Source organism: Thunnus albacares, chromosome 6 (genome assembly GCF_914725855.1).
Source record: "Thunnus albacares chromosome 6, fThuAlb1.1, whole genome shotgun sequence".
Lineage (NCBI taxonomy): Eukaryota > Metazoa > Chordata > Actinopteri > Scombriformes > Scombridae > Thunnus > Thunnus albacares.
This window is the reverse complement of record NC_058111.1, coordinates 19427430-19571608: the sequence shown is the minus strand read 5'-3', so window position 1 is coordinate 19571608 and position 144179 is coordinate 19427430. Positions and strand designations below refer to the sequence as shown.

Genomic DNA, 144179 nt, shown 5'->3' with positions numbered 1-144179 from the left:
CTGCTAACACTTTGAAATACAAACGCTCCAATTTTGTGCCACTCTGATTCTGGGAATGGCAATTTGCAAATGCATGCATGATTTGTACTCGCTGATTTAAAGGTGACATATTATACCCCTTTTCCACAAGTTAACACAGTTCCCTGGGGTCTTAATAAAATGTCTCTGACATGCTTTACTCAAAACATCACAAGGATCAAGCCCCACAGCAGCCTTCTCACATTGTTTAAACAGCCCTGTTCAACTGGCTGGTTTGAGTGCCTGTTCCTTTAAATCAGTGGTTCTCAACCTTTTTTTGGCCAGCGCCCCCCTATCCCTTATACAGATCCCTTACTGCCCCCTGTCAATTAAAATGTAGGCTAATTGTCTTCCCTGAATATTAATTTTGATTATTATTTTGTGTTATTTCATTAAAAAAGCATATCATTGAATGTCAAATAACAGATTTGATTTAACTGGACAGTTGGAATATCATTATCATTAGTTTCCCAGGGAGCAAAATTGCCATGTCAGTAGATATTAGGGATGCATGATATTGGATTTTTTGCCGATATCCGATATGCCTAAATTTTCCATCAAATTTTCGCTGATTGCTGATTGCTGATGCCGATATATGCTCGCATTTTTTTCACCTGGCTGAGGAGACTATTACACATGCAATCATAGATTGCACTAAGTACGCTCACGATAGCCAATATATGACAGAAGAACTTAGGAAGACTGAAGTTCAGGAGCTCAGCATTAAAACTTAATGAAACCTGCCAAGTGGATCAAGCAGTAGAGTTTTCTTTGAGTTTATTAGACAGACAGGATTAATGTGTAGGATTTAATCTCTGGTCCACACGCCGAAGCAGAAGGTGGCAATAACGCACCTAATACGCTAGTTGCCGACCGCCGTTATGAACCAAAAAAAAGAAGTTTCTTTTTCAACCAGAGTGGTACATCCTGTCAGTGGAGGTGTTTCCCATCTGTTCAGCCGAACACAGCAGCTCCTCCATAGACTGTTTCACCCTGAAGGTACGGTGCTTCCTCCGCAGGCTCCATTTCACTCAGCTGCCCAACAGACCAAAAGCTGGACCCGCTAGCATTATGTCGAAGCATGACACACCTTCGCAAAGGTAGCCATGGGTGGGAATACTCCGATGGGGGGTTGGTATAATTCTAATGAGCTCCCAAACGATATAGAAGGGCAAGGCAAATCTGAATGGCTTGTTGATCACATGTTTTCTGACCAAGGCAGCCCACAAAAAACTGACTGGGTTGTCCACCTTTACAGTTTGTGTGTTAGTAGGAACATCAGAGACCCAATATGTACAAGCAATGGAAAAGTGAGTTTTTCATAGTATCTGACCTTTAAGTAAATCTGGTTCATTCTCACTGCAACAGCTTCCTCTCAAAGACAGCTGGTGTAATGACAATTTTCATTTTTCTCCCCCTCACAGTATCTATTCGAAAAGAAGAAAGGGGAACCCAGGAGAGAAAGTTCTGGCAGGGTTCGATCCTTGAGCAGCAGGGGCACTAATGTTTAATTCCAGAGTCAGTAGGGGTGTGGACTCTGAGCCCAAATTGTTTCTGAGCCACATTTTGTGACCACAATTTAGACAAAAACAGTAGAGCAGCGGCAAACACACAAGTGAGTACTTGAGAACAGTGTTTGAGTAACAGCACTTAGATCAGTTTCACCACTGAAAGGGCAAGCAAGCAAACGAGAAAAGACAGATAGAGGCAACAACTCTCAACAGATACTGCAAACAAACGTTCAAAATGACAAAAAAAAAGCAGATGGCTTTCTGTCACATTTTAAGTATTTAAGATCATTTTTTATTAAACACTTGTATTGCCACAAATGTGTGAAAGCACTTCCTGAACCAAAATCATATCTACCAGCATCATACAACTGTGTATTCTTTTGGTGATACATAACAGCCTTTTATCACATTAAATCATTTTTTATTTCATACATTTTGCAGCACAGTAAAATCTGTTTTGATAACTCTACAAAATGAGAGAGCAATGGAAAGTGACTAGTTTTCCTGAAATGTGTGGTAGTGACGGCAGTGGTGTGTGTGTGTGTGTGTGTATGTATGAGTATGTGTGGTTGTTTGACAGAGTGAGACATTCCTCAACTCCTTTCAATTATTTGGAACTCAAACTGTTCTGATGCTGATAACACATTTTGCAGCCCACACAACTACACGGGGGAAGAACAACATTATGCTTTCAGCACACATTCCGTGAGGTGTGTGTTTACTCTACATGTGTGCTTTGTGTTATGGCAAGATTTTTTTAATGTACGTATGTGTGTGTGTGTGTGTGTGTGTGTGTGTGTGTGTGTGTGTGTGTGTGTGTAAGAATGTTGTGAATGTGTGTAGAAAATTTCCATGGTTTGGATTTTGATGGTACCTTGAAGAAAAATCTAAACTGATTTTTGTGTGGCCGTGTGCATGTCATCGTGTGTGTGTGTGTGTGTGTGTGTGTGTGTGTGTGCATGCACGCATGCGTGTGTGTGTGTGAATCCAGTGTAAATACATGCCCACATAACAATGCTTAAAAAGTACTGATTGACTACAGAAATATAAACTCCTGTATAATATAATGCAACTATTTTTAGCAAGACATTTCAGAATTAAGAACACTAAACATTTTAAGTAAGGTAGTATTTATTGCAGGAGTACTGCATTAACAAACAGCATCAAAAACCTAACCCTGTACCTTTTGCATACAGAGGTACAGGGTTAGGTTTTTGATGCTGTTTGTTGTGAGTCATGTTTATAAAGCATGGTCTTCTTTTTTTTTTTTAAGCATGTGGCTTGAGAAAAGGAGATGCCTCATGCTGTAAGGTTGTAGTGTAGATGCTGTGCAACATGATCGAAGAGGTAAGAGAAACCTGTGCCCTGATGTGAGAGATCCCTGCTCCCTGATTTGTGTTCTATTGAGAAGCTAACATGTATAAATGCAGTCCATGGACGGGAGGTGAAAGCCTCTGAGTGTTGTTCGTGTTTGTGTGTATCTGTGCTACGCTGGAGCAAGTCAGAGACTCAGAGTACCATGTAAATCACCTGGGTGATTTACGTGGCATGTTCTCTCCTCTTAATGTTTCTCCTCTCTTTTTTCGTCATTGACTTGCATGGGTTTTCATCTGGTTTGTTTTTCAAGGCCTTAACGGTCAGTTTTCGCCCAACAGCTACCAAACTTCATGTACTACCTTAGGCTATTTCATTTAACACTCAATGAATGGTGCTTTCACTTGCCTTTTTGTCTGGAGGACTTTGTCTGGGCTACACGTACCGTTGGTGCACTTTATTTTTGGTTGAGTTTATTTTTGAAGTTCTAGGACTTATCGTTGCACTGTTTTGGGGGCTCCAATCTAAAATCCTGCCTAGGGCACCAACATAGTCAGGGCCAACCCTGTGTGCAGCAACTGCCTGCTTGCCTTTGTTGTTAACTGCATGACCAGTCACACAGATGTGGAGCGAAGGTAATGAGGAGAGGGAGTGGGGGGGGGGGGGGGGGGGGGGGGGGGGGGGGTTGACTAGTGCGAAGAGGTGACAGACAGAGCATGAGGAGATACAGGGTAAAAATAAAGGAGGGTTCTGATGGATGGAGAAGGAAAGAGGGGGAGCGAAAGAGGAGGAGGAGGAAGATAAGATCAGAGATGAGGATAGGTTTGTTGTTAGCCACATGACTGGACACAGGTACAAGACAGAGGATGGGGGGAGGCCAAGAGAAGAAGAGGAGGAAAAAGAAGGAGGGCTCAGCAAATGGAATATGCACAGAGAAGAAAAGCGTGAGAAGGAAATGAAGCACTTTGGTTAACTTTATGACTACAAAGTAAAATAGAGGACAGGATGGAAAGATGAGAGGGGGAAGAAAACTAGAGCAGACATAGGTGTGCTCCAATCCTTCAACCCATTTTCACTGACTGTGACTGGTGAAGGTGCAGTCATGAATGATTTAAGATGATTTTTTTTCAGAAAAAAGGTTAGAAGTTTGAGAAGGACAGGACACTGGGCAGAAGATGGGAATTATGCATTTATGCTCCGCTTGCACCTCATAAAAATGGAACTGTTGTTGCAGTAAGAGTTGAATGTAGGGAAAGAGACAAATGGGTCAGACATATACGGATAAAAAGCCATATTTAGGGTTGGAGGTTAAATTCAGCCCAAAAAGTTAAGTCAAATAACTCTTGAAAGAAAGTTATCTCTACTTCAACTTTGGCTGTGTGGGTAAAGGTACCCAGTGAGAGTTTGTTTCTGTTTGTGTGTTTGCTCACCTGGACAGGCCTATACTGAAAAATATCACTATAACATTGCTGTAATATTTTGATTACATTATTTTGACCTTAAACTTTTCCACATGATAGTTCTTAAAACATGTATTGGTTAAAAACTTTCAGCAAAACTACAATAGTATATGCTTTACCTTTTGAATCTTGATTACAGCTGATTATATAAGAACTAATAGTCCGCCTCCAGAGGAATAAAGCACGCTGAAAAGATGCACAAAGCCTCAGGGAGGACATTATCATCTGGAAAAAAAAAAGAAATATAATAAAAAAAAAATAATAAAAAAAGATCATGTCTCCCCCACAGCTTCAAATGGTCTCATTTCCACTGTTTTTACTTTCATTTTTTTTCTCTGTGCACCAGAAATGTGCACTTCACCATAGATTATTGACTGTCTTGTGCACCCCCAAAGGGATCTAACAAAGATGAGATGAAGGATGTTTTGTTTGTCAAATAGATGCACTTTTTGATCCATAAGCAACATGACATCTCGGATCCCCGAGGAGCAGCAGAACATCAACAGCTTGCCATACACTGTACATAGAATATGAGGTAGCATATTTTCTACTTATTTAAATCCTACTGTATTCTGTTCTGTACAATTACTCATTAAATGTCAGGTCTGCAGACTGCTGATTATATCTATTTAAAACCCCTTACCATTCCTGTAAATTCTTGTAAAATTAGCCTAAAACGTCTATCCCAGGCATATCCAAAGTAAATTGAAATCTGTTCTTGAACCATTTGGAGTGCATGCATGGTTTTAGTGTCTTTTAATGGGTAAAAATTAAGTTTAAGTTTAACAGTCCGAATCATTGTAAGTGCTTCTGGCATTGAGTAATAGAATTTTGAACACACTGAAGTAGACTGAAGTAGTTTTAATTTCTGCTTGAATATTTCTTTTGCAAACAGAGACCTGCAGATGACCGATTGCTGGGACCACAGAAAACAAATATTTTACGCATGTTTTTCTGAAGGTTTGCCAAAAAAAGGCCATTTGGAGACTGCAAAGCACACCTGCTTCAGAGTAACTAAAGCATAAACACATTATAGTGCTTTTTTCCCTTCTTGAAACTAAACTTTGTGCAAATAAAAGAATCAAAACAAGTGCTATGGTGGAAAAGCGTTACATAAAAAGTTTACATAAAAACCAACACACAGCAAACTATTTAAATTTACATAATTTCCTTGTTGTTGTGACTGGCTTATTGTGGCTTTATAGAACCCATTAAAACTGCATATGGTCATTTTCAGAAATCGTTGGCTATGCTAAGCGCCAGTCATCAGCATAATCTGTTCCAACCAGCTCGGTCTTTACACGAAAGAGCGTTGAAAGCACTTCCTTTCAACGCAGACTCTCATTTGTTATTATAGGCTGTGGACAGGACATGGAAGGGTCTAGCTGCAGTCTTGCAGACTTACCCTAACCCTACATGACACACCCACTTTACTTCACGACACATCCTGCCGACCCTAACCCAAACCCTAACCATCCCCTTCCTCCTGTCTATACCTAACCATGTGGGTGTGTCATGTTGTAAAGTGGGAATGTCATGTAGATACTGCACGCTGATGCTGCGGCTACAGCTGGATTGATTGAAGTGGGGTGTCAATCGAGAGGTCAGAGTGCAGCCACCATTTTGATACTGAGATATCACTAATATTTACCTGCTAACGCAAGTTATGACAGAAAATACCTGGAAGATAAGCACATCTGCCAGCTAATTTGAAATGATGCAACAGCAGGTCATGGGTGTTTATTGATGAAATAATGTGTTTTGGACTAAATATTTTACTGGATTGGATTGACTGGACCTTTGCCAATGTAACAAGACCATTTTTGTCTGAGTTTTAGGGATCAGTGGAGTAATATGAGGCTTTATAGGTGAGTTGCCTGAATTCTATAATTGTTAGTTCGAATCACAAGAATCTTAACTTACAAAAGATCTTCGCATGAATACCCACAAAACAGAGGAGTTGTGCACATTAACTGCAATACATAAATCAGTTTGGGGTTTACTGTATGTTACAGTGAAGTGCATTTCCAGCCAACAGCAGTTACATTTCAGAGAAAAATCTATCCATATTTCAGCCATATAAATAACTTAACACCAATTATAGAGACTTCAAGACATATGTACAGCTCAGTTTTATTTAGCTCATCCTCCAACAGTATGGTCAAAATATTCCTTCATGAACTACAGACTACATGTGAATTAATTCAACTCACTGTAATCAAAAGCGTGTTGTTGAGTAAGATAAGATAAGGTATACTTTAATGTCCCTGTATGCTGCAATTTGTTCTGGACTCCGTCCTGCAGTTCCACATAAGATAAAATCATAGTAAAAGAAAAAATGTCTGCATCTTAACAGCACATGACTTTCATACACGTACACAGTTTGCACATACACATATACAACAGTTGCCTGTACACATTGACGCATACACACCTACTGACAATGGCGACATATTACACAGGTAGGAAAAAGCTGGAACTCTGGGTGGAAAATGTGATTTGGATCAGATACTATTTTCTGTGCCTGTCTGATAATAGATTGCTCATAAATGGTTTGGAGGGATGAGTGTTTTTTAACCCCCATAATTTTCATAGCAGTCTGTACCAAATGAGTGATCTGTGATTTCAACTGTACCATCAAGTAACCATACTAAGCTTTGATACCATATTTTATAATACTCTCTAATACTGCATAGTAAAATAGTAACATGAACTTCTGTTCAACTCCATGGACCCTAAGTCTATGTAAAAAAATACATCCTCTGTTCACGTCTTTCGCAGGGACTTTCAAAATGGACCCTCAGGCTGTGTTTACAATTCCATGAAGCGTCTCTTTTAATACTGTATCAAAGACCAAACTGACAGTGAAAATATGTTAAAATTTGATAACTACTCACATACAATATAACTTCTTTTAAATAAAAGTTTTGGTTTGAAGTAAAAATACTTTTCCATTGGCATTCGCTGAATATTTCAGAAACTACACTATTTAAGGAATTTGAGATAAGCTGTGGTTGCAATTAGTTTCTTTTAATTGGCTAACAAAATTATCATTGTAATAATGGGTATAATAATTAGATTACTTGATACTATGAGAAAATAACTTTGTTTTCCTGAAGACTCAAGATTACGATCACATACAAACCACTCTCGACTTTGAAAGTTTGTTTGTCACAGTGTCTTCTTTTGGACGACCATCAGGGGGCTCCAAAGTTTGAATTCTACACTTATTAGCTTTTAAAAATCTCCTTTAAAAAAGCACATTCAGAACTCTGACCACAGCATTGCAGTACAACACTGCAGTGTTTCAGTGCCAAACTAGTGAACATGTTTTCAAATTGTTGTTGTGGAAAATTTTGTTTTTGTGCTCACAGCAAATTGTTCAATTTTAAGACTTCATGCTAACCTCAAGAAATTGTGAGACAAGGCTCACACAGAAAGACATGTCCAGGCAGTCCCGTGCATCCTGTCAACTCCAAAGCAAAGCTGTTTACAAGCTGATCAGTGCTCAAATAATAGATTTCTGCAAACACACACACACACACACACACACACACAGATAGCACAGGGTAGAGAGAGTGGGAGGGAAACACAGATACAGTCAGTCTGAAAGCTGATCAGTGCTTCGCTAATGGAGTTCTGCAGAGTCATAGCTCTCTGGTCTCCTAATTGACTTCCTGTCATCTGCATATCATTTACATACTGTTACCCTGGGCAACGAGGTATAGGAGAGTCTTGTGTGTGTGTATGTGTGAGCGATTGTGCTCTCGTGTGTTTAGTTAAGTGGGGATGAGTGCAGTGTAAATGCTGTTAGATAGGCCCATTAATCATGTGCTTAACCTCATCAGGAACTCAGCACACACACACACACACACACACACACACACACACACACACACACACACACTCACATGCACACGGATAAGCAAAGTGAGAGAAAGTGAGAGGCTATGAGAGTTGGAGAAAAAAAAAACAGACTGAGAGAGAGATTGAATAAGGAAAAAAAAAACCTTAGTAACAGCTGTCAATAGGGGGTGACTGTTGTGGTGGAGTAGGTCAGGCATTAGGGTTGGTGGTTCAATCCCCAGCAAGTGTCCTTGAGCCATACACTGGACCCCATATTGCTCATCATATATACAAAAGCATGAATGAAAAAGTATGTCAATAAATTATGTCAATCCACATAACACAAGTTAGCTAATGCAGCTTCAAGTCAGCTTTATGCAAAGCATAAAAGTGAAAAGAGACAGTTCCAGAAGTCTCAGCAGGATCCTAATATTTCCCTGCACTTGGGATGGTGTAGGGACACAATTCTGATGACATTAGATGTTTGGTTTTGTAGATTATCAGCAGCTTCGTTACACTTCGCCACCACCAGCGGTAGGGATAATTATTAGATTTTTGTGATTCACAAATTTAGGAAAAGAGAGCCTGAGTAATATGTCTGTGGAGGGAGACAGTCTCAGTGTTAATATTCAAGCCATCAGTCTGATAGTCTATACTGTGAAGATTTTCCTAGCTAGACACATTAACTAAACTAGTGGACTCCACACTTGCACTAGCTTTGAACCTCTCTAATCACCTACAATCTGCTGAGTGTTAAGTTCCCAATGTCAAACTTGTTTACATCAAGTTCTGTCAAAAGGTGTCTTTAAACAACTTCAAAGCCTTCATACCCACTCATCACTCACTTTTTTTTTTTTTTTTAACAAGCAGCCAACCTATAGTTTGGAGGTGTCGACCATCAACAGCTAGCTTAGCCCTGGTCAGTAAACACAGGACTACTTTAGAAGTCTTCACCCTGCTGTGAAGCAGAGAGTTTCACACAACTCTGAACAAAACCCAAGTGACTCTCAAGTGTTGTTAACTGGTGGTGCATAGTAATCACATCCCTCCTCTTTGGTAGAAGCTAACTGCCTCCAAGTAATGCTTTACTGCCTAACAGTGGCAGATGCTGCCTTCAACCAGCATTGCCAGATGGGAAATGTTAAAGTATTGTATTCTGAGGAAAATTATCGTACAAGAGTTCTAACCAAGAGAGCAAATAGGTGCAAATGTGCATTTTTCAGAAAAGACATTTATTGAGACGAATTACTTTTTGACACTGCCTACAAATCTAGCCACATTGTTTAAAAGAAAAAATATATAAAAATGCTGACGTTATATGATGCATTGGAGGGGGTAGTCTGATTGGCTGGAAAGATGAGAGAGAAAAGATGCATAAACACATATCCATATTAGGATCCATATTTAACTATCCTGAAATTAATTAAAATGAAATAGCCCAGACAGATTACAACTATTAATTCTAAGTGTCACAAAATGATAAAATTATTGTACATTATGGGACTTTTAGCATTATTGATCATACATCATACAAAGGGCAAAGTTATTGTACAAATACAATTTTGGGCTTTTAATTGATTAAGTAAGTGTTTCTATTTTTCTCTTGCTCTATTTTTTACAATTATCTGTCATGCACGTATATGTTTCTATGCTTGTATGTGTATACATACGCCTGTCTCTGTGAAGCACTTTGGTGCAAAACCTGTTTGCTTTTAAAGTGCTGTATAAATAAAATAAACTTGAAACTTGAAAGAGTTACACAGACAAGAGATAGGGAGCACAGAGAAAAGTAGGGTAAAGTGAGATAAGTGAAACAAAATTACAGAATGAGTAAGGAACCTGCTCTCCGTATCCTAAAAAGGAAATTAAATCCAGCCTGATCCCTTTCCTATGTTAATCTGCCAACAAAGCCAAGATGATGGAGAGAATAATGAGATTAACAGAGCAGTGTGAGCAATGGACTCACACCTAGAAATACAGACTTAGTATCATGTTTCTCAGCTGGTGGCCCAAAATAAATAACTTGGTATTGATACTTCAAAAATGACGGGTTACATCAGTCTGTGAGGCCTATATTGTCCCGATTAAAAATATAACCAAACACCAAAACTGTCCAAAAGGAAAATCTTGAAATTCTGACATGACAGAGATTAAAAATGTATTGTGTATACGTCTATATATTTCTAGTAAAAGAAAGAATTATAGCACACACTTTTCTCACGTGCTTATCACTGTATCCTTTGCAATGTCTTGCAAAACCATGTACTCTCTTTCTCATTCTTTGTCCCACATGTCAGATGCCCTCTTTCTTTATCTCTGCTGTCACTCCTCACTGCACTCCGCTGACACACACTTGGAAGCGCACGGACAGTGCGGTGACGAGCTGTAGTAAGCTGGGAAACCATCCTTTACCCGGAGGAACCATGCTCAATCCTGTATGACAGCAACCATCCATCCTGCTCAAGTGTCCTTCAGCGAAAACACTGAATTCCTTCCAAGTCAGCTCTTCCAGTATCGATTGAAAATATCACACATACATACACTGGGAATACAAGAATGGAACACAGTGAGAATTAGCTGCGTGTGTGTGTGTGTGTGTTTGTAACTGCTGCAGGTATGTGACAACAACATTTGTGTGTATTTAATTATTATGTTGGTTTGAGCACAGTCATAGTTGTGTTATGTGCATGTTGCATGTGCTGTACTGTATATGGATGTTGTTAATATGTTAATATGTGCACACTCAGCATGGGGCGATGTGTTATTTTGAAGTCTCATCTGATAAAGGTGTGTTTAGTGTGTAATGACAAGTTTGCTGAGCAGAGGCTCAGCAGGAGGCTGAAAGAGACAGAGAAGCTTAAGTGAGAGAGAGAGTGAGAGAGTGTGTGTGTGTGTGTATATATGTGTGCTGATCTAGAGAGAGAGATGAGAGGGGAGGCTAACAGAAAAAGAGATGAAAGACAAAGTGGAGAAAAGCTGGAAGTGGTTTGGGGAGATGGAGAGAGAACAAGAGTCTTGAGCAGAGAGAAGAGGAAACATAGCGAGAGAGAGGCAGAGCCAGTATTTAGAGAGGTCTAACCAAAAGTGCGCTAATAAAAGAAATGCTAATTAGGAAATATATCAAGGAAGAGTTCAGAGACAGAAAGAGGAGGCTAGAAGACACAAGAGGTGCTGTAGCTGGATAGGTCTGATTCAGTCAAGATTAGCCTCGGTGAGCTGAAAGTTAACGGGTAGAGGGGAAGCTCTGAGATATGGTGTAATATATGCAAGACAGCCCACACTCTGCACAGTATAGTGTACATGATAAACACAGATAAAAAAATGCAACTTGAATATGGTATGCTCATGTACAGTATGATAGTTGTGCAATGCACAGTAAAGGTTAAACATTTATTTATAGAGAGCATCTTGGAATTTCATTGTGCTTTATATATATGCACAGAGCATTAACATTACAGAGGGAATCAACAGCATATGAGAAAATAAAAAACATAATTATGAGTATAGATTGTGAATTTTTAAAAACTAATAACATCTAAGATTACAAAAAATAATTGTATATCAACAATTTAAGAAAAATGCAAAAGCTGCCTTTTTCTTGGATAAGCAAAATTGAGACAGACAGAGGAACACTTTTATGAGCTAAAATATTTTGTCCATTTCAGTTTTTCTTTTTCAAAAAAGGTAAGTATCAAAGTGCTTGGTTCATTCGGATTAGGATTACCTGCTTTCTCCTAATCGGACTGTTGTCTGTCTGTATGGTTTGTTCCTGTCTTCTTCTGGTCATTTGTAGAGATTTCTGTTTCCTTTTAACATCACAGACAGCATAAGGTTAGCTTGATATATTCATGTTTGTGTATGTATATGTGTATATGTAAGTGAGCGCATTACGATATGGGCACGCAAATCATGACAGCATGGAAGCGCGGAGAGCAAAGGTTTATTGATTGTCTTCAAATGAACATGCACACACACATGCAGTTGCATATTGAGAGAGCAATGCAGATTGAATTTTGTGGTACTAAAGACACACACATACACACACACAGAAGCAGAGCAAGTGAGGCTTATTAAATGCCTTCATATCAAAAGCACACAGCTCTCACACTTCAAAGAGGAGCAGAGACCTGAGGCACAAAACACAACACAACTTAGAACTCACTATCTCAGCTTACACACACGCACACATGTATGTCTGAGGACAGTCTATAAAACTTTTCACTTGTTACACTAAACTTGACCCTCACCATTACACACCACACACACACACACACAACAGTTACAAGAACAGGTCCAAAATAACAAAGTATACATTCAGTATTATTTTCTGCATATACACTGGCAAACACACAGCCGTGCTGTAAGGCTACACAAGCTGTAGGAGGCTTATATATTTAATGCAGTCTTTCATAAACACGCAAAAAGCATATGCACACTACCCTCCCCTTTATAACTCCTCTGTAAGTTAATAGCTTCTGACACAGAGACGAAAGGAGGACAGAGTCTGTCATTCACTTCAGTGATTCTCTCTATCCACTAAAGGAACGTTACACATTACTGACAGGTCAAATCACACAGCACTTTGGTCTCAAGAGAGCAGAAAAGAGAGTGATGCTATTCTTTAGTTCTCCCGTGCAGGCTGACCATATGGTGTGCTGTGGAGCTTTGATTTTACTACAGTGTATTGCGTCACCGTGGTGGGCCTTCATGTCAAGGTTATTACCGCCACTGATGAAAAAAAATAGAGAAAAATGCACCACAGAAATGAACGTGGAGATATCATTTTTAGGAATCAAGATAACCACACATAGACGGTGCTAAAATTGAGTTTTTGTGCAGTAAATCAGGTTTGAAGCCGGAATAGACTCACAAAAGATGATAACATTACAGCATGCATAATATGTATATCAAGCTATTCAAAGAATGTCATATTTCGGGAGGTACACTAGCTGTCAATAAGAACTAATTCGTGACATCAGGCTGAAGCATACCCACATATCTCTAATATTGCCTCTTTTTTTACTCCATATTGACGTTATACATGGAATTACTCATTTTTACTATGTATTAGGAATGTGCAGAGAGCCCAGTATTTGTATTTGTGTCTGTATTTGTTGAGGCAGCAAAATTATTTGTATTTGTATTTGTATTCGAATAAAAGTGGAAAGAGGCTTAAAAGTCCTGTTTTTGTTTTTAGTACGCTTTTAATTTTAAAAAATTAAAGTGTTACAATAAGTGTTCATGAATAAACTACCTAATTAGGAGGTCCCCACACCAGGTCTCAAACTGGAGTCTCCCAGATCATAGATGACTGTTTGACTGCTCTGACTTCTGAGCTAAAACTTTACTCATCACCTCATTGCAGACAGACCTCTGCCTATTTGTACACCCATAACACAGAGACAGCACACTGTGTAACGTGTAGGGAAGAACTTCAAAGGCGATTATTGATTTGCAGTTTTCATTTATTGCCTATTTTTAACAACCTAACTTTGTAGAAAGGAGAAGAGGAAGTTATGGAGAGTCTCTTGGGAGCACTTTGCACGTGTCAGTAGCTCCGCTTTATCTCTGGGGAAAACCCCCAACTCCGGGAGTGATGTCCAAATAAGGAAATGTGCATCATGCAGCAGGTGGATGTGACTCCCTTCGTTTAGACCTGCTGATAGACGTAATTGCAGAGCAGAGGAGAGAGACTGACTTATCAATGTAACTGACTTGCATGCTGGACATGTTTTTTTGTTTTCTTCCCAAAAACAAATAATTTTAAAAATATTTGTATAAATCTTATCTATAAAACCCATTATTTGTGCTTTGCCGAATAATGTATTTGTATTTGGGCACACCCCTACTATGTATAATATGTATTATAATTCCCCTCATCCTTCCATAACTTTATGCTATTACCATGTCAGTCAATTCCTAGTCCATTCATTATCCTTCTTTGTTTTTTGCACTTGTCATATACTGACTCTCCTTCTAGACCCTAATGTAACCCCCACTGGCCCTTCAGTAACCCAAGTATTTCTGCCATTTCCTGTCACCTGAGCGTGCCCGCCCTCCTATATCCTATTTCCTCGTTACCCCAGCAGTACATATACTGGCCCATTCACTTAGCCCTTACCAGATCATCTTTTTGTGCTTCCAACCAGAGCATTCTAATCAATTTTTCCTGCCTGCTTACCCCTTCCTTGCCTTTTTGGACTTTTTTTGTCTGCTTCCAGTTCACTCTGTTTGCCTTACCAGCTTTTTGCCAGCCTGGTTTTGATTCTTGCCCATTTTTCTCTACCACAATTTAAGTTCAACGTTTTACCTCACCTGTCTTACCTCTAACTCATGCTCCATGTGATCCATGTGTTTACTGAGCCTTGACACATGTAACCGTTTTGGTAGCTATGACAGCTTGAACACTTTTAAAGCTCATAATTTGGGTTGGGGTTGCTTTACAGTCATGAAGTTATTAGCTTTCCATGTGTGTATGTATTTGCCAATGCACTTTGGCTCTTGTCACTACACAAACAACGTCACTTTGTGTGAGGAGTCACCAAATGCCTCTTTTATGAGCTTCACCAGGAGGTCGTAACACGCAGGAAGTTCACATTATCCAACAGATCCCACCTGCCTTTGTGCAGAAGACCAAGCAGTGGGAGCTACTACTGCAGTGACAAGGACATGATCCCTCACTGGCTTCCCACAGGCTCCATCTGCACCTGCACCTTCTAATAAATTAATCATAAGCAAAGGATTGACTGATTTGGGGAGTGGTGACTTGACAGTTCCAGCTACAGAAGATTAAAATGAAGACTTCTTACTCAAAACTATATTGACCATATGGAAAAAAGTGACACCTACACTTATAAAATGATTTATAGTACAGCACAAAAAAATAGCCGGCTGGTTCCTCCTCCCATGGAGGAGCAACTGGATGATAAATCAGAGGTTATGTTTTTTTTTATTCCTTTTCTGAAAATGTTTTGGAAATAAAGTCTTTAAAATATGACTGTTTGTCATACTATGGGAACTCATTGGATGGTATTTCAGCTACACAAATATCTGCAGGACCCAAAGGAGGAATATTGTTTCTTGGTTTAGACTCATCAAAACACATATTGTCACATTGACCCACTAGAAGTTCCTTGACTGTACTGTTCTCATTAATCTGCAAACTCTTGTCTTTATATCTAAACTTTTATATACAGTATTTTTTTTTATCCAAACCATGAGTATAATTATATCTCCTCATGAAAACAAACAGACACTTCAAAATTTCTCTCTTACAGTGGAAAGGGACATTTTGTCAAAAAAAACGGAACCAATCACCAAGTTTTCCCTGGAGACCTGCTCTGTGCATCTGTCAATGTGCCAATCTGACTGCTGCACCAAACTGTCATTGCAACATTTACCGATTAAAAGCAAGAGGGCCAGAACTGCTGAGGGAATTGTAAACACACTCACAGACTCAGAGACACACAGTCTCACACATTTACAAGTATGTGCACAGCTACACACACTCACAGGCACGCAGCAGGAGGTGGTAAACACTCTAATTGGAGTGGTAACAAGCTCTCTGTCAATCAAAACCCTCTTCAGATCACTTCAGTATACTGTTCATTCTGGTCCAACTCTGCAGCACTTTAATCAGCCACAATGGGGACTATAATTTCTTCTCTGGACCATCTTTGGTATATTTATATGTTCCACTGTGAAGAGTGGCAGTAAACATGGGAGTGGAGGGCTTGGATTTGCTCACTCCATTTAAGCAAGCACATGGCATATATTACCAAGACGCAGGAGGACTGGATTTTAACAGCACTACACTAGCTGCCTGACTTCATATCAAAGGCACATCGGTCACAAACAGGTCCCTTACAATTTGTTCTTAAGTGACCATTTGGACTAAGTGGAGGTTGTATTAAATGTACAACAGAAAACCACAGCAGGATAGTGTCCCGGAGTCAGTTGACTATAGAGGGAGCATGTACTTGACCACTGATTACCAATCGCAGTACCTAACATCTGACAAAACTCAGTGCTTTTTCATTGTAGGTAAGTCAACAGCAGGGTCAGAAATAAATAGATGCTCTTGAAACCAGCAACCTTATCAGCCTCTCCTGTTTACAGGAATGTATTATGTAAAAGAGACAAAATGTAGTTTTTGAGTTAGTGGTCCTTTCTATTTATTGTTGTTAAGGTCCAAGTTTACTTCTTAAATTTTTTTTTTTTTTTACCAATTTTGTAACCTATGTTTGATAATAACTGTGGAGCAATTAATATCACATTGTTCAAATCTAGAGAGACATTTAGAGGTTAAGTCAGGGCTTGTTGACAGTCCAGCCAGGTTCATTAATACAATATTTATTATGTTTTCCAGAACAAAGTAAGGAAAAAAGGGGGCACTCTTAGTTTTAAAAAAAACAGCAAAAAGAATCACCTCATGTATTGTTCTTTTAGATTAATTTATTCACAATCAATAGGCTGACAAATCTGCTGACGCGTTTCGGCATAGAAACCTTCCTCAGAGCATTTGTGACAGCAGTGGGTTCTCTTTCTATAAAGGACACATTGCGATCACCAGTCAACAGGAAACAATTGTACTGTACCTGTTCAACCACTAGCTCTGCACTGATAGCCATATCCAACATCCAACTTTTGAAAAACATACACAAGACTTAACAAAAAAAAGTTTAAAGGTGAATGAGTCATTTGAACCATTGCAGTTTATCTATCCAGAACTTTTGTCTTTGAGACAGAAGTTTTGGAGGTCTCCACCATGTACCAATGACACCTGTTGAAGGCAAACAAACCATAGAGAGGAAGATGGGCCATGATTCGCTTTCATGTAGTATTTGGTCATATATTCTGTGTTTTTGATGTGATTGCAATATTGTATTCAGTCATTTGCTGCTTTAGTTTTCTTTTTGTTTGGCTAACATAAAATTTTATGAACAATATTAATTTCTTTTGTTTTAAGTATTTGTTGTTTGTTAATAGGCCAACTCATGCTACATTGAGTTATATGTTACATCAAGAGTTACCTTGATTTGATAATTGATTTGCCAGTTCCCTGTATCTTGTACACAATGTGCTGTTTGTCTGTCTTGGTATTTAACATAGGACCGTGGTTTAAGTGAGTGTTCTAAATTAACAATATTATGCCTTGAGTTACTGCCTAAAACTATCACATGTTTACTCTGTGTTTTCTGTTTTTTTCTGGTTGACAAATATGTATCCTAAGTCTTTGTCCTCTGTTTTGGAATCTGTCTCCAGGCCAGGCTGCCAGGGTGGCATTAAATAGGCTTTGCTGACATGTGTAATTTCTACTAATATCCCATGCCAACCATTTATTAAGCCAACAAATACAGTATGTTGTGAGTTGCAAATTTTAGTAATATTAACTTTCAGCACTCATTTGCTATCTCCTAAGAAATGTTTCAAAATGAAACTCCATTTTCCACAGCCAAAGTGATTTTGCCTGTATTCAAATCAATGCATTCAGCAGGCACAATGCAATCATGATAATATGGTAATCAATATAAATGAAGTTATATCTTCACAGTAATATAAGCATGGTATAGGTAATCGTAGATTCATCACAAGTTATTAGGCCTGCAGCAGAAATGTCTATCGATGAGGTAATACATCAAGACAGTGAATATTTCTTCATTCTCTACGTTTCAACATACTTTTACATCCTTCGGCTTTTCAAAAATGCAAGTATGGGTCAGAAAGTGAGTTGCTGAAAACCTGAGATTGTGGCACTTGGAGTTGACTTGTTGGTATGATAAGTAACCTGTCAAACCATTTTGTGTCTAATATTGTGTGACATGACTTACAAAAAGCTGGTAATTATGTCTCATTTACATGCTATTATCCTTTATTCTAAATGCTTTGTTGTGTATCTTTTACCTTTCTTCGTACAAAAGCAATCTCTTCATATCTCTTTCCTGGCATTTAAAGATCAAATTCTTTGTTGTCTCTCCTTGTTTAGATAACAGTAAGTAGATCAAATAGGCCTATTTGCCCAAATGACAAAGAAAAAAAAATTATAGCTGTTTAAATCCTGATTTAAGAGACTTTTCAAAGTGGCTGGCTGCCAGCAAACTATTAGACTGCATCTGAAATTAAGAGGCTTCACTAATGTAAGCCTTTGTTATATACTAAGTGAGTTCAATGATGTGATGATAATATGCAAAAGCAGAGTCTTATTGAAGTGGCAAACTGCCAGCTAACTGCCCAGCTGTATTAAGAAATTAAGGCTTAGCTAATCTTCAGTTTTTGTGATATGTCTGTCTCTGAATTCCTAATGAGTGCAATGATATGATGATCCTATCTGTCTTGCAAGCATCCAGTGGAGGCAGAATGCCAGCGAACTACTCAGCTGGACAGAGAGAATAGATGCATCTTCTGCTCTTCATCTTCATTCACTCTTGATCTCTCCCTTCGCCTCTTTTTCTGCTGCTTTATGCTTCAAAAACCCAGCTTTTGAAAAGTTTTTCAAACAGTTTGACCAAAAACAAAAATACTGTTTCATGAAGCAACGACTGCTTTGTGGTGTGTCACAAACACAGCGCACGCTACCTGATTTTGTCATTCAAAAACATTTTACCATTTATCTGTTTGATTTACATAAACTTATAACACAGTTAATAGTAATAATCATAACAAAACTTTGGTTATATAGCACTTTTTTTTTCAGAAAATGCAATACAATGTGATTCATGGCAGATTAACTAGTTAACTGGTCCTTTCACTCACTTTTCTGCTGAAAAGTCACGAGTTACTACACTTACTTACCAGGTAGTTTTACAAACTTTCATCAGAGGCATCTGGGATTCATGAATAATCTGCTGTTAGCACTCAAGGAGTTATTTCAAACCCAGCTGAAGCATCTGTTGATGGGTAGATTCAGTGTTAAAGTGGTGCCAGTTGGTGCCTCTGGCCTCAGCTTAGTACTGGCTGCTCGGCAAGGATGTCCCCAGGGCAGAGGGAGAGCATTTGCTGGGCAGCATTTCACCAAAAAGATGGCATGAGAGACTTTTGCTCCAAAGGTGATGGCCAACTTGTAGCCGCAAAGGAGTCTTCAGCAAAGAAATGTTAACACTGAACTTGAATGTGAAACTGAACTTATAATATCAATGATTATAATAACAATGATTGGTGATGGATCACTTGTTAACTAGTCATTTAAGTTACATTTTTACTGAAATAAGTCCACATTTACATACAAAATAGGTGCCAAATTAAACATTTGCTCCTAATGTTACTTTATTTTTAAAACTTTACCATGTTGCTTGTTTTACACCTACAAACAAGGCCTATTTTGAATTGTGTATTTCTGTAAAGGAGTTTGGTATGAGCCAAAGTCCTTGAGCGGACATGCCCCCAGCATTTCAAAGCATCCCCATTGGCTATTCAGGAGGAAGCATCAAATGTGGGACATAAGCACTTGTACCTGTAGATTTGGCTCGTAGCTGTAAACTTGGGATTCACAAATACAACTGAGTTCTGTGTGAACTTTTTTCACCCACAAACAGTGTGATAGAGGTAGTATCCCTGGGATGCTGGCTTGATAGCTCTTTTAAGGACAGGCACTCCAATCAGAGAGTGCTGCAAAGAGAGTTCAATCCAAATAAACTTTCATGATCACAGACTGGGATGAGCACACGGCATTGGTTTAGATGTTTGGGTGTGGATGTGGATGTGTGTGTGTGGTTCGAAAGAAAACAGAAAAAAATAACAACACAGTATTAGTCTTCAATAACATATAGTTTCATATATACATTAATAACATTAATATTAGGCTTGAATAGTTAAATTAAATAGATTGGTTAAATTAAATCTAAGCATTCTGGTTTATACATGAAAGAAGTAGTGTTATCTATGGTACAATCACTGGAAAATACACAACAACTTGACTGCTGGCCAGAATGAACAACAACAGAGCCCTCATGACCAAATAACGTAACTGCAGTACTGATTACAGCCACATGGCAAGAGAGGGTCCTTGCCATGGAAAGTGTAATGGGATGGGGTTGGATAAGAGGCAGGGTTGGATGTCCAAACCAGCCCTGTAACTGTTTTGGTTGGATTGCCCCTCCCTTCCCTAAAGCCATTGTGACAACCATTTTCATCCTTTAGTTATGACAGTTGAAATTGAAGGCAATGTAATGTAATCATGGGATGACCGAAGGTTAGATAAATATATGTATTATGAACTATTGTTGTTGCTGAACAGACTAGCCTGTCATATTTGAGAGGAGTAACAATCCATTCTTTGCATTGACATGCTGATTTTAAATTCATACAAATCAACTTAATCAATCTGCTTAAAAAACAGCATTAACTGGAACAAATAGTTGTAACCTCAATCTAAATCAATATGGAATGTATTGGCTCAAACTGTAGCCTACCAGCTTCTTAAAAACTACTTAATGTAGTTTAATGCAATGAAAATTGATACATGTAAATTTTTATTTATTCCACTTTTGTGTTCTGCCTTATACAGCCTTATACAAGAACCTGTGGCCCTAAGGTCTGTAGATTCACCTTTTTATCACTACCCATTCTGCTTTTATAAGACTGCACATTCTGTCATTAACCACATAAAAACCATGCAATGGTGAAACATAAAGGTAAAAGCCAATTTTAGGCCATAACTTGGAACTACAAGTCAATTGCAAATGAACAGACAACATACATATGTATATAAAGGTACTTAATTTATCCAAAAGGAAAATCTGATCCGCAAGCTGTGTAGCTGTTAAATATGCACTGTAAATATACTGTATCTATATCATATGGGCACAACATACATATGTATTGCTACCAAAAAGAGCTGTAAAATATTGTAAACTGTCAACCACCGTCAGTTGTACTGCTATTTTGTTAGTAGATTGACAATTGTTGCACATCTTTTAGTAATGTTAATCTGTTGGATAGTTTATCACAACACTTTTCTAAATTCTTTATAGTTGTTTATAGATGTATTTAACTGCTTTACCATGCAGTAGTAATTCCCCTTCTCTGGGGTCTTCCAGAATGAGGGCCCATTGGAAAGGAGAGTTGCAGAAGAAAGGGTTCCTCTCAGCACTGAAGAGAAGGATGGGGTATGTGATATGCAATCTGTTATACCTTACTTGAGATTTTCAGCACTTCCTTCTGTTCATCTGCAGCTGTTTGACTGGTAGAAAATGGAAAAAAAATATTTTGTACCACTGACAAGTCTAAATTTAGATAGTGTTTCATGTGCAAAGTTGGTGTGTCATAATTACGCATTCAAAGCTTCTTGTTGCAAATCAGCAGCAGCACTATGAAAATAAGAAAATATTCCTCCAAGTAAATGTACAGCGTAGTAGTAATGTATGTGTTATTTCTCTTTTTCCTGTAGGAGAAGCACCACTTTATAAGTAGTGCTATGGCAGCATCTCGATGGTGCTGTACAAAGAACCTGAGAGATAAAGTCATCCTACCTCAAATTCTTTCCATGGCTCCACTGGACAAAGAAGCGGCTGTCTGTAACCTCTGTGAAGCCAGCAACATGATGGACCAAGACGGCTGGGAAGATATGATGCACCCATTTATGTTCAAATTCAGATTTGAGTCTGACCATATAATGTTTTTGGAGGAATGTGTAGAAAAAGAAAACCTTAAAATTAGTGCCTCTTTTGAGGAGTGCAATTCTACTGAGAGGTTGAATTTAGTCAAAAAGAAGGTGATGAAGGAAGATATTGCATCAGCAAAGCGTTTTACTGTTGCATATCGTTGAACACTTGCTATTTGCTGTAAATATTTACTGTATTTGCTTTTACTATAATTCTATGAAATGCAGTGTAGTATAGCATTTAAAGTATATGGACTAGATATGAGTATGCACAGTATTGACTGAATAATAAATAAAGTGTAATAAATTATCAAAATAAATAATGATATAAAACAAATGATATTAAATAATGAACTTAAATACAGTAGTATATACTGAATATAAAAATATACATATGCCTTGGGGACAAACAATACATGGTATATACATTATGTAGACATTGTATACTGTATATGTATAGTAGCACCACATTTCACATGTGGTATAAAAAGGTATATTTTAAATATATTTATGCATTTAATTGGTGGAAAATTGTTTTAAATATAAGTTAGTTATAATTAGTTGAGTACAGATTTGTATTTGTACTTCTTGCAGTTACATTAGGATATCCATACCCCCCGCCCATCAGATGTCCAGCCCTGCCTATATCTGACTCTGCCTCATTCTGCGAGCTACAGCAAGGGGTTATTGCATGGTGAAACACTACGAATGAATGTAAGAACATGTGCTTATGTACATAATTATCAAAAAATCAAAAAAGTTACCAAAATCACTCAATATTATAGGCATATTCGAAAAGTATGACACTCATAACATAAAAACACAAGGCAAGTAAGCTATATTAGGAGGAAATATTGCACATTGTCCACATGTTCTAAGCTATGTACTAGGAAAATTACTACCTATTATAATATGCATTATAAACATAAAGCACTCAAAGGAACAATTTCAGGATCAATAATAAATCAGGTAATATTCATACTAGAAATATTTGGTGGTCTAATAATAGCTAAGAGTGGGTGTGATCCATGTTTGTGCATGAATGCACACAACAGGTATCCACTACTATACACCCATGGATAATACACAGAATGACAACAGATCTTGCCTCAAGGAAGTATGACATCATCAACTATAACAAGTGCGCTAGGACCAAACTCAGACAACTCACAGTTGTAAAGGGGCTTGACAACAATTATAACAATGGAAACAGAAAACAGTAGATTTCCAAACAAAGACAGATGTGTAACTGCAAACCTGATGTTTAACTGCAAACATTTGATGTGTAACTGCAAACCTTTGTGCAAATCTTTATGCACTCATACATTGGAAATTATTTGTGCACATCTTTTTCATTTGTTCACAAAATGTCATGCACAGCTACAGATCTCCTTACAGATACAAAAAATAATTCTATTTGTTCAGATAATTTTTACACATTCAAACATTTGAATTCATTTGATCAAAATGATTTTACGCATTCACACATTTGAATGTACTCAAACAAAATGTTGTTACATATTCAGATATGGTGATAAAGAGCTACAATACTTATGACCCTAATTTGAGCCCATAATAATGGTAGCAAAACAAGCTTTTACAGATTGCTGATAATTTACCAGACAACCTTTCAGTATCTCAAATGAAACCTGTAGCCTATCCTTTTTCCCTTTATGTTCTGCCTTTCTACATCGTTGCCTAAGAGCACGGGTGTCATTTGGCCATGGCTGGGTTTTGGCTCTGGTTTTCTTACTTTCAGAGGGGCAATAGAGTCCAAGATGTCTCAGATTGAATTAAACTTTGTGACCAATTGGTCTGTGTTCAGCTGAAGGGGTTAGGCCTTAATTCTGCTGAGTAGAGGAGGCTATGTACGCATCTGAGAATGTACTTGCAGTAGATGTATTTATAGAATAGGAGTAACAAACAGGTAACTGAGGTTCGGGGACAGTGTGAAACAAGGTGGAGAACCTGATACACTGATGGTCTGAGACACCCAAATCCTCAACATCCAGAAAGGCAATGGTCAGAACAAGTGTACATACAGGACTATAATAGTAAGTCCAAGGTATGGCCATGGTTGTAAGTTGGGCTGGTAACATGCTGAGTAAATTTGAGTGAGTCCATAGTTCCAAGAAATTCAGCAGTGCTGGAATTGGATTAAATGTCCACATGAGAATGAAAATCCCCTGAGAGTAAAATTTGCTGTCCTGTAAACAGTAGCCTAAGATGAAACTGGAGAGGAAGAGGGGATTCCAGGATGTGTGTGTGGAGTGTGAACAGTCAGTCACGTGGAGATATGGTGAGGTCCAGCCCTCACCATATCTCTCTTTCTGCCATGAACCACCTCAGTCCAGGATGACTGAGACCAGCGGAAGGTGCGATTAGGTGTGAAGCTGAGAACATGGGCCTTAGGTCTGGCTCCTGTTCAAACCCATGCAGTGTCCGGCTGCGCTGGGGCAGCTGCTGGTGGTGAGGCTGCATCCAGGCCCACAGTCTCCGCAACAGTGGGGCTGCACAACACCATCACCTCTGATCCATGTTCAGAAGACTGTCCACTCTCCACAGCTGATGGACAAACTGATTGGACACCGGTTGTCGGTACCAGTACCCGCATCGATCTATGCTAGCCACGAAAGGGTGGTAGCAGAGTCCAAGATCAAGGCTTGTGATATTTGGAAGGAGGGGGATCGGGCCAATGGTACAGCAAGAGCAGACAACTGCATATACAAGATATGCTTTGCCTGGATAGAAGATATCAATCATCCTGTCCTTTTCCTGGTTTTCTGTCTGCAGGTGGTGGATATTGTCCTTCAAATGTGAGTAAGTTCACAGTCCTCACACATGACCATGTGTCATATAAGGTGATCAAAGATCATTAAAATAATTTTAGTGGAATAAACCACATGGATAAAATAAGTTAGATCAGAAAGATCCACTTAAGAAAATGGCTTAAAACCAAAAAAGAATTGTTTGGCGGGACTCCTAACCGGTATACACAGCTGCCGTCACAGCGAGATGACATGTCAAGAGAAGACATATGCCATATGCCAATATGGTGAAGGATGACTCATATGACCACTTTTGTCCACATCTCTGTACACCAGTGCCTATGGTTTTTGCAACACTGAACTCTCAAATGTGCATTAATCTTTGAAATGAGGGGTTTATCCATTGCAACCCTACTATAATATCCCTCTCCATGTAATTGTTGACAGATTGTTCTTGCTGACACAGTCTGATAATGTCCTGCATTGACATTCTCAGTCACCTGAGGAGGAGTTTCTGTTTTTCCTTATATATCGCACTAATGCACAAGCATCATGGTCATCAAATGCACTGTTGACCAAAATTTCAGACCCTCGTTACTATGTCTTTCCCGTAGATCTAAATGCAGTCAGTCACCTTTCCTACTGAAACAATAGCTAGTTGAGCAGTCATTAAGTAAGCTCACACTGCAAGCCTTAGCGCTCAATTCGGATTTATTGCTCAAATCCAATTTATTTGTTTGGCTGTTCACATTATTTTTTTTAAAATATCAGATTCCAGTGTGAACTGATCACAGTCCAGAACTGACCTCCATGCACAAAAGAACAAAAACAAAGACATCAGACACAACACACTGTCGTATGAGGCCACTGAAGTCAATGTTTCTAGTTTCATTTAAAAGTTGATGTGCAGTGGAAGCCAGCAAATTTGTGAACAGATGATAAGGAGGATGAGGATGAGAAGAAAGAGAGCCAAATTTTTAATAACGGCCTTTGTGGAGCAATGACTGCTACTTCTGTATAGAGGTGTGTGTGGATGCAGAGTCAGGGCCAGGAGTGGTGGGATTGTGATGTGAATTGCTTCACAGAAACAGATTTCATCCAAAATTTCAGGATGTAAAGGTTACTTTTAACTATATCTGTCACTCAGTTCAGGCCCATCTCCCTGAGAAAGCACATAGGAGTTGGGTTGATGTAATGTTGAGTGACGTAAAAGTAACATGAATTCCAGTATGACTGTTCAGACTGAGGTTGCATTGCAAAAAATCAGACCTGTTTCTGATTTAGAACCACATATGAAAGTGGCCCAAATCAGAATTGAAAAGATTAGATTCCATGTGATTTGTGCTGTTCACACTGTAATGAAGAAAACAAAAAAAATATCTGAGTCACATATGAGCAAAGAAATCAGACTTGGGCCACTTATTCCTGTAGTCTGAACATGAAGCGCCTGCCATCCGTGCCCCAACAATTAACCCTTTTTCAAAGTCACTTATCCTTTCTTCTTTCCCTCTTGATACAAATTCAGAATCAACTGGTGCTGCTCAGCATTTTTAAACATGCCACAAAACATGGTTGGATGTTAATTACTTGATTGTACCATGCATTGCATCTGTATGGAACCATCTGCATTTTTTATGTTCCTCCACTCATTTAATTAGGTTTTCCCTTCAATTTGTCACCCATCTGTATATTCAACACATATACAAATAATTTTCCCAAGTGTTGACTCCCACTTCTTTCTCTTATCTCCTACCAATATATTAATATGATATCAGTGCGTGTTTTGTTATTCTCCTTTTTTCCACCTAATTTCTTCCTTCCTTCTTTCATTCCTTCCTTCCTTCTTCCCCTCCTCCCGTCTTTTCTCCCTTCATTATTTTCTTCTTTCCTTTCTTTCCTTCTTTGTTTGTTTCTTTGTTTCTTTCTTTCTTTTCTCCCTTCCTCCTTTCCTTCCTTCTTTCTGTCTTTTCTTCCTTTTTTCCTTTCTTCTTACCCTCATTCCATTCCTTCCTACCCTCCTTTGTTCCTTATTTTCTCCTCCCTTTCTTCTTTCCATCCTGCTCTCCTTACTTACTTCTGACTTCTTTCTTTCTTTCTTTCTTTCTTTCTTTCTTTCTTTCTTTCTTTCTTTCTTTCTCTCCTTTCTTCCTTCCATCTTTCCTTCATTACTTCCTTCCTTCTTTCAGTCCTCCCCTCCTTTCTTCCTCCTTTCTTTCCTTCCTTCCCTCCTTCTCTCCTTCCTTCTTCCCATTCGTCTGTCCTTCCTTCCTATTTTCTTCCCTTCTTTCTTTCTATCTTTCCTTTCTTCTTTCCTTCCTCCTTTCCTTCTTTCCATCCTTCCTTCTTTCCTTCCTTCCTTCCTTCCTTAGTTCATTCCTTCCTTCTTTCTCCAGATGACAGAGAGAAGAGAGAAGCAAAGTTGAATACAATGGATAGTGAGCCAGGCCAGAAGTAAAGGAAAGATTTTTTTTCATAATGTCTGTGTGTTCAGCCATACGAAGGAAGAACTGGGAGGCAGGCCAGCCAAAACACTATCAAAGAAAACACACCACACTGTGAAAGTGTAACACACACAAACAACTGGCTTGTTGGTAAAAGGAAGAGAAGTTGAGGCATGGGAGTAATGAGAGGGCAAGGGAGTAAGAGGCAAGAGGATGGGGTGATGAAACTGGTATTGAGGTGTAGGGACTGAAGAAAAGAAAATAAAAGAGGCAGATGAGCGTAAAGTGGTGAAGTGGTGAAGTGGAAAGTGAAAGGTAGAGGTAGATAAAGCTGAAGGCTGTAGGAGGAAAGGCTGTCCTTAACTTACAGTTAATAGGAACACACCCTTTGGGACAGAAAGACAGATGTAGAGATGGAGAATAAAATAGCAAAAAAAAAAAAAAAAAAAAAAAAAAAAAGAACATAGGGAGAGATATACACAGAAACATGAAAAAATGAGAATGAAAAGTAAGACAAAGAGAAAAGGTCAATACAAGGGCACAAATCCATGCTCTCCATCACTACAACCCAGCTGTGTGTCTGTGTGTGTGTACATGGGGATAAGGCAGCATTGCTATCTGATTGTACTCCTCCTCTCCTTTCCTCTACCCCTCCTCCGTCATTTCATTCCCCCTTTCATCTTCTGTGCGTTTCATCTGATGTGTAAAAAAGATCCTGTTGCTCTTTGAAACAACGGTAGCTGCATAATGAACTGACAGGGCAATATTTACACAGCATGGGTCGATCGTGAACTCGACCTGATCTGTCGTGGTTTAAAGTGCAGGGAGAAGAGCAAAGTGATCAGTGAGTTCATGTAGAACAGCACAAGTCATACACATGTTGTTTGTCTAGGATGACAATGAAAAAACCACAAGCAGGGATTAGCTCTATACTCATTAGGATAGATCATGCAATAGTGTATGTATAGTTATGTTTAGTTAATGTGTTAATATCCTGATTGAATGAACATGTAGAATCAAAGTGAAACTTCACTGAACTTAAAATAAACCTTAAATCTGTAACGTTCACCACATTGATTAGTATTAAACAGAGACACGCTGATAGCAGGTATAGAACATATTAGTATCTGCATCATTATCCGCATCATCAAAGTAATCTTGTTCCTGCTGTGCTTCCTCTTTCAATATGTATGGAGATGGTAAAAAGTGCTTAAAATATGTATACCATGGCCACTGAAAACTTGATTCTGATTGGTCGGATGGTATGGATTCCCTTTTAATAACAGCATAACTAGACAAGCTTAGTTAAAGAACTCTGAGCTTCAGTCATTTGTGTAAGCACCACCAACAATAACAAAAAAAACCCCCAAAAAACAAAAATCAAACATAGCTTCTCATTCAGAACTAAATTCAAATGAGTTTCATGTGTCAGAAAGAGAGGAGTCTTAAAATTGCAATTTAAATTGCAGGAATTCTGAGGCCCAGGTAGTATATGCCATGATACTGAAAGCAGAAAGTCAAGATCAAAATTGGTTATAATTGAACAAATTAGATTTTAATCTTTACAAATGGCATTTTATTGGTCAGTGGTCATAGTATAAGCGAGATGATGTAAGGGCAAAGAACTATACAAGTGATTTGCCTCCAAACAAGCACCTTCTTGGTTATCACCCTGTATACCTTGCCCTGAAGGGGCACTGAGGACTCTCAGTGCAATTCTGTCTGTTGTCTCTTCACCTGCTGCCTGTACCACATATTAGGCTAAATGGTCCAGTGGAGAAACATTGCAAAAATAACTAAAAATTTATGTTCAGAGCCCGGAAAGTATCATAGTGTTCACCATTTGCACTTTTAAATTAGCTGATTGTGCTCTTCAAAATCATTTGTGTTCACAAATAAACTACAATAAAACAACATTGTTGAATGCCCTCTACATCCACACAGATGTTTTCATTTTGGCTGGAGATGTACTTGCTTGCTAACCATGCGTTTATGTAAACAACCAGCTGCATTGTGAATGTAATTTTTCACATACTTGCCCATGTAGCATACTTTGCATGTTACTGGAGGATTCCACTAGAGGGTACACCAGAGAATTAAAGATATAAATAGAACTTCTGGATATGCATGATGTAAATTCTGCCAAAAAAGGAAAAGAAGAAGCATGATGTAAAAAATAAATATGGCAACACTGGAGGAGTTACTACTTTGTTAATTCAAGCAAATTTGTCACTGTGCAGTGGCAATGCCACATTGTACAGACGTGGGTTATGAAATGCATGTTTAAGGGATTTCACTTCAAGATACCACAACTTTCTTTAACAGGCAAAGTATAAAGCGAAGTATGTCCATGAATTTCCTCCCAAAATGAAATCAGAATTGCAGTAAATCTAAGTTTCTTGTTTAGATTGTCCAATGGCTGACAACTTTTTCTGTCAATTTAGCTTCAGTGGTACTATACGTGCACTGACCGACTTCTATGGAGGAATTTGTGTTACTAATTCAATTCAGTTTTTTCCCCTCATGACAACTGCACAGCTCCATACTTAATCCTCACATACAGACGATTAATCCTTGATTCTGTCAGTATGTTCAACCCCTTCAACCTATGTATCTAATTAAATGTGAAATCTTTGGCACAGCTGCTTAGTGGTGTCTAACACTCTTGCCAACAGTCTTAAGTATGATGGTGCAATGATGGGGCTGACATGAGACATTGTGAAGTGGAGTTGTATCTTAGCAGGTACTGTTAGCTGGTCTAATGAGCCATTTTACTGAAATGCATGGCACGTGATGACCAGTATTTCTCAAAAGCATGATACAAGGAGTACCATAGAAAGAAATTCTTCAATAATATATTAATTCAAAATACTGTACCGTATATGCTAGAAAGCATATACGGTAGTATTTTCTCTTTCCCTACTGAAACTGTTGTACTGTTTAACGTCTCTGTCACATACTATATTATGATATGCAACTAGTGAAATTGACTGGTCATATAATACTAAATTATTCCTTTCCATCGCTTTCCAACTCAGTTTTGTTGTCACTACTCCATAATAGAGACTTCATAGTTGAGTCTATCGAACAGTAAGTTATCAATCACCATCATTTTGATTCATCACTGACCAGCGTAATTACAACTGTAATTTTCTCATCAATAAAATGGCGAACCATAACAAGGAGTGATTTTGGACACAGACAGTTATTTTAAAATACAGGAAGTGGAGGGTGAAAGGCACAAATTTGCAGATAAGGTGTGAAGATGCAAAATTAATCTTAATTAGACTTAGAATAAAAGAGCTTATCTTAATTAGAGAACACTCAAAACCAAGCATATGATGTACAAAATGATTAAGTGTTTTTCAACTGAAGATGTATACAAGAGCAGAGTAATTAAAGCTCTCAGCGCTAACTGACCTCACTTTGGCTCTTTGTTAACACAGCTTCATAACCTTGTGGTATTTTTTATTTCTTTTAGGTGATATATTTTAAGATGTGAATACAGTATGATATAAATCTGTGGTGGTTGATTTATGAAAGAATTCTCCTCTTGTCTTGTGGAGGCCCCCCCTCTCCAGTGCAAGCCAAATCCTGCAAATTTTGTGAGAATATTGTAACAAATTCTTATAATAAAGTCATCATAAAAAGTTAGTTATTTGTCAGGCAGTTTAATTTGAATTCAAATTTATTTGAAACCAGTATGCTGTAATTTAATTTGTGTGAGGGCACGAATATATGCGATTTAGTTTAATCATGGGAGTGATTCATTCGTTTCTGCCCTTTTTGCAGAGCATGCCAGAAAAGTGTTGCTATGCCAACCAATGAGAGAAATGGATAGGTGTATCTTCACCAAAGCTGGAATAATATTATCTCTTCTCCTAGGTATTCATGTCTTTTAGTTCTTTTCAGTGCACAGTAACAAGAAATGCTGTCTCTTCACACAAATTCTCAGCAGAACCTGAAGCCATTCTTTACCATTTGGGATTTAATAATGGTATAAAAAGTTTAGAAAATGCCAGTGAAGTACATTATGTAAAGGGAGGCTGTGTCTTGTTATTGAATGCTTTTTTTTGCTTTACCCTAAAATAAGCATTTCAGTTGGAGGATTTTAATTAATCTGTGTAAAAGGGGCAATTTAAATGTCCTCATTTGTCAAACAATGTGTTGTAAGTTGTCAATGGCACAGAGACATTCAGAGGAGTGTCTGTTCATACATCTTGTTATCAGTAAAATGTCAAGTTAACCAGTTAAACTGACTAGCAACGAAAGAATGCTGCCATCCAACAACAGTGGAAATAACTCACAACCCAGTTTCTTTACATAAAAGCCGTTAGGCTTAATATTCATTAACTTCCTGATGCCTCCTCCAGAGTCCCGTGCAGGTCCAATTTTGCAAAACTGAGCCTGCCCAAGCAAAGCTGCATACCAGAAACTGACTCTAAATCAAATCTGGACCTGACTCGACCCAGGTCATGCATCCTTGGTGCAATAAATTATAAGTGGACATTGGAGCCCCGCAGTGTGTGAGCTGTGTATATGTTTATTTCAATATTTGCTCACTTTTAGCCCAGCACTTGCCCTCTTGGACTTGGAAGTGCGTGCAAACTCCTTGATTATTGTAACTTGTGCAATTTGTCAACAGACTTGGGCTAAACGGATGTTTGATCACGTTGTTTAAATGAGCTTAAACCAAACACACAACAGCAGATTTCACCCCCAACTGGGTTATGGCCTTTTTGTCATGAAGATTTTTTATACTTGAAAAGTATCTATCGATTGAGGCTCCTGTGCTCCTGCAGCTGTTGGTGTGTTTCCTTAGCAATGACATGCCTAGTTTGCAATTATCAATAGCTAATACTTTTTGGCACGTTTTACAAGCAACAAAGACACTGACAATGTTATTCTCATAGTCTTTGATCATATCAGGTCCTCCCATAAGTTCGACTTGGCTTATATTCACTACTGGCTATTTTTGTGTTTAGGGCTTGATGAGATTCAGCTGGTTTGAATGTTCATTTCAGTTTTATTTTTTCATTCTCCTGTTAATTTCACCTGCTGCCAACCTGCATTTATTTTTTCATTTTTACCCATGCCCGTGAATTAAAATAAATATTAATACCCAAAGTAATACAGGACTCTGGCCTCCTCATCCAGTCATATATCAAGTACATTAACTTTTCAGAAATGTCTCAATGCTTATACACCTGAAGTCGTGATACACATCATATTGGCATTGCTCACCTGTCGCATTTAAGCAAGTTTGAGTCACCCCACTGGTCAAAAAACCTACACTCAACTCAACCCAGGTTGAAACTACAGATCGGTTTCACTTCTGCCGTTCTGAACTCATTTCTGAGAACGTGTACGACCTGAATTGGTCTGGCTTTAAGCGGGGGTACTTTACCGAGACTGCACTCCTGTCGGTTATGAAATCACTACGTTCACCTAAAACTGCCGGTCAGTCCTCAGCCCTTTTGCTGCTAGATCTGTCAGCTGCCTTTGATACAGTTAACCATCAAATCTTCTTCTCCACACTCACTGAGCTTGGTGTCTCAGGATCTGCCCTCCGCTAGTTCATGTCCTACCTCTCAGGGAGATATTTTAGAGTATCTTGGAGGGGGAAAGTGTCCAAACCGCACAGCTTATCCACAGGGCTTCCTCAAGGGTCAATGCTTGGTCCCCTTCTTTTTTCAATATACACCACCTCACTTGGCATAATCATCTGCTCCCATGGTTTCTCATACCATTGCTATGCTGACAATACCCAGATCTTCCTGTCATTCCTGCCAGAACACCACAAGGTTTTGGCTCGGATCTCATCATGTCTTGCCGATATATCAGCATGGATGAAAGAATGCCACCTTCAACTCAACCTTTCTAAGACCGAGCTCCTTGTCATCCCAGCTAGTCCCTCTATACAACAAAACATCAGCACCCAACTTGAATCAACCCAACTCATGCCCACAAAGTCTGCCTGTAACTTGGGTGTCATGATCAATGATCAACTAACCTTTACGGTTCACATGGCCTCAATCGCTCAGTTGTGTCAGTTTTCCCTGTACAACATCTGGAAGATCAGACCCTACCTGTCTGAGCAAGCAGCACAACTCCTGGTACAGGCTCTCATAATATCATGTGTTGACTACTGCAACTTCTTACTCGCAGGCCTCCCTACATGTAAGTTCAAACCTCTGCAGATGATCCAGAATGTGGTGGTACGGCTGGTCTTCAAGTAGCCCAAAACAGCATGTCACTCCACTGTCGATATCCCTCCACTCCCAGGCTCCCAGTTGCTGCCTGCATCAAATTTAAAAACCCTGACACTTGCTTACAAAACAGAAACTAAAACGGCTCCCACCTACGTGAACTCCCTCATTCAGGTCTACACTGGTACCACCACCACAACAGGGCCCTAAGTTGCTAGCTAGACTGTAGTGCCCTGGTGGTGGAACGAGTTACCAAACTCTGTTTGCTCTGCAGAGTCCCTCTCAATCTTAAAGAAAAGACTTAGGACCCAGCTCTTTTGTGAACATCTCCGCACGTGATGGAAAAAAAAAAATCTGCTTCTATGCAATATATGCACTCTATGCATTGCCTCTGTGCACCGCCTGTTGGCATCTATGTCCTATTGGACTCAAATTTAGCTTCATGGCACTTACTTGTGTTATACATCTGAGAGCTGATACAACACAAGCAGGAATTTAGTCAGATGAGAACATCGCTTTGGATAAAAGTGCCTGCTAAATGAAATTGTAAATTGTAAATTGTAATTGCTCTGCTAGTCTCTGGCAGCAGCACAGCAATACCAATATCTTCTTGTTCAGCACTCCTTGTATCAAGTTGTTATGTACGGTAGGTAATATAGAAATTATTCATTTTTTATTTATTTTATTGCCTTCCCATTTCAGTCGCAGCAATAGAGCCATCCCCTGGAACCTGAACAAGAATACGTAACATACACATTTTCTCCTTGAATCACAAATCCCTCTCACAATTGCTTTTGTTGTCAAGGCACGAAAACACCTCACACTATTCTCACTCACAAATTTTTTTTTCATTTACCTTCACGTTTCACATACCAATGTAGTCACAGGCATATTTCAATACTTTAATTTTCAGAGCGGCAGTTCTCTTGTCCTTGCAATCACTTTGCAATGTTTGTGGAATTGGAAGTTGAGCACATTACAGTAGATTTTTCCACGTAGCCTTTCTCTAACATACCTTTACATGTCTTTAGTTTGTTTGTAAAGCCTTGACTCTATGAAAAGAGATATTTTATCACCAAGGCAACTTATTCTTCATCAGTGGGAACTTCATGTTCTATTTTCTCCCATTCAATCTGGATAAGTTTCCTTGAAGTCAAGGTATACTCAACGACTTATGTTTCTTTTTATGATCTCCTGGAAACTATTCTTCTCCTCTCTTTCTCTGTTATTTTCCCCCACTCTAACCTCTATCTCTTTGATAACCACTTAACCCTCCTCTTACTCTTTGTCCCAACCTTTCATAAATAAAAGAAATTGTTTCTCATTCTCTGCAACTGTTTTCTATTTTCGCTCTTCCCTCCTCCCTTAATTATTTTCTTTTTTTTATTACTTTTTTAGAGTTCTAGGCATACTTCACTTTTCTTTTCTTTTTTCTTTTCAACCTCTGTGTCCTCTACTTTTCAGAATATATCTATCTGGTTTTGTGTTGGACACAAAACTAATGATATACACAATTTTGTTTTTGTTTCATAGCAGAAGCCAGACAAGTATTACCGCTTGACGTTCTATGAATTCATCAGCATATTTGACTTATGAGTTCTGTTCCTATTACAATTCATGTTTTTGTTTATTTGTTTGTTTGTTTGTTTTTTCAATCAGACATGCAGGTTATGTTGAGTAGGATTGTTCCTCTTTGTCTGTGTTTCTCACTCTCAGCTGTTACAGTTCTACTATACTTCACGGACAAAAGTTAAGGCATAGACTTCAAAAACTACATAGCATGTAAATACTCATCTTTTGACCATCAGAAAGATTATTTATACAAGCAATGAAATCAACTTTTTATTATTTTACCCTTGACATTAAATAATTACTTGATATCCAAAATATATTCTGGTAAACCCGAAGCTATCTCTGGTACAATGAAGAGACCAATAGCAAACAATAATCTTGAGATAAGTATTCCAAGATGTATGTATTTCATTAAATTACTGCTAAAACACAGCCAAATGACTTGTTCAGTCGTATCTCACTTGTGTCACCTTTCAGTATCAGCACCTAAAAATCCACTATATTAATAAAAAATGTATAACAAAAAAAGAAACAAACCAAAAAGTCAGTGTTATCACTGAGTGCACATGGTTTTGTGCAGAGGTGACAAGTTGACAACACTCCTTTAATACATGAAAAAGATGAACAAAAATTAAAAAAAAAAAAAAAAAATGAACACAAGCTGCCACTGCCACCAGAGAGGCAGCTGACCCAGACAGAGCAGCAGATGCTCAGACCGGAGCAGGTGGAAAATGTCATTGATTTTGCTGATATCTCACTGGAATCCCAAGGTAGCTGCAGCCAAATGCACACTATAAATCTCTTATCAGAAGGGACAATCACCAGCACAGTTGCAGCCCAGTCAACATAAAGTTTATTGAATACACAGCCACAATTCTCTGCCCCCTCTTTGTTTGGTGTTTAAAAAGGTCACTTGGTTCATTTATTATTACTGCCCTTTGTATTTGTTTTAGAACAAAGCCAGTGCAGCTATTTTGCACTCTTTTTTTTTCTTTTTTTTGCTTATGGTGTTGTATTTTTGTAAAATGGAAATGTATTTACATTTTGCCTATATTGCTTTAAATTGGGTTATTTTTGCAAGGTAAACTATTCTTTGCATAATCACCTTTAGTTGTGCCTTTGCACTTACTAGAGGTCAGGGATAAGCTTAACAGTTGAAACAGTTTGAAAAAACATAAAGAACCCTTGCAGTGTAAATCTCCTGTTTTCCCAAAAAACAGACCACCACCACCTGCTGGTGGCGCTAGAGGAAAAGTCACCAAAGTTATAAGCTCCATTCACTGCACAACCATGAAAGTCTGTAAAAATTTGATTAGTAATAATAATAGTTGAGATATTTCAGCCTGACAGAGACACCTCCCACTAGCATGACTAAAATAATGATTAAAGCAGCTTTAACCATGTTAGATTCACCAGTGATGGTGTTGTCAGGTGGCTTTGTTGAGTGAATACTGTAGACAAGTTAATGATAAGGATGACTGACTGTATTCTCAAGAACATAAAAGACGAGGCAGTGGAAATGACAAGATATCTGACTTTTTATTTTTTATTTTATTTTATTTACCAGGTTTATTGTAAATGAATGTATAAATAGCTAAATTAGCAGACTAAAATAACTTGTAGAAGAAGGTTGCAGATCTTCTCCAGTCCAAGTCCCTTTCCCTACAACCACTACCCCTTATTTTCTTGAAAAATCCTCTTTGTTCCAGGAGGGACATAAGCTGTGTTTAATGGTATAATACTTGTGATAGCACATATGACTCCCTTATAATGCTTTACTTCTGATTCATAGTGATTCTGGGATGTTATCTGACATTTTGAGCCTGTTGGAAAAATATACATAGACAGAGCATAATATAAAATCACCATTACAAGGTGATCATGACTGATGGCAGTCTAAACCTTATAGGCACAATTGAAGCAACAAAGGTGAAGAATATCAACAAAGTAAAGCTGTGGATGTGACCCATGTCTCCAGAGGGAGTGCTGTACACAGCCAGAAAAACTTTAATTCAGCACCATCCAGCAAACAGAAAACACCTGCTGTGTTTCTTTGAAATCCAGTTTGGTGTGTTTCACAGGCAGACATTCAGGTGGGTGGCTGAAAATGCCCTGGAGTATGCTGCTTACTTGGTGGCAGCTATGAAGAGAGACCCCACAGGAGACAGCAAAGACTCCCAAGACCATGCCCACACAAGAGGTGTTTCAGGGAGTATATTGAGCTCTTCTGGCAGAATTGCCATGAAGGAAGAGCAATCTGCTGGGAAAGCTCCCTAGCACGCTGCCACCTCCTAACAAGCTGAAAGCATCCAGCATGCCATGCAGCACACTTCCACCTCCTCTCTGTGCTCCTTCTTGGTTATGAAGTTGCCTAACCAGAAAAGCCTGACCAAGACTGTAAAAAGGCTGGTTTCTCCCCTCAAACGTTGTAAGCAAACATTTATTTGTATAACACATTTTTTCTTTAGTATTTATTGTTAGTATTTAGTATTTATGATGTTTATTTGTTTGTCCTGCTTTTTGTTTTTTAGCTTTGACCCAGGCACGCACTCAGCCGTCACCCACCCAGCTGCATCTGTTGAGGCTGCCACAGGGTCCTCACCCACCCTCGCCCACCCATTTGTGTCCACTGAGCTGGACGACAGCAAACTGCTGGCAGAGGCAACTAGGTTGGAGGAGGCACATGTGGCACATACGTTCATATTTATTTAAAGCTGGAGTGCGAGACTTTTGTCTCCCCCCTCTGGCAGTGAGAGAAAAGGGGTGTGCTCAGCTGTGATTGCCTGAGTACAAAGATGTTACTAGGACGAGGGGAGGACATTTCTCTTCATTTGGTAACATTAAAAGTTGTACTTTTCTGTTGGCTTCCTGACTCATTTTAAAGACGAGAGAGAGAGCTGAGTACCAGCAAGTGAGAGAAACATTTGGAAAGTCTAGAAGAACCGCACGATTAATGGCCAGATGACCAATGCAGGAATGTTGTGCCTGACATGAAATTTAGAAACTCTGTGTACTGTGAAATACAGAGAGATTTATCTGGCAGTGATAGGCTTAATTAGCATTGTGTGAACTCTTTTGGTAAGGGCTTCAATATAATAGGCGTTCATTTATATGTAAAAGTTCCGCACGGCAGGTTTAAAACATACAACAAAATATCAATTACTGCAAAATTTGCTGGTCTGTTAGCGGTACTGGTGATGTTCATTTCTTTTTTTGCTTTATTTTTATTTCCTTTTCAGAAGTTTAACAAGCTTCCTTTCCAGGGATAATAAAGTAAAGTGAAGTGAGGTGAATTTGCATTTGTTTATTTATGTGTTTATTTCTTTGTTTTTGTTTTTCCCAGCATGATGAGTCTGTCTTCCAACTGGCTGGATACACACCTAGCCTGAAATGGACCAGAGGTGAATATCCAAGGCCTTCTTCAGGTGGACAGCACAGTGGCATCCAGACCGGACTTTAGCAGGGTGGACAAACTTTGGTGGTATCCTCCACAGATGCCACTGAAGAATAGTAATTCTCCTCCATTTTAAAATTACTTTGGCAATCCCCTGCTGCTCTGGATGCCAGGAAAGCTGTAGCAAGTCAAGCTGGCCTGTCCACATCCAGAATTTCTGACCTCAGCTGACCTGCATCAGAAAATCAGGCAGGTGGTGGCCATGGGGAAGATGTACTTTGTTCCATCTGAGTACCTGGCCTGCCAAAGATGCAAGTGTAAGATCATCAGCTAGAGATATGGCATCTTCTCTCAGCTTGACAATGGCACAGGGTGCAGTTCCCTTGTGTCCTTACATCAAAACTTGCAAGTGACATTGAGGTAGCCAGTTTGATGTGTCAGTGAGGGCTGGGAAACAGCAGCAGCCAGATCCAGCAGAAGCTGCAGGAGCATTATGCTGAGGTCTGGTTGCAGAAGACAGTCCAGTACCTGACAGACTGCAGGGGGATTGCTGTTGCTGTCACATTGGGCCTGATCCTGTTTGTGACATTTGAACCTGCATCTGCCATGCCTCCTGTCCCCAAGTACTGGTGGCTGATGCAGGTTTATGGTCAGGATGTCCTACAAAGGCTGGATGAGATCAAGGCTGCCTTCACCTCGCAGTATGGTCGGAGCTTGAAGATTGATTCCACAAAAAAGGCGATCCGAAAGCTTGAAGGACACAGCTATGGCACCACTACTTGGGCAGTCAATGTTAGTAATGAGCATGGACAGGTGATCATGATCTGGAAGTCCCAGCAGAAGCATGTGGCCTGCATTGAGGATCCTCTAGGTGTGCAGCTCCATATCCACATGGGAACCGTAGTGAAGGGAGGGAACCATCTGCCAACCTACCACTGTGTTAGAGATTCCACATCACTTGAGTCATTTCACCTGCATCTGAACTGATTCATCCCGTGTAAATACATGAATCCTTTTTTTCATCCCAATAGTTACTAAATTCATTAAAATAATAATAATTATAAGATTGAAGTAAGAACAGCTTTCATGTATTGTTTGTATTGTCTCAGACTTTTTTTTTTTTTTTTACAGTTCTGAATTTACTTTACAGGTATACTGGCAAGTGACACCTTCTTCCAGGCATATCTTTTGGATGGAATTGCAAGGTGGGATGAGGACCAGACTGTGGCAGTAACAAATGGTGAGCAGCAGCCACATTTCTACAATCATCTTCTCTGTCTTCTCTTGCAGAGGAGGTTCTGGGCAAGAAGATCATCCATTACATTGTGCCAAGACATAGACTGGTAGACAACTATTATATTGTTGTTTTTTTGTGACAATTCCATTCATGTTTACAAACACCATTTTACTACTGAGTTGTTATATAATGTCCTGGTATATTATCTAATTGTTTGTCAGTGGTTTTTTATTTTATTTTAAAGATGAGCTTATTGGAGTGGAATACCTTTACCAGCAAACTGGTAAAGTTGTGCAGAACTACAAGTTGGCCATTCAGGAGTTTCAGGACATCACTGTCTGCAACTTCGACACAGAACAAACATCTGCTGCCTCTTCACAAGCATCGGTGTCTGCAGTGTCTGTGGTCCCATTATCTCTAACTCAACCAGCAATCAACACTATCATCACCGTCTGTGGTTCTTGCTCACTCAACCAAAGCTAGCACTTTCTCCTGGAGCACGTAGCTGTGAACTTAAGTATTCATAGAGTTTTAGTATTTGTTGTCACACTAACTCTTAATGTATATTTGTCATAATGACATAAAAACAAATTTAAACTAAATATTTACCTATTTCCATGTAGCCCCAGTGGACTAATTATCAGCAGAAACTGATCTTCCAACATCTGAAGAGTCCGCATCACATGATGTAAGGACCCAGTTCCCTTTTAAGATAAGATAAAATAAGATAATCCTTTATTAGTCCCACAGTGGAGAAATTTACAGTGTTACAGCAGCAGAGGGGATAGCACAACAACAAGAAGTATCAGTAAAAAAGCAAGATATAATAAATTGTAAAAAAGCAAACTATAATAAGTAGACAGACTGAACGGTTGAAATCACATTATTGGACATAGGAAATTTTGATATTGCATAGTTTAGTATACTTTGATATTACACATGAGTGAATTGTCAGTTTTGGTGTACGCAGTCTACTGGGGGCAGTGTTGATTGTAAAGTCTGACAGCAGCAGGAGGGAAGAAACTGTAGTAACTCTCCTGTCATTTAAGGAGCTGCCCAGTGCTGTCAGAGTGCCCTGCATGGGGTGGGGCATGTTCTCCTTAAGAGATGATAGCTTAAGTGATAAATGGTAAATGGACTGCACTTATATAGTGCCTTTCTAGGCTGCTGACCACTCAAAGCACTTTAACACAACAAGCCACATTCACCCATTCACAGTAATACATTGATGGCAGGGCTGCCATGCAAGGTGCCAACCCTCTCATCAGTAAGATCCAAAGACACTTCAACGCGTGGACTGGAGGAGCTGGGAATCGAACCGCCAATCTTCCAATTAGTGGATGACTCGCTCTACCTCCTGAGCCACAGCCACTCCGTAGCCATCATTCTCCTTTCTCTCTCTCTCTGTTAAGTCTCTTCCTGTCAGCAGTCGAAATGTTGCTGCCCCAGCAGACCACTCCTTAGAAGATGGCTGATGCCAACACAGTGTCAAAAAAGGTCCTCAGGAGTGCCCCCTGTACTCCAAAAGACCTGGGTCTCCTCAGCAGACAGAGTTTGCATTGTCCTTTCTTCTACAGTGCATTTGTGTTTGTTGTCCAGCTTAGTTTATTATTCAGGTGAACACCCAGGTACTTGTAAGATTTCACCATCTCAATGTCCAATCCCTGGATGTTCACTGGTACAGGAGGAGAATGTTTGCAGCCCTGGGATTCCACCAAGAGCTCTTTGGTTTTTTGGTTTTTCAGTTCTCTGTATTCCCTGTTGTCTCCATCTGTGATGAGGCTGACGATTGCAGCGTTGTCAGAGCTTTTGCAGATAGCAGTTAACTGAGTTGTGTGTGAAGTCTGCAGTGGAGACGGTGAAGAGGAAGGAAGCCAGAACTATTCCCTGTGAGGCCCCCATGCTGCAGACAACCATGTCGGACTCAAAGTTCTGTATTCACATACTGTGGTTGGTTGGTGGGGTAGTCCAGATACATGCTGTGAAGTGGTGGTCCACCAGTGTGCACTCCAACTTGTCCCACAGAAGAATGGGCTGTATTGAAGGCACTGAAGAAAACAAAAAACAAGATTTCCACAGTGGTCCCAGCCCTTTCCAGGTGAGAGAGGCGTCTATGTAGGAGGTAGATGACAGCGTCATCCACCCCAATGGAAAGTTGATAGTGGGTCCAAGGGCTCAACAGGGAGTGGAGATGGACAAGGACTCTCCAGGGTCTTCATTACGCCTGGGACACACTGGATGTGTGAACCTCAGCAGTGCGTGCGCGTTGCTGAACTGCTGTGTCTCTCATGCTTGTAGCGTCCACACTGGAAGCATGTCTGCTGCGGCGCTTCTGCCACTGGCAGCCCTATCTTTCCATCGTGTTCCCTGTCTATTTCTGCTGAGAACTGCATGCGTCACGCAGCGAAAATGGGCGAGACCTCGAATCTCTAGATGAAGTGACGCAGCAGCCTTGCGTGAAATGTGCATCTCACGCAGGCAGTGTGGCTGCTCTAACCTGTTAACATGGGTGCTGAAATGAAATGCAAGAGGTTCCACGACACACACGTGCTGCTCACGCATCCAGTGTGTCCCAGGGGTTAGGTGAGATGTCAGTGCCACTGGCCTGTAGTTGTTGAGTCCTTGGGGTGTGGGGTCCTTGGTACTATCATCATACAGGTTTTCCACAACTGTGGCACTCTGCCTAGCTTCGGGCTCAGGTTGAAAATGTGCTTAACTATCCTGCACAGCTGGTCTGCACAGGACTTGAGAAGCCTTAAGCTGATGCCATTTGGACCTGCAGCCTTTCTTGCTTTGATCTTTCTGAGTTCTTTCCTCACCTGATTTGTTGTAGGTTTGTTTCTATTTGTTGTTGTTTTAAATGTACATTTACATATTTGTAAACAAAATCTGGGTTATGTTGGCTGTGTTCTCATAGGATTAATACTAGTCATTGATGCTATCAAAACTTCTAAAATTACCTCTCATTTTAGGATTCTGTTGGACCTGACATTATTGTGGGTCTGGAGTCATGCAGGACTTGGCAGAGTTTTTGGTTGGTCTCAGAGACCACTGTCTTGTCTTTACTGGAGAAGAGTGAGCTCAGATCATCACCGTGTAGGAGGCGTTGGGGAAGTACGACAAGAAGAAGACCGTTTACCCACTGAGTCACCAAACCACCGTAAAACAGGGATGATTCGGGGCCACTAAGAAGATTGTGGCACCAGGTGTAGAGAGCAACAAAAGGCATGTTAAATTAAGAAAATACAGGGGATTGTCTAAAAATTGCCATAAATAACTATAAATAACTGAAACTGGCTGAAATATCATTTCCAGCTTTAGTTTAGTTAAGTTTATTCAAGGGTGCCCATTAGCTGATGCCTTGACAACCAGCTTATCTTCTTGGGGACCAAAACATACATTACATTAGTCACATGCAATTGCAATTTAAATAATTTTAATTACAAATTGTTTAATAACAAACAAAAGCATTCATTAAAAAACAAACAAACAAAAAAAACCCACACACTATGCGATGTACACAACTCCTATGTTTAAGTGAGTACTCATGTGACATATCTTTGGGAAGCTAAGATTCTTGTGATTCCTTTGATGCAAACCATTTCAAGATACAATCACAACAGCAGGTACAATCAACACCTCTGTCAGACCACCTAAGTCTCCATGTATTCTCCATCATAACTTGAGTTAGCATGTAAATATTAGCATTATCTTGGTATCATAATAGTGCCTGTGCTCTGACCTTTCGATTGACACCTCATTTGACCCAGTAGGAGCTTCCATGTCCTGTCCATAGCCCACAACAGTCAACGAGAGTCTGCATGGAAAAGAAGTGCCTGCCCCTCTTCTTCTGTGTAAAGACCAAGCCAATTGGAACAGATTGTGCTGATGACTGGTGCTTTGTATAGCCAAAAAATTACCATGTGAATTGAAAACAATCTTATATTAATAATATGTATTGTTTTCTAATTTGCAGGTTTTTCTTTGGGGCTCACAGTCCCACACAGTGTCCTGAGTGCAACAGAGTGTTGTGAGGGTGTCACACTTCACAATGATGACTTAGGCCGTATTCAGACCAAATCATGCAGTGCAGCGTTCAGCCACATGGTCGAGTGGAGGTGTGGGGGGTTGTGAGCGAAACATCCGCAGCCGAAACGCACTACCCCAGTTCAAATGAATGGGAGGACTGGCGTTTTCACCGCACCACCTGATTTGGTCTGAATACGGCCTTACAAGCACATTTGAGAGTGCATTATCACCACCAGGGAGACAGAAGTGAAGGCTGCAACAGTCACACAATGGTGAGTAAATTAGCATGCTTCATATACATGCTTTGCATTTTATTTTATACAGAGCATATTTTATGCATTGTTTACATTGGTCAGTTTTGCATTCCATCCATAATCAATTTTCATAACATAATGGCTGGCTCAGTAAATGGAATGTAAGTCTAAATGAAGTAGCCATGCAATTGCAATGCAGTAACTTTGTAAAAGAAATGATGAAAGGGTTCACTGGTCCAGAGAAATGATTTTCATTTTGGGTGGGTTCTTCCGGCCTTACTAAATTACACATAGATTGCCCTGCAATATCAAGCTTTGGAACTGAAACACTCTCAAGTTTAGTTTGTACTCTCAGTTTAAAACTAAAGGCAGCGTTAACCAGTTCAACAAAGGGCGAAAGAAATGTATATTCACTTTTTGTTGGCTTTTCGGGATAGTCTGATTATTTTGTGATTAATTTAACATTAGTAAGTTCTCTTAACCTTTTTCCGACGGGTCATCTCCTCTGCTGTACTGACACATTACAGCTCATTTTAATGGGAGTGACTATAACCCCCTCCACTGAATGTCTGTTCAATTCTATTCTGTTAATATGTCACAAAATGTAACTTTGAATTTGAGAATGATTTATAGTAGCAAAAGATGTGTCCTCACAGGGAAGCTTAATTTTCTTCATTCTTATTTACTCCAGAATATCCCAGTTATATAAAAAAGCATTGATAATATTTAAAAGTTTAAAAAGATGTTTACTAAAACCACTTGCATACCATAAATGATAATGAAAAAACAATATCTAAATAGTAAATTTGTATACTCATTAGGGAAGAGGTTTATCTGTACATGATGGTGGCACAATATTAGGAACACCTATAATGTGATCAAATACAGACACACTGTAGACAGACAGACTCAAAATTACTGTAGAGTTGCTGTTAACAAAACTCAACACCCTCACAAAGTTAGTATTTGCAGGATTATTGTGATGGAATTTCTTTGAACTGTTTTTTTTTTCAATTTATAATACAAAACTGGCCAGTTGAATCAATACATCACATATACATACAAACAGTAGCATAAAATCAACATAAACCACTCATTCCAAAATCTTTTTTCTTTTTCTCTTTGTGAACTTTCTTAACTGCCCCTTCAGCAACACTTCAGCCCATTTTATACTTGATAATAGGCATGTACTGAAGAAGAAAGAAAGTCAAACATGAATCAGACCTTCAAAGGAAAATATTCAAATACAATTTAACAACTTGTTTAAACAAATTATATTTAATGAAATACATTTTATTCCTGAGAATAAGGGACTCCTCTTCAAAGATCTTAGGAATGAAACAGCTTCTTCATAGTTTCAGATCCAGTGAAGCATTGAGATTGATATACAGATGGCAGACCGCAGATATGGTCCTTTTATATAATGATAGAAAGATCAGGGTGAGTGGTGATGGAGGATAAGAGATGATGGCCTTCACAGACAGTAACATCTCAGTCAACTCCCTCCGCCAAGTCTAATCTCTGCTCTGATTGGCTGAACAGCATGTTTATCTTTGATAGGATCATTTCGATAAAGCTGTCCTCTAACTAGACTCTGATGACTTGTGAAACTTTTACTTTCCTCTCTTTTCTCTGCTTTCCTACTCTCATGTCTTTCATATACAGTAAGTTAAATGTTGGCACTACTCACTCATCTAAAAGATATTTCAAACACAGATAGCAATGTAGAAAGAGTACATAGCAATCTGAGAAACAACAATAATCAACCATTTGAACTTTTAACCTAATGCATATTCATGAGGTATTTTGAAGCTAAACTGAAATAACATTCACATTTAAAATCCCCAAATAGATGAAAGAGCTAACGTTTGTTGCTGCATTTTCACTCTCCCCTGAAAAACTTGCAGAGGATTGCGTTGGACATCAAATAATTTTCAAAGCTCTGGCCTCTTTTTGCCCTTCTTCTACTCTTCATTAACAATAAATGGAAGCTGGCCTCTTACTGTCAAAAACTATATGGCCAAAACTAAACATCAGCATCTTTTCCTTTGTAACTTCCTTTCCATCTCCTGTGTAGATTGAGTTAAAAACACTTGGTTGACTATTGACAGAAGGCAAAGAACACTCTTTGTACACATTAAAAGCCACTGAAACAATGGCAGCCTCTGAGTCATTTTTATATGAGACTTTTTTTTTCTTCTTTCTAAAAAATAGTTCTAAAAACAGTTATTTCTTTGGTTATACAGCCTTATGTAGAAACTTCACTATTGGGAGGCTTGAATGTGGTATTTGGGTTAGTTTGGTGGCAACAGATATTACCCTGCTTGCTCCAATCTTGGGCAGTTATAAAATTAATTATTAATGAATTAATATGGAGATAAAACTGGAGAATGCAACTTTCTTCAGATCATAACAAGAGTCTGCAGCCATGCTAGCAACTCAATGATGCTGTACTTACCATCTTAGTTTGCAATATGTAAGCATGCTAACAGTAGCTAATTAGCGCTAAACACAAAGTAGCCGAGAATGATGGGAATGTCATTTTGCAGGTATTTGGTCATAAGCAGGTATTGGACACATTAAAAGTATGACACATTAAAAGTATGACCTATTAATGGCAAGTATGACCTAAAATTTCATGGCAATCCATTAACTAATTGTTGAGATATTTCCGTCCAGGGTGGTGGACTGACAGAGGGAGACTAGAGGCACACTGCCAGCATTGCTAAAAACCAAACTTCTCTACTGAAAAGTGTTCCGATACTGTCATTTGGGTTTTTATGAAAAAATGTATACTGTCCACAGTAAATCTACATTTTTATACAGTACATTACAGTCCTTGCTGTTGCATTCAGTTGCAGATTAACACACAGATTTTAGCAGATTTGTTAAAACAAGATTAAATTGACTGAAAAACGTGCTGAGGACGCAATGCAGATATTTTAACAGGAGCAAAATAGGCACAAAATGATTTGAGAATAACTCATATTTGTCAGTTGTTGTTTTTTTTTACTGTTTTCCTTCCATGCTTGTGAGGCGGTGGAGTCGTGGGTTTCAAACCTACCCCAGCGTGCATTGTGCAATAAAACACCCCTGGAGTCTGTCTCAGGGCAAACATACAGTAAAACATATTTCCGACAATGTGAAATTTTGAATCCTTCAGTTCACTCTGTCTGCTGTGGGAGAAAACTGGCACACCCAGAAGAAATCCCCACTTAAAACCACTGCCATAATCCATCTTTAATACACCAAAAAATGGCAAAGAGCTGCAAAATATAAATAAATTTCTTTTATTTCTCCTCTTCTCACACAGATACACACACCATCCAAATATGATGCACATTCCATATTAATGATGGAGGTTGCTTTATACGAAGTCATTTTGTGCAGCTGACATATCAGGTGTGATTTGTCAAATCCCAACACAACAGGGTAGGTATACATAATGATGTGACACAGATCAGCATGCTGCACTAGCTGGACAGGTTCCCATGCTGTTCTTTCAGATGCAGATTCAGATTACTGCAGCCACCTGCTACCTCCTGCCAAGTGTGGACAAACACTACATGCTTTGACAAGCTTTAGACCGAGTTAAGAAGTTCCACACATACAAATTCAGAAAATATTTTTCAAAATCCAACCACCATAATGTTTTTCCTTTGTGGCTTTCTCGCAGCAGTTCCCTCATCTGGAAAATTTGGGCTGGGAGAGGACGGTAACTTTGGGTTTAATTAGTTGAACTAAACTTGATGAGATTTTGTGGCGTGCATCCAACCTAAGATAAAACCAGGGGAGAGCAGAGTTTTTTCGGGTTATCTCTCACTGTGAGCTGTCCTCATTAAAACACATCTGATGGTTGTCTGCAGAAGATTAAACGAAAAACACCATGAGGTGCCCTTATTATAAATACTGAGATCTGCTGATTGCAAACAATTGCCTTCATCACCCCCGCTCCCTTAGCAAGTGGGTCGTCTCTTAAAAGTCCATTCAGTTGCAAATATGATGGGGGGTTTTACAAATATTTCCTGTTGTGGGTGGAGCAGCAGTGCAGCAAGCATCGAGGCTTCTTTCATGTTTCAACTGTAGTCATTATATAGTTTAGCAGTCAGGGAGAGAATTAAACAGCCCTTTGTTTAGTCCTTCATTCACAACGTCTTAAGCAGGAATGAAACCACAAATTTAGCGTTAATTCATTTACATTTACCTTTTGTCAAAAGCGACATACAAATTAGGGTGGTTAGGAAGTGTTTGAGGATAAGTGCCTCAACACTCAGTTCCACGTTCAGAGAATAAACGACCAGACTCAGCCAGGTGAAATGTAGGCAGGTATTTGGAAAGACATTATTTCATTCAGTGAGTCATTCCTTCCCTTTGTGAGTCCAACTCATTATGAAACACGAAGACACCTGGTGGCTCAGTTAGCCGAATCTCTTTATAGCTGGGTATTAACTTCATTCCTCGTTGAAAGTCAGCCTCTGTGTGATGTGTGATATGCGTCATGTAGAGGGACACTGCCATGGAGGGGCAAAGAGGGGGAGTGAAGTGGTGTAAAAACAGAAATGGAACAATGTCAACCCCTCACCATCTCATCTACTGTTCTGTTACTATGGAAACACTATAGAGGAGTGTCGTCATAGTCTGTTAAAAATATCATGGTACTTACTACTTGTTGCCATTTTATCTGTTTTTTGGGACAATCAAATGTGGACAAAAGGACAGAGCCTGGAAAGAGCTGAGGCGTGACAGGCTGTCAATCAAGCAAACAAGGTCCCTAACATCTGCCACTTTAAGCCTTTCTTAATGAGATAATAACTTTTCTGAACTATACAAAGTAAAATTTGTAATTAAGACCCTAATTGTCCCTTCTTGTGGGGATCAAATTGCATGTGTTGAGAGCCAAATTGGGGGTTCTCAGTCTCTTTAATACATTTGAATTCTTTTCAAAACCATCATCTAGTGGCCATTTTACAGGATCTACATCTTAAAGACGCTGATTCCATCCAAATAACCACACTTGTGGGCTTGAGTACATATATGTGCTTTCACATGGTGCCAGGTAGTAAGTAAGTGTGTCCCACATCAGAAAAATGCCAACATATACACACACACTTGCATGCTTATCCTAATACTGCGTCAAAGCAATATTCAGATAATATCCCACTGTTCACTATGGCCTACTGGTGAATACTGTACCAGTCCAGTTGTTGGGGTTAATAAGCTGCATCTATGAGCTCATTGTAAATAACATTCTGTCTGAAGCCTGAATATTATCATTCATATCCAAACACTGACAAATATAAAATTGCACATCTGATATTGCAGAAATATAATTAGATGCCACTAAATCCTGCACACAGCACCTTTAAAATTCTTGATTTCAGTTATCTACATTTAGTGTTCATTTTGTTAGACAATGAATGCCAGCCTCCATCTTGTTAAATGGTTGACGGACTGTGAAAACACCAAAGGCAATAATAGAAATAAGTCAAATTGTTCTATCCCTGACAAAGTCTGATGTTTTCTTTTATAGTATGTTAGTGTTAGTCAATAAGCTTAGACTTAAACTAATGGACATGTTATGTCTCTTTTATGTACAATAGATCTAATTGTATGAGTCATCTTCATCGCTAAATGTGCATTAATTATCATCTGTTTGTAACTGTAATGCTAGTTGGTTGATCCTATCTATTTATTCCTTATGTGGACATTAAAACCAACAAACTCAGTCTAAGCTCAATTGAGCTCATGTTTATGCCATACAAGTAGGTACCTGACCACTCCCGAATATCAAAAGAGCAGGTATGAGGCCTTAAATGTCAAGAATTTGGGTAAAATCATACTTTCACATTTTTATATATTTTTGCCTCATACATTTGCCATTGTCAAAGCCATTTTACACCTTAAAATTGCAAGGAAATGCAACAAATCCCAATCATGTTGACCGGTCTCCATCTGAGTAGATGGCATCAGAGAACGTAGTCCTCAGAGGCATAACACACCCTGGTGTAGCACTGGACTCCCCTGAGTGTTTGAATGATGAGGGAGCGTTAAACACTTGTAAATGAGATTCAGCTTGATGTCCTGTGTTTCAGTCTATCTTACAATGTTGGCCTCATGTCTGTCAGTGCTCTCTTTTCCAGTTTTTCCTGTGTCTGTCCACTGAGACTACATACCAAGAGGGAAGAGAATATTTCAAAAAGAAACAGAAAACAACCAGTAACCAAGTTTGACACAGGCAAGTAATTGAAGTCTGAAAAAAAGATTTCTTTTTAGAGACACAGTTTAGAAATAAATCATTCAGTCACCCAAGAAGCAGTTAGACAAGTTAGCAAATACTGAAAAAGCCGTTCAAGTGTGGAGGAAGTCAGTCACTTCAACCCACCTTTGAGGAGAAACTTCAGCAGCATTCAAAACTTCTTTTTTTCAGACCTCTTGGTGGAAGACGATTATACAAACATTTGTGCTCACATGCAAATGTGCCTCTGTGGACTTCTTTCTCTGTGAATTTGTGCATATACATGCAGTGCTCTGCGTGTTTGTATGTGTGATCCTGTATGTGCTGATGCGACTGGGTGTTGTGTGTGTTTGAGTGTGCGAGACAGAGAGTTTTCAAGGCTTCTCACTCAAGGCTATGAGTTTCTTAAAAAATAATAAAGTTAGCCTTTCAATCTGTCCAATCAGGCATGAGCTCCACAGCCTTGCAGTTAATCTCCTAACCAATTACAATTAATAGTTTTGTTCTGCCTCTCAAGGTTCAGATTTAACAAGCAGCAGAGAGAAATATTCATTCCAACCATGCTGATAATTCAAACTAAGCAGAGCCAAGGACACTGTGACAAAAGTTCTTGCGCTCTTTGTATTTCTTTTTTATTCTTTAATAACATCATGCTGACATCTGTCTCTCTATGTGTGTGTAGACACATTTTTTTGTGAACACTAACTTGAGAAGAGACAGGAATCCAGTACATGCATGAAGAGTTGCCCCTGTAGAGAAGATGGTCTGATTAAATTTGGAGCACCTTGCTGATACATTTACATATTAATAAACAGAATCATTTTTCCTGAAACTAACATAACTTTTCAATGCTGTAATATGAAGTTTGTATTAATACATTACAACGTGTCTTGATAAATATTTGGCTTAATTAATGAATTTAGTACCTGATTATGTTTAATACACATTATTGAATGCCTCTTGTTTTATTCATACTTATTTGAGGAAAAGTTTTAAGCATGCACATATGCAAAAGTGACCATTTAATAATTAATTCATAATGATAATTATGACTCATCAGGATGTTGTTGACTTTGTTTTCTAATCTGCTGTGTTTATTTCCCGTTATAATCATATTCACTCGTTGCTACAGAGCTCCATGAGTGAAACATGAATCAAATTTTAATATTAGGATTTTTCTCAAATGAGACCCCAGGTGCCACATATTCTACAGCTGCTGATAGCTCATGGGATGACTGTGTGCTCATCCTCCCTCATCCTCTTTCCATTTCTTTTTGTCTTTGATGGTGCTGCGATGATGCTAGAATAGTCGTTCCCTTTTTCTGCTTCTGTTAGGAGAGATATATTTTACTTACCCTTTTATTATACCCCATTCATTCTAATTCTTTCTGCTTCATGGATACGTATGAAGAAAAAAAAAAGGAAAGTAGAGGAAATAGAGTTAACAGGTGGTGATGAGAGTAAAGGAGAAAGACGAGACAGAAATGGTGGGGAGCTGATCGGGCGTGTTGGCTGTCTGCCAAGTACTGAAGAGCAGAGAACTAAGGAATGGAGTAGATCTGGGGAGCAGGATGGAGTTGTGTAGAGCAGATTGGGTATTAAAGTTGAGAGGAAATACAGAGCAGCCGGAGAGAGATGGAAAGATGAAGGGATTGGAGGTTAGGTTAGGAGAGGAGAGAATGAGGGAGAAAAGGATAGGGGGCTGAGGAGAATAGAGGAGGGGAGGAGAAGTGATAGGAGGAGATAATAGGAGCAGAGGGAAGGGGAGGAAGCAGACAGATTTAGGTTATGTTCACAGGAACCATTAACAGTTGGGAGGAATAAACAAGAGGAAAACACAAAACCTCACATTTTGCAAGCTATCACCTCCCCTAAAAAGGTAATATATGATGGATTATCCTAAAAATATATATATAAAAAAAACAATTTTAGTGAATATTTAAGGACACCTTTGACTGTGTTTCTGGGGCAGCTGCGCAGATTTTCCAGTTTGAAAGTCATAATCAAAGACCAATAACGGCCCAGTGAGCAATTCATTCATCCAATCATGCAGGAGGGCTTCACATTGATGTCTCAGCAAAGGAAAGCACTAGAAAAGCATTTGTCATCAGAAAGACCTGGTTAAAGGCTGATCATTTAATCCATTTACATGCAAAGTCATTTTGGTCTATGAACACTGATGCCAACAGCACAATGAACCTTACTTATGAGGGCCTGTAAAATTACACATGCAATGACGAAGAAGCAAGTTAAACAAGTTGATATGGTGAAATTCTTAGCAAATAATTGCTTATTTACACATCCAGCTGATTATTCTGAGTCAAGTTTCTGGGGTCAGTTTAACTCCACATTCACTCTCCTTATACCTCTCATCTGGTCTCCATCAATTCCTGAGGGAAGTATCTGCCTCTTCAGCTGCTAAATGTTCCACTATGTACACCAGATAGCTGCTGACTTTGTCTGTGCAGTGAGTTTTAGAAAACAGCTGCCTGCTGCTACCGAAAACAGCACTAATGAGAGCGACTAGAGTTAATGAAAACAGTAAAGTCACAGGCTGTAAAACCAAAACAATGAGCTGAAAGAAAGTTATGTTGTAAAAGAGCCGAGGGGAACTGCAGAGTCAGATGATAATACTCTGTGGATTCATCACCGCGAGTGACCCCTTTCACATTACACACTGTCATTTGATCCATTGTAAATATATATAAAAATGTATATATTATGGCAGCTTTAAAATAGAAACATCTCTATGACAGTAATTACCATTCTTGTATTAAACATGTAGTGTTGTGGAAGTCTGGCATGATATATAACAGTATAACAGTAAAGACTGCATTATATGTTAGAATAGAAAGAAATAGAGCATATAGGAGTCACATGTCATTTTCTATGAAATCCTTGCTGTTGGCACAGTTATTATTTCTATATTTATCATGTGTTTGTATTTATGCCCATCCACAGCATAAATCCTAATTAACACATTTCAAAGTTGAAATTCAGTCGCATTCTGCTATGTGATAGAAAACCATTAAATTACTCACATTCCCTTTGCAATTATAGTGTACAATGTTAACCCTCACTGAATATTGTCAACTGGTTACATCTTGAAAATTATACACGGTGTTTTTAAACAGGTTAATTATATGTTTTCTGACAAGGCAAACTACAGTGTAATTAAAGATGGAGATAAAACAAGTCTAGAAGAGGGTCGTCCATTTTTGTTTCATTTTATTAGAAAATATCCACACACCATAAAAATTACATGTACAAAACTATAAGATTTGAAATTGCTTTATGTACACATACAAAAGATAAAGCCCAAAAGAAAAAAAGTGAGGGGAACACAGAGGGGGAAGTGAGAGACTAAGCGTTCATGTTTCTTTTTTTTAGGAGTGGGGGGGTGGGGAGGGGGGATTTTTTTCCAGGATAAGTCAAAAGGTTTCAGGTTCTCCGTCTATTTGCTTTTCGACCAACTCACATCTCTGTCACATCTCTGCAGGGAACTGGAGCAGTGAAGATGATAATGATAATGATGATGATATCAGTCGTGACAGCAGGGATGACGTGAGAGCAATTACGTGCACACACACACGCATTTGGGTAGAACACATCTGAGATGGCACCGGTGAACCACATTCCCCCGTTTATAATAACCTTCATGATGCTCTAGTGAAAGCGTGATGAAAGAGATGCTAGTAAGGAGCACCTGGAATATTCTGATGATTCATATAAAGGGGTATCTGTCAGACGGATATTAAGATGTAACTATTTTGAAATAGAACATTAAGTGAGATGTGACCTGTTATCAGACATGCTATGCGCACGTAAACACACTTTAATGAAAACATGATAATGAAGATGTAAAGAGTGCCCGGATGACTACAACCGAGATGTTAACAATGCAGGTGGCGCAGTCATATACACTCATACAACATCTGTCTTAACATTAAAATGCTCTGACTCTGTACCTGTAGACTTATTCAGCGATGACAGTAGTGATTATGATGATGACAGTGATGGTAATAAGGGTTAAGATGATAAAATCAATGATGACGAAGACTGAAACTGATTTGGCTAACCGATACCCTGCTACTTTGATTTTTTCTCTCTCTCATCTATTCATTTTTTTCTTTCTTGACTTCAGACATGTGGCTTTCCTCCTGATCACTGGGTCTGAAACAAAAAAGAAAGACAGAAATAACAAGAAAGAAAGATATTAGTTTGCATTTCACTGTTGTTTAACAGTCAAAGACATTTTAAACACCGTGTTTCGTCTTTGTCACCAAAGAAAATACTATTAAAATAACTACAGATAATCTATGTTGAGCTCAAATTGATTTAAATTCTGAGTTACAGGTCTTTACATGAAAACGTGACATTCTTGTGAATATCTCATGCAAAAATTTATATCTGATGATTTTCAGTGTGTTAAAAGTTAATCAACACCAGTTAGCAGCCATATTTTGAGCCTCGGGCAGAAAGATATGTTTAACTGGAAGAAATGTGGGGAGTGAATAACATTTGTGCTTTTTATATTACAGAACACTTCATGTAGAAAGTTGTTGTTGTTGTGTGTATGTGTGTGTGTGTGTGTGTGTGTGTGTGTGTGTGTGTGTGTGTGTGTGTTAATTCGTGTGATGTCTTTTTCTAAATAAGGCTACAGAGCTTAATTTTTTTTAAATAATTAGTTGCATCTCTGTTGATGGTCAAATCAGCAGCATATTAAAGCCTCTCATTCACCTTAACTTGGGATGGCCATGACATACGGCTACTTTCTACAGCCCATGTTATTTATTATTATCATTTTTTATCTTGTTCCCATTTAAGAAAAAAAAGTATGGCACAGTGATGGCCAGTAAACCCAAAGGCAGACAAATTGCCATCTGTCACACTCTCACTGCTTTTCTGTGGATCCTGAAACGAATGTGGGTCAAAATCCAGTGGGATGAAGTGTTTAACCTTCAAATTCTTACAATTCGGTTCAACCTTTGACTGATGCATTTCATCTTCCCAATGTGTTTACAAGGTAAAACCTTTTACATGTTAAATAGCTTTAATCATTCATTTAGGCATAGGAATCTATGTTGAAGAAGCACTGAATCCAGACATACCAGCAAAACCACATGAAATGGGCTTTCATGAAAAATAAATAAATAAATTAATTAATTCTGGTAAGTGACTATAGATTTATGGGAAATGTGATGGATAACAGCTGGCCAGCCCACCATCCTCCTTGTTAAACCCGCACAAAACTCCCACTGCTGGCCTCATTAGTACTGTAATGTGAGCATGTTAAAATGATTAGCTGTCACATTGTAAGTAGTCCTCTTGGGGATGACCTGGTGCTACTCTCAAATTGTTCATCGAATGGTTGGCAGGAAGAAAGCATAGTTCAATGTTATTGGTTAAAAAAATTAATAAATGAGTGAAACAAATGCCTCTGGCAGTCCCCTGATATAACAACAAATGACAAATAAAATATTGATCTATACAGACAAGCAACTTTGTACCTAATGGGAACAAGATGATAGAATGAGTAACAATGGGAGATACTCACAGAAGAGAGAATGCCAGGCAATAGTAAATAATTGGATAGTGAAGAGCCGGACATGTTATTGAAATAATTTAATAGGCTGAACTATTATAAAATACCAATTTGATTGGCAAGACTTTATAAGTGCAAACTTGGGCCACAAGCACACTCAAGTGTCACCACCTAACTTTTGGTTGGAGCAGAATAAATACAATATTTGTAGGAGTACAGCAAGTGGAGGGACAGCCTTCTATGGTGGTCAATTAGATCATCTCTCATTTTGTTACACCAATAGGCTACACCAGAATTCATTACAGGCAATAGCTTCTCAATAAGGCTCATAAGTTAGACTAAATGCTTTGTTACATCCTGTGGGTTTCCTCTACAACACCAGTAAAATTAAAAGTTACTATTTAACAATGGAAGTCACACACAAGCTTTAAATCAGCAGACAGTTTCCTAATGAGCTGGGAGTCCAAGCTGGTTCTTCCAAGAGAAAACAACTCCTCAAGCACACATATACAACACCCCAAATGAGCCTCCAAGGGGGGATGATATCCTTTTTTAAGCTGGATTTACATTTTAGGAGACACTGAAATTCATATGTTCGTTCCACAGGGAGCTCACAATATATATCTATGTAGTTAAGCTATATTTTTGTTTACTTTAGTTATTAGAATGCTTGAATTCTGTTAGGTATATCTGAGTATGAATATTTTGTTGAATGCTTCAACTGTCCATGAAAAACTGAGAGCTTCCCATAATCACCATGTTCACATGACAAAAAATAATTTTCATTATCAAGAGGAGACGGCACTTGGACTGTTATGTCTGTTTCTATACAGCATTGGTATTAATTTATCATCAGAGCCTATACTGCATTTTATAAGAAGTTGTGGATGATTGTTGGCAACAGTCGCCCATTAATCTGATCTATCACAGCTGCTATATTAATACAATTCACAATCCTACTTTAATCTATATCAACGTGAAAGAAGCAAACCTCAATACACAGAAGAAAAGTTTATGTGATTTTGGAGGGGTTCAGTATGTGTGTGCGTTCCCATGTACTAAACCTGCAAAAACCGTTGCTCATGATTAACAACAACACAAATAATTAGCCACGGTGCTAGATGGCTACATTGTTGAAGGACTAGACCCATGGAGATTGAACAGACTGACCAACATTGACATCAATGGAGATACTATATGCACTCTCACTAAGAGTCACCTTAATGTGAACCACCACTTTCTCTGACATACATTTCAATCTTTAATGATATCTGATCTTGCCACTGATGATTATTTAAACAAAGCTCTGTGAATGAAGGCTAAAGTTACAGCAACTATGATTTCAAAGCTGGGGTATTCAAACATCTCAGTAAATAATAATAATTTACTGCTTGACAAATAAATCAGACTGCAAAGACTATTCCCATAAAATACTGTCAAAAAGTGTCAAATCTAAAATTTAATACAAAATAAATATTCACCACATCCTCACAAAATAAACCCAAAAAGCTAGAAACACAACTGAGACAAAGAAAATATCCAGCCCAACCTTTCACTGCAACAGATTCCTGTAATAAACTGAGCATTTAACAGCGACAAAATACCACCAAAGCCCACTAACTCCAGGGCTTTGTTCAGCCTGACATTTTAAAACAAAACCTTGTCTCTCAATACTATACATCACTCTGTTACTCCTGACACTGTTATTTGGGCAAAGCTCTGAATCTGCCAATAAACCAATAGGGAACTAGCGAGCACTTTATGTTTCTAACACCTAAAAGACTCCAATCACCAAATTCAACACTCTGGAATCTCACCATTATCTCATTCTCTCCCAATACAAATAACTGCATCAGCGTTTTGGCGTAAAAGCTGCCAATAGAACAGCCAAAGGGCCAGTCTGAAGCTAAAACCTCTAACCTGCACAAGATTTTAATCCAACAGCAGTCCCATTTTCTCTCCTGCCTCCAGAGGGAAATGGGTTTCTGCTGAGAGAGATAACTCTAACTCAAAGTCCTTGTAGTCAATAGATGTGTGAATGCCTGCATTGCCATGGATTTGGTGGGTATTTCATTGACACATTACATTATGTGTCACTTGTAAGACATCATAAGACATACAAAGAACATTAAGACTAGTTCTGTATGTATTTATGAGATGTTAAAAAGTGACAGATATAGAGGAACACACTGCATACATTTTACACATTTCTGAAATTATCTGAGGGATGATCTAAACAGGTTTTGAATATGTAGGGCGTTCACAGTGGAAGACAAGATAAAGTACACTCAAAACAGACAGAATGCATAATAAATATGGATGATTTATGGGCACTATTAGCTCATAGCTGGGAACAGTAAAATAAATTGTGGGTGGTGGTGAGACATTGGGAGATATTGTAAAACAAACAGACAACAACAAAAAAAGCATCAAATCAATTGACCAATTAATCAGGGTGCCAAAATGCATCATCCCCAAGTTTCCCTAGTCCCCTTCCACTCAAAAGTTTGTTTTGCTTATTTTTACTTCAGTTCGATGTTTGAACTTCACTGTGCAGAATGATGCCTGTGCAGAGTTTGACACTAGAAAGCTGTTTTCACGTTGTTCTGCTGAGGGGGGAAAGTTTCTCTGTGCTAATTGAAAATCTGAGTTTAAGGGGCGGGTCTACAAGCATGATTTGTGACATCACAACAAGTTTGGATGCTAATCATGGTCCAGTATGCAACCTACACAAGTGTGATGTAGAAACATGATGAAGTGGGAGACATCTTGCATCCACTTTGAAATGTTGAACATTTAATATTGAACATTTTTCACATATTCATTGATTCTGGATTTTTCAATGAGGGAGATGGTGGAGATGTAATTTTAAGGGCTCATATGGAGTAATTGGACTTGTTTTGTGAAAAACCATATCAGACACATATTATACCAATCAGATTATTTTTTATATATCTTACAACATGTCTAGAGGGGATCTTTAAATATTACATTTGTCTGATGGTCAGTGCAGTAGTTTAAAACCTAAACACAATTTGAAGATCCATCACTCCTACATAAGTGCATGAATGAATATATAGCAAAATATTAACAATGGATCAAACCCATGTACAATTAAGTTAAAGTTAAATTTTATTCTTTAATTAATTAAGGTGTTTAAATTACAGCAACTTGGGGTTTGTCAAATAATATTTTAAAATGTATGCTGGAATGCAAGTGTACACCAAAGCAACATTGAAAAAATGGCAGGGGATGAATGACAGAGGACTGGTATATATAGTACTGAGACTGATGGGGTAATGAGCAGCAGGTGAGCAGGTGGGTGTGGGAACCAGACAGGAAAATCTGGAAGCATCTGGCCGACAGGTGAAGAATGGCAAAGCCAAGAGAAGAGAGTGTGGGGCTGGAGACAGGGGCAGAAAGGGCAAGAGAAACACAAATAGGACCAAGGATGGAATCCTGACACATATTCATGGAGAGTAAGTGGGTAAGTAAGTATGTTGATTTTCTTTTTATACTAACTGCTAGGACAGTTTAATATTTGGGACTCAGCTTACAGTAAGTTCTTTCATGTCATACTGCATTAAAATGCATCTTATTTTCTATTGCTGCCGTGTTCAAGTAACACAACATGTACCTTAACTCAGTTGTTCAATAAACCTACATAATGTTCTGTAATAACACAGACTACTACTGTAAACTTTCTATTGCTATGCTACTCTGTATACTGGGCTGCTACAGGGAAGTACACCACAAAATTTTGTTACAGGCTTAAAAAAATGAATCCTAAAAATATGGTTTACAGTTAGTGTTGGGGGGAAAATAGCTGCAGCCATTTATATGTAAATTGTTGAAAGTATTGTCTGTTCTGCAGTATCATTTTGTAACCTGCTGAATAATGCTACAGTACCCTATTTGTTATTTTTATTTTTCATTTGTTTGCATCTATGTCTTGGAGGTGCACCATGCATCAAATAGTTCTACTTCTTGGCAGCTGATGAGATGCAGGTAAAGCTGGTGTATCGCAAAAAGGAGGGAGAGAGAGGGACTTTATATGAATGTTATATATCAACCAATGCTGAGTGGAAAATCTGCAGCATCCAATTATAGCCTCTCTTTCTGGAGCTTCTCTCTCTCTCTCTCTCAGGCACACACTACACACACACACACACACACACACACACACACACACACACACACACACACACGCTCCCATGAGTTGCAACACAATTGACTTTTACAAGTCCATGTATCAGTAAATGTCAGCCAGTTTCGGTTGCTATCGTGTTTAATTTTTAACATGGTTATAAATATCCTCATTTGCATCTCAGACTCTCAGTGCCAATTAACGATTATTCCGCTGTCCTGAACCACCAGAAGTTTAAATCACTTTCAGTGCTACATGCACATATCTGACAGATGTGCTCTAATAAATAAAAAAAATGCCAACAAAATCTTCCAATAGATTCAGCATTTTTTCATCATTTAAGTATTATTTTCATTGTTGAGATTATTGTAAAATCATTGGTAAACCATGTGAGGCAAAAATGATCACTGTTTTTGGCTTTAAATTTCACACACAGGAATCACTCCATTTGATGGGATAAGGGTGGTGGGCTGTATGCTTTTATTGAAAACACAAATTGACAGCAGTTTTTTCAGTAGCTGAATATGTTGTGCTACTGACCTTCACAAACTGACGTGAACACTGAGAGAGTGAGAGATCTTTTGCATAACAAATCCTAGTGGTGCTCAAATGTTTGCATACCAAATACTGGCTTTCAAAACTCTACAGTCCAGTCCCAGAATCATTCCATTGTTGAGTACTGCCCTGAAGGATGCATATTCTGTCAAGGCTACTTTAGGGTAGTTAAGTATTCACAGCTTTCCAGCTAGGCAGAAACGTCAACTTTACCATCCACCAAACAACTCAAACATTCAAAGTGACACACTTGTTCATGCTGAAGGATTAACACACTCATATTGTCCACACACACATACACGTACCAATGGGAGGTCACAGGATTCCACGAAAAAATCTTTTGACTTGAATATGTGTCCGTGACGAATTTGTTCAGCTGAGCACATCATCTGCCTCGCTGTCAAGATCTTTTTTTTTTTTAACCATTTAAAAGGGGGATAGGAGTCACACAATAAACACGCGCAAAAAATAAACACGCTTTGTGTGTATGTGTTTGTGTGTATACCCTGTTGTATCATCTATTATTCACACTGCCATGTTTTCTTTCTGAGGGACCAAAGACACCTTACAGCACAATACAACTGGAGCTCAATACACACAGAGTAATCCTCCACACATCCCACTCGCTGTTCTCCTTCTGTTTTCCCCTCTATTCCTTTTCTCATCTCTTTTCTTCTGTTTCTCCTCCTCCTCTCTTTACTTTTGCTTGTCGTCTTCATGTCTCCTCTCCTCGCTCTCCTCCTCCTCTTCCTTTTTTTAATCCTTGTTTTTTCCCTTTCTCCTCTATTTCCTCTTATATATAAAGCTGCTTATCTTGTACAGCCTCTTTCCCCCATTTCGCTTTTCTCCCTAACAGTTCAATTCAAGAAGCCATATTGGTATGATAAGATCATCTCTGGAGCATCCGTACAGCACATAGCAGGCCATATCAACCTACACTGAACAAGTGCATGTATGCAAATTTATGAATTATCTTACTGAGCCTCACTCCTCCTATGTTTCTCTCGCTCCCTTATATGATCTATTTTTAACTATTCTTCCCTATATTCTCACTTTCTTTCCCACCTCCCAGTACATTTACATCTGAACCTGTCAGTGTTCCATCAATACCTCCTTCTCCCTCTGTTTTCTCTTCTTCTCCCTCCTCTCTTCCCTCTGCGCATCCCTCCTACTTTTATCTTTCCCTCCCTCCTTTTTCCATCTTCCTCTTCCTCTCCTTACTGCAGGCATTGTTCACCTTGTCATGCTCTTGTAGGACACTCATCTTACATCACCACCGGTCAGACGACACTGGGTGCGCACATACACACACACACATTTGTACTTTCCCTATGCATTCGGGCCCTATATGTGTTCCCCCTTCTTTTTTTTTCTCTTCTCAATCTCTCTCACACACACAGCTGGAAAGGAGTGTGTAATCACTGCAGGATCTGGCGGTGATGTGTCGGAGAACCCAGGGTCATTTTTAGATATGTAAATGTAAGTGTGTGTGTGTGTATGTGTGTGAGGCAGTATTATACAAATGCAGTAATGTATGCATGGCCACATCTACCGACATCACTGCCACATCAGCCACCAGATGTGACATGCTGCTCAAATTGAAGTCATAGCCCATGAGCCCAGATACAGGGAGCACACACTGCATCTCCTTTACATTAAGGCTGTAATAACAGCGGGAGTCCATGTGTTTCCCATTAGCTTATGAAATAAACGGTTGCTAGGATGGAGTTGTAAATGCTGCTGCAAAATGTCTACAGATGGAGGCTGTCACATAAAGTATAACCAGACTGTGCTACAGTTTACAAGAGACACGGTGTCACATAAAACATGTTTCTAGTTCTCATCATCAGTTAAATGATTACCAGATCATTTCTTGTGGATCTGTGAGGCTAAAAGACAGCAAAATTTCACTTTTCACAAGAAATCTCTTTGTGGCAGAATACAAAGCAAATTTGGTGAACATATTTTTAGTGGTTCCCTCCCAGAGTGTGGGAAGAAAGGAAGGTTGAAAAAGTTCTTGAAAATTGAATTGCTACACATCAACACTCTCCACTACTGGCAAATCACACATGATCAACATAAATTATACAGAATAATAAGCTCTTAATGTGCCTTGGTGACCGCTGCACTTGACTTCAGGTAGGGAGGATAAAAATGGACGGGAGGAGGAATGAGCAATCAACAGTGTCAGGGAAGAGGGAATAACATGTATCATCATCATCATCATCATCAAAGTGTCTGCAGGGCATCTAGCCAGCTTCATTCATTTTTACAACTGACAGAAAGATAGGAAATAAAGCCTGGATTTATTTCTGGGGAGGACAGCACAAACTTTTTTTCTCCTTGATGTATCTTGATGCAAACTTGAAGACCTTCCAATGTAGCCACATATGACTTAAATGTGTTAAAAAAAGATGAATATAGCTTCACAGAAATTTTTGAAGTCACAGTTCTGCATGTATCTATCATATGAGACGAACAAAGGTGTAAATCAGTCTGACTTGCTAGTTTCTGTCGTGAGCGATCCTGTCATGAAACACCACATGGAAAAATCAGGCCAATATTGAGCTGTTATCTAGGGAGGCTGTTACACAAACAGCCATATATATGATGGAAATAATGATTACTATAGAACACAAGACATAAAACTAATTAGATATAGAGGAAGCATTTTTATAAGTTTTAGAGAGCCAGATGGGTTCGACATTTAAAACTCTATAAAAAGTTGAATTTGTCCTTGGAATGAAAGCCATATTGATTGTAACAAAGGAGATCACACTAATCAAATGTCCTTTCTACCTTTTCTCCCATTGCCTCCTGATACAGTGAATGGCTGCTGGGTAAAATCTCTTTATTTCACCATACCTACCCACCAGCCTATGAGCTTCTCACTTAATCGAGAAATTATGAAAACAGTATAGGATCCATCTAAACTTTTATGTGAATGAAAACAAAAACTGCAATTTTAAAATAAAATAAAATAAAATAAAGAATTGGATGCAAGCAGAAGATTTACTGTATTTACCTTTAATTTCTGAACACGACTGAGGGCACTTAATGACTCTATGCACTTTACAGACCTATTTTTTTCATGTGGAATCTATTTTTATGCCATGCTTTTAGTTTGTGTATTTGTTTTATGTTGTCTCTTTCTCTTTTTGGTATGTGTGTGTGTGTGTGTGTGTGTGTGTGTGTGTGTACATGAAAGAAATGGAAAAGATGGCTCAAACAATCATATACCAGCTATGGTGCAGAGAGAAAATGTTTGCTTGTGTAAACAGCTTCTTGAGTCTGACATCTGCAATCATACTCATACTGTTCATGCTGTCCTGAGACGAAACACACACATACTCATGCACACACACACACACACACACATACACACACACACACACACACATATAGCTTCACAGTCATAGGTGTATAAAAGAAGATAACTATGACAAAGGTGCCCTTAATAACCACTCTGGTGTCGCTTGGTTTTGCTTGGTGTTGCTGGTGTTGTTATTCAAATGTAAATGAAAATCAGAGATGGCTGTCATTACCAGTGGTCCCTGCAACACTGTGTAGTCATCTTGTAACCATCACTTACAGCAGAAAATAATGACTTTGGTTCGCTCTCTAGTCAAAACACAGCAGGAATAGCTGTTATGTCTCACCATTTTAGTTCTTTGAATGTTACAGAGTTACAGCATGTATACACTAAACAAACAACATTTGACCTTTTAAATTATATTGAAAAGGGATATGAAGTAATGTGGCAACCAAACAAACCAGACTTTTGACCCATTTTCAGGCAGTAAGTATAGTTCCATAAGCTAATTTAAGGAAAAACCTTTGTCTTCTCTTCTCTCACCAACCTGTCTTCCTGTCTCTGTTCTCTCCTCTTTTCCTTTTTCCGTCTCTTGGTGCTTTCTCATTCAGAAACATCCTTGCGCAGTTTGTGTGTGGGTGTGTATCTCTGGGTGTTAGATTAAACTCATCCTCTTGGGCCAAAAGTTTACTTTTTTTGAAATATTGTCAAGTAAATTCAAAATGTGAATAGAAAATCGATTAAGTTTATGATTCAACACTACTTATGAACAAACAATGAATATAATTGAATGAACAATGAATGAATGTCTGTGTGTTACACAGAAACAACTGCATTCTTGTCAACAAACAGTACATGATTGGTTGTTGACAAGTAAGAAACATATATTCCATAAATGATGAGTTATTCATGATTATTGTGTTTCATGGTAATTATTTTTAAAGATTATTACATGTACATTTGTATTCAAAAGTTTAGTACTGTAGTTCTATGATTTAAAATACAGTACCAGTGTGTCTAAGCATGGACACACTTTCTTATTCGAGAGAATGGGAAGGTGTGTGCAAACTTTTGACTGATACTATAGGTCTGAAGAGAAATTATTGAAACAATTTTTCCAGTGAAGTCCAGCAGAGGCCAGATTTTAAAAATTTGACTACTTAACAGGCCACACTATTAATCATCTACAATAAATGTTTAATTTCATTTTGACAACGAAAATCTCTCCAATCTTGGGGCTCCATGAGTTCAATTCTGTGACATCAGACATCAGCCTCTGTCCATGACTAAAGGGATATTGCTGACCCCCCCCCCTTGTACAGCCAAAATCCATCCCTGAGGCTGTGGTGTTAGCTCATAACCATATCCTCACCCAGCATATTATATTCTCCACCAGTATTCGATCACTGCCTCGGGCAGGGAAAAAACAAGAGACATCTGACGGCCAGAGAGAGGTAGAGAGATAAAGAAGGAGAGAGGACTGTGTGATAAGGGGTGACTCAAATGCTAAAAGAGCATGAGAAAAGAGAGCCAAACAAGAGGGGGGATGCATTTCCTGTCGCCTGTTGTGATACTGTCAGTGGAGAGTAACGAAGCAGATTGTTTTAGCCAGGGTGGCTCTCTAATTGTCTAGCTGACAGCAATTAGGTGGCACTCGTTAAAGTGGTGCCCTCATTAGGTTACAGACCACTCGTGGCAGGAGAAGACACTGCAAAATGTAAGTGTGTCTTTAACTATAGGGCAGGACCCAAAATTGGTGGACAGCCAAGGTGACTGCCGGTGGGTTACCATATGTCATCCTAATTAATGAGCCCCAGTCTTTGGGTGACATACCTTCTCATTTGGCTGCTTATTTGGTTAGGTTAATAGGCTAATCAGCAGCTTACTCACCTGTTTAAGTGGGCCTGGAGAGATGTGAGAAAGGGTGGTAAAGGTCCTCAAGGTCTGGAAAGCAGTGGATATTGCGCCAGGGCAGTTGAATAAACAGGTTAGTCCTGTCTAGTCTAGTCCAGTTTAGTCTGTGTCAGATTACTAATCCAACTCCATTTTCCAATTCCAGTCCAGGCTCCACTAGGACCAGGTTTATTTAGTTCTGTCCGAGTCAAAACAGTTCAGTTCAGGTTTCCTTACATATGTGCTTTCCAGAGGCAAACTTCCGACTGGGTCCAGTTAAGGTTGAGTTCCAGCTCAGACTAGCTCAGTTCAGTTTAGTGGAATTGCATTATTCCCCAAGGATTAATAGCGTGGAGCCACTTGGCACCAGCCATATTGAGTCCCTTATGTCTAGTTGCACAAGCACTGAGCTGTTATTGTTTGAGCAGTTACCATACAGTTTGTTCATATCCAAAACTGGACTCACTCAGACTCCTTTATTTGTGATTTCTATTCCTTTTCTGTTTGTGCAGTCTACAATATTATATCCAGATGCAGATTAAGTGTGATTATCTATGCATCCAACTTTTACTGTTTAGCCATTTATTGTCTGTCTGTCTGTTTTTATCATCCGCTCAGTATCTGTCCATGCATGTTGATGTGGCTCCAGATGGTGAGAGGCTCATTCATATATTCTGTCCATTTTCTATGTCAAGACATATCAGTGTTGTTTTTTAAATTATCCAGTAGCCCATTGTATTGACTTCCACACTTGTACTGATGTTTTAAAGTGGAAAATTCAGCATTTAATGGGTATTCCATTAAAACTGACCAAGGTGATCACACCAACAGCTGGATCCTGCAGGAACTGGCCAATCAAAAGCCAAACAGCCATCAGGCCTTGACACGGTCGTCCAATCCAGACATGAGAACCAGGTTAAGCAGTTAAAAGTAAATCAGACAGTACAAGTGTATAACCTGATGGAAACAAAGTAATAGGGAGAGTAAACAGGCGATATGGGGAGAGAAGTCAGGGCCTTTTTTTTTCTTCAGGGTTTTCACTGGCTCTCCCTGGTGGTGATGTCCACTCTCCACATCTGCCACGTAGAACAACAACATCAGGCTTCTGGAAAACAGGAAAACAAGAACACCATGGTTTGAAAGTAGAACATTAAAATGTCAGGCTAAAAGGACAATGAGGAGAAGGGCATCATTAGTGCTCTAAAGGGGATTCTTTTAAAGTAATGGGGTTAAAAAAAGGGAAAAAAAGAATCTGGACTAGAAAAACTTTTGACAAAAGGGTGCAAAACCAAGGGACTTGAACAAAGCAGCAGATGTATAGTAGACACAATTTAGCATGTGTGAGATTTGGAATAGACACATTAGTATAGTAATAAAATAGAACTGCAATATGAACACCTTAAGACTGTGTCGTTAATACCTGTAAGTGGTTTTAACTTCAGTTGAGTTCTGTCCCAAATTGCACTAGACTTGATCCTACAATAGCCACAGGCCCGATTTGCATTTCTGTTTTCAGAACTTCTGGTTTGACTTAAGAAAAGCTAATATTCAGAAAACTTTTGAATTTCTTTTTTTAAGTTTTGTGAGTATTTTACCTCCGAAGGGAAAACAGAACAAAACAAGACAATATGAAACTGTACGAAAGGTTCAAATGTCATTTTTTTCCCCTGATTTTGAGGTAACATCAGTCTCATTTTGAAGCCATACAAGTAAAAAGGACAAAGTCCGCAACTGAGTATGTTTAGACTTGTTTAGTCACATTATATCATATTTTTTCATTGAAAGTGTAAAGTTGTATAGAGATTCTAGCTGATAAAATTGTCCAATTTGCAAAAATGTTCTCATGTAAGACCTGGTCTATTATCTATTAACTTATTACATTGCAAAAGCTTTTCAAACATCGAATTCAATACAATTTTCAAACTTTTTAACTTCTATCAGGTTATCTTCTATTGTCAAAGATGTTTGAGAGAGTAACTGCTGTATAGTTGAGAGATACAACAGAAGCCTGCATAGGCAAGGTCTACTGACAAGGAAATGCAAAGAAGTGCAATATCTTGGGGAATGATGAAGCTGTACTTTCTCTGGCAGTATATTGCCACAGCTGTTATTTGTAATGTGTATGTTTGTAAGGAGAGCATTCTTAACTGTACTTGTCAGGAGGAATATTTCTTAACAGCATTTATGTACAACCAGTGCTTATTGTGTCAGTTTAAGAATGAAGCAGAGTCTTCTTAATGCCTCAGCCTGTCTTCATCCATCACAACCACTGCACCTCTCCACTGTCTTCTCCTCCATCATCCTCCACTCCTCACCCATCTTCTCCTCAATCACTCTTACCATGCAGATGGATGAAGGAGATGGGGTGATACAGAGAGGAGAAGGCAGTACGTGGAGACGATAAGCCAGTGTGAGTGGCGAGGAGATGGATAGAAAGGACAAGAAGTAAAAAAAAAAAAAAAAAGGCGTCATAAATTGAAAACAGACAGGGAAAGGAGAGGTAATACAGGATTTAAAAGAAATGGTATATGCAAATGGAGCATTAGAGGAAAAGGATGTGCCAGCAGAAAAGATATGGAGAGAGGGTAGGGGGTAAAAAGGAAAGAGCACAAGATGATAAGAGACAGAATGTATTGAAAAGGAATACAATTAAGAGAATCAAGGAAAAAAGAAAAGGGAAAACAATTGTGAAGTTATGAAAATGGAAACAATGGATGGAAAAAAGGCAGCTAAGATTGGAAAGGAGAAGCAGATAAAAGACAGGACAAATGAAAAAGAAAATCAGAAATAATACAGAGATCAGCAATGGTGAAAGAAAGAGGATGGACATGAAAGAGGAGAAGATAAAAGGGGCCTTTAAATAACAAACAAAAGAGACTATAAATGAAAAAGAAAAGCATTAAAGAATTAGTTCACCTAAATTTCATAAAAAAAAAACCCCAAAAAACAATCCATTTTGCTGTAGTTTAGTTTTGGTTTGACTTGTCACTGTCGCTGGGCTCCCTGCTCTCCACTCTAGTATTATGAAAGTGTGTTACTTACAGCAGAGAGAAATTACATTTTAAACCATCGTCATCTCAACAGCAACAATCAACAGCTCTTTTAACAAAAGAGCTGTTGATTGTCCCAGTAACTCTGGATATTCCACAAAACACCCTGTCAACAGTTTTCTTCAGCAGAAAGTAATTCTGATGAAAACATGAGAGGCAGGGACCTTGTTTCTGGAGAGAAATAAGGCTGCAGCTAACAATTACTTTCATCATCAATCAATCAGCGGATTATAACTAATTGTAATTTTGTCAGAGGCGACGTATTCAAAGTGCTTGTTTCATCTGGCCAGCAGTCCGAAACCAAAATATATCCAGAACATCAAATCCTCACATTTGAGAAGCTGGAAATGTTGATTAATTTTCTGTTGACTGACTAATCAGTGCAGCTATAGAGAGGAATGTTGCTGCTGAAAATTTTGTATGTAAATTTTCTATGCTGTGAGCACCATTAATCAAATTTCATTTAATTCCATCATACATGGGTGGAGGTAGGAATCTCAAGGACGTATGCCTCAAAGTGTGAGCACGTAAAGAAAACATTTTCATCACTAGATACAACTAGAAGTATGTGACATGATATGTTTTATTGGCTTTTGTGTTTGTGTATGTGTGTGTTATTTGTGTCAACTGACCCGACGTGAAAACAAGAAACCCCCAAGAGGGTAAAAAAATCAGCATGCAAGTAAAACTCAGGAGGGAGGCTACAGTACAGACAGGCACGGGTGAGGAGCAGTGATATAGGGTAAGAGAAGGGAGAAACTATAGAAGGACTATACTATAGGAGGAAATCCAGGGATTGCTAAAGTTTTAAGTGCCACTCATTACTCTTTTTGTGTAGTGTTGGCGCATTCTCTTTGTGAGGCCAAGAGACCCTCAGATCATAAAGTCTCTCCATTCGACACTACGAGGCCGCCTGTCGTCTGCTGCTGGAGGCGTCAGAGAGACAGAGAAGAGAAATGGAGAAAGAAAGCAGAATACAAAGCCAGAAACAGTCAGAGAAAGAGGGAGGGAGAGAGAGAGAGAGAAAGAGAGAGAGAGAGAGAAAGAGAGAGAGAGAGACATGGAGAAAAAAACAAAACAATAAGAAACAGAGAACAAACACTGACACAAATGCAGCAAAACAGCCCAGAAAAATGGGGGAGAGAGAGGAAGTAGAAATGTCAGGATAGTCAGAAAGCGGTTAAAGAAGACAGACGAGCGAAAGCAACAGAGAGAGCTTGAGAAATACAGCAGGAGCGGGAAGACAGAGGGAGATTCCAAGAGATGAATTCAGAGGGACAGACGACGGTGAAGAATGAGGCCAGGCATAAGAGATGACACTGAAAGGAGTGATGATAGATTAAAATACACGGAGGACAGACAGGCTACAGGGTCATGGATGGGCCATGGGGAGAACACTTGCTCTTCACACAGAGTCACACACATTCTTGTGTTAAACTCGACTATTTTTCTGTCTCGCCTAACCTTGTGGGGGCATTTACACTGGCTCAAGGCAGTCAAACCTTGTACATTACAACACACGAATGCATGCACAGATCTGCAGGGATTTGTTAACTGACCCTGAGTTTACAGGCACAAAAACACACACACATACACACACACAGACATACCCTTGCTTGACTTTTAACCCCTTAAAGATGAATGGGTTACCTTGTGGGGACCTGTTCTTTGTTCCCGGATGGGTACTTTGTGATTGTGATTTATAGACGTAAACACCCATGCACACATTCAATATTTAGTTGGTTGTTCATGAATTAATAGTACATTGCTTCACATAAGCATAATATGTTTGTGTCAAACATATTATTACTGCTAATCCTGATAGAAAATTCTCCATTTAGTATTAAGGTTAAAGAGCTCCTTCTAATGTTGAATAGTCATGCAGCACACATATCACAAGCTATGAGATCTCAAGCTCCAAGGTTACATTGTTAGGGCCAAACTGTTCCACAATGTGCTGTGTATTTGTCTATTTACTTATTTAGTAATTAGTAATTAAGGCAAAATATTTCTAAACGCCATCAAACATCTATGCTTGTCATTTGCTTGAGAGTCTTGCAATTACGGCTGAAACAATTGAAGTTGTCGCTGTCATAAAGTAAGATCGAAAGTTAGAATATGTCCATCTTTCTTTGCTGAAATATGCTCCAAAGCATATCTTAACATGGAGAGGTGTTGTCACTGGCTTCTGTTACCCAGGCTCATTGAACAGCCTGTCAGCAGCACAGAGATTTTCCCTTCCTACGTTTTTACACAAGCCTCACCCTTCTAACCAATCAGAGAAAACAAAAGTCAGGAGTGGTATCTCACAGCTGTCAATCAATATAGAAATGCACTTGCTGTTGAGACTCATGCTAGCGCTAGCTTGATTTCCAGAACTTGCATACTGTAGCTTTAACTGGCTGGTCAGTTAATTGACAGAAAATTAATTGATTACTATATTGATAATCAAATAATCATTTTCAAGAAATTAGATTTTTTTCTTCTCTTCTTCTCTTCATTTTTCTTTCTCTTGTGATAGTAACCCTAACCCAAGCCCTACATGCAATCACTTGCCTTGAGCTTCTGATAAAGTAACTGTAAGGGGACCTAATTTACCCCAAAAAGAAAACGAAAAGTCAAGTGAGTACTTTTTAGCAACATATTTAAGGTTAAAGAATAAATTATTCAAAATTATGTACACCAATTGTTATATGGATGTGAAAAAGATCTATGAAAAGCAAGCAAACAAAAGGAAAACTATCACCCACAATGTGCTTATTTTTTCATGTTGGGTCACATTTTTGACAACCGTGGGCCTTTAATGGGGTCTCTCTGTGTATCTGTCAGATACTCTGTTCCTCAGGCGCTCTGACTCACTGCAGCTCTCTCTCTAATCAGATCAATGTTTCCTTTCTCTGCAATGCAGCAACCAGTGAAACACATCACAGACACAGCTACACCCTGAGAAACCCCAACAGCCTCTGTACAGACACATGAGTGTTATCCCTCATTGTAGGTTGCCCTCAAAGTGCCAATGATCCTGGAATCAAAGTGAGAAAACAAAGAACACAAAGGCCAGCGGTAACTTTTTCTTCCCGGATAAGGTGTCAAAATAAAAACTATAATAATTGTTCTGTTTGTCTGTTTTGAGCCACATTTCAACTGCAGGAACTCTCCCCAGGGATTAAGAATCTTTTGAGGAACTCAGTTCCTCTAACTGTGTTTCCACCACAGGAACCAGGGTCTAAATGAAGTTCCAGGGAGATTGTTTTACCCAACAAAAAGCTCCTGCTTGGGGATAGTACTTTCCAAAAGCACAAGAACTTTGGGGGTGGAGTTTGCAGGGATGACCATTACTGACTGGTCAAACACACACAGTGCAGCTGCTCCAACTTGAGTACCGCTTAATTCATAAAACAAGGAAGTACTCTAGTATCAATTTAGGTCCAGTTTAGCACAAGGGGAGGACATTGGACATTGTGTTTGCTACCGTTAAAAGTAAATTTAGGCTTTCCTGTTGTTTCACAGAGGTTGCGTTCTAAAGCACAAATAAATAACCATCAAACACTCTACAGATGATTTACTGTGGAGACATTATTTTTTCCTCATGTGTGAATGCTGTATTTCAAACATTGATTTTTTTCAATTCCTCATGAGTCTAATTTGCATGATCTACCTAGTTCCTCAGATGCGGTGGAAACACAAACAGGACAACAGGGACTTAAAGTTTCAAGTTTAGTTCCTGAGGTTAGTTCCTCTCCGTACAAAGTGTCTAGAACTTTTGGTCGAAACGGTGCCTTTGACTGACACACTTCAGTCAGTTTGGGTTGTGGTTAGAGGGGGGATGTTTGGGTTGGTGCATATGGTGGCACCTGCACCATGACACAAAGTAAAATTCAAGGAAGTTCCTTAACGCAGTTTGCAAAATTCTAGCCTGTTACAGCCCCAATTAGCACTCCTAAGCTCCTGTTCTTTGTAAGTCCAATTTGGCAATCAACCTCATCAACCTCATCCTGCAAAAGCAAAGGCAAAGGACATCAGTGCCAGTCAATGTATTACAATAACTTAATAACAGTAACAGTAATTAATATACATCGAGCAGAGAAAAGAGTTTTGTCTGTTTTGAACCAGGCACAGATTTTTCTTACATTTTTTGCCAAGAGTTAGATGGGAAGACCTCTCTCATGTCTGGGCATTTACCATATGTACAGCCAGGAGTGGATGTGCTTAGATGTGCATAAAGACTGGACGTAGGTAAAACAGCTACCTTGGTTCACTCCGAAGTTCCTGCCAGCCCCTCTAAAGGACACTAATTGATACATATCCCATTTATTGATCCACACGCAAACAGAGATGTAAAAAGGACAAATTGTGGTTTCACAGGGAGTTACTGTATGCTGGATCTCTATCTTGGCAACCAATGGCCAGGCATAGTGACATCATGGAGTCTCCCTTGGTTGCCTGGCAACCTCATAGAGATGAAATTATAGTGTTGGAGTCTACACTGCAAAATAGTTTTGGCACATAAGTTCAAGTAAAACCACAACTTGTCGTTTTTACTTTTTGTTTGTGTGTGGATTAAACAAACAAGATATAATGTGTTAATTAGGGAGACTGAGAGTTGCTATACACATTAGCTGTTTCCCCCCAGTAAAACCACAACTTGTCGTCTTTACTTTTTGTTAGTGTGTTGTTGTTGTTATAGTCTGGGAAGCTCTTTGGAAGCTCCTTTGACTGACACACTTCAGTCAGTTTGGGTTGTGGTTAGAACTGTTAATTAGGCCTATAGGGGGATGTTTGGGTTGGTGCATATGCACCTCAGTGCAACAAAGTAAAATTCAAGGAAGTTCCTTATCACAGTTTGCAAAATTCTAGCCTGTTCTCTAGCCTGTTACAGTTCTAATGAGCACCCCCCAAGCTCCTGTTCTTTGTAACTCCAATTTGGCCATCAACCTCTCAGAACACTTGCTGAACTACATCTACACAGACTTCCCCCTCATATAGCTTCAAAAGTAAGAAAAACAACTAGAAAACAACATATTTCAGTATGATGTCTATTGTCAATTAATATCCAGGGTGTTCTTTTAGTTAGTATAGCACTTGACACAATCCAAAATCTTTCCTGATATCAGACAAAATTGTCAACTCAACTTGGTGGTGTGGGCGGATTCAAAGGTCTGGACCGAGGCAACTTTCATACAATAATTAGAGACTGTGATGTGAGCAAAGTCCAGCACATTTAATTGTGTTATAAGTGTCAGAGCCACTATCGATCCAGCAGAGCTGACGAAGGTGAAAACTTTCCCTGAACTTGCTGGCGAAACTGCAGCGCTCTGCACAGATTTTTCGTCTCCTCCCTGCTATCAATGTTAGGCTCAATGACTCCTCATTTCAACCCATTCACAGAGGCCAATTGAACGACATAGCAGCCGCTGATAAAGTATTTCGACTCAGCTGTTTAATCCACTCACGTGAAATGGTGCCTCCATTTATTCGTTCTAATTTCCTGAGTGGATTAGTGTTAAAGGGGAAGTACACTGGAAAATTCACATGCTCTTATGGATTCCTATAATTATAGCACTATTGAGCATTTTAGGCGATCTTTTTGAGCACATGCAAGTGACTTCAAAAGTCTGGATCAAGAGAACTGGGCCCTGATTACATAAAAAGCAGGTTTTATCTAACAGCCTTTGCTGGTAATGACTAGGGTGCATAAAAGCAATTTTCCATCAGTGTCTTGCATGTTAAAGAAAAGATCATAATATAATCATGCATCATTGTGCTTTCAATGTGATTCTATTTTCTCTCCTTTGAATTATACTGTGAATGCACAATGACAAGAAATTATTAGAGTTCTAGGCAAGAAAAAGTGTCTCCCTTTTTCTCTTCTCCTCTCTGGTTCTTGTTAGTACCCCCATGCCGACTATTCAAGCTTTCTGACAGCTATTTCTTGCCAGTTAGCCAGTAGTCACTACTGTAGAAACTAAAAATACTTTATTCAGGCTGGTGCCAGAGGTTGATCCACAAGGAGACAAGAGAGCCAAGAGATCAAGAGACAGTGAATGGAAGCCTTAAGCTCAAGTTGTACTAATAGATCTGAAGCTGGAAATTAACCAATTTCAGTGCAGCTAATTAGGTTGTGACTGTGCTCAACTTTTGCCTGTCATTTATACTCACTGGAACATCTTCAGAAATTAGCTTTTGATAACAGCACAGACGTGGGATTTCTAATTTCTAGGTGTCAGAGCGTCATGTTTTTATCACAATTCTTGGCTTCACCGTCCAAGGTCATCTAGCCTTCTTTTAGTGTGGGCTTCACAGTCTCCACATTCTTCTTGTGCCTTCCTTTTACAACACATCATAAAACCCCTTAAACCCCTTTTTTCTTTTCTCTTTATCTGGTCTGTGTAATTAAGCATTTCAATTTATAGTGAAGCACTTTGTAAAAAGTGGTGTATAAATAAACTTTACTTTCTGCTCATAGCTGTTGCTGACTGGGTTTGGTTTTGAATTCTCCCTCCACCACCAGAGCCTTATGTTCTTACAGTTTCTTATTCCACAGTGTACAGTATACATTAATGACAGTTATGATTGCATCAGTTACCTATTGCATTATGTGTAGTATATTCTAATCTATAGTATAGAGTATATTCTTTCATTTTTATATTATTTTGATTACCTAATTTTGCGTATATTTTGACCGTTACGCACCACAACAACACCAAAGCAAATTCCTTGTATGTGCAAACCTACTTGTCAATAGATCTGATTCTGATTCTGATATTCAGTCTCAGTTATCTCTGTTACTCTGCTTTGTTACTCCTGGAGGGGTTCAATTAGACTCCAGCTGAACCTAAAGCAAGTTGCTTGGATTTATATAGAGGGCACCCTTGGGGGAAGACTCTCAACTGTAAGTCTATACAGCTGTATGAACAGTCATACATTTACAAGTTTAACTTTACGCAGAGAGTGTATCTGCCTGAATAGCTTAAAGTGGAGACACTTTTACTTTTTAAATTCATTCTTATATGAAAACATTCATACGATTAGAATATTTAAAAAATAGATACATATCAGAGCATTCATAGCCAAAACTAATTAGTAAAGCTTGTTGCTTTTATAAGCTATCTAGAGACGTTACAGGGTCTTTTACTGCATCTGTCTATTGTTTATTCTACTAGGGAAGATACTAAGATGTGAGAAATAAAATGACAGTTTTTAAGGATTGAAAAAAATGACATCCCTCTTAACTTCCTCAAGACATGAGATATTTGAAATTTTTATAAAGGGTAAATGAGTGTCTTGGATTTCTTCCAATCTGATGTTGAATTTCAGCCAACCTTCAAAGGCCTCTTCTTTTTACTGAGGTAACTTTCCTTGTTCACTCTTAAGCTCTAAGGTTGTGTCATTCTTAATGGCAAACAAGCCTTCGCAGAGTGCTTAAAGTCTAATAGTTTGTAGCACTCCAATGGAGGAGGCACAAGGAACGCTTAAGTGAATAATGTTGGCTGTGGTGTGATGTGTGATCCCACCTGCATTAAGAAATCCCTTTCTCTTGTAGCATCAACCCACATAGGTTTCTTCTACTGCTGACACAGACTAACTATGCAGTGGTAGATGCCTGAAAGGTGCAGTTTACAAAGAGGTCACAGCATCATGCACATCTCACTTGGGAAATGAAAAAAAAAACAAAAACTGAGTGGTTTCTGAAACTGTCTGGTGGCTTCAAAGCCTTTGAGTAACATGTACTATTCTCTGTTGTTCAGAGATTAAGCCTAGGAGTTGGCAAGAACAGCTTGGAGGATGTAATATTGTGTAACTACACTGTTGGGAGGTTAATTCAAGATTCATGTACAGAGTGAGAGAAGCTATGATCTAATTTGACAACAATTATGGAGTAGAGCGTATACTACAACTTAAATGCTACTGCAACCCCACAGACATTAAGTTGAACATGTGTCTCATCCTCTATTTCTCTTGCTATCCTTCCAGTCCACAAGTATGGCATCTTTCTTATTCATTCTCTCTTTCACACTCACTCAGTTTCTCACTGTTCTGCTCTCCGTTATTATCTCGCTCAATTTCACACCCTCAATTGCACATTGTCTTTCTCTCATCCCCCATCTCTATCTATTTGACTGTATTTTTTATTCTTATTTTGTCTCTCTGCTCCTTCTCCGTCAACTTATTTCTTTTTTGTGTTTCTTTCCAACTCTCTGAAATGCTTCTTCCTTGCTCAGTGGCTTGCCTTCTCTACAGTATGACTATCTCCTCCTCCTCTCTGTCTGTCTCTCTACTACCTGCCAGTTCCTTGGGGGAGGTGGGCTCTTTGGCGACAGATGGTGGTCTGCTTTTCATCTCAATGGCGACCCTTGAGGAGAAGCGGGCCTTGGTGGGCGATCGCAACTCCTCATTGGCCAAGGAGTCAGTCCTTGTCATTATGCTCCGTCCACTGCTCTCCTCCTCAACCAATGCCACAGTGTCTCTCAGGGTGTTGCTAGGCGACATGGCCCTGGATGGCCCCAGTGCTTGGTCATCCTGACTGTCAGTCATTTTTGAGGCAGAACGAGGTAGAACTTGGACCTGTCCACCTCCTCCTTGTCCATTGCTCTGCGGTCTTGGCGCAGCTGCAGAAATGGCTGCTTTTCCGTGGCCTGCCCCTTGGTGGCTGTAAACCTTGTATCTTATCATTAAGATGATAATGAAAACCAGCACAGATGCCACAATAATCCCACCAATGATGATAATCATAGTGCCGCCCAGGAAATGGCTGTGTAGCGCCTGACACTGGCTGAACTCCGTGTCTGTGGTGAATGACAGACAACCCAGAGGACGCGTTGCAGTCAGTGATGTGATGACATCATCAAACACAGCCAGGACACAAAGATCGTAGTTACGCCCAGCAGCGAGGTCACGGACCAGGAAGTCATTGCTGCTGGATGGAATCATCCTGCAAAAGCAAAAGCAAAGGAAAAGAAGACATCAGTGCCAGTCAATGTATTCACTTTAAGCAAATTAATATACATCGAGCAGGGAAAAGATAAAAATGTTTTGTCTGTTTTAAACCAGACATAGATTTTTCTTATATTTTTCACCAAGAGTTAGATGGGAAGACCTTTCTCATGTCAGGATTTGATGTGCTTAGTGTAGCATAAAGAGTGGCATTTAGGCAGGTGAAACAGCTACCTTGGCTCACTCCAAAGTTCAACAATACACCTGCCAGCACCTCTAAAGCCCACTAATTAAGACATATCCCATTTATTAATCCATACACAAACAGCAATGTAAAAAGGACAAACTGTGGTTTAAAAGGGAGTTACTGTATGCTGGATCTCTATCTTGGCAACCAGTGGCTGGGCGAAGTGACATCATGGTGTCTCCCCTGGTTGCCTGGCAATGTCATAAAGATTAAATTATACTGTGCTGGAGTCTGCACTGCAAAATAGTTTTGGCACATAAGTGCCAGTAAAACCACAACTTGTCGTTTTTACTTTTTGTTAGTGTGTGGATTAAACAAACAAGATATAATGTGTTAATTAGGGAGCTTTAGAGTTGCTATACACATTAGCTGTGTCTCCCTGCTTCTAGTTTTTGTGTTATGCAAATCACCAGCTGGCTATAGCTCCATACCCAACACACAGACATAAGACTTGTAACAATCTCTCTGCAAGAAAGCAAATAAGTGTATATCCCAAAAAGTGGGACTTTTCCTTACATATAGTACATACACACAAATGCACAGACACCACACAATGTACACCAAATGTCAATTAGAAAGAATAATGGTTAGTTAAATGGGTCTGTAAAGGTTATAATCCACATTTTGAGATACCATGAAAGATCAATGAGACTTTTTTTTCTTTTTTGGTAAACTAACCCTTTAACCATTTGATCAACTATATCAACGCAGCACTTTACTGGTATAGGTCATACAGAATAGATTACATTTTACATTTTATTTGCTATATTGTGCTCACCTGTGTGAGCTGCTCTTCTTTTACCATCCCTCTCTCATTCATAAAAGTACGGTATGGTTATTATGTTGCCTGCCATTATCTCACTGTCAATTGTTGGCAGCAAATTGTGTCAAAATATCCTCTCAATGACATTGCACTCTCATCAGTTTGTATAGAAGCCAGGTTGGTTAACCATAGACATAGAGCTGAATCAGAGAGCCAGAAGACCTGCCAACACAAACCCCTCTCTGTCCAACTCTGTCCATAACCACTACACTGTGCCAATCAAGACAAGACACATATGACAAGAGTGACATTACAACAAATCCATCCCCAAAATTACTTATGATTACATCTGCTTGTATTGCTTCCTTGTATTCTGTTGTGTGCTATTATATAAAAGCTCCAGCGATGACACATGTACTATCATTATATAGTTCCATGTGGTGCTGCCTGCGGCACAACAGCCACCTCATCGTCCTTATTTCTCCACAGAGTTGGAATTCATAAGCCTGTGATCTGACAAACATTCACAAAGATCCATCCCCCACAGCTGCAGAAGTCACCATTCTCTGATTAAACACATTCCTGATTCTTCTCATTGTCACCGAGTTTTTTCCTTGCTACAACTTTCCTGGGGGAAATTCAGAAAGACAATCACCCAAGTAAACAGGAGCAATGCTTTTTTTTTCTATGCGTACCTTAGTTGTGCTCTCTCCCTGTCTCTGCTTTCTATATTGGTCATTAGTATAACTAGAAGAACTCATATGTCATGGCTACATTTTATCTAAATTATATTTCCCTTCTGCGTCATTCACTTTTTCCTCTATGTGTTGTAAGTCTTTCTATGCCAATTTCTATGTAAGCCTGCCTATGCCCATCCCTCTTCCATAAATATATTTCCACCTCTGCATAGAGACAGACCAGCTAGCATGTGTATGTGTGTGTGTGTGTGTGTAAGAGAAAGAGCGAGAGAATCAGTGGGCAGCAGGGTACTGGCTGGCCCAGTATCAGTGCCAAGCTCATCGATGACATTGAACCTCCACCAGGAAGTATATCTTGGCAGATAGCTCTGTGTGTGTGTTTCTGTGTGTTTGTACGTGCGTGACCTTGTGGTTGGGAAAGTCTGGCGTGAAAGGATCCCTGCTCTGAATTCTTACTCAGAATCGAACCAGGAAACTTTAACTGCCCTGTTGTCTTGCCGAATGGTAACAACATAATTTGAGAGCAGAGCTGGACTTCCCATAAAGCAATTTTAAAAGGGGTAGTAAAAAAAATAAATAAATAAAAAAACAATTCAGAGAAAACAGCACATCTGTCCACCTTATTAAACTTAAAAAAACTACTGACAGAAGGGTCTCTTGCATGTGTTTGAAGAAAATAATACCACGGTGGTTTGTTTCTCCTCTTATCTTTGCAGTTAGACAAACTAAATCATAGTTTATTAAGGAAGAAGGTTCAGGGAAATCAGTTGGAGACTTGTGCTGGCGGTGTCCTTCACTGAAATCTACAAAGCTCACATGGGCTTCTAATCCAATATACATGGTTTGAGACAGTGCTTTCCACTGATACAAGTAACTCACCGCTTAAACTTACAGCCTATTTTTTACTTTGTTTGTTAAAACATGAGCTGTGATTCTCATGACTCAAACTGAGGTGTATAAAAGTATACTTAGGAGCAAAATAATCAAACTCAAATGAATTAGTCAAGCAAGTTAGCAAGTCGTGACTGATTCTAATTAAATTGTCATGGAGACGGAGGGGACATGTTTCAATATTTGTGACTATATTGCATACATTGGGAATTGTGCACCACCATTCCCAGTATCATTACAGTTGAGTTTAGTAATAAAGGGAAGTTTAATGTCCCCTTCCAGTCAAAAAGGTATTTTTCTTCGTGTTACTTATATTTGAGCTTCACTATGCATAATGATGTACATGCAGAGTTTGACACTCTGAGGCTGTTTTCAGCCTGAGATTAAGCCATCACAACAATTTCTGAGACAATTCTGGTCCAGTATGCAATTTACAGTGTGATGTGGAAACTCGAACCCTCCAGTGTACATACACCGAAAATTGCCTTTACACTGAAGTAGGAGACATCTTCAAAGATTCTGGATTTTTCAATGAGGGAGAAGGAGGAGATGTAATTATAAGTAAGTAATTGAACACTTTTGTGGAAAAAACCATATCACACACAAATTATTAGTCAAAGTAATTTGTAATTTAAAAATAGAAAGTTATTTAAAAAAAATTAGTCAAATAGTATTTCTAAATGTCTTCAACCATATCTGGAGGGGATCTTTAAGTTTAAAGTGATGAATATTCTTTTTATGTAAAATTGCATGATGTGGATCAGCATCATTTCCGAGTGGTATTCCTATAAAATAAACTAAGCACTAAATGAAGGGATACCACTGTCGTCAGTTTGGAAAGGTAAGAATCTGACAGGCATGGTAAGGAGTTATTAAGCCTACCTTCAACAACTGAGAGAAACTAATGAAAGAACCTCTGCATCTAATGCACTACATTCTTAGACAGCCCTTGACATTTTCCACTATTGTGATTTGCTGTCATTTGGTTTCATTTCAGTGAGCTCTTTGTCATGTTGATTTGATTTGTTTTATTCTATTAAATAATGACTTGGCTACACTGAACAAAATATGACAAGTACATCCTTTGTTTAGCACAAAAACACACACAAAGGGAAATATGTGTGTAACTTTAGACTATCAGAGGGGAGAATGCATGATTCAATGTGCAATCAATCCAAGGTGCAATAGCATGCAGTGCAAATTAAAGTGCATTAAAATAAATAAAGACAATATGAGAATCTGGGTAAAGCCAGAGATGCATTAAGTGTTCATTGTGAGAGACTCTTTTTGTTCATTTACACTTAACAGAGGGATTCCCAAAACTGATATTCTTAATCAACATTCATCATTAGTCATAATGTACCTCATCTATTCACCTAGATCACAGGAGTCTCGACTGTTGGCATGGATCTGAAACCAGTGGACTTCCCCAGGACCAGTAGAGATGCCAGGTCATAAATATCAATTCTGTTATCACTGAAGCTGCTCAGATCAATGTTATCCAACCAGATTGAGTGTGACTGAACTTGCGACCCCCTCACACTACCCAGATAATCTTTGCCAAGCATCAGCGCTGCCTCTAAATAGAATTTCACCTACAATTTTCAAGAGGGGCAAATCTGGTGGAAATCAGCTTGAAAAAAACAACCCCTTTGTGTGCCCCCACCCCCGAGGATCAAACCGGGAAACCTCCACTGCCCTGAGGCTTTGCTAAAAGGCAGCTCCACATGAACTGAGAAGTGAGTGAGTGGGACGGGATGGGGGAAATTCTAGGAAGGGATGTAATTAAAACATAAGATACCACCACCATATGCCTTGTTAAACTTGAACGAGAAGAGTTTGTTGAGTTGAAGATTTGTTTATAGCACTGCACTCGTGCACATGTATTTTTCCTATTCTTCTACAGATGCTTTTCTTTCTTATTTCCCCTAGAATAACTTCAAAGAGGGTCAGTTACAGAACATCCCTTGAGAAATGAAGGATTAATTGTCTCCCTCAAGGACACTTCAAGAGGGCGAATGTTTGCTGACACAGGACACTAAACCTGGGCCTCTTACTTTAAAGGCAGTTTGGATATTCACCACCCTAAGCTGATGCCAGATGTACAAAAAAATGATTGCAGTAACTTCAGTTATAACTAATGGAATCAGCATATGGCATTTAATTTGCTCATTGGCCAGCATCTGTTTGTGTTTTGTATGTGCACAGTTATGCAGATGTGTCAGGATTGCTGCAACATTTCTAATCAATCAATAATTAACTGTGGCTTGGAGTTTTGTGTCAAGACTTTAAAAAGGACAAGAACTGCTGGGCCAAGAAGAAATGGTTCAGCAAGCCCATTTGACACTGAAATCATACTGGATGGTTTATTCAGTTAATGGGCTCAACCATGGACACACACCCTCACACACACTCAGGAAGAGTTAAACAGCTTAATGGATTCCTTTCCTCCACAATCCAGATCGGCACAGACACACAGAGCTACTGAGCAAAACTAATGGTTTGTACGACTCTGCTGTTTTCTCATGCACCACACAAACAGATCAACAGTCAGTTATGTTTTGTCACTCCTCAGTTTATCCTCACACCCACAGGCGCACATGCAAACATGCAGGATGGTGCGCCCACACACTGCTAAAAGACTATAAAACTCATTCAAATACACAAACAGATAAACAATTTCACTGTTTGAATTGAACAGATTACTGCACACCATGTGATCTGGCTGTGTGTACACATGCACCAAAATACTGCAGGCATGACAATCGTCTGATTAATGTGTTTAAATGATTGCATAAGCTGACAACTCCTCAAAATAATCCTAGTTTTTTTTTTCTAATTTATTTCAATTTATTTTTTTTTTTAATACGGCTAAGTCTACACATGATCACTGGCAGAAGCTTTGCATTGAAAACATTGTTTTCCTGTGAAGGGCGTAATAACACCAAACCTTGAGACAGTACCTTACACCTTGCATCTGCAGTAAAAGTGCAAATTATTTGAACTTTAACCCTAATTGCTGCTGATCTTTCAAAAGTATGCTTAGTTAGATTTTGCTGACCAAGATGCTTAAACATATTTAGTTTTTCAATTTTTGTCAGCGTCAGGTTTTGCCAAAACGATTACAGCTTTAAAACAGCACATCATGTTCATCAAACACTGGACTTTATACATAACATAATACACAGTTCACATGACAAAAAATATCTTATATATAGAGTGCACATGTAATTTGTCATAAAATGTATGTTGAGTTACTCAACATATAACTGTTGGGGATACAGGAGGTCTATGAGACACCAGAATGCAGAGTGTATGCACTGTGTTTGAGGATCCATTTAAGTACAAGAAATAAGGGGTGACAAAAATTTGTGTAAGAGCATTGCAACACTGTAAGAAATAAGCACTGCACGAGTAAACTTCACCTTAATTACAAGTACACACAATGGATGAGGCATATAAAATTGCACTAAACAAACACTGCTTCAAAGTGATTAGAGGCTCTAGATGGAAAATGCAACTGTCCTGTTGTGTTGGGATAGCTATAGGAATTCAATAAAATGAAAGGGAAAACCTAAGCTGGTAAACCCTTAAAATAGTACGGTACACTCTGCAGCTCTTTTCTACCTCCACATAACATGATGAGTTAGACAAGACCTTTCCACAGGTCAATACATTCACTGTAAGTGTGTAAAAATCATAAGAGCTGTTTTAAACAATTTGATTTTTTTAAAAAAGTGATTGTGCTTGCTTCACGCACCTCTATTGGTCAAAAACTCAATTGTGTACGTTTACATTAATATTATGGGTTATATAATACATTGATTGCTAATTGGTTGTTGAATATTGTGAAATAGTCTTTATTGACATGACGGTAAGCTATTATTACTATATTCTAATACATTTCCTGATGTATTTCCAAATTTTAACACTTGAAATTCTGGTCACCTGTTTGCATTATTCTTCAACTCCTTGTATTATTTCTCATTTTCATTTCAACCCCACTTCTAACATGACTATCTCCACAATTACATACAAATTGCTGCCATTTACATACATTGTCTTGTTTAGCTGCACAGTACACTCTTTGGCTTCTGGTGTTAAGTAATAACTATTACAAATTGCACCTCAATCTCAACATACTATTTTTTAACCTGCAGTGAGAGCCCAATGATATTTCACAGTGACCAGTGGGAACTGGGGAGCGAGACATGCTCCCCCTGTGCTGTGACAGAGAGCAATCTGTCATGGCACATGTACCACCCTGCATACTGAATAACTATGGTAATGCTGCCATCTCTGCATGCATATATTTTTTTAAGTGTGATACTGTTCAGAGAAAATTGTCGAGCCTCATTCTCCTGTCAGTGTGTTTTGTAACCATCAGGCCTATTTTCTAATGCATCTCTACATTTTAACATAAAATTTATATTGACATGTTGCCAACCCAGCCTTCGTCAGCTCTCCTTTCTTGGCTTTTCATCTCTAACTGCTTTCAACCCCACTGCAATCGAAGACTAGTAATTACTGTAGACTGCTGTCATTTCCCCAGGTTATTCCTTGCTTCTGTACTGCAAAGCACAACTTACTGCACAATTCACCATCTAACTGCTGGATAACTGCAATGGAAAATCCCAGAGAAAATAGAACAGCGTTTGCATACTTTTTTAAAATTTTTTTTTTAAATATTGATCAGTCAAACCGCTTTTTTAAAACCAAAGTAAGATATCAGAGGACCATATATCTGACACATCAATGTTGAGAAAGAGGAGGTAGATAGATAGATAGATAGATAGAAGTGTGTGATTGAAGTAACTCATAAACATAGCACACACACACACACACACACACACACACACACACACACACACATTGCATTTGGTATTCAAAGCACACTAGTACAGGTGTCAGTAGAGCAGCGGTGTAGTCAGTTTGAGGCTCACGAAGGCCTCGGTGTCTGCGGTCACAAGTGGGATTAATAGATGCTAATAGACCTGTTATCAGGAACTCTACTTTGTTAGTATGTCATTATTGTCTTGTCTCAGGCGAGAACAGTGACAGGTTTGTTAGAGGCACTTGTTACAACGGCAGACTGCCGAGGGCCACTGCACTGCTGAGTCCTGTGTGCGCATGTCCGTGAGTGGGTGTGCCCAGACAGTGCGGCTGACATTTCCATGCCCAGAGCGGATATGTATACTCACGCGCACATCTGTGTTTGTGCATGAGCCTGACATTTTCATGCTGTCTGCATTCAGTTATGTTCACTGACGGGAGGACGTTTTGTTTGTAAATACTGTCCATCAATCAGCCCTTGGGAACTCAAAATGCACATGCATATACACACACACATACATATGCGAGATGTCATAAAGTTACATTCACAGCCCTGGGTTCTGACTGTTGATCTAAGCAGAACCTCAAGTGAATATTTATGATAATGTGCCTTGGCTGTTTTTAAATAATTTAATGTACCAATTATTCCTCCAGTGCAGGCACTGCAGAGCAGTGGAGGGCAAAGGGTTGACAGCAAAGTCCCTCCAGCACACAAACCCTGTCCATCCTGTGAGACACACTATAAAAAATGACACAAAACGTGTCACTGAAGTGGGTGGACTGATGGATTGATGGATGGATGTGTGGACCAACATTACACATCAAATTATAAAACAGATTGTCTCAAATCTAACATGGGAATCTGCCAAAATGTGACGTTATTTATTGAAATAAGTTGTCATTGAGAAAGCGAACTTGGGACATTTAATAAAATCACTTTCAGAACTGCAGCATGGGGTAGCCACTAGATATTCACAGGACCCAAGGGACAGAATTTGATGTTACAAGCTTTAATTATTAAAATAAGTGCCACATAATTAATCATTCTATGAGGACTTCCCCTGTGGGACCTTGTGAGCTGAGGGCCCCGTCCTGTTGCCCCTTCTTAGGAGGCAAGCCGTCCCCTTTCATCTTCCTCTGAGGAACTGAGTCAGTATTTTTAAGTTTCCACTGAGTGACTGCTGGATCTGTTAGATTTTCACCACAGCCTCTATCTCTCTCCATACAACCTCTGCATGTAATTTTCCTCCCTCCATTGCTCTTATTCATTCTGCCTTCTTATCTTGATGTCTCTCTATCTCTTTCAGTCCTTTCCTGCTAATTTATCCCATCATCTTCAATTTCTCTACCTCTGTTTGTATAATATCTATTAATTTGTGTCTCACACACACTCACACACACAGTATGACAGATCAGAGTTGTGAGACAATCTTGTCAGAACATTTGCTTTAATTATTTCAAGTTTTACAACAGATGTAACTAGTTAAGCCAGCTACATAAACTTGGTTTAATACTCATCTAGATTTTAAGTGTAGCACCTACACTGACAGGCATTATAATTTAAATGACGGCATACATAGTGTTATATATTACTACACTCCTGTGGGATAACCACAGATGTTTAATGATTGATTCACACCATAATGATGCAAATTATGTGGGATGAAGATTTGTGATACATTTGATTTTTCAGAAAACTGTTCAACTAATGTGCATTAAACCAGGTTTGTTCTTTACATAACAGAGAATCAAAAGGTTCATATCAAATTGTTCCCAAGATAGAAGCATGCAGTGTTACAACATGCCTCATATTCAAGGCTAATGCACTCAGTGTGATCCACTTCATTATATGTTGCTGTGCACACGCAGTATCCAAGTGTACAACATCCAGTCTTTCTGTTTAAGCCATTAGTGTTAAAAAGCAGTCTCCTTGACCACTCATTTAATTCCACATCATTGGGCAGTGCAGTGCTGGTGCTCCAATTTATTTCTCTTTCAGATGACTATAAATGTAAGTACATCATATTTATTTTACCAACACATTTATGTCATTGAATATGGAGTCATTGTGTTACTGTGTAATTTACTAAACAAAGATTGCTTTTTCAACCTAACTGATTAAGAATCTTTTATAAACCCACCTGTATTTATTTTTTATAACGTATTACTTATTGTTTTATGATGTTCGTTTCTTTTGTTTTATCTGTCTGTTTGACCATTCCATGATATTTTTGTTGTATTTCATGGTATTGTTTGTGAAAGGGTAATATTGAAATACAGTTTACTTCATTCCTCTATAGCTTTTCTGTAGTATGTATGTTAAGACCTGGAAGCTCAAAAGCTTGAGAAATGTATGTTGCCATGAGTCAGATGTATTCCAATGGACTACACTTTAGGGAAAAAAAAAATGTTGCTAATGCATCTCTGTGAAAGTTGCAACATTTTTTTTCTTCATAAAATTTATCATGTATTTTTATATTTAGAATTACCTATCAAACAAATTTACAGTGTTCCCATATTTTCTACATCTTTTCAATGTCAGTGTGCTGTCGATTTGATTAGTGGGTAATTGTAGAAGTAACTGAAAATAACAAAAGTAGCCAGTGAGTTACTTTTAAGACTTAGTGCAGTGATTGTATATTATTAATATAATTGCTATTACTATATATATAGAGAGAACCATATAACACATTAATTATTTTGTACATTGATGAAATATTAAGTGGACTCTAAAGAGAATTGTAATACTATGAATGAATTAAATTCAGTTATAAAACATAATAATATCTAATATCCAAACAATAGTACATATTTTGTTTTCCATTTGAGGATGAAAGCTGTGTGTTTTTTCATCATTCAGCAGGCAACACACACTTTTGGTCCTGTGCTGCACATACCCAACTGTTCCCCTTACAGATGGCCAATTTTTACTAAACACACCAAATTGTACTGTAAGTAGGTGATCAGCTAAGGGTCATTAAGCAACCTGTTAGGTTGACAGCTTAGCTGCTTTTGGATTGGGTGTAATTTGATTTATGTAAATAAGTGTGTGAGTCCATTACCTTTTATCTATACTGCCAGAAATAATTAATGTGGTTATAGAAAAAAAGTAGTTGTAGTAGTAGTTTAGTCCAGAACTTGTCCTGTCAGAAATTATGGTCCCTTGGCCCATAGGCTCTCCCACTTAATCCTCCTCCCACATTCTTTTTTAAGTCGCGAATCATTGTATCTCTGCAAATGTCCCTATATTGCAACACTTACAGTAAAAACATATTTCAATCATTCCCATCCACTCTAAAACATTAGGTAAAATAAAGCAGGCAAACATAAAAGAGGAAGAATATTTACATTTTAACCCAATCAAAGAAGATATTGTCACACAAATCAAATGCATTCAGTGTACATTGCAACCATTACATGTTACATTGCTAAGTCTGTTTGAGCCATTAACTTAGCTAGTTGAATTAACTTCAGCTATCAATATTGCAAATAAAGGCAATCAAGCTGTTAAAGGTATAATATGTAATTATTCCACATTAAATGTCTACAAACAACTAGACCTATGTTATATATGTTGTTGAGTTGTGTACTTACATTATCCCAAATGTTTCCGACAATTGTCAAACCCAGAGAAATCTGTGATTTAATCAAAGTAACGAACCGTTTCATTTGGTCGCCTGTCAATGGCATCATACCTCCTCTACCAAAGAGTAAATACGCACATGATGCATACGGCGGCGCTGTGTTTGTCCACTACAATGGCGTCTACCAAAGAGTAACTTACACACATACAAGATAATACATCGGCGTTGTGGTTGTTCCAAAGAAACTGTTATAAACTGACTTTTATTCAGTTTTAAGCCACATTTTCATGATAAATTTAGGTCGCTTTTAACTATATCTTTTAGCTGGAAGAAGGATTTTAGTCATTGGACATCTGGATCTTAAGTTATCAGAGAAATAAACTGGGCAAACGTTAGCAGCAGCTTGGCTAACAGCCCCTCCAGGAAGTCCGGTGGTCGCCGAACATCGTCAGAGAAATATTGATTTTTTTCAACTTTAATCAGTATTTTTAAGGATTTTAATCTGTGTATACGTTTGTTTTTGCAGAGGAGGAGACCTCTGCAGATAATGCGGCTCCCGGGAGAAACTGACCAAACGTCTGGATCTAAAGTTATAAGAGAAATAAACCGAACAAGTGTTAGCAGCAGCTTGGCTAACAGCCCATACCAGACGTCCGGTGCTCACCAAATATCGTCAGAGAAATATTGATTTTTTAGGTGAAACAGCTTTAATCAGTATTTTTAATGATTTTAATCTGCGAGTACGTTTGTTTTTGCAGAGGAGGAGACCTCTGCGGATAATTCAGGTCCCGGGAGAAACTGGCCGAACGCCTGGATTCAAAGTTATAGGAAATAAACCAAACAACTGTTAGCAGCAGCTTGGCTAACAGCCCGTACTGGACGTCCGGTGGTCACCGTATATCGTCGGAGAAACACTGATTTTTTAGGTGAAACTGCTTTATTCAGTGTTTTTACCTGTAATCTCCGGGTCCGTTTGTTCTGGAGAGGAGGAGATCTCTGCAGGTAATTCGGCTCCCGGTAAAAACATGCTGAATGATGAACACTAGAGTAATCCTATCCCGGTGAAGCTGGCTATTTAACTGAAATTACATATTGTGCGTTTAAGAAGTGTTAATGTCCTGAAAACTCATAGTTTTGGGTAACTGAACAAAAAAGCATATATCTAATCCCACAAGCACTAGTTAGCTGCTTTGTGTTTGGAATTATACCACCAGCCTGTGGTGCCTATATTTACTCTACACAGTTTAGTGAGAGTCTCCGGTCTATCTACCTCTACACACACACACACACACACGCATGCACACACACGTTTGTATAGCTAGCATAATGCATTCCCTAGCCCCTAACCCTAACCTTAACCATCATATCTAAATGCCTAACCCTAACCCTCACCCTAAACTGAACCTAAACCCAATTCTAACCTTGGGTTAGACAAAAAAACAAGTCTAAACCCTCAAACAGCCCTTTGAAGGACCAGCAAATGTCCTCACTTTCCTAAAATGTTCTCACTTCCCAGGTCTAAAATTCAAATTGGTTCTCATAATGATAGCAATGCAAGTACACAAACACAAACACACACACATACACACTATGTTTTCAGCTGAAGAAAGATACTGTAGAGAGCCATGAATCCAAATGTTGCTGTCACACTGGTTCTCCACAGCCTGTTCTTAAAATAAAGCATTGTAAAATACAACAAGCACATTATAGCCTTCAGGTGAACCGGTCTGTTTTAAAGAAGTGTGTGGCAGTAAGTAGTTTATCATATTTGAGACTAATTTTCTCTGACAGTAGAGAAAAAGTGAGTCTCACGGAGTCCCTAAAGATGGTTGCATCAAAAAGCTTGCTAGCGGTCTTCTAGTCACTTGGCTGGCCAGGTGGGTGTTAATATTTCAGATTGAAAAAAATCAAACATACTTGCAGCAGTGACCTCTGCCAAAGAAGATTTATCTTCTTTTAATATACTGCGTGTGGACAGTCATTATAAATTAGTGATGTTCATAGTTGTGAGATGGGGGGCTTCTACACTGCAACGTGATTACCTGAATGGATTCATAAATCTAATGGTGTCATGTGACATTATCCTCCTTATTCTTCAACTTTGTTAATCATCATGTTTTTTTCTTAAAGTGTTTAGCCTCCTCTTCCTCACTCCTTTTCCATTCCAGCCCATCTACAGTAACTATTATCCTTTAACTTCTACTACTTCTAATTTGCCTCCCTCTGTCCTCTGTCCGACATGGGCATAACAGCAAGTTAATACTTCAACGTGTTTTTACAAGGCCATCAATCTCTTTGATGAATGTTCCAGCCTGGATTGCTATTGAGCAAACAAAACTTTTACAAGGATGTAAACTGTACAAAGAGAACAGGCCTCAAGGATGAATGTTTTCTTGCTTTCTTCTTCTTTTTTCAAAACCAGAAACGTGATCTAATGTAATTCTGTTCTTATGCCAAAGTCCAGTGATGAATCAAACATTTTAAAAGTGCTAACCAAGCAAGCTGACATAATCCCATTTAATGTCCATTCTTCTTTTATTAAGCAGAATTTGTCTTTATGGCAGAAAGAAGAAAAAATAAAAATGTGTTCTTACTCTGTATCAAATTATCTAGATCTGCAAAGAAGCATATCAAAAATGTCATTTTTTTTAAGGGTGAATAGTTGTATTGCAGCTCCAGATACATGAAAAATAAAAATACAGACTAGAATGCAGTTGATAGTGTAAAAAAAAATAACATTAAATTGTAAGCAACTCAGATCAAATGATGGGTTGCAGGGACACAGAGCAAGGTTGAAAACAAAAGGAATGATGGGTACATTGCAGCCATAATTGAAGAGGTTGCATTGATGGGTATGCACTCCAGCTGTCCCCGGACTGACTGAACCTATAGAGTGCAAGCTAATATAGAGCTGGATCAATTATGAAGCACAGAGAATGATGAAAACAAAATCCAAATTATAGATCCTTACAGTGGAAGAGGCTCGCCTATTTGTTTTGCACTCTGCATGCCCTTCTCAAATCAATTTAGCATTTTCTTTATGTTTTTAGACGAGGAATATTATTGATTAAGTCAGGGTTGATGGACAATAACACAGTTATCAACAGAATCTTCCCTCTACAAATGACTTTGTGTCCAGTGTGCACTCTACATTATGGAGTGTTACAGCATATACAGTTAGTTTTCATCAGTGAAACAATGTAAATTGTGGCAGATTGCAAAAAGATTTTTGTGTACAAAAATTAGAAAGTTCCTTGGCTATCTTAAATGTTCTTTTTACCTATGTACTGTAATAGTAAAATGACAAATGATTACCACACAGTTTTTATAGATAAAGGAAAATTAAGAATATGAAATCAAATCTGTATGTAAAGTCTTTGACATATATATATTTAAGGTTGGGCAATGTAACCCTAGTTCTATGAGCACAGGACAAGCTAATCAGCAGATTGGATACTAATGGGATACTAATCCATAAATGAGATGGTACCTATGCCTGTAAAAAAGGTAGCTACCATTCAACATTCAAGGGGAGAAATGGAGAATTGGACAGCAGCAAACAGTGCCCTAAAAGGTCTGCAGCACACACTGCCACTGTGGTGCCTATGGATGAGCTTGGGTGGTATTCTCTCAGAACACACAAGTCACTCACTCAATCCCCCAAGTCAGTAGAAAGAAGCCAACATCTCTGTTATTGGTTGCTTTCCCATTAGAAAGACCCTGAATGATTGTGAAAACAGGAACAATTGCTGAGAGCCAATCAGAGTTCTCTGCTGACTTCAGCACTATAACTTTATGGAAAAGAAACCTGCGACACACACACACACACACACACTAACAAGGAGAATAACCGAGCAGCAGTAATAAAATAATGGAAATACCCAAAACATACAATGTACCTAACAAGGGGAAGCCTAGAGGGTCAAAGGAAAGAGATGAAGACTGAAGAAAAATTGCACTCACCAGATGGAGAAAAAGTTCACTTTTTAATCTAAACATCCAATAATTTTGACATAATGTTCTCATTTTCTTCCACCATCCTCTGACCCAAAGGGAATCCCCTAAGCAGCCTTCCTTCAATTTCTCATTACAACATTAAACTTTAAACTTAGATAAAGTTTTCAACCTTTCATTAGCCATTCATTAGTCCATGCAACCAGCCCCAGAAATGATAAGAAGTAGAACATCTCAGAGAATTGTGATGTATTAAGGGTTAGGATTACATTTGCAACTTCATAGTTGTGACCTTGACTAATACTGACACCTTTTAGATTTTTTTTTAGATTTGAATTTTTAATGGACACTTGCACTGCTCCCTTGAGAAAATTTGACAAATAATTCATAAAACCAGTATTTCACAGGTGTGGCAGCAGTAATAGTAATGATACTGACCTTATTGCTGTGTGTTATACCACCACATGCTAAATCTGCAAAAAAAATGTCTCCTCATAGAAAAAGGGACTTTTATGTTTTTCAAGTATTACTATGCTACTTGAGTGAAGACATGCATGTAACAAACCAGGATCACAGCTTATCTGGGTTGTACGATTTTTATGATAGCTAACAGAAGCAGGATTCTCCAAAAGCCTCATCATAAATGGGATACTATAGCATAGATGTAGTTATGCTCTTAAAAGTGATTTGCCAGGGTGATCCATATTATTACTCCTGATCAAACCCCTCTGTGGACTGATTCAGTTTAAGAGGTTTAGATTTGAATTTTTTTTATTACCATTATGCAGCAAGTCAAAATGACATTTTATAGAATAAAGTATAACAAGCAATCACTTGAGAAGCAATAGAAAAGATTATATCATTGATTGCATACTGTTCAAGGATGGTTACAAACTGCATGGCTAATCATCTTGCTGATTTGTTCCAATCTTCTTAATTTTTAAAACCTGTTAGGAAAGGGATTTATGAGAACAGTGTGGTTACTTTTCTTAAACCAGTTTATCAATTTAGGACCCCATGTGTGCATCATAATGGGTAGATACTGTACCTTGTTGGCTGCCAAAAGATTAGACCCATTAGATCCATTAGAGCAGGGGTTCTCAAACCTTTTAAGGCCAAGGACCCCTTAAAAGGGAGAAATCTTTCCAAGGAACCACTCACAACTATAACACCAATTAAGATTATACCTACTACCATTTGTACTCTTAGATGACATTGAAGCTATTTGTATTCTAAACCTTTTCAGCCTTATATTAGCCCATATCACGCATACTTTTAAAAAGAGGGTCAATTTATTTAAATTGCATTTGAAATTGCATTTCAAATTTCATCTTGACAGCATTTGCACTCACCCGTTGTCCTCCCAGGCACCTCCTTACAGAACAGAAAATCCTGCAATATGTTCCCTTCCCATGGATACTGAATCAAATCAATCAACTGAGCCACACTGGTAATGTCTGTTGATTTGTCCAGCTGAATAGAAAATTGCTCACAGGAATGCAATCTATCCAGTAGCTGTGACTGTAGGGCAACTGAGAGTTCTTCATTTCTCCTCCTCATGGTGTCATTTGAGAGGTAAAGCTTTTATTTTATTAGCTGCCTCTGTCCCAAGTGTAACTTCACACATTTCAAACGCCACTGGAAGTATGACTTCTTGTGCAATTGTGTGTGGCTTCTTATTTTTAGCAATCCATTGAGCCACCATAAAAAAATATTTTGTTTTGCCCTCATATTCTGGGTGCTATGTGATCAGATGTTGCTTTAGCTTGGCTGGTTTCATGGCTTTGTTCGCTAGCACCTGAAGACACATGACACATTTTGATCTCCCATCGCTGTTCTCAGTAAAACCAAACTTGATATAACTGTTGTCATATTTTTTCTCAGTTAAGCTAGTTTGGGCTTAGTGTCACTTGACAACATGGACTGACTCAAATATTTGTCTATGCTGGCCAGCTAGCTAGCTGGCTAATAAGCCAAGCTAAGTAGCAGCAAGAACAGTTCATTATGCCCTGAGTGTAGTGAGTGATTCATGACAGATGTGTCACAATCATATATAATCATTTCGATTGGCCCAAAGCTAACGTGAGTGAGAGTAATGGACACAATGTTGGTAACCCCAGTTTCTATGAGTATAGGCATACTTGTTTTATTGCACAGCTTGGCGCAAGTAATTTATGGCAAATTATTTCATGGACCCTCTATGGGTTGCAGACGCCCAGGGGTCCCCAGACCCCACTTTGAGAACATCTGCATTATAGCACACTAGAGGCCATGTTTCCAAGATTGATGGGAGTATGTGGTATTATAAACTTTTGATCTTTACTTCTTTCACAGTTAACACCACACATGGAAAGGAAATCAAAGCACAGCTGAAGTGTAGAGGTGTCGAATTCTGGGACATTACAGTGGCATTTCTGTTCACAAATAATGTCCTCCCTTTGCTTAACAGACTGTGATTTCTTGTGTGCAGTAGAGCGTTTTGCTGCTGAATTTTAGAAGTATCAATGCCAAACTCTGGTTCTTTTTTCAAAAGGAGTTATGGGATGATCTGCTGGGCAGATGAAGCAGCTGCATAAATGCAGACACTGTATTGGACTGTGGCGGCAGAGTTCAGCCACAATACATGAATCTTTATTTACCAATCAGTTTTTATTTTGACCTTCACATATGTTCAAGAGCTTTGGGTAGTGACCCCCTAAAAAATGTGATTATGGATTCAAGCAGCCAAATTGAGATTTATCCACACGCTGACTGGACTTGGTGTCCGTGATACAGTGAGGAGCCAGCCAGTTCAAAGGACCTCAGAGTTAAGCTTTCTGCTCCTCTGCATTCAGGGAAGCCAGCTAAGGTTGTTTGGCACCTGGTAGGGATGCCAACCCCTCATGTGCGTCCCTTTGAATGTAAACCAGCCATGGCTGACTGAGAGGACAGCCCAGGGCAGGCTCATGACGTGCTGGAGAGGCATGCTGGAGGGGCTTCCAGCTGGCATGAGAGCCTACTGGGATCCCTCAAAATAGAGCAGCTGCTGCAGAAAAAGATGTGTACATCGCTCTGCCAAGACCGTAAATGTTTACCTAATTAGCCACAACCATTAAAAACAACCTTTTGATTTTGACCTTAAAATCTGGCCACATACCATATGGAATATATCCACAAATATGACCACATTTGCAAAAAGTATAGCCAATGAAATGTATGTGTGTTTGTGTGTGTGTGTGTGTGTGTGTGTGTGTGTGTGTGTGTGTGTGTGTGTGTGTGTGTGTGTGTGTGTGTGTGGTGCCTATTAATCTATTTCTCGCAGCTGTTACAGTAACATTTATAAAATAATTATGAATTTTAATAAAACAATTATGAAATTTGAACTTGACCACTTTTTTTTTTTTTTAAATAATTCATTAAGTAGCACAATGTTTTCACTCGTCAAGTTCACACCTTGTCCTTTCTTCATCTGGGCACATAGGAGATGTGATCATATACAACTAAACAAAGGGTTAAATGCTAATTTAACATGCCAGAATTAAATCCCTCAACGTTCCTTTCAGTACTGTGGACAGCTCCAATTGGCCAGACATGCCAATACACTTAGGGCCAAATCCACAAAAGGACTGTATGGCTTTTGCAGCCACTAAACCTGTGCAAATGAGACAAAAAGATAGCGTGTAATTCACAAAGCACCCGCAAAGGGTGAAATGCACCACAAGCTGCACTGCCAAGCAAATAATGTCATGGTGTGCCTGTTCCATTTGCATGTATGTAAATTAGGTAATACTCATACATTCAGTGCAAATTTGGCCCCTTTCTATGCAAATAAGACTTGTTGCAAAAACAGTCTAATTCACAAAGACCAGCGCTAATTGCCACATGCAATTAGAATGGAGTTATTAGCGTCTTCAGATAGTTGGTGTTAATTGTGTGCACACTCACTCCTCATTCACTCAAATTTTCAAGCTTGTGAGGCTTGAAAGATATTTAATTGATATTGAATGATATAAAGGGTGAAATCTTCAGTCAGACCTTGGGGGAGAAAGTTGGGTGGGGTAGTAGGGTCAAGTGGGTATGGGATGGTAGGCTAATCTTGGACTTTCAGCTGCTTAAAAACAAAAATGTCCCAACAGCTCTGATGGAGCTCAGGATTCATCCATTAGGACTGCTTTATTACAAACAATTCCATCGTATAAACCTGGAATCAGTGTGTAACAGCTGATCTGTGTAGATGTGTAGCAGAGCACAGAACATTAATTACCATCAGATCCTGACCAATCTGGTGTTAATGAAGTTACCACTGCTATGCTGCATGCGTAAATCCGCACAGCCTCTTTCTCAGTTTGGAGATGCACTTATCATTTCAGCTGCTGTGTGATGCTGCAGCCAGCTATGACACACAGCCAGCTGTGGGCAACAAACAGCACATCAGTACTGATACTGTAAGTACTGTTTCTGCATTCGGCAACACCTGAATGATATTATTGTAAGATTCAGACATTAATCTAACACGTTTCAGACCTGCCTGAGTCATATTAATAGCTGTAGCCTATTTTGATGGACATTTCAGTAGATTATGTTATAGATGTAATATACTCGAGAGGTAAAAGAAGCAAAATACATGAAAGTTGGTTCGTGATTGCGGAGAGCTCTGTGTGTGCACACTGCTGCTAATTAAAGACGTGCAAGATGAGGCTTTTGTGCTCTCTGCAGTTTTCATTATGGACCAATCTGTGTGCTTAAATATGAAGAAAAGCCTGAAACACTGGAAACTGCTCCGCTCACTCAATCAGACGCAAAACAAAGGCAAATTGCCCTCAGCAGCAAAACTTGATGGGCATGTTTGCACCAGCATATCATTACCGCAAAATCTTTTGTGAATAGGACCTTTAAACGTGGTAGATTGTGGGTGCAAATGCTATGTAATATATGGTGCTATTAGCGGGCGCAATCCATTCTTTGTGGATTTGGCCCTTAATGTCATTTTTGTGTGCATGTGCAGCATACAGCAAACTTAAATACTGAGTAGAAAATAATCACAACATGCAATAGCACAATGTGCTGTCATCATAAAAATAAAGAGGCTACAGTACACGCCTCCTTGTCAGACTAAGAAAACTGTCTGCTTTGATGACAGACTTCTGTCTATATGCTTTCCTGTGGGCGGCTCATCCTCAGCGTGTCGCCCCTCTTTTACCCACATTGCAGCATATCTCCAAGCAGGGAAGGAAGGAACCCCTGGTCCATTTACTGCATCATCATTTAGCCTAGACATGGTGTCATCTCTATTGTCACTCATTGTCTAGTCCATTTCTGATTTTATTGTTGTTTGCACTATCTTGCAGCCCTTAGATTTTTTTCCTCACCATGAGGTGGATACATTTTTGTCCCAACCGAGGATAAAAATAACTCAGCAGAGCCAGGGACTACATAGACCAGAGGGGGGGAAATCCCCACCATTCCCCCTGGCAAATTGCACCCTGGATACACAATGAGTGTATGTTTGAGGAGAAGAGGGGCATATTAAGAGTGGTTTTGATGACAAAAAACACATCATCATACACAGTTAAGAGGATACGGTTGTCAAATTTTCTCCACTTGAAAGGGAAATATGACCACAGGTACGGCATGCCTTGAATATGGCAAGGAAATTACATCCCTCTGTGTTAGACAGAGGTTGAACATGACATCTTGCTGCTCAATATGGAACAGACCTTAGGGGGCAGGTTGTTAGTTGGATGCACAATGCAAAGTGAATGAGGGATGAAAGGTAAGTGGTTGCATAAGTGTGCACTGGAACAGTCTTTCTTGTGGCAGTCGGAGCTGCTGACATTTCATACGCCCAATGGAAGCACAAACATGGGGATGGGCTCTACAAATGGCACTTGTGAGCGTTGTTTTAAGTAGGTCAGTTGATTTAATGGTGGCTGTACACCTGAAGTCACATTAAATCTCCAAAAGCTGCTTGTAACTCAAATATATGGCTGCAATGACTGCATGTACTGTCACTGTGTTTTCTGCTTGAACAAAGCTAATCCTCACTATTAACACTATGCCCTTAAAGATAAAATAAATCAATAAAAATGCTCTCTGGCAGACATATGATACAATATTAAAATATGCATGACCTTCACTCTCACTGTGTCAGAGGGCAGATGATAACCAATATGAGATGAAGTCAGCACTAATCCTCAGTGTCACTATTGTCTATCACAACAGGCAAAGACTTCACGTTCGGCTTAAACACTTTATATATTGCAGTCTGCTGACCGTAGCCCTTTGTTTGCAGATGTCCTACATTAGATAAATATAGAAGTAATCTTACAGATATATAGGATTTACCTATGGCTTAACCTAGTGAGACAGAATGTCATTTATGAGAGAATACAAATGTAATTTCCTCATTTAAATACTTAGGTGTTGAAGTGATGAAATACTTCTCTGCCTCACCCAACTATTTAACAGTTACATATTTTCTGAGATCTGTTCAATTTTTATGTCAACCTTCTGCTTTCAGTTTGTTCAGATCTTCTTCTTCTGTGTTGCTATAGAAACTCTTAAATGTTCAAGAAAAGCATCTCTTTAATCCTTGTTTATGCGTGTCACACTTGTGACTTTCACCACAATGGCACCAAAACCGCTTATACACATTCTGCATGATAGTTCTGCCCTTTGAACGTAGTCATAGCCCTTCTACAGCCGACAATTGCAAGATATTTTATTGATCTCTATAAGGAAATTGCTTCTCCACTTGTCTTCCTTCTATAGGGAGATCAGAGTTCACGGTCAGCTATAATCCTAGCATCTTCATAAAGGATGCTGCAGCATGAATGACTGTAAACACTAAGGCCCTATGGTGGTCTCTTCATCCATGATGCTCCCAGAAAAAAGGCCTTTGAGCAGGGTTGAATTAGCATAAAGACTGAAGGAAAATGCACTGCAGTTAAAAGAGTGGAATATTTCCTAACCTTTTTGTTAGAAGATAGCAGATAATTTCCCATGTGATGAGCACGAGAGTAATCTCATCTGCTGCTGCTGCTGCTGCTGCTGCTCTACAGTAATGGTCTTTGACTTAATACTGTGACCTCAACCGCACATTTGAGGACAACAGATGACCTTTATGGGATAAATACATGACATCATGTCATCTTTTATATTAATACTATACTTTGGTAATGACCTGCATTGTAACATCACACTATGACTCAACATGTTGACCCGCAGCCTGTATTAATCCTAGCCCTTGAGAACAGTCAAGGAAAACAACAATGGTATGTGTGTTTAAAACAATAATGGTGTGTGTTTAAAACACATATTAGCATTTGCTGGACTGATGCTAAACATGAGCTTTTTTTTCAACTTAGACACAACTTGCATACTTTTGCCTGTAATATCAACAACACTCTTCAGTAATAACATAATAACACTTCATCCACTGTGGAGAACCAAAAGTGAGTTGCATGAAAATAAATGAAACAATCAAATAATAATAATTAGATAATTAATAATTAAATACTTAAATATATTACAAAATAATTGATGAATAATTATGAAATACATGGAAATAGATAAATCAATTTATTCTACTTTCTCTTTTTCACCTTTTACTGCCACCTCTGAATTCATTTTCATCAGAAAGACTTTTTTCTTAAACATGATTTATACACATGCAGAAGCTTTTTCCTCAGGTGACACCTAAATCACTTAACGCTCAATATGCAAATTGAGATTGATTGGACATTGGTAGTAAAATTAACTCAACCAATCACTAAATCTGGGACAATCCATAAGTGTTTTAATTACATCCCTGTGATTTGCATATTGAAGCTACAATAAATGAGGTCATAGCCCAGAGGAAAATCCTGACACAGGGGAAATACACATAATTACTTTAAAATTAATTACCATTCCTTAGTTTCATGTATTGTATCTACGTGCATTTTACCTGTTTATTTGAACTTTTTATTTCTTCATTCAGCCTTTTATTTCATTTAAAACAAGTCAGGTTTGGTTCTGCATAAAATCTGCAAAATCTGACATCTATCCATGTATCTATGTATCTATCTTTCTGCAAGAGAGAGAGAGAGAGAGAAGAGAGAGAGAGAGAGAGAGAGAGAGAGAGAGAGAGAGAGAGAGAGCAACAGCTCTATTCTGATTTGAGATACTCACTCTGCTGTTAAATACAGGACTTTTCTCTAATGCTGGCCTTTGCTCTTTGTAAAATGCTGCAGGACAATATTACCAATCTGAGGGTGTCTTTATCAAAGTTTAATACCCGTAAAACTCTGCCCGTTGAAGCTGTCGTTGTTTCATAAGATGTGTCTTTATGAACTGGAGAAGTTATTAATCCCATAACCCTAATCTCTCCCTTCCTCTCTCCCTCTGTGCTGCCTCCCACTCCATCACCCCAGCAAACAGGAAGAGATAATCTGGCCAGAGATTATTGTGAGATTAGTTGTGTCTACTGTATGTTGTGTGTATGTACTATGTTGGAACGACTAGATTCATGGTTGACACATAGTCTGATGATGAATGGAGGGAGGGAAGAACGGATGCAGGGAGGATTATAAGACAGGTGGGCAGATCCACAGTCATAGAAAGATAGACAGCCTGACAGAAAGAGAAAAAACAAACAGACGGAAAGGCACAAGATAGACAATGACATGTAGCCCTGTCTGAATAAGGCTGAGAGGCTGTCAAGTTTGCTGGCTATCATTTAAAAATAAATGCCATTCAGCCAAGCAACCTGGTTGGTTATATTTAATATGTCCTATGACTTGTACAGTTCAACTTGTCATGCTTTAAAAGTCAGTCTCTAACCATCAAGTGGAAATGCATGAAGTGCACTGACCCTTTATCTTGCTATTTCCTGCATGTGTGCATTTTTAAGCCATACGGTAAATATGTTTAATATTTTATAAATCTTGTATTTTACTGTACTATACATCAGTGAACAGTGCTGAGCCAGTTTCAGATGCCCTAAAATAGCACAAGCCACACAAAAGGCACAATAAAAAGCTCACAGTAATAAAAGTCACACAGCTATGGTAGGACAGGTGCTTCAAAATGTTAGCTTAGTTCATATGTGATGAGCTTTCTCCCCTCATTCTGTCTTTGATGTATTAGGACGGCTTGGCTTGTCCAAGTACGAAAGAATTCAGGTGTTTGGTTGAACAACATTTATTGGTTTGCTGTGATGTTGTTGTCTCTACTTCAATTTTCTAAAACTCTTGAACATGACAGTACTGATGAATTTTATGTCAGTGTTCCAGCGTGTGTGTGTGTGTGTGTCTGTGTGTATTCAGGCAGGTATGAGTGTTTTCTCCTGGAGTGTCTGGACTGAAGTGAATGCAATACATCAGCTGCTGACGCGTAATGAAATAAAAATGATGTAGGTGCTGTTGACACTTTGGTAAAAATGCTCCCCTGGCCATAATGATAGACAGACAGAGTTAGACGAAGGGGGAAAAAGTATATTTTTAGATCAAGTGCAGACTTTGAAGGAAATGTGTCAGTATGCTTTTTCATTGATCTCAGTAGCTTTGCCTGTCCTTCTTCCATCTTTCTTAATTTTTCATAGAAACTACAAAGCAAGCCTCCAAGCTATCACTGTGAATTGAATACTTTCCCCAAGACATTAGATGAATACATCGTTTGAATTTAAACCATTTTATTGCCCAGAGTTTAACATTTTTGCATCAATTATCATACACAGAATGAGCAGATGACTGATCCTGAATACTGCCCCTTTGCCTCAAAGGACCGATCACAGCTAAGCATGAACTTGAACAACCTCAGTCCTCACTCTGCTCTTATGTCTTGCCTGCTGAGTTCCTACGTCATTGTATTGGTTTTATGGTCCCCAACTTTACTGTTTTGATTGACTCTCACCACTCTCATCAATCTCATTTCTGGCAGCAGCAGATATTTCCCTCAGGAACTGGTGGAGACCAAAAAAGAGCTAAAAGAAAAGTGAATATTGGACTCACCTATAGTCACAAACAGAACTCAAATTGAATGATGATGTGGTGCCACATCTGCTGGATGTGTAAATAGGCAACCGTCCCCTATAAATTTCACCATATCAACTTAAAAGGTGATAATATGTCAGTCTTGTGTTCACAGCTTGTTTCCGCTGCACTGAAGTGCCTAAAAATCAGTTATTTTACATTCAAGCAATTTTAAGATATGTTTTGTGATGTGTTAAATGATTTGTTTTGACTAAATAAAATGTTTTATATTGTCTTAATATGATTTATAGACACTGTGTCCACATATATGAACACAGTGATTGATTTAAAAACACAAAAAATGACACATAGTCACAAAACAAATGTCAACCTGCACAAACAAAAATAAACAGTCTGATACAGTAAGTGCACAATATTATTTTTTGTTAATATATACCTACTGTATCAGAGCATGAGCACATAACATGGGCCCGTGTACACACACACACACACACACACACACACACACACACACACACACACACATTTGCCCAACTGGACCGTGCTGTCCTTCTAAATTAATAATGTGCTTAAAACACACTGAGACGCACACAGGTTCATGTGGCTCCAAGTAAATAATGTACAAGGGCAAACACACATACGCACACACACACTGTGACAGTCATAACCACGCAGGGGAAAATGTCAGTCTCTTTGTCAAGCAGAAGAGCCTGACAGAATCAATTAGCAGGCAGGGAGAATGGAGAATACTAGATTCAATTAAACTGACAGCTTTCCCCATAGGCACACCACTCACTGGGCCATTATTCAACCAAACTGTGTGTGTGTGTGTGTGTGTGTGTGTGTGTGTGTGTGTGTGTGTGTTTGTGTGTGTGAAAGAGAGAGAGAGAGAAAGAGAGAGAGACAGACAGAGAGGAAGTGCTTGTGTGTATCTTTCTATGTGTGTGTGTGTGTGTGTTTATCTTGAGGATGAACTCATTTCTCTCCATCCGCCCCGAGGTCACCTAGCTCTGTTAGGGATTTAGACTCACACAAACACAGTCAAAATCTAATCCCTCCTTCAGCCGCCCCACCAAGCCACACACACAGAGTCCATAGTTCAAAGAGCAGCTTTGGTATCAATACGGTGGATTCACAGGCCACATTAGCATTAGTAGGAAAATGGCTTTCCGACACTGGCTTTGAAGGGAGCTCCAGCAAGAGGAGATATTTCTATCAGTCTTGATTATGGCTAAATTTACAGTCACTGGCAGGGATGTTTCAAAGCATTCATGGATGAGCCCGGAGGCAGTCAAAGAGCAATAGTAAGAAAGTCCAGCGGCATTCACCCTCAGAGGAAAAATGTAACATTTTAAAATCAATAAGGTGAATGTAGCTGTGAATATAACATGATGTATGTATAAACAGCACAGTAGCTGAGCCTACGTGGGTGTGTGGAGCACTTGATTGTTGCTGTTATCATTGTACACTGAGCACTTTCTAACGTGTGGTGCATTGGTGAATGTTGTTGCTAGCTACAATACCAGCCAAGAGTTTGGACACACCTTCCCATTCACTTGAATGAGAAAAGGTGTCCAAACTTTTGACTGGTACTGTATTTAATTTATCTGTAATGTTATGAGTGTCTTGGTTGTTGTTATGTGTGTTTTTGTATAGCGATGACCGTAAGAACAGAACCAATCTCTGAAAGTATACTAAAGTAAACTACCAATAGTCTATAGACCTGCGGTGGATTATAGTGTGCAGTCTGGTTTATCCTTCGCTGTCTCTGTCATTCTGCCTGTACTCTACTTTTATCTGTCTTTGTCTCTCTCTTCTTCTCATCTGCTATTCAGTTCAACTTGGACCACAGATAAACAGAGAGAAGGAGTTATGAATGAATTTATTTTAATCAGCAGGCCAAACAATAATGAACCTGACAAGATCTTTTCTCTGTAACTATTAGCAAGTGATGTTTACAGTAATCCAATCTTATGTTGACTGTGGCATAACAGAACAAATCTTTTCAAATATTTGATGTGTATTGTGCATTTTTAAACAATAGAAAGTTTAGCTTGAATACACACACATTATTTGTATGGGAACAAATAATACACTATATACCATACATACTCAACAGGCGGACTCTCGTCTGGATTCGGACTGAATAACAATTTAATCCGCAACCTAACCCAGGCCACTTTTGAATGACACATTGCTATGATGTCACCTCAGCTATCTAGTAGCCACAGTTAGCAAGGTTATTGTGAAATGTAGGTGCTCTGGTTGAAAGAGTTAAATGGCTTGCTCAAAAACTAGCTGATACAAAAAAAGGTTTACAATGAAGAACATGCATTTAAGAATGACTGGACTGAGAAATACATGTTCATTTTGCCCAAAGGAAGTACAAGACCATTGTGCTTGATTTGCAATGACACACTGGCCATAATGAGAAGTGGGGATGTAAAACACCACTATGAAACAAAACATGCCTGTTTTTGAACAAAATTATCGAAAAGAACCACAAAACTGAACTTTGACTTGCACCCCTGCTCTATACAAACTAATAATAATAGTAAGTAATCTGCAAAAATCTGTCGCAAAGTTTCACACATGATAACCGCAAACATTCCTGGAATAAAGTTGCATTCCCTTGTCATTCTGCATCCTTCTAGTCCGCTATACAGTGAGTAATGGCCACACACACAGCTGATGGGTGATGCACACACTCACAAAAACCGCTCCACATGCCTCCAGTGTCACTGTCTTTGTCATTTATCTCTTCAGACTAAATACAGGAGTACTCCAAATAAATGGTGGTTTTTGTGTGCAAACAAAAACAGCATTGAAGTGAAGGAGCAAGTGCAGTCACATGGCTATTAAATCCCTCCAAAAAGAGCAAGAGCAGCTGCATGGCTATTAAGAGCCTCTCAACAGCACTGTCCATGGTGCTGAAGAGGATGATGAAATCATTTTAGTTAGATGTCTTATTTAACTGTTTGGATACCATATACATTATATACAGTATATGGTGTATACATTATAGATATGCTTTACATTCTATTCTGCCAGATTGATTGAGATTGATCTTGAGACTTACTTTAAAAGCTGCCCTGCTGTTCTCCCTTTTGGCCTTCCAATGAGTCACAGCTTACATTTATATTCCATTCAGAAGCTTTGTAACCCAATGATAGACTTTAACATTTTTAAATGGAAAAATAGTCACTACAATAGTCAATATTTTTTTTGTATTTTGCACTCATGCTGTTTTATAAACATCATACACATTTATGCATATTGAACAATACATTCTAGAGAGGGTATAAGTCAACCGAACTGTTTCAAATTATCAAATCGTTATAATTTGAAATTTGTATGAAAATTTATTTATTTATAAAAAAGACAGAAATAAAACTGCTAAATGCAGATTGCTGATATCCACAGTCATATAAAAATACTTGTGAAACAGGTGCTGCCTCAGTATTGCAGGGAATATACTGACCCAATTTCCACACAGCTTAAGCTGGACAAAGTCAGCCTGTTTGTGTTTTTGGCCAGAAGCCTGGATGTATAACTCTGACTATTTTATTTTGTCCTAGTAATAAAATTACTGGGCCAGAAGCTCATTATATTTGTTTTGGATCGTCCTCCTGAATTCTGCCTCACATCTTAAAGGCTACGAATCTCCTATCCATATTTCCATGTGATGTTGGCATTCTTGTTCTATGCAAGCTTTTTTTTTTTTTTTTTTTTTTTTTCTCAAGTGAATTTCCTTTATTGTGTTCTTACTGTGAATGATAGATCAGATTGAAAACAATGCCACATATTACCTCCCAAAGGACATACATGTTAAAATGCCATGATGAAATTGTACATCCTGATATAATATGGAAGCCATATTGTGCAATGTGATAAAACAGATATAGTGTAACCACATTAAATGCCGTAATTGTAAATTATACTGAGGCAATGGTCTGTGTCTTTCTCTGTCGAAATCTGTCTGTGTCTCTCTCTGTCTTCCTCTGCATGTCCAATTCACTTTGTTGGCTCTTTTTTCACAGGCTGTCACAAGCAGCAGTACGACGTGTTGCTATTTTTGTGACCTTGAAACACCAGAATGCACAACAAAATGGGAGCTGCATGTAAATTAGGCAAGGTGCTGGTATTTTTTGTAAAGCAATTGCAAGGACCACACCATCATCTTTTATAATTTGATGATTTTTGTCTACTAATGTGAGAGGAGAGCAACAGATAAAGCTGAATAATGTGAATAAACAAGAGTAATAATAGTAATCTGAACAAAGAATGATCAGATAGTCCCTCTTCACCGCTGGATAGTGACCACAGGGCAGTGGCACCCACTGGGAATAGGTACTGTATCACCTCCAATTCACAGCTGAAAAACCAAGCAATACTGTATGTCTGTCTGCTTCTCTTCATCGATGTGCATTTCTGTCCGTCTACGCCTGTCTGTAAATAATGTTGGCACATACACAAACATACAGACACTTAACCAGTTCATTCTTAAACCAGCTGTAATAGGTTAGATTTTCAAGAGCCACAGCCAGATTTCCTCCCATTTATCAAAACTATTGATCCACAAACCGCCCATGGCCCATCAACCATAGTGAGAGAGAAAAAGGGCCAGAGAGAAAGAAACAGATACAAAGGCAGCAAGACAGAGAGACACAGAGAGAGGGGGGATTAAATTCATTTAAAGTGCAGTGTTGACAGTGGGAGCAATGTACTCAATTTAGCACAATCTATCATAGATAAAATACAAAAAACAAAAAAAATAGAAGAGATGATGTTAAAGTTGGGGTTTTTAGAATGGGATAAACAGCAGAAATAAATGTAGAAGGGTGAGAAAGAGAGAGAGATGAAATATTATGGAATGAGCGGTGTTGACACTGGGGAACATGTATTTAGTTCAGCTGGTGGATTAAAGCCTAATTTTACATCCATCTAAGTGGGCCATAGGGGGGGAATGTGGGGCTGAGGCTGATGCTTGTTAATGGCTTAAGAGTCTTGTAATGGCTGGGATAGACTTTGAGTTCAATGACAAGTTGTACTTGATACATGCTGGAGGTTTTAGGAGCTCAGGAAAAACATGTTTTCAGTTCAATACTGTCAAGCAGAATATCCAGGCCTGCTAAATCCTTGCAGTTTTAATGTAGTGCTGGTGCATAACTTGCAGTTTTGATAATGTTTTGTTTTCTCCCTTCATTTGAATGCACTGTCCCATAAGTGCTGAGTAAGTTCATTGACCCGATGCCCTGCAGAGGCCACTAGAAATACAATACATAATCTTTTTAGATAATCCTCTAAGTTGTGATAAAACAAGACCGTAAATTTACTCTCTCAGGATTAGAACCTGCCAAATCTAAAACAGCATAAGTAGCTGTGGCCTGCAAACGCACATACATATTTTTGAAGTTTTTGGGACAGAGCGATTGGCAGTGACTTGTATTAGCTGATTTGCTGTTACTTTATACAGAAAATGTTCCCTTTTTAAAAGCTCTCCAAAATATGAAGTTCTCATTTGACTTCTTATGGATTATCCATTCCTGTCCTGATTTGTAATGCATGTATTAAAGTATAACATATGCAAAGGCATTAATATCCTGTAAGTAGGAGACACAAAAACAACATGCATAAAGTAGAGCAGAAAAGAGACTACAGTTATGTAGAGAAGGTGAGAGACATATCAGACAGTTCAAGAGCAGAAACAAAGAGTTTAAAGTAAAAATAGAGTAGAAATGAGACATTTTTCGACTGGCTGAACATTTTAAGTAAGAAAAAAATTATATTATTACTAGTGCTCTGCACTGACAAGAGCTGGCTTGGATACATGTTTACACCCTCACACGTACAACCCTTGCAAACGATCTACTTGGCTTACACAAGTGCAGTGTCAGCAAGCGCAATAACACTATTAAATCAGAATGTATTCACAGACAACACACACACAAACACACACACACACACACACACACACACACACACACACACACACATGCGCACGCACTTAAAATGACATACAATCACATGCAGATACATAGTTAATAAATATTTCATCCATTATCATATGCACACTCATAAATAAACAGGCACTCGTGCATGCATGTGCACAGAGTGAGAGCTTGCACAGATCACCCATTATTTGGCTGCATGCTGTTCTGTATGTACAGTGCACACTGACATAGAAATGTAAGATGAGTGCGCGCACATACACACACACACACACACACACATTCACAGATGTAAATTATGAGCACAAGCAGTGCAGTAAGGAGTTAGTAGGCTGTGATTATTCTCCACCACACACTTTAATGCCTTTTTCCGTCTATCCTACTCTCACCTCTCCCATGTCCTTGCTCTCTCCATCTCCTGGTTTATGAATCTCATAATAAGCACTAACACCTCTCCATGTGTGTCTATGAGAGTGCAAGTGTGTTGAGGATGTCTTCATAAAACTGTTGGAGTGTGTGTGTGTATGGTTATTATTTAAAAGCTGGTCATTACTGTAGCTTCCTGCTGCGTAAAAGCAAAGAAGCGGACATAAGACGCAGTAGAGGAGAGAGTGCATGACAAAGCAAGGAGGAAGGAGAAAGAACAAATACACGCAGACAGACAGACAGGGCCAAAGCATGAAGGACAGCGAGAGAGGAACACTTATTATGACAGATCCCACACAGGAAACTGCATGAATACATATGTGCACACACACACACACACAAACACACACACACACACATAATGTACACACCCCAGCGGAGTATAACAAACTCAGATGGGCCAATTAAAAGAGACCGCTGCTGAGACATCGGCCTATTAGCAGTGACGGGACGCTGTTCTCAACAATTAACAGTGATTGCTCCGTGCCCATGTGAGGCCATTAGCTAAGGACACAAGAGAGACATAAAATGCTTAGTTTTGAATCAACACAATAAAAATCAGATTGCCTATGACATGAAGATTGCTCAACCTCTTCATACAAACAAACACATTATGTACACTGTCATGCTTCTCAACAGCAAAAGATCTACCTTTTAACACTGAGAGTACAAATAATGAAGGCCTGTATGCTATACATAATGTGGCAACACAAAAGTCCCCCTTTGAACAAATAGAAGCTGAAATATTCAGGGGGCCACGCTGTTATATAAAATTTTTGGCTTGTGCATTACACAGTGTTCAACAGGTCGTGCAAAGATTGGAAGAATATCATTAGTGGTAAAAGTTATCACCTGCTTGAGTATTTTTAGAGGTGGTGAGCATGTTTCTAAAGATACTGGTGACATCTTGTAGCATAATTTGTGACAGCACTTGGTAGGCTGATTTAAATAGCAAGTGCTCCCTCAAATTCTGCTATAGTCCTGCCACCCAGCACATTCTGAAAAAATGCAACAATGGAGCGGCTACATATTATGTGACGCAGGAGTTGTGGGGACAACCACTGCACAGTGCAGCAGGGTTGGCGATGTAGAGGTGGAAGTCAGAGTTAACCAGCCATGAGGAGCTACTGTCAGCTGGAAAGACAGGGATGTTGGTGCTGCTTTGCAGGTCACTAGAAAACTGTTTATGGCCATTTGTTTCCGTGTTGGGTACCTGTGTTGCAGCTTGGCTAGTGGTTCTGCTACCCCAGTGTATGTGGGGGAGTGCCATTACAGAGCTGTAGCCTGGCTGTTTGTTATGTCAGCCCTAAATATCTTGCTAAGGTCTAAATAAAGTACAGTTGTCTGCAGGCTCATCTGTTGTGTTTACTGCTACTAAAGAGGATTAAATTTCAGTTTTAACACAGCCAATATGTGCATTAATACAGCATTTGTATTAACTTAACATGCCAACAAGAACTGCAAACATAAATAATAACAAAAAAAATTTAGATTCACCAGTCAACCTAAATTGCATGTTTTTGGTCTATAGGATTCCACACTCGACACAGAAAAACACCAGACAGCAGGAAGGTTTAAATCCAGATGCACTGTGAGGCGACAGTGCTAACCACTGCACGTCCTCTTTAAAAGTTCATGTTAATTTCAACAATAGTATTAATAAAGCATTGTCAGTGCACTCCTTGCATCGGTGTGTGTTTTTCCTTATCTGGGTAACATATTCAGATACAGATTGCTTTTTAATGCCAGGTGTAAATGGGGTATTACCTTTCTTTTCAAATTCCATCTGCACTATGTTTTGCTGTGTGACATTTTTTTTTTCCATCTGTAGGGCAGCAAGCTCTACTTGGCATCCCCCTCTCTTAAGTTATTCATTCTAAACCAAAAAAAAAAAAAAGATGTTCATGATGTTGTACTCGCCCCAAAGGAACACAAAACAAACCCAACATATTTGCAGACACAAAGGAGTTGTTAGAGCCCCAGACAGCCCATCGTCTGGGCGTCTTTCCAAAACTCAGCATGCAAGTTCTGCGATAGCGTCGGTCACCCAGAAGTGCATCATGGCCCCTTTGTTTACGAACACTCAGACTTGTTCTACATTCAATTTCAACAAGAGAACACACCAAATCTATTTCATGTTATTTTACTGACACTTATCCTACACAACATATCACCACATATCCGTACCAATAACACACAGGCGCAAGACAATGATAGCTAAACGGATGCCACATTGAAATTCTAGTGCTGGGAAAAAGTGAACACTCAGCAATCTGTCATCATTTCACCTCGGATTATTTCTAACCCTCACCGGCAGCACTCTTTCCAGGTATATGTCTTGTAAGGTGCAATATAACTCTTGATGTGTGTTGGTGTGTGTGTGTGTGAGGGAGTGTGTGTCTTTGTTTTTCTTTTCTGTTATTCATCTGAGTTAGTTGTACCTTCCTATCTCTGAATGAATAAGAGATGGCAGTTGTGTGTTCAGGAGGTTGGTGACTCAGTTGTGTCTTAAAGGCTGTTCAGTGGGACCCTTTGTGAGAACTCATGACAGCAGGTCCTCTGTGTAGAACCGAGCAAGGGTCCTCACTCCTAATGAGGCATTGTTCCCTCCCTCCACCCTCTCCTTTGCTCCTCCATTTCATCTTTCTTTTATCTTTCATTCTCTTTCCACCTTTTGTCTCCCCCCTCACCCTTCTCCCCATCCTCTCTCCCTCCTCTTTTCATCTTGCCCTTCCATACTCCTTCACTGTTTTCTTTTTGTTCCCCCCCTTCTTCCTCTCTGCTTCCTTCTATCCTCCTACCCACCTCTCCTCTCTTCTCTTTCATCTGTCCTCAACTCTAACCTGTAACTCCTCCCATGTTTCTTGCATCTCGCACTTTCCACCTTCCTCCTCGTTCTTCTCTCTGCCCTATTTCCTCCTCTCTGCCTTGCATCTCAATATTATGAAAATTAATGAATAAAAGTAAAATGAAAATGAATGTATGCACCTCTTTGAAGTTATTGTAAGTCACTCCGGATAAGAGCATCAGCCAAACTCTTAAAAAATGTTTATGTAAACGAAGATCAAAGAACATTATGCTGAAAGCTATATTTATCTACTGGATGTCATTTGAGCCAAAGAGATGACGTTTGTGGGAATACAGCTCAAAAATTGCATCTAAATGTCAAGCAGGAGACTTATAAATATTGTTCTTTATTAGCAGACTGGAACAGTTAAACAGAGGTATCCCAAATGCATCACTGCTTTGAGGAAGATATTTTAGCTTTTAATGTCTTCAAGGTAGTCTGTGGGTTGCTGAGCTGTTTTAATGACTGGGATTTATAGGCAGGATATTAAAATACATTTTAAACCTATGGACTGATGTCTGTGAAGAGCAGAATAAATCACAGAATTATCACAGCGCATTTAACAAATTAACAAGGTCATGATTCAACTTTATAGCAGCGAGAGAGCCAAAAAAGTTTAATGAAGTGTTATGAATGGAAAGCATTGACAATTAAGAAATGAAATACCACAACAAAATTGTTCAGTGCAGTTGTTTTAATTACACTTTAACACACTGACATATGCACCGATATTATCACAAATTGCACAGCTGAACACAGGTGGCTATAAATAACTGATTAGTTCTCTGTAGTGCTGTACAGCAATTATTCAGAAATACTGATAAAATATTCATATCAAGGTTGCTAGGTTTTCTAAAAACAACTCAAATCCTTAACCAATAAATTACTCCTGATTGCGACAGGATTTACATGTTTAATGGAAAATTCCACAAACACATTTAAAATTAATTTTGAGAGAAATTCCTTCACAAGAAAAAGCTGTTTTTTTTTTTTTTTTTGCTCATACTCACATTATCAACTTGTCACTATGCACATTTGCCATGGAAATTCAGCCACATTCTCTTTTTGTTTGTTTGTTTGTTTTTTTGAATCACTGGGACATGCAGGAAGTAAATAACTGAAGTAGAAATGCATGATGCACATTGAGGGAAAGCGGAGAAAACACAAAGGCGAATGACACACTTCATCTCAAAACCACTGCTGAAATAGACGAAATATCAGGGAATAATGATGAATAACACCATATGTTTAAGACTCATAAGTTATAAATGGGTTGATACATTTGAGACATTTGTAGGGGTCATGAATTTGAAATTCATAGATTTACCACTGAAAAAAAAAAAATTAATAAGTATTAACTGATTTATCCACTGTAAGATCCCAAATAAGCCCTCTGTATCTCCGGGTCAGATTATTTAATGTCCACAGCTAATTCTGTTGTTCTCTAACCCTGTGGGGTAAAAAACACATCAATTATACAAATCAAACTCTTTGGTAATACATATGTAATGCAGCTTAACCTCTGAGGGGCTCAGCCATACAACAATTGAATCTTAATGGGGTCAAATGGATTAAAAAAGCAATAGACAGAGATGGATAGAGGCTGAAAGAGAGAAAGAAAGAGAGAATATGTAAGAAGGAAAAGCTCCAAATGCAGACAATAGCAGCTAACAGCCAATAGCTTAGATCGATTTAACAGCGTTTGAAAAATAGAAAAGTATCAACTAACACAAGATAATAGTAGATCATTGTATACGTATGGGTGGAAGCATGTGTCCATTTATTTATAGAGGGAATCTTGGATTAGAAGATACAAAATGAAACAAAAGACACCGGAGAAAGGAGTTAGAGGATGAGAGTATGAATAATGGAGTGATCGAGCAAGGGAATGACAGGGAGAGATAAGAAAAGAGAGAGAAACAGGGAGAGAGAGGCAATCAGAGTGTTATGTTTCTCGTCTATACCAACAGGAAAAGAATGGATCTTTCCATGATATCCAACACATCCACAGAACATAACATCGATACCTCTGTTGTAATCATGTTTCATATGGCCTGCAAACAGACATGTTCCTCATTACGGGTTCATATGTCGTGCCCTTGTTCTAAATCGAACATACGCACACTCACATGCATGTAAGCAGAAAATGCAAACTCATTTTTATTAGGGTTGTTCCTCTTTTAAACAAGTTAATGCATTTTAAAAACAGTGACAGCCTTTTTAAGGCTTAATTTAGAAAGACAAGGCTAATTTTATTAGACAGGAAGTGTTCAAGGTTGGAGTTTTTATTTAATCCTGTAAGTACAGTACATGATGAGGTAACCATTAAAAATACGAAGTTTTTAGGAAAATAAAATAGAATTTTGTTGAGTTTTGATTTAGAAAATACAAGAAAAAAAAAACTTGTTTCAACATGTATTCATGAATAGCTATTAAAGCAAACAAAGACAGAAATGCATTTGCATTTTGTTTAATATTTAAGTTTATGATCCTTCTTAATCTTTACTTATCCTGGAGTATGCAAGCTTAAAAAATCTGCACTATTCATAGCTGCAGTATGATTTTTTTTTCTTCCAGTCCATAAATAGTATATGAACTTGTACTTATTGTATATGCTGCATCGTTTTTCTACCTTAGCAAGACAAAGTGCTTTACACATAAAGCACAGTACAAACAAGGTTGTTTATGGCTGTACTTGGCCGATGTTTATTGCTTTAGAAACGTCCAGTTTAAGCCCCAATTTATGAACGAAGGATAAGAGGATAAAACCAGGATGTAAATTATTCTCTGTAACAAAACAACTTGAAATAATGAAGGAAAAAATAAACAAAAAATGAAAAAATAATAATGAAGCTTGCTGCAAATCTCTGTACTGTGCATGTATTTCATATACACAAGCCTTTCCTCAGGTCAATTGCAAACAGGACAAGGACAGAAGAGCCTAATACTTTGTTAATCTCATTCTGGTTTACGGCTGAACTGAATTGAACTGCAAGGCATTCAGTATACAAGATTGGATTTCACTGATTGGACTTGTCTTGTGTACTATTGATCCATGTCTTCTGGCTGTTTTTGTTAATTCATTTATTTCAACTATTTAGGTTTTTTAAAATCAAGTTACATTACATTGACAAGTTACATTTAAGAAAAATAACAACGATCGCCAAGTGTTTTAATAAAGAACTACATTTTATTTACTGTCTATCAATTAATTCTCTACCCATTCATTCAAGCATGCATGGGGCAGAAGGCAGGGAAACACATTTGGACCTATTGCAGGGCTTTAGGGTCAAAACCCCACAATGCAGTGCCATAAATTCGCAATTTATCATTTCAAACTGAGTTGACCTGTGTGCATGTTTGCACTGGAGGAAACTCAAAAAAAAAAAAAAAAAGCAAAAACAAAACCCATCAGACTGACATAATATAAGAATTGAATATTTTATCGAGCTGTTTTTGTAGTGACAACAACAATGTGCACTTTGTAGGTTAACAGCTTGAGTTTTTAAATGTCATGTCAACATAGTTTTGCTCACGTCAATCATGCACAACCCTCATCTCATGTGTCACTGAACTTTTATGTGTGAGTTAAGACCGAAACCTCTGTAATCATTTCAATTTATCTGAATAATTATGGCCTGAAAAATGATTGGAATGATGTAATGACATGGAGGAGCCTAAATAACTAAATATATGAATGGCCCAAAATTGTGAACTATGTCATGATGTTATAGTTTCACAGCTGCTGTCACATTCTGTAAGGAAGTCTGAATTCAACACTGGTAGGCAGCTTAAAACACAGATGTTTCAGTATTTAGCTTATGCAAGCACATGATGGAGACCTGATCATTAATGAAGGGTTTGTTTACTCATTTTCATTGACTGTTGTGGGATGCAATCCATCAGCTCTTGTGTCTTATCCCTATTTACCATTCAAATCCTCTCCTCTCCACTCCCCTCATCTTCTCCAGTTTGCTCTGCTCCTCCCCTTCCTGCCCCACAGTCTCCTTCTCCTGCCTCTTTCCTTTCATCCTCTCCCCTCTTCCTTTGCTCCTCTCATTTACTACTTCTCACCCCTTCCCCTCCCCTCACTCTCCCTCTCTGACTGTGTGTCATGTGTCTTTTTAATTACTCTTCCCTCCATCCATGAAGATCTGAAGGCTGGGTGGCGGGCTGGAGGGGGGAGGTAGTGGACAGATAAGGAGGGAACTCTGGGGGGGTTAGCCAGGGTAGGGGGCGTGTCCCCAGATAATTAAACATCGATTTGGGACGATGATGAAAACCGCAACAAGATGCCAAACAAGGAGATTATGGGTCGGACAGCCTCCGGTTTTCTGCTGAGATCTGCAAATATTTGGGAGAGGAGAGGAAAGCAGGGAGGGAGGGAGAAGAGAAGGTAGCACTGCAATTAAAGGAATACAAAGATGAGAAAGAATAGAGACAGGGAAAGATAAAGATAAAGAACAGGAAAGCAAAACGACATATAAAAGGAGCGCAGAAGAGGACAGATGAAGAAAGGGCAAAAGAGAAAGAGATGAAATAAGGCAAAGAGGGAGGAGAAAAGTGGAGACTGCTAGACAGGAAGTGACAGACACAGAAAGAGTGCAAAAAGGGAGTAAAAAGAAACAAAAAATATGGAAAAGGGTAAGAGAAGCAGGATTAAAAAGAAGCTTACATGTTGAAACAGACTGAGGACATGTAAAAGAGAAAGAAGAGATGACTAAATAGACCGTGTCCTCTGTGTCTTTGAACTTAACCTTTTTGATCTGACTCATTAGCTGTGCATTTAATTGGCACAAATACAGCAGGTACCAGCAATATATATGTGTGTGTGTGTGTGTATGCATGGATGTGGATGTACATGTGCTTGTGCTTGCATGTGTGCACAGCCATTTATCACTAGGCCCTTAAGCTCATTAGTATGAATGTAGTGAATCATTCAATTAAATGACAATGACCTACAGCAAACTGACTGCTCATGTGCCACCAGTGTGCGTGGGGATGTGCACATGACTGGACAGATATATCAGTTTGGTGATAGTGTATATAATGCTGTTATGAGCCTGAATGTTTTCTCTTGGGTGTGCTCATCCACTATGAGGAATATGATATATATTTGATGATTATAGTTATTCATGGAAAGAATTTAACTTCAATTGACCTCAGCTGAAATATTACATCCACTATAGTTATCAGTAGTAGCAGTATTGTAGGTTTAGTAGTTGTAAATGTAGTTGTAACATTATTTTGAACAAAATTTTTAATATAGTATGAGTTAAATTTTGTTTCTGAGATTCACACTGATTTACATTTCCAGGTGAAGGATTAGATACATGTAAATATTTGACGTGAAAATGGTGACATTATCACTACAAAATAACCACCATCACCGGCTTCAGTCCAAAAATACTTCGTCAGCAATGGCCTTTAAAAAGCCATACATTAAACCCTCTTGTGCACTGGTGCATGAGCAAGGATAAGATGCCATCATAAGAGCTGCTGAAAAGCAGTAAACCTTGATGTGAGTTTCTAACTGAGTGAGCATAAACTTACAAAATTCCTTAATATTTCCATTAAGTTTGGAGTAATTCCTCTTAAGCACCCTAAAAAGCAGTGGTATATCAGCTTCTTTGTTTTCATGAGCCATATACAGTGATACATTATTTCCCATTCCAAGGTCAAATACGTTTAGCCAGGACTCACTCATTAAATTCTAATTTAGTGCGCAATGGGTCTAACTCATTATCCATAGCACTCAATTTACCACAGAAGGCTCCTGTGATTTTTTTTTTTTTCCAACAGAGCTAATTTACCTGTTAAACTGCAGCGGTTTCAAATGAACAGCTGGTGCCTCTTTACTTGAGTTGTAAAATATAACAGTTGAGTTAACAAAATATACTGTATATAAATGAAATAATACATACTTAAAATTCCGCCTTCTCAATTTTAGTAGATTGGGTCGAAGCAAAGGGCAACTTTGTCTGATGAAGCCTATTTTGATAAAATAAAAATGAAAAAAACAATAAAACATAGAAAAGAATGAAATCTCTTTATTTCTTTGTCTCCTCTGTCTATTTCTCACTTGCACATATAAAAATACAGTGACTAGGGTTCCAACCTGCCTGCTGATATATATTAGTACTTTAGCTGTTTTGTTTCTGTGATAAATTGCTGCATCAAATGTAAAGAATTCATTCTTCATTGATTCATAGAGTGGGGAAGGTGTTATTTTCATGTCAAAAAACACTATGGTATCAGCATACATAAAACAAGGACACATATGTTTAAGATTTTACTGCAATATTATTAAAGATATTTATTTATTTTTCCTGAAAAAAGGAGACTAAGTACTGTATGTTACCAGGTAACAAGCTTGCTTCATTGAAACTAAAAATAAGCCAAATTGAGTCAAAGATAAGACAAAGGGAACTCCCTGTTATTTGCCTGTTCCTTACTCATCTGTTTCCACAGTATGGGGCACAAATATGTGGTTTTAGAAGTTATTTGGTTTAACAATATTATATACACCCACACAGTAACACGCCTGATACACACATATCACAATTGCTTTGTCTGACCTAAACAGTGATTACCATAGATTTCTGATTGCATGCATAACAGCATATTATTGTAAAAACCAGTTTACTGACTTGTGAAGCTGTAAACTTTACTTCTATAACATAATAGAGTTAACATATGGACCACTTTGTAACAGCCTGTTTTATTTTTTTTAATTTTTTAACAAAATCTCAGCTTTTATTTGGGGCCATCAACTGCAACCCTCTGTACATATGCTTGTTAAACATTCTAAAAAGGGACAGATGCACATCACACATCAACAAGCTTGTTTGTGCTTCATATACACGTCAAAAAATATATGTCAGCTACATGCACCCACCTGCTCACACTAACACACACACACACACACACACACACACACGCATTCTCTCTCTGTCTCTCTCTTTTCCCCATCCCACTTGACACACAGTCGCCCACATGCAGGCACACCTCAGCCCACCCAGCTTTGCTCCAGATGCTCCCACCACCTGCTCCAATGCCACCCCCAACACCCACCCCCACCCACTCACCAACACAGACATACACACACTCTCTCACACACACACAAGCTATCACACACAGAAACACTACTTGTTCCATGACTTCACTTCATTCATATTTCAGTTCAATGATGCTTGACAATTCACTATTAAAATCATACCAAGAACTCTAATGGGTTTCAGTATTTTACATACTGCATGTGAAATGCCTGTTATGTTCTTTCAGCAGAGAATGGAAGGTGTCCTAGAGGATTAAATAGAAACAATACTTATCCTTTAACCCATTTCCCCCTAGCTGTGGGGGAAAAATATCCCCACCTATCAGAGCTATAGCAGGTCTGATGATTGAGACAAATAATGACACATAAGTGTCAAAGCTTACCATCATCATTGTAAAGGTGAGGTACAAAGAGTGCATTTACATGCCGCATAATGTGCGAAGCATCGCACAAAGCACCTTAAGTAAAGAATTGCTGAAGAGCAGTCATATAGTCTGCCAGTGATCTAAATGTTATTAATGCATGTTTCCAGTCATGATATCCTGAGTCTGCTGGTCTGGGCACATTTTATGTCTGTGTCTGTGAATCCATTATCCAAAGAACCACAAACCATGGACAAAGCCAGAAAAGGTAGGAGAGAGAGAGGGATGGGTCACAGGCAGTTGGGCTCATGTCTGGGTTAGTGTCTGCAATGTGTGTGTGTGTGTGTGCATTTTTTGTGGGTGTATATGTGTTTTTGTGTGACCTCCTTCTGCCCCTGCATGGTGAGAAAATTGTGAGCCGATTACATCTGGACACATACACACACACACAAACAAAAAAAAAAAAAGAAAAACATACTTAAAAATCTTATCCCACACACACTCAACAATGTGCTCACTTATATGCAATCTAGACAGACAAAGTGGTGTGAATGTTGAGAAAAATCGAAGGTGCGAGAGTTAAAGTAGAATTTGAAGAGATATCTATTTACAGGAAGCGTCTGTGTGTGTGTGTGTGCATGTGTGCTTGTGTGTTATGATGGTGCTTTACATTGATGGCAGAAGGTTAATGTACTGTAAACACACCTTCAAAGGCAGTCATGCTCCCACACCACAATTAAAGTGTGTGCTTTATGGAGGAGGCATATACATCTGATGGCTGGCACATCACACTGCAAAAAGCTCTGTATGATAAAGTAATTTAGAATGCTTTTTTTTTTTTTAAGTCAAACAAACATATTTGCATATATGAATAAAAATAGTTTAACGTATTTCAATACAAATACAAATTATTTTAATACTTATATAGATTTAAGTTATTGATACACTGCTCTGCCTTCTTCTTTCTTGTTACAATGAATGATACACATGTCAATAACAACCCTGAACCAGTGTAAACTAGAACAGTCACACCACTGGCAGATTTAATCCAAGAAAACTAAGTCTTGAAGGCTCAAAGTAAAAATAAAAAGACTTAAGAAGATGTTTTTCGAAGCGAGGGATCAGCTCTTGGTTCCAGGCTATGTTTACAATACATACTGTATTTGTTGACAGAATATTACTGTAAATGTGAGCAGCGCAGCAAATACCTGCTACAGTTGCAATACAGTTAAGGTTTTCACTGCAATGCTCTGATTAGCAGATCTCAACATTGCCAAGTCAGATTCTGCTCACACTTCAGTATGTTGAGTGAGACCGCATCCATTAGATGGTCTGCATTATGATTGCAATTCTGCATATTTTGGATGCCTCTAAGTCACATACAGCTCTTAGAGGTTGCAGGCTACACAGCATTCGCGCTAAATATAGTTCAATGGAATGGTGAATTATAAGTTAATTATTAATAAAAGCAAGAAACAGAGCTGTAGATTATTGATCACTATAATACATGCAAGGTTTTGCCAACAGGGCTTTACAACTATTAGTTGTAAATTACCTCTTGTTTTTTGAGTTGATGATGTGAGCTAAAAACATGCTCCCATCTTTGGTCTGTATCACCACAGTTACAGGCGTTACTTATGGCAATCGCAAGACAAAGATGGTGACAAAGATTGATACTATTAAATACTTGTTCTTACATACAGCGCTCATTTCATTCTGTCCCCTGCAATATGTACGACACATCAGAGATTCACACTCCGTAAGAAAAGGAGCTGTCATTTCCAGACACGGGCGGAATAAATGTCATCGATAGGCAGAGAGGAAAAAATGTAATGCAGACGTATTGGAAAAATAGGAGGAAAATAAGATAATATAACAGCTGAATGTGAACACCCGATGATGCATCACCCCAGATCTTTCTGATTGGAACTACAGTAAATCATAATAAAATGACAAGAGCACTTTTAGGCTAATACAGCTCTGGATCTGACTCCCTGTTCAGCAGTAGAGAGCCAGCCAAGCTAAAGCCAGGCTTATTTGGCTGGATAATGTGCTGGATAATGTGCTGGATGATGTGCTATCCCTGCGGTGGAATCCAAGCTATTGATTCTGCTTGACCTCTGACTGATCACAGATCAGTGCATTGTCGCTTATTCCAAAAGCTCAACCGGCAGCACAAATCAACATGCACACCCATACAGACACACACAGAAATATACTCTTGAAACTACATAAGGTTAAACATGATGACCGCAATCTACCGTGTATAACATATCAAACACTACTTGTGAAATGGCCTCTCTCTGTCGGGGTCACATGGAACAGTCACTCTGAAGGTAAACAATTAATGAAACAAAGTGGTCTTTCTATTTCTCAGTCACTCTTAACTCTCAGTTCTGCAGCTCTCCCTAGCACAAGTAGTGTGTGCTGTAGCTTTAAGGGAAAAGAAAATAAATTCCATCGTAATTATTGTGTTCCTTCTATGAAGCTATCAGAACAGTTAGAGTAAAAAGGCACTGTCTCTCATGAGAAAGTCCACACATAAAGAAACAAATACATTAAACAAACAGTAACACATAGTTAAAAACACCAAAATACACCAATAATCACACACAAGAGAAAAACACAATGTAGGGAAAATACAACAGAACAGAGAGTAAAAAAAGGGAACTAATAAATGCAGAAAATGTGACTCAGGGTGATGAAAAAGGATTTTTGAGTGTAGTTTTATCTCCTTCATCCAGGTAGTAAAATGTGAAGTCACAGCAGCACTGTTGTTGTAGAATTGAAAATGTTTTGCTACTTATCCAAGAGGCTTTATCAGTTCTACTGAGTCCTAGAATATACATAAAAGACCATACAGAAGAGGAAAGTTGGGAAACTATCACTGAAAAGTAGAGGGGGATAATGACATCACCTGTGTGCTGCTCACATAACTGCCTCTGCGTTTCTCAAACACACTTCCAGTCCCAACCCTGGGGGGAGGACACACTTTCAGAGCTTAAATCCTTTCAACGGTTTCAAACCAATTTACACCTTAATTTGTGTGACTAATCACTCCTACATGATTGTCATGTGACCTCATGACTCATATGCAACATCAAGGTAGGCTTGGGACTCCCCGCCAGCCAGTAGAAGTGATGAAATCTTGGTTGAAACGGTGAAACATCAGCATTACAATTTGGCATTGAGAAGAAACAGAAACAATACGTTGGAGAGGACATTTCTTTATATATATAGGTAAGTTTTCTTAAAAAGGACATTATACAAAGCTGTGGATGTATGACCAAATATGGAATACGCACATACTTTATGGTTAAGGGCACATGGTGTCACTAAGTAAAATTGAGACCATGAGATACAAGGTATTTGTGTGAGGTACAGAAGAGACATGAAATTCACTACATGCTTTTGTAATCTCACTTTAAATAACACACACACACAGTGACATAGACACTTACATACACTTACTGAAGCTTCCTGCAGAGGTTTAATGCCATTGATGGCACTGAGACTGACATTGGTACAGCTAATACACAGCTACCAGCTGGTCAAATGTGCACATATAAACACTCATTACATACATGTTCACATGCACACACACATACACACATTCTTGAATAGGCATTGATTATATAAGTCAGGGGGTTCTGAAGAGCATGTATCAGACACAGGGTTAACTAATACGCCACCAACCAATGGTTTTCATGTACATATACACAAATGCACATGCACACACACTCACACATACTTGGTGCTGTAATGGCATTGATCATAAGTAGTCAGGGGGTTTTGAGACTGTCAGAGAGCTCTCTTTATGCTCTGAACTCCTTGGAAAATCTCCAGACTACTGGTGGTCTTTCTAAAGTGGAAATGGTTCTAAATTGAGCTGCCTGCTTAAATAACAGTTGGATAAAATGGACACCAAGGCTAGCGTATAGATCACAAGATGCTGTGATCTAGGTTCTCTGGCTGGACTAATTTACTCAGTGGAATAAAAAAATCAAGAATTATGGCAATTATTATTTAGTAAATTTAGAATGTATCTTATGCGCCTGAATTGAGAAAAAAAAATTGTATTATATTAGAATTACTACACCACTCTTACAGTCAAATTATACTTATCTGCATTAAAACTGCTGGATACAGTTAATCAAATAAATCCACTTGTCACAGTGCGGCTTCAGCATGCAGGTCTTAAGTACCTGAGAAAACATATTGCAGTAGTAACAAGCAAAAACCTTCTCAGTCCCACATCTGTTGTTCAGTTATCATCCACTGGAACAACAGCAATCACTCTAACCTAGAAGTTTTCATTAGATCTCAGCAGCAATATATGTCCCAATGCAACCTTTCCTCTTTCTGATTACAAAAAGGGAAGAAACAGATTTTTTAATACATTATCCATCAGTAGCATTGATTAAATTAAGATTCTAAGACTCTGAGATGGATCTGCTTAAACACTGAAATAACCAGAACCATAACACAGACCTACATAAAATTGTTAAGCTCAAATGTCCTCTCCTTGTGGCACCAATATGTTGTTTCTCTTTCCCTATTTCCTGTCTTCTCTGCTCCTCAGCACTTTGTACCCCCCCACCCCCCACCCCCTTCTCTCTTCATGGCACTGTGCCTCACCCCTCCTAATGGATATTGACCAAAGAAAGACAGAAGGGAGGAACACATGCACACAGACACACAGTTTTTTTTTTTTTAAAAAACTCAGAACAGAGCCGGTGCAATGATGATGCCTTCTAATGGATGTTAATCTCACAATGCCATGTGGTTCCATGTACGGTATCAGAGTCACAATTCAGACATGATCATCATCTTATATAAAGAAGTTAGATTATCACAAATAATGCTTATGCAACATATTTTTTGAAGCCATTAATATTTTTCTTTCAAATGGTACACAGCAATAAAGAACCAAAATGCTGAGTGTTTTCATGGTGCAAATAGTACTTCTAATGAATAAAAGACTGTAAATGTAAATGTGCATTCTTGATTATAAAATTCAAATATACCTATCTCCCTTCCTATTAAACAATTTATTTTATTTTCTCAATATGTACTATGATGGATTCGACAGTAACATGTTGACAAAAGCCATTTAAGATTAACATTAAAGGTTCCTTTCAGAGTTTTTTTTTTCTTTTTTTTTTTTTTACTAGCAGTACTATGGGTCAATATGTTTTTAGTGTGTCCCCTTTTTTGCTTGTTCTCATGCACACACATGAGGATACAAATGCATGTGTACATGCATTCGGTCTACATTCCTATTAATGGTTTCACAATAAGCAATGCAGAGGGCTAATGCACCAAAAAATGCATGGAAAAAGAAGATTGGTAGCAAGTAAACATGGACGTAAACAATGCGGTTTACAGAGAAAAATCAGCTTAATATTTGATGAGCAAGAAAATGCATTCAACACGTTTGTTAGACCTCGGGGATACACACAATGAGTTTGGGTGTATAACACTGAGGACCCTATTTTCCTGCAGGCGTAAGGCACTAGGGCATAGGGGTAACACGCACTATTTATGCAATTTTCCTCAGGCGCATGTCTATTTTTTTGCGTCTGTGCATGTATGGTAATTTCCTGGCAACAAACAAGTGCACTTGGGCTGCCATAAGAGGAGGAGAGGCGCAGCTGAGACTGAGGCAATTTTTGTGGCTTCAGTTGGCTGATGCGCAAGCACACAGACGTCTCAAAACACCTTTCATTTATGTTAAGTTTTGCAACTCTCAGTTTGCTATACGTTTTTTCAATTTCTGAAGATTGACATGTGAATCGAAACACAATTTTTAGATTCTAACCAATAATATTGCATCCACATGAGCATAATCCAATGACCAGAGCTCAGAAATATGCTCTGTTGGATGAGTGATTTTCCCACAACAACTTGTAGAATGTCGGATCTTTTCCATATTTATTAAACAGCTGTAGTCGTCACACAGCAGCAGGAATGATATGTGTGTTTCATCCAGTCTCTGATTTAAGAGAGAGTGGAGTGTGCATCATTTTACGCACTGATGGCACAGCAGAAGAAACTTAATTATTTAAATCTTCCCACGTGGCGACAGGATTGTTCAGGATCTTATATAATTAATGTTCTGTATTTTCTAAACATCAAACTGGAAAGCTGCTACTCACACATTCCTAGTTTAACAATAAAATAATTTGGAGTCACTCAGTTGTCCTCGGGATGCGTCCTGAGCTCCATCAAATCTGTCTAGACATTTTTATTAAATAAAAGTTCAAATTGAGTTTAGACAATTTAAAAAAAAATCTGTTATGTCACAAGGATTATTACAATGAGTTTTCAGTTTTGCCACTTGCAGCCAAGTCTCAAAATATTTGCGGTAATGTGTTCTGTGCATGGACATGTATCCTTATATCCAGTGTATAAAATACCTAGAGGTCCTGTGCAGTACGTGCTCCTTCCTAAACAGAGTAGGCCTATTTTGATGAAACAGTGATAGAACTTGTGTGCTTTTTTGTCAAATTTCCAAACCTGATTTTGTATTTCTTTATTTAAGGATATTGTATATACTTAAAAGCATATAAGATGACTTTCAAATATGCAAAGGAGGAGTAGAACTGCAGAGTTTGTATTATTATTATTTATTAATTATCTTATATTAATTGTTTGAACAAAATAAGCAGCAGCTCATGTGAGAACACATCAGCTTTATCTTAATTCTACCATTGTCAGCATATTTGAATAGATGTAGATCAATGTTTGGGGTATCCTGAATTTGTATTCTGTAGTTTCAGGTGCTTCACGGAGATGAACTCTTTCCTCTCTCTTGCCCAGTCTCTCTCCCCTGTTTCACCTGTGGCTAGATTTAAAGGGGATGAGAGGAGCGAGGGGATCGGTCATTACTGCAGCTGGCCCTGACTCTACCTGCTGATTCTGTATTCCTCCCACTAATAATGTATTCAGTCTCTCCTCCACATTGCGCCTGGCGGTGCCCATTTGTGCCAATGCTGATGGTCAGGAAAATTGCAAAAATGTGTTGGTCACACCCACATGCGCCATGTGCCAGGAATTAAGACTTCAATCTGCGCCTGCACCCTATTTCAGGAAAATAGGGCCCTGATTGTACAACAGAAACTCAACAAGGCAACTTAGAGCAACAATGTAGGTCACACTCGAATATAGTTTCAGCCTCACATTACAAATATATATACAGTATATACAGTGCTATGCAAAAATTTTAGACGTTTTAGATGTTAAGCTTCTTATCCATAATGCAGTACCATCAGGGAGGCCTATGATTGGCCCACAATTTATTCTGAAGCATGACAACGACCCCAAACATACAACCAGAGTCAAAAATAACTATTTTGATTGACAAGAAGAACAAGGGATCCTGCAACAGATGGTTTGGCCCCCACGGAGCCCTGATCTCAACATCATGGAGTCTTTCTGGGATGACATAAAGAGATAGACACAACTGAGATGCCAAAATCCACAGATGAACTGTGGCAACTTCTCCAAGATACTTGGAACCACATACCTGCAAAGTACCTTGAAGAGCTGTGCACAAGTGCACTAAGAAGAACTTTGTTTTAAAGGCAAAGCATGGTCACACCAAAAATTGATTTGATTTAGGTTTTCTCTGTTTACTCCAATTTATATGAACTTAATTGATAAATAAATACTATTCATGGCATTATTTTCATGGCAGTGCTGTATATGTACGACATTACAATGTATCATGTCTCTAATTTCTTCCTCTCTTGTTTGGCAGTGGCTAGGTTTACCGTCTTCAGTTAAGGTCATTTTTATTTTATTTTATTGTTGTTGTTGTTATTTTTATAGAATAAGCTGCACATGTATAGGTATATAAGATTTGACCAGGTTTCTAAGCCAGGTCTTTCAAACCATGTTACAATATTCAAATATATTAAGAATAAGGTTACTTGAGTAGCTGGCCTACGCAAGCTTGCGTATGAACAAAACCACTGATAAAGTCTCCTTATGTGTCTGTGTGTGTTTCGGATTTGTGTGTTGCACCTGTAGTTGTCTATATATGTGTGTGTTTGTAATGAATGCTGGCTGTTGGTTTGCTTTGGCTTATTCTTTTGTAAGTATATTGTTTGAGAATGTTCTGTACCATTGCGTTACAATGCATGCAAAGTCTGAGATATGGAGTTTAAACAGTATTGCAAATGTCTAGACAGCAAGTTTGATAAATTGAGGCTCAAAGTTATATTCAGAGCTACCCACAGAAGCTACAATTGACCAGTAAGGAGTGTGTTTTGTACCTGCAGGGCCACTGTGCCCACTAACTGCATCCAACCTTGAACAGGCAGGTACAGATGGACGGTTGCTATGCAGGAGAACGGTTGCCATGCCTAGAATTGTAAAGAGCTGCTCATCACCTATAGTTAGTTGAACTGTCTGAATAAACAGGTGTCCTATCTACCTTAGAAATAACAACATAATCAGTCTTCAGTAGAGACCCCAATTTCCGTATCTCACAAGTGTCAACCTTGTATGCGTTAAGAGGAACTGTCTGATTCGCCTGTCAACATGGATGATTTTAACATGTTCTGTTACATTCTCTCTTTTGAGAATTATTTTCCAATAGAGAAAATTTCTGCTGTTGATCAAGAATAAAAAGGCCAAGATGGTTATTAGAGAATTCTGCAGGGCAGTGAATAAATTTTTGTAATCACAGAAGACAAAAGTGATATATTTGGCGGATTAATTTGCACCTCTGAAAATATGAAATAAATAAATAAATACTCCACGCTCATCTGTGACAGTATTAAAGCCACTTGTCACTCATAACAGGATCTGAGAGATTTTGCCAACCTGTTGCCATGACAACTCACCAACATATGAAAACTCCTCAGAACTGAAAATAAACAGGGCTTTCCCGGGCTTTCTGAGAGATTTAGGCAATCATGCTGGGTTTGGCTTTGGTAGAAAGAAAATGTGGAAGATTCCTCAAGAGCACAAAGATTTAGAATGCAACTTAACTGCAACACATAGAAGTGCTCAATGGTAGTTAAACCATGTTTTTTTTCTCTCATAACTCCAATTAGGCTGTAAGCTGTAAAGGTAATAAGGAGGGGCAGTAGAGTAGGTGAGAAGGACTGCAGAGAGAAATGTTCCCCATTGACATGTACATAAATATCCCGCATCTAAGAGAAACCCTAATCCTACTGTGTGTTTTCCATACAAGCGGAAGACACACTGTGCCAAATCAAAGGTTTAACAACAGCAGCAGTTGTATTTAAAGTATAAATGACATATAATTATATCTAAATAATATCCATATAAACTTGGCTTAAAATATTCATATCAATAAAGGTTCAAATTAAACATCCAATTGGGATTTTAAATAGTCAAGGACCAAAAGATCAAGTGCATCTCCTGTTCTTATTTTAAGTCAAATAAAATAGATAGAATATGCATTCATTCTATTAAATATACCTTCCTGATAGGTGATGAAACAGCAAGGCAATCGGCAATCACACTGAAGCAAATGCACGAGCATACATTCCCTGTTTACTCCTGTCATATAGTGCATACTGTATACATACTGTCTAACTAACACTTTCTTTGTCACACAAGCAGCAGGGGTGTTGAATTGGTCCAAATGCAACTTTTGGTGTTTTGGCAGAGAGTATTGTTACGTGACGATATCGCCAGATATGCTCAGTAACACTGCTACTCTCTGTTACTTCGAGTCTCATGCATAAGCCAACAAAACTATGATATGCCTTTACTGTAAATGACAGCTTCCGTAAAGTTCTATGGTAACCTACACACTTAAATATGCTGAAAGAGATTAACATGATCCACAACAAAATGACCTTTCTACCTATTCAAATCCTGTGCTTGAAATCAATTCAGTGAGAACATTATTAGAATTCTTTCACTGCAATCACGAAGAATTACCATAATACCTTGAACTGCTCTTTCTATCCATTTAAATTCTATGTGTGTTCATTCCTGTTTTTAGTAGACTTGGGGTGACAGCATAGGGAATGTGTGGACACAAACGTTATTAAAAACAAAAGAAAGAAGGTTTGTGTACAAAACCTTTTGAGCTTCAAATCAGAAAACTTGAGTGTTTGTTCCAGGGATCTGTTAAATTAGATGTTCCCTCCTTCTATTGTAGATTAAAACTTTCTACATTAAAGGTTGCAAGGTTGTATATTTACAGATTCAAACTTATCAGACCAATAACTCACAAGTGAAACATTGTTAAAACACAAACAACGCCTCTTTGCTACTCTAGCAAGCTACAACCTAATTTTCCCCCAAAGCAAAGCAATCACACTTAGGGCACCCAAATGGCCAGCAAAAGCCCTGATGTCAATAGAGCCAGAATCTAAATACCAACAAGGAAACCATACAGCAACAGCATCAGTAAAGCAATGCAATAATGAAGCAACTTGACAGAAAAGCATTAAAACTTGTTCAACAATCTCACTCCTTGCGTTTGGCGTTGGCTTCCTCGCATTCAGTGAACCCCACAATGGCTCTGTTCCACTACAGATGTCTTTATCATTTCAGTTGATTAGACATTTACGACTGGATGACTGGCTAATCTCCACTTGTATCATCTATCATCTGCTTTCATCCTCATCGCAGTGGCTGATGGCTGCTGATTAACATACAAACGGGTGCACACACACAGTCAAACACACACTCACACACACATTCTCACTTGCAAACACATTCAGGCACACGAAGGCAAATATGCTTAAAAGGCAGCACATGCAGACAGACAGAGGTGTGTAAACTGAAAGGTAGACAGACCTGTACACCAGTGTGTCATCCCCAGAGCTGTTGTATTGGACCTGGAACATCCTGACTCCAGATATTGGAGTCTGACTGCTCCATCTAATGAGGGCAGAGTTTCCTGTCAGTTCCACCAACGAAACCCTCCGATCTGCCCCTCTTGTCTCGTTGTTGGGGAGCGCAACCTTAGAAGAGGTCAGGATGTCAGAAGGTGCAAGTTCAGAGGATGGGTCTCGACTGCGGCTTGTGCTGTTTGCCAGATGGGGCATCGCTGTAACAACTAACTCCACCCTTCCTGTGGATTCACCTGCAGCGTTGGAGGCAATGCAGGTGAAGTTTCCTGAATCCTTTAGGGATGTGACATTGATCTCCAGGCTTCCATTAGGGAAAACCAAAGTTCTGAAAGAAATGGTAATTCGCATGAATGATATAGATTTAATAAACTGACTGAAATGTGTCTGTAGCAACATATTTAACAATAACAAATACATTCAGTCTATAAGATAACTTAATTCTTAACTCTCACACAACACAGACAAGTAAACCTGTTATTGTGGTTAGACTATTACTGGCTAGGTAGAATTACTTGCACACTGTGGCAAAAAACCATTTCACATACTGAGAATTATACATATTTTTACCAAACATATTATTGTCATTAACGCATATTGTATTCACCGCAGCCTTGTCGTATTATTTGACGTTGAGTTAGACGGCTCAAAATGGTGGGCAGGATCCAATAGACCATTTTTTTACAGCAGACATTTTGACATGTCAAAGCAGCAAAAGCACAGGTGCAATGAATAACATTAACAATGGCTAAGTCCCATTTGGTCTTTCCAAATTCATGACCCTGGTACGGTACATGATGGTTCACCAGTAAGGCTTCCTTGGACACTTGAATGGAACTGAGCCACTGTTAATGTCATCAGCCCCATCTGTGCTGTGGAAAAATGTCTGCTGTGAAAAAGGTCAACAGGCTTTATCATTTGTTGCCATTTGTTGCACTTGTGTGTTGCACACAATGCTGATGCCAACATCCTCCACCAGCAGAATCAATGCAATGACTGCCAAGCTAAGAGGTTATATTGGTGACTAGTTGTGGGATTAATTGGCATAAAATGTATTGACCCCAAATGGTAGATGGCGAAATTGCAACAATGCTATTAATTTATCAACTAGCCTTTTCTTAAGAACATAGAACATAACTACACAGATGTAACATTATATCTCCAAATATCATCAGAGGGAAAACCTCCCGTAACCTTCAGTAACTGAGATGTGTATGGGGTGGAGAAATTCAAATTCTGACCTCAACAACAACCTTCTAATCCCATTGGTACTGAGCTCAAGAAGTATAAGGAAGAATATTTAAACAACCCCTCTCTTTCACCTGCAAACTAGGCTGCCAAGTTTCTGACATCATTTAACATTGAATGGTGCTCTCAGTGGGCAAGACTTATTCCCTAAATGAACACCTTGCCTCTAATTTTGATAAACTGTGCGATCTATAGGCCTGTGGAAAAAAGTAGTATGTAGATCAAGTAGGACTATAGGACTATTTGAAGCTAATGTCAGTACCTGGAGCCATTAGATATAAGTCGCCCTTCGGGACTGATCCAGTGAACTTCAGGCTCTGGGTCGCCATTTGCTTTGCACTTCAGGCTGGCGGGCTGGCCCTCCATAGCAACTGTATGAGGTGACTTACGGGTCAGCACTGGTGGGTCACAAATAAACTCCTAAAGGGGAAAACAGATTTAAACACTACATTTCCCATATAGTTTTCTGTAAGATATTATTTACATTACTATTAGTTTGTCACCTCTTCAGGTATTGTCCAGAAATACTTGGCACTAAGGTCAGGGGGAGAGGCGCATGTCTCCAGGTCATCTTCTCTGGTCAGTCTCCTCAACCACAGAAGTTCACAGTTACAGTGAAGGGGGTTGCCACCAAAACTCAACACCAGGGAGGAGAGGGGGCTGCCTTTGGACTTTGCATAAACTGGGATTCTCAGGAACAATGGGTCTGGGGGAATTTTCTTCAGCTTGTTGGATGTCATGTCTAGCCTGTGAAAAGATGGCAGTGTAAGGATAAGGGTGGGGATGGACAATAGGAGAGACGGGAAAATAATCATTAGATCAACAGTAATTTATCCAGTCCATCCCAGGACAGCATCAGTTGAGTTTATGAGTTTATTACCTAGGAAAGTAAGGATGTTTTTGAATTATTTTTTCATTATTAAGATTCCTTTACCTGGCCAGTTTGTGTAGGTTGGTGAATACTCCTTGGGGAACATTTTCTATGAGGTTGTGATCCATATTTAGGGTATTGACATTGGTAAGGCGTCCAATTGTGTCCCAGGGCACCTGGGCAAGGTTGTTGTAACTGAGGTCCAGATCCTCCAGCGTAGACAGGAAGTCATCAAAGGCATGGGGAGATATGGAGTGGAGCTGGTTGTTGGCCAGAATTAGGTGGCGTAGGTTGGTAAGGCCTTTGAAATGGTCATCCTGGTTGGCAAAAAAGTGATGTATCACAATTACATTATGCCATTGTAGCTTTGTTGTTCAATTGTTTGTATATCCATTATCCATGCAGCCACCCATCTATCAATCTTACCTTGATCACAGTTAATCTATTGGAGTCTAGGTGGAGAGCTCTCAGTCGCCGTAGGTCACTGAAAGCTGTGGGGAGGATCTGACTGATGGTGTTTCTGGACAATGTCAGATGTAGGAGGCTGGTCATGTTGGCAAAGTCTTTCCTTCGGACAGCTGGCAGTGAGCAGGACAAATAAACACAAATAAATACAGTATTAGCCTTAGATACAGGTCCTAAGTGGCCATATAGTCTACATAAGTACAGTATTATGGGAAGTATAGAAGTCAGTAGGTGCACATACACTAAAAGGGTTTAAATGCACAAATGTCCGGCTAACCACAGGAAAGAGTTCAGGAACTGTCATGCTTTCACCAAAGTGAATGACTCACATTTGTGATGTTAAGCTTTTTAAAAAAAATCTCTCTGAGCTGGAAAGGGAGAATGTTAAATGGACTGTACTTATACGTACTATACACATTCATACACTGATGGCACAGCCATAAGGAGCAATTTGTCAGTATCTTGCCCAAAGATACTTCGACATGCAGACTGGAGGAGCTGGGAATCAACCGCCGATCTTCCGATTAGTGGACGACCCACTCTACCTCCTGAGCCACAGCCGCCCACGGAAGAGGTATAAAATAAACAACAACGTGGCAAGTAAGTGTAAGATACATTTACTGTGTCTGCTTTTACATGTTTTCTTGCAGAGCACACACTGCTGTCAGATCCAAACTATGATGATATAAATTTAATCTGGCAAGTTCATGCTGGATGAGCCTTGGCAGGCTACAGGCTATGATACTGAGTGTGCTTTTATTAATTCCTGTAAAATTAATCTGGTATCCCTCAAAATGAGGGATACCGGATTAGTTTTGCACAGAATAGTGCTAAACTGAAATTGATTTGGATGTGAACAAAGTGACTTAAATGACTACAGCTATGTGATATTATTAATGGTGCATCAAATTATGTTTTGGGATCCTGTGAAAGTGGTCTTTTTTTAGCTTGTGTGTCTTTTGTTTTGGTGGACTATGGAAAAGAATTTCTTTTAAGTCAAGCCTGGGAAAATTAGGTGGCTGCCTTAGTGCAAGCTAATAGGAATTCAGATTAAAATAAAAGGATAAAGCAACACTTCAGTTCTTAAAAATAAGTATGTATCAAAGTATCAAAGAGAAGTCTTTGATATAATAAGGAGATGAATCATGAATGAGATTTTCTAGAGTGAAACACAAAACAAAAGAGTAGAAAGTTGAAAAGAAAAACCCATGCTCATGAGAAATATTACCTACTGTCATGTGGAGACCATCAAAATGGTGACATGAGCTAACATATGTATTCAATGTTAATTGCTCAGTGACAACCATTGAGTTTGCTTCCATGTAAACAACCAATCCAAGCATACCCATCAACTGACAGATACTGATAGAAGGGGGTAAGTGAAATATGCTGGGCAAATTGCAATAGCATGGTACAAACATATGTACCATATGGTATATTGTGTAGTATATGGTTTATTTAATCTGGTAATGCATTGCTATTGCTGCTAGTATTTTATCAGAAACACCTCTACCACAGCATTAAAGCACCTAGTCTTTTTCCCCTTGAGGATTTTTTTTATGGATGGTTGACAAGGAGGTATGAACAAACTGGGCCACACAAAATATCTTGATACCCTGCCCTCATTCCTTGATTGATGGTTAAATGGAATAAAAGCATGAACTAGCCAGTATGCTACCTGTGATGAAGTTCTCTTGAAGTCGTAACTCCACGGTGCGTCGGTCGATGGCAGCAGGAACAAACAGCAAACCTGTCTTTGAGCAGAGGATAGCGAGCGAAGGAGAAAGGCTCTGGCACATACAGCGTTTCGGACACGGCTGTCCCCTGCATGCTGCTGCCAGCAACAGCAAAGAGAACCACAGCCGTTCCATTATCCTCCACTGGGAACAAGGCAACTGGAAGACACAAAGAAATGAACAATAAAGGAAACTGGATTTAAAGCTGGCTTCATTCAAGACAAGTGGCAAACCAGGGTGAATCACTGAGGATGAACTGTTTAAACATATAAGCATTTACAGATATGCAAAGCCCTCTGTAGACTTTTTGTAGTTTGTCTTGTCTTCAGTACTAGGCATTTGTATTACTTATGCAAAGATGTCACAATCAAAGATCAAGAAGCAACACGCCACATCAAGCTCCTATTAAATGTGACAAGCGCTAAATTGCTTTGTTAAGGAAACAGGCATGAAATCTGTCTTTGGTAGCTTGAATTAGCTAGCCTGTAAACTGTAGCACAATTAACTTTTTAAACATAGCTGTGTAGCTGAGGTGGCCAAGGACTGCACATATTGGATATAAGGACATTAAAATTGTAATACAAGCTGATCTAAGACAATGGGCTTACAAACAAAAGTAAAACCATAAAAAAGATAGATAGAGCATTGAAACTGGTCTCCACATGTGGTGCTTTGTGGCGTTAATGAGGTTGCACTGCATTCACGTCATCGGGGTGGGGCAGGTGGTGGGGGGAGGGGGGTTGATATACCAACCAAGTACAGAGAAAGGACCCACAGTGGATCTGTCTGAGTCCTGTCATAGACCAGCCGGCAATTTTAGATGTCTACTACTGCATAATATATCAAGTTACAGCAAAGAAAAAGCGACATGTAATGTGAGAGACTGTGTATGGCCTTGTACTTCTCTGTTTTCCTGTCTGATAACTTTTTAAAAGTGCAACAAACAACTACAGTATGTGGTTACTGCCCATATCCTATGCATACCTTCAGGGGATGTGACTTATTCCAAGGGAACATACACTAAGGACCTCAGGCAGACTGCCAGACTAACAACAAAAGAGATGAATACCACCGGTAGAATGTTTTATAAACACATAATATGATGTCTGCCTCCAGGGTTTATACATTTAACTTGAACATTTAATTCTGCATCCAAATTGCACAATACTCCCTTTAATATAACTGTTTTTTTTCACTTTACAATGATGTCAGTACAGAGCTGAGAGAGGAGTGAGAAGTAGATCATGGCAACGTTCAAGAACTGGACAAAGTCACACAATCACAATGAGCTCTATCATCATGCGAGCTACTGTAACAGTTTCCTGAGGCACAGTGGGGATTTTTCTTCACCACAGTGAGCTTAGAAGTGTAGTGGGTAGTATCACTGGCAATGCAATGGTAATCTGCATTTTTGATGTAAGGATTTTCTGCATTATGGCTACACCATTCACCAGTTCAAAAGAGTACACATGGCGCACTCATATTTTTATTCTGATTATGGCGATAATGTCAGCGAGGCAGAGCAAAAGTTAATATTTGCAACATTTTTTGGTATCATCCTTATCCACAGCAATTTGCATGCTGAATTAAGACCTTTCCATTAAGTTCATTAACTCCCTGTTCAGCCAACAGTATGCAGGTATGTGCTCTACAGTCACAAATGTGAGTGATGCACATTGTCGGCATTTATGCACAGTTCCTATGTGCCTATGTTCCTATGTGCACAACGAGCACTGAGCTGCTGCACACAAACCTCTGTGCTCTCTGTGGTCTTTTTCTTTCCTTGTAACACTGGATATACACAAATTAGTGAGGACAGGTAATCACAGGGAATCATCGAATCGTAATTCTTTCACCTGTTCTTTTTGTTGAACCCATTAAATTTCCATAGACCATCATCTTGCATTGCAGTCAAGTACATAGCACACTCTACAGACGTCAAGATTTATAATGAATAGTCTCTGGCCATCTTATATTACACAATGTTAATGGCTGAGTGTTCGTACCAACCGTGAAGAGGATTTTCATGTGTGTGAAACTCAAAAACCCTGCTCCACTGTGTGCTTACACTAATTAAACCTGGCTTTTGTTGAACACGTGTTAAACATTAGGATTAATTATTTGCCTCTGCTACATTCATTTATTTCACTTCCATTATGCAATTAGCAAAATGAACAGTTGACCTCTTTGCAGGTTGAGTTGTCTCTCTGACTTCTGCTTTAAAAAATAATGCACTCAAAGGGTTGCCAAAGGATTCTAGTGGCTGTAGCTCTGACCTGGCAGCTAACTGTGGGACAATTTCCACTTTAGAAGATGTGTGCATGTGTGCTACAGACACAACTCAAAACTCATGGTGTGTTACGTGTGTGTAGAAGCGGGCAGCAGTATATTAGCCTGCCCAGTTTGACTACGAGGCTAATCAATAGCATTGAACTTCTATGCAGTGGGAAGCCTGTGTACTAGTTCTCCATTCTGCACCTCCCTTGATACTCCTAAAACTCTAAACAGAACATTTTTATCAAGGGATGACAATGTAATACAGAACCACAAGATCAAAACACCCAGTATTGCTACACAATTTCCTCTCTTTATCTTAGATTTCCCAGTGTATTATCCAGTGAGGCATATCTGCCAAATATATACAAACAAACAAATGGAAGTTGATGCAATCTCATGAGTCTGCTAAAAATAGATATGCTGTAATTTGATATTTCATGTTCTCCATCCTCCCACTGTGTAAAACACTGAGCAGAAACAATGATTAGCTATAACTCACATGCACACATGTACTTCAGTTCCTCTATCTGTCTTTCCATTTTACTCCCTCTCAACAGTTTTTTCTGTCATTCAATATATTCCTATCCATTACACTTGATTATTCCCACTGCCTCGCGTCGCCATCTCATTCCCTTCATACACCATACTATTCACCTGTTGTTTTCTCAATCACCCTCAAGCCTTCATATTCCTATTTTTAACCCAAGTAAATACAAACTATGTAATATAATTTACTAGCAATTTCTAGACTAGACTTCTCATATATATATATTATATGATGCTCCACCTCTGCCCTCCTCCTTCTGTCATTTGCTATAGCTGTCCATCCTTCTCTGTAACTAATGCATTTGCTTTCAACTCAAGCCATTTTGCTTCTCCATGTCTATCACACATCCCTTTACAGTTTTCCATTGTCTCCATTTTCCTACCTGCCTCTAGGCTCTTCTTCCTTTCCCCTAAAACCTCTATTTCCACAGCATGTTTCCAACAGAGGATGTAATTCTTCCTAATCACATACCCCAATTCTTGCTTTCATTTTCACTCGCTTGCTCTCTTCTTATGATCATCTATCTTACCGGTCCCCCTTACTCAATCTTTCTCTTTTCTCACACTCTCTATGCTTGCGTCATATTTTTCTCTCCCATCAACTATCCCTCACCCAGTCTCACTCATTATGGCTTTTTTGTAATGTATCTTTAATGTGTTTATGTTGCAGACATTGGAACAAATGGTGATTTTAAATGCACACATCATTCACTTGGTTAACCCACTCATCCGGCCTGCTTGTGTACAATATGAGTCTATGGTATAATAACTATGCTATTTTAAACAGTTATAAACAAATCAGTTGGTTCTCCCACTCATCCAGATTGTGTGTGTTTTTTAGGCCATTCAGTTATGGACATATAGGGTTTTTTATGTGTAATTCATTGAGGATGATAGTGATCAGTCACCCACCATTACTCACTGTCGTGCTTATTCAGCTATGGGAAGTTAATAACAGTGAAGAAAACAGATCCAAGCTGTCTTCCCTTGTTACTAGTCATACTGGGCTATTATAGTTGTTGGCAATGATTTGAATGAATCTAATGCTCTGTAAATGCAAACTGTTCAGACATCTCTTGAGCAGGGTCGAGCTTGACAGTTCTGTCTCAACCCAATGGCACTCCTCCTTGTTTAAACTGGCTGTGATAGTGACTGGCTGTGTTATATGCTCTCATACTCAAAAGCTCATACTGCATCTTGTCTCTGACTGTACTGTGCTCAGTCTTGGACTTGTAGTCTAGACTATACTCTAGACTTGGGTGGTCCAACACAAGCAGGGCTACAATTGTTGTCATTGAAACACTTTGTTACTGCCCATAAATATGTAATATGTTTAATTGAGCTACATGGAAAACCTTATCAGTAGGGATAGGTGCTGAAAAGGGTGAGAGTTGTTTGAAAAAAAACTGAGACTGAGGGTAATCAGGCTGTGCCACTTCCACAATTGAATCTTCAAGAATTGCAGTTCACTAAATTACATTAATGTGTGCATACTGATGCCTGACAGACCATATCATTCCAATCATATGCGGAGGTAACTCTAGAGGTTGAAATCTGGGGAAGTTTCTATTTAGCATACTGCATTTATTGATTTCATTTAAGAAAAGTATCAGTCACAAAGAATGGCCGATGAGTCAGTCTAGACAGAGCTCTTAAACTTGCAGGATGTAGGAACACAGAGCAGAACCATCAAATTTAGCTGGTAAATAGGAAAGCACATTGCATTCACTCACCATGAAAATATTTTTGAACAGATTTTGAGACATATCTTCATCCTAGATATAATAGCATTTCTTTGAGCTAAATGTCATATCATTAAATTCTTTAGTATGTTTAGTTATGTCTGAAAGTCAGAGGTAACCAACAAAACACTTGCAGCATCATTTTGCAGTAATTACACTGGAGAACTCTGCATTGATATTTATTTTCTACAAGTGACTGTAAAAGCTGCCAGAACAACATTGGGGATGTCTCCAGTAGTGACAAATGTTTATGTTTTTATGTTTTTGCAAAGTAAGTCACAAACGCACAATGACAGTCTCTTTGTTTTGCTTGACAGTATGATCTCTGCTTTGCATTTGCGAATCAATCAGCTGCTCCCAGGCAGAATACTTTTCAAAGTGTTTAGGGCAGATATTGTAGAAGACTGGGGCGCTACATTGCTATGTGTGTTGAAAACACTGAGACTGGAGCGTCCTCGTTGGGAGAGAATGGTCATTAGTTGCGAGAAACAATGCAAAGCACATCAAACACAGTTGTAGGTAGCATTGCCTTAGAGGAAATGAAAACAGCAGGATTTCAGTAATACTGGAGAGTTCTGAAGAAAGCAGTAATTAGCAACACATACTGCAAAAACATCCCACACATCCATTTTCTAAGAGAAAAAAATCTCCTTCATGGGTCATATCGCCCCTACCTGTGAAAACTAAAGACAGCCCTTTGTGCTCCATTCTCACAGTCTATTTTTCTTCACTGTTTCACACCTAATCAATGGAAACAAGGAGGTGTCTTTATGTGTTTATTGTAAATATAGCTGGCTGCAGTTCTACAATGCTTAATCTATTTTGAAGAAGCAGTAAGCTTGGTTCTCCTTTCAATTAGAATGGGCTCTCTTATGATTAAGCCTGTGCTCTTCAGTCAGAAAGAACAAGATGTGATCAAAGTACCCTAAAGCCAGTTAAAGCTCCTTTATTTCAATGCATACATAATGCATTTACAAGATAATAGACAACTAAAGATGGCAACAATGTTTACAGTGTTCACATTAAAGAATGTGAGATCACAAAAGCAGAATTTAGCAATGGTCAGACACACTCAAACAGATTATAAGAACTAAAACTAAGAGAATTATTAGTACAGCCCCGTCTGAAGCAATTAGCAACGCAAATCACTACACACACACACAAATAAGAGTCAGAGCAAAAGACAGCGGGAGAGAAATAATCACAGAACACAAGACAAGACAGAAGTCAGTAGAAAAGGAGGAAGCAGTTAGTGAAGAGGAATGATTGGGGGAGTGAGACGATAATGGAGTGAGAGGGAGGAGGGCAATTGAGTAGAATTTGTGATTTTTTAAAGACAGACAAAAGACACTGAGCTCACCTCAGAAAGTCTACCCAAGCAAAATCATTCCCCAAAAACAACTTACTCCTGTGGAAGATGCTCTCACTCACCTGGTGACTTGACCCACACGCTCTGCTACCTCAGAATGATGGGATTATAGGAGTCGTTTTTCAAAATATCTGAAGTTCCAGAGATGACTACAAATCCTGTCCCCGAGTTTTCTGTCTCTGGCTTAACAAGGAAAGGCATGTCTGTAACCTCTGAGCAAATGTCCTCTCATTTCCTTCCTCAATTACCCATTGAAGGGTACCTTTACAATGGCAAACCTTTTTGCTTCCACCCAAATTCTGGCTATGTGATATTATATCTTCATGAATTTCAAAAGAATTTAATTCACTGTAAGGTCCTCTGGTGATACATTTTACTCCAACTGACAACCTTTGATCTCACAATCAGCAAGGCGCACTCCCACTGAGGTATGACTCTAGTTACATAAAAGTGATATCAAATATATACTATATCAATTAAACTGTATATGCAGGGCATGAAGTCAACACCATTTTACATCATATGCATTATAATGTAATCTAATAGAAATGATGTGAAACAAAATGTACCAGAGTTAAGAGTATTATTTTAAGTCTTTTATAAAATGACATCAGTGTTTTTGTTAGTTTTCAGAGAACAAAATAATAGAAGAACCGAGCAACAGTAATGAGTCCCTCAACAAATAATCTTTTAGGCATATGAGAGATTTAGAGACATCTGAAATCAGATGAAAATTGTGAGCGATAATTACTTTTGCATTTTGGAATACTATTGCAATATGAACCTGTTTAGAACCAGCATCAATAATACCTGAGCATAAAAAACAGGTGCTTTTAAAATGTGCACTGAACACAGAATAAATTAGATGTTGTGGCCATAAACATTATGGGAGTGTAGCTTTGGTTCAATGAGAGTTGATTTATTGTTGCTATATTACCATCAGCCCGGTACTGTATACCATCATTCATTAGATTATAATTAGAAATAATCCACCGATGTGATCTTTGCACTCAGTGCCAGCAATTCATCCATGTCTGTACAGTATGTGTGTGTATTCGCCTGTGTAATATATGTGTGTGAGTTTGTTTGTGTGAATTTCTGGCCCCTCACTTATGCTGCATCCAGCCTACTTTCCCAGAGTACACTGCATCTCGCAATGGAGATGGATTACCCTGTCAGCTTTCTTGCAGAGCCACTGCAGAGTGTCTTGTGTGTATAATTTACTGTATCTGAGAGAAAGCATGAACATGCGTTCATGTGTTTGAGCACATGTGCTAACTGAGTTTTTATCACATTTGCCTTTTTGAATATGCTCATATGCAGCTGTGTTCATGTACATATAACCTCTGCATAACTTGTATGTGTGTCTTGCATACAGTTATGTGTGTATGCATAAATCAATGTACAGATGTGAGAACACGTTGTTACTATATAGAAGTCTTTGTCGATGTGATGTGTCGATGTGTGTCGAAGTGCTTGCTTGTTGCTGTATCTACGTGCTTACTTATGTGTCTAGATTTTTGTGTGCACATGGAAATAACTGCATGGATTGCATGTGTGTGTGTGTGTGTGTGTGTGTGTGTGTGTGTGTGTGTGTGTGTGTATGTGCCATCTATTTCTGCAGAGTGTACTCTAGCGAGAACACTGGGTTATTAACGACCTCAAAAGCAGCATCATCCATCTGCTCTATGCACACGCAAACATACCGTGCACACTTACATGCAAGCACACAGACACAAAGTTCACTTGAATTAGACATTGTATGCTGTTTGTGTATTAGTTTAAGTGAGCATGCTTGTGTGTCTATGCACATATGTACCCATGAGGGTCTGTAGAGTACAAAGCCTAATCTCTATAATGCTGTAGTGATTAATGGTAAAACAAATCTGTAAGATTCCTGCTTTCACATTGACAATATGAAAACTGAGCAAAAAATTACACTTCATCTTTCTCTGTCTCTCCTTCTCTCACTTCCTCAATAATTGTATGTCATTATGATCTATTCCTTCAATGGATGCAAGGAAATAAAAGAAAGCAAAAAAGTGAGGTTGGGAGCAAACAACTGAAATTGAGGCATTCAAGGCATGACAGCAAGTGGATGAAGGACAGGCAGAGACCATGGCGAAGTAAAGCACTGAAAAGAGATAAAAAGTGTTCCTACAGAATGGGGTATCTTTCAAAACCAGTGGCGAAGGCCAAGCTTTTATTGGCTGCACGAAAAACTTGGTGGGGGCCTGTAACTTAGCAACAACCAATGACACATGGATGTTAACAGTGAGGAGGTGGGAAGAGTGTGTGTTATGGTTGTGGGGGTGTAGTGAGAGTGTGTGTATGGGGGCTGTGAGAAAGTGCAAGATTGGTCTGGAGATCTCGCAAGTAATGAATCTGGAGTGTTGCCGTCAGAGAGGGTGAATGTGGGGGAGAGAGAGATAGATCCAGAGAAACAGAGAAGGAGAGAGAGACTGCACTTGTGTTGCAGTAACAGTGTAGTGGTCTGCAGTTTATTTTTGTCCAATATACACAGTGCCTCAAAGTGTCCTTGTATCATCATAAAAACAAACACACTGATCTGCTTTTATTCACAAGTGCTTTAACTCAGAGGGAGAAGTTTCACCATGGGCCTATTAAACTATATTTTAATGAAATAAATACCAACAATTGTCTCATTTTAACTTTCCTCATCATTTGGAGAAAACCCCAAAAGTGTACCCAAACTCTCTCCAGAGTCCTTCATCATATGAGTGAGAGCTGTTGCTTCCTTGTCATGCCACACCTCTACTGTATCCATGGGAATTGTGCAGCAGAACGTTTACAGCTCTCTTGAAAAGCAATGCATTGAAGAAATCATTGAAATGTGATTAAAATAAAATGTGTGTTCACAAAGTGAGTGAACAAGTTCAGCACCTTCTAGACCACAGCAAAAACTGTCTGCAGTGAAGCAGTGGAATACCGTAGCTGATTGAACAGCAGTAGCCAAGCCTTGCTTTGACTCTGCACACTCTTTGCAGCCCTCCATGGTACATTTGCCTGTGATAGCAGTTTAAAACAACATGCAGTAGACTTTTGAGGGGGAAACAAATGGAGCTCTCTAGTGCTGCCAAATTGTTCAATGGATAAATAATACACAGTATAAAAATCCAAAAGGAGTAATAAACCTTTACAATGCAAGATAATTGCCCATAGAGTTGGGCTTTAATTTGTAATTTCATCAGTAGCCTATGATGATATACATGTGTATGTGTATATATAAACATACTATATATATATATATATATATATATATATATATATAGTATGTTTAATGAGTTTTGAGGAGTAGAACACTCCATGATTATCTTATGCCGGTTTGCTTTAGTGGAAGGTTTGTCATCTATCCATGACATATAGATATTCTCCCTTGCAGCATATGCAAGGATATCGTACAGTCTGCCAGAACTAGCACTAATAATTGCATCATGACTCGGATGACCCAGGAGCAAAGAAAGAGGGTTCATATGCAAAACCACACCAACTGTTTTTTCCATATCTTGCAAAATATCCATCCAATATGCTTGAATTTTAGGACAGGACCAGACACAATGAATGTAGGTCCCTACTGAGATTTTACATTTTTGGCACAAAGGTGTAAGCTGGGGGTTCAATTTATGTCTTTTGTTGGGAGAGATCTGCACATGGTGCAGGATTTTAAACTGCAACAGTCTAGCACGGTTACACACTGATATCTTCTTTGCATGGTCCCATATCACATCCCATTTATCCTCATCAATGTTTACACCAAGTTCATTTTGCCATATCTGTGCAACATCCTGCACATTCAACACATCAGTCTGGCTTAAGACATTATAGGAATGAGTTATGGATTTTTTAGTTGGACCTAGGAGAAGTAGCTGCTCTAAGGCTGATGTTGTAGCATTGATATTGAAAGTAGTTTTTCTAGTTATGAAATCTTGAATCTAGAGATATCTAAAATAAATCACTGATTTTTTTCATTCCCTGGGAGTGCTGTTCTCATTGTCTATCATACCTGGCAGGAAACCAGGGTTACCTTGAATTGGAATCAGCAGGAAGGTTAAATTAGACCTTCCTTCAAGTTCTTGTGTAATAAACCACATCCTTAAAGTATTGGAAATTATGAGAGTGTTGTTACAGAGACTCCTAGCTGACTTTAAATTCTTAGAGGACAAAAAGCCCA

At 38.8% G+C, this 144179-nt stretch overlaps 1 protein-coding gene across 2 annotated transcripts; it reads right to left on the bottom strand.

Annotated features, from left to right (window-relative positions):
* Window positions 1–53274: 53274 nt before the first annotated feature.
* Window positions 53275–134252, bottom strand: zgc:172282 (leucine-rich repeat and fibronectin type III domain-containing protein 1-like protein). 2 transcript variants are annotated; one of them, XR_006403973.1, is made up of 9 exons: window positions 133996–134252; window positions 132279–132430; window positions 131916–132169; window positions 131485–131728; window positions 131244–131401; window positions 129681–130061; window positions 76671–77320; window positions 65336–66443; window positions 53275–54058 (listed from the first exon to the last, which is right to left on the bottom strand). XR_006403973.1 is itself a non-coding variant. In XM_044355385.1 (8 exons), the coding sequence occupies exons 1-8, from the start codon at window positions 134186–134188 to the stop codon at window positions 69262–69264; spliced, it is 2085 nt and encodes a 694-aa protein (XP_044211320.1). In that variant the 5' UTR covers window positions 134189–134252; the 3' UTR covers window positions 69054–69261. The 2 variants fall into 2 exon arrangements, 1 of the variants encoding a protein (XP_044211320.1); XM_044355385.1 differs by lacking the exons at window positions 53275–54058; window positions 65336–66443 and adding an exon at window positions 69054–69314.
* Between the last annotated feature and the right edge of the window lie 9927 nt (window positions 134253–144179).

What these genes read in the sequence shown, in the direction of transcription:
- zgc:172282 (XM_044355385.1), bottom strand. Translation starts at nt 134,188, where the DNA reads ATGGAACGGCTGTGGTTCTCTTTGCTGTTGCTGGCAGCAGCATGCAGG. An exon ending in GATGACACACTGGTGTACAG is followed by an intron (nt 77,321 to 129,680) that starts GTCTGTCTACCT and finishes TTGCTTTTGCAG; the next exon opens with GATGATTCCATCCAGCAGCA. An exon ending in CTCCCCCAAGGAACTGGCAG is followed by an intron (nt 69,315 to 76,670) that starts GTAGTAGAGAGA and finishes TGACGCCTCCAG; the next exon opens with CAGCAGACGACAGGCGGCCT.